This window comes from Catharus ustulatus, chromosome 1 (assembly GCF_009819885.2).
Source record: "Catharus ustulatus isolate bCatUst1 chromosome 1, bCatUst1.pri.v2, whole genome shotgun sequence".
Taxonomy (NCBI): domain Eukaryota; kingdom Metazoa; phylum Chordata; class Aves; order Passeriformes; family Turdidae; genus Catharus; species Catharus ustulatus.
Window position 1 is genome coordinate 71,819,817 of NC_046221.1, and position 139,205 is coordinate 71,959,021.

A 139,205-nucleotide genomic window follows, 5' to 3' on the forward strand; every position below is an offset into this window, starting at 1 on the left:
TCCCCTGCCTATCAATCACCTACACCAATGTGCCCCGAGTGACAATGTCAGCGCTGGCACTTTGGTCCTCTGTCACCACACCCCAATTCTGCCACCTTTTCCTCATCACTTTAATTCCTGTGCAGAGATTCCTTAAAAACACAAAGGGAAGGAAGGGATGGAAATGGTTCTTTCTGCTCTGCTCTTGACTCTGTCTTGGTGAGGATGCTTCTAGCTTCAGTAAACCAGACGATCAAAGCCTTTGTGTAAATTCTGCCATCAGGAGAGCGCTTGTACTGCTGCACTGACAGCACAGCACAGTCCTGCACAGCTCCCCCAAATCCTGCTTTTCTCAGCTGCAAGCTCCTGACACTCGGATCATTTCCCTCCAGCCCAACATGGGACGGCAACTGGCGCAGGGAAGGGAGAAATCTCTCAGTCATTTGCCAATAAGACAGATATCTAATATATACATATGAGTGATCTGGGACTGGTTTTTTTCACCCCTCAAAATAACATTTATTTTCTTTCCACTCTTCTCAAAATGCGTATCAGAGGCACCTGAGCGGCCAACGCAGCTGCTTGATAAGGTCTTTACAATTAATTTGCACGATCATGCCTTTAGCAAAGGGAAAGTGTTAACGAGTTGACAAGCACACTCGTACAGTAAGCAGCGCTGCCAGCCGCAATGTAACTGCAGGGAGGAGAGAGCAGGGTGGTGGCAGAAGACCTTGAAAAAAAATTCTTTGTTCAAACCGGCTACAAAGGCTCCTGCTTCCCTAACATACCAAAACCGAGCTAGTCGAGGGAGGCAACGGATTCAGTAGAAATTAGACTTAGTACTGATGCAGGGCAGAGTGTTGCTATCGGGTTTTCAAGGATGAGTCGTTGGGGTGGAAAGAAAAAAAAAAATTTTTAACCAAGGAGAGTCGAAACAAAAAAGGAGTATTTGCTGGACATGTGGCTCCTGTAGCGCTGCGGCTCCAGATTCTGACCTGACGGCTGCAAATGAGGGTCTTGCCAGCATTTCTACCCTCTGACATTGACATTTGCAACAAGATCCTCAAACTGTGCAAATTTGTCCCATTTTACTTCAGCCCGAACGCATACACACACCCAAAAAATTCCTGCTTGTGAAAGAAAGGAGAAAGACCAGATTTCAAGAATAACTCAGACAAGCAAGTGAATATTTTCTTTCATGCCTTGTTCTTTTGCGTTTACTGAATTTGTTCCACATGAATGTAGAAACAGCTGCATCAGCAACAGTACCGAGGCTGGAACCTTATTAATATTTATGCCTGGCAAGCAGAGCACGCAGGAATCAAAATGCTTTCCCATCATTGGTTCAGAGACCCCAGCGTCCATTCAACATCTTGCCACGTTTGGTGGTCAGGCAAGCAGATTTGTTAGACAGCAGATCAATTTCTCATCAACACTCTCACTCGGTAGCAGGCAAAATGCCCTTTGCCTCTTCTTACCTGCTCTTTGCTTCTCTTCATTTAGTAACTTCCTAATTAGAGGAACCATTTCTCATCTCTCTTTTGCAGTTCTGTAGTTCATATTCCCATGTATTTTATATTCTTGAAGACTTTATAGATGCTTGAACTATTATTATTATTTATTTGCTTATGTGGGTACATACTCATCACCCTTAGTGTGAATGAGATGAACCAAGGAAGTAACACGGTCACAGGTCCATTATGTGCTATGGGAAACCAAGAGCACAATATGTGGCACTGTGCACATGAAAGGTGTCATGTGGTTTTGCGATGTCCTTTAGAGCCTCCTTTGGGGTTTCTTACTGCTGTAATTTTTGCTGACAACGTGCTGCAGTGAGAGTCCTTAAGCTGAGGCTGGGGGGGTGTTTCCTTTCTGAGAGTACTGAGTGGGGTTCTGACTTACAGCCTTGCTCCAGCTTTTGTTTTGTGAAAGCAATCCTTACACTGTCTAATAAAGAGGAACTCGTGGGCAGGCAGGTGCTCTCAGAAGACATTAAACAGTCACAGAGTTTTAACTATTCACTAGGAACAACGACTTGTAGCAGCAATAGAGAATAAATTATCTTGTGATCTGGCTAAAGCCCATTGTGGGGAAGGATGCACCAGAAGCTACCTGGCCTCAGCAGGGATGAGGTCAGGGATGTCCCAGGATGGACAACATTGGCAGGGGATACAGGGCAGCTGCCCTGGCCCTGGGCCCTGCTGGCAAGTGTGGCAGTGCTGTAGGTGTGACCCTGCTCCCCTGGGGTGCTGCCTAGGAGAACATGGGTGCTGTGAATACAGCAGGTCCATGGCCCAAACTTCATCCACTGAGGCTTGTTGGGTGACCAGAGCCCACCCAGCAGACACCATGGTGTGGGACCACTGCTGGCAGTGTAACCACCCCTCATTGTCAGGTCCTGGATCACCCTGCACATGTTCCATTTGGCATACATTGGCATTACCCTGGGTACTGCAACCTGAAGGTAGCTTGGCCTTGATCAGCTGTGGGGTTTAAGCACTGCACTGATGGGCAGAGACCGACTCTGGTGTGCTGGCCAGGCAGCTGCAGGCAGAGGGAGGAGGGCTGGACTTTACTGCTCCCATGAACGTACCCTCAGTGTTGATGCATTGCAGTTTTCTGCTGCCTCTGTTTTCTTCCTTTAGAACCTCACAGCTTTCTGCGCTGATGTTGATTCTACCCTCTCCTTCAGCTACTGATGATCATGGTTCTATAATCTCTGCCTGCATTTGTAGCTTTTCTTGTTAGGCAGGGGGCTGTGCTGTTGGCTTTCCCACAGCTTAGCAATCTTCTCAGGAGTCTGGGTCTGTGTGGTGCAGTTGGGCTGTGTTACAGCCAGAGGTTTTGTAGGGAGTAAGAGTGATGAGGGTCACAGCACACAGCTCTGGCTACTACCAGGCTTGTCCTTTCCCAGCAGCTGGCACAGATGGCTCCAGCCACTGACACAGACTGCAAGCAACCTGTACACAAAACCATGAAGACACATGGAAATAAAGATACTCAACAAAATTTTGTTTGCAAAATGTTCCATCTCCACCACACTGAGTTCCTCTCAAATGTACACAGAGTCCTCCCAGCCCACCCCTCATTGATACTCTGCTGAGTTACAATGGACCATGCTGAGGAGAAAAATATTGGTTTGACATAAATGACCTAATGAGCCACCCTAGATGTCCAGCTTTGTCTGTGGTCTAAGACCTCAACTTGTGAGGGCCCGAAGTTCTTTCTAAGTTTTGTGCAATACAGCATCTTTTCCACCAATATATAGAAGATCTAGGTGCCTCTCTTGGGGATTTGGGCATTACTTCAAGGTCAGTAAGGGATTTCCATCCTTCTGAGAGGAGTCACAGTCAAGGAGTGGGATGGATGTCCATGAAATGCTGCTGAGCCATGGTACAGTTGCAAGTTTCTTTTCAGAAAAAATGTTCTAATGACCTGCAAACTATGCTGCAGTACATCCCACAAAAGCACATATTTTCTGTTATAAATTAATATGACTAAGTCTTTCCCTCGGGCTTTTGTTAGCCGGGTTTTGCAATCTTCTGCATCGAGCAAGGAAACCAGGACCTTTTTTCACCAGTGCCCACTTCAATAGCGTAAGACAGAGGCTCTGATGGTGATTACACCCAACCTTGTAGTGGGAGGATGGGAACCACAAAAGGGACCGGGGAGAGGACACTTTAGATAAAACTGGGTTGACCCTCTGAGCTTCATTAAACAAACTCTTGACTATGATTGTGTTATTCCTCCTCTCTAATATCGAGAACGACTGTGAACAACCTTGCAAGCTGGCATTTCACCCTCCCTGCCGCCGTTTCCGTAGTCCCCTACCCACAGTGCTTTTACACCCTGGGAAATCAGCCTGGAGAGTGAAAATGGCTTTTTTTGTTCCTTTTTTTTTTTTTTTTTTTTGTGCAGCTCGTTTCTGCCGGGCGGGGGGGCGGTTGCCGGGGAGATGGGGATGGAGGAGCCCAGCCAGGGCCGGCCCCGGGGCTGGGGCAGGGGCTGCGCTGACAGACACAGCCGTGTGAGGCAGATCCAGAGAGGGGAGAGAGAGGCAAGGGCAGCCAAGAGCTGAACACTTAATTTCCTTGCAAGTAACTCACAACAAGCTGTGCCGAACCTTGGAGGAGCCCTCTGTCCCAAACACTCACCTTCGAATTGAAATGGACTTTGTCTGAAGTATCCTGAAGTGATTTGAATGGCTGCCATTCACCTCTAACAAGTCTGGTCTAGGGGCTGCAGAAAAACTAGACCTGGATTTCCTCTCTCATCTCTCTGAAAAGCAGCTGCTTATTTTAAAAATAAGCATTTCACCTATTTTATTTTTCTTACAGTCTCAGCAAGTTCTATACAGCAAATATAGTTGAACCCCCCTGCTTCGAAAATGTGTATAAGTTTATTTTAAGGCAAAGCAGTTGGGGTGGGTTTCTTTCCTCCACTGTTAATAATCTGTTTTCCTTGAATTGGATTTTAAAATGGCTTCCTTTGAAGCCTCAAGCTGTTAGGAATGAGCTTAGCGTAGGTATGGAGGATGTGTAAAATCAGCTACTCCCCTTCACACCGAAATGTCAGTTATCCTCCTCGTAAAAAAATAATATGTAGTGTATAACACGCAGGATACTTGGAAATAATAGAAGCAAATAGTCACAGTACCTGTATTTGCACCAGCTCTGCTGTCACCGAGTTTTGCTGTGACAGGGTTTTCAGGAACACACCCGCCGCAGCCATGGGAAAGACTGGCATTACTTTGAATCATTACCTGGAGCGGTCAGTGGTCCCCTGGAGCTGCTAATCTGCAAGCTATTCTTGAACAAATAATTATAGATGAGGATGTTGATTATGCAGTTAACATGCCACAAAAAAATGTTCGCTTGGAATTACAGCTACACGTTATTTGCGAAGCGTAGTCAACCAAATAATTAAATTGCTTCTGGCTTAGGCCAGTAAAAACAGATTTCACAGGGACTGCAAATGATCGGATTAATTTTTATCAAAATCCCTATCGCAGAGACAAACGTGAGGGTGTATTTTCTAGCATGCCTTTTGGAGATCGGATGCTTTCTCACCGTAAGACAAACAAAAGAAAGGTATGGATGCGTTGGCATATCAATCAGAGGAAACTGGGTTGTGCTGAAGATTGCCTTGGAAGAAGGTAAAATCAGATCTGGAGTAATCCAGAGGCAAGGTTATCGATCTGCATAAAACACGTTAGAGAGATTAGGGACATCGGCACGTGGATAGAACAAAGGAGGGAGAAAGAAGAAGAAATATATTGAAAAAATACGGGTTGAAAATGGTGATGTGCTTTAATCTGCACCCCTAGAGCAGCTGAATTGTAGAATAGATTAGGTAGTCTTCATCTAGTGGGTCACTAAAACGGGGTATAGTGGAGTCCCGCCGGCGCTGGCTCCGGGGTGCCTGCCTGTGCTATTCGGGGCTCGGAGCAGCCTCCCAAGGGAGCCGCACCCTCCCTGGGCTGCACACGCACACCGATGCGGAGGGGGAGCCGCCACACTCGGCTGACCGCCCCGAAGGGCACAGGGCACGGTGGGGACCGTGCCGCCCTGCCCGCGCTCTTCCTCCCCGCCACCTCCTTCTCCTCCGGCGGCGTGGGCAAGTGCCGTGCCCTCCTGCCACCGCGGTGGCATATGGGGCTGCTCGAAAATAAAGTGGGGGATCAGAAATCATCTCTGGGGACCACATGTGCAACTCTCTCCTGCTCCCCCGCCCTTTCCTTTCTTCATCCCTCAGCATCTGTAACGAAGCGACGAAGAGCAAGACCCGCTTGCTGCAGAGCTGAATCACCCCCCTCAAGCCCCCGGCCCCGAACAGCCGCACCCGCGCTATTGTCTACTCGCGGGTCGCTGGTGCAGCGGCCGGACGGGGAGCAGGGCGCTTGGCTGGAGAGCAGCTCCTGGCTCGGCTTCGGGGACCGAATCCGACCTTTTTAGGCATAGAAAGGGAAGCCGAGCTCGGCACCGAGGAGAGGCAGACGGAGACCGCTCGAGGGCAGGGCCGGCGGACAGGATCACCGCACAGCCCGTCCTGGGGGGAAGCCCACCCGCCTCGTGCCGAGGGTAGAATAAACCGGGTCAGGGCGTGGGCTCCTGACCGCCGGTGGGGGCTTGTGCGGGCAGACAGGCGCCAACCACGGGCGAAGCCGGTGGGTGCGCGGTGCCTCCACGGGGGAGGGAGTCTCCCGCCGGCATCGTGTGAACGCAGACACCGGCGGGGAGGCGGGGGCAGCCGTGGGGTTCCCTCTCCCACCCCCCGACGGCAACGCCCGCTGCTGCGGCAGGGAAGACTGCGCTTCACGGGGAACAAAAGGGCTGCGGCGGCGGCGGCCGCGGCGGCCGCGGGAGGGCGAAGGGTGGGAGGGCGGCCGCAGAAAGTTTCCGCGGTTCGCACGTGGGCGGCCCGGCCCGGCCCTGCTCGGCCGCCCCATCGCGGCGCTCGGCGCCTTTGTCCCCGCTGTCAGCGCCGAACAGGGACGGCGGCGCGCCCAGACCGCTCCCGCGGCCACACCCCCGCCAGACCACGCCCCTCACGGCACACAATGCCGCGGCTCTGCCCCGCCCCCGCACGCTCATTGGCTGTGCGCCGTCTCCCATGACGTCACCGACGGGGGCGGGGCGCGGCGCCCGATTTAAGGAGCGGCGAGGGGCGCGGCCGCCGCAGCGGCGAGTGCAGGAGCGGGCGGAGCAGGCGGTGAAGGCGGCAGGAGCAGCGGGGCGGCACCTTCGGACACCGGCACCATGCGTGAGATCGTGCACATCCAAGCCGGGCAGTGCGGCAACCAGATCGGCGCCAAGGTACGCACCGCTGCCCGGGACTCCGCGCGTAGGGCGGTGCCCGCTCAGCCAGGCTCCGCGTGTCCCGGGGAGAGCGCTGCCGGGAGGGAGTGACCCCGGCTTCCCGCTACGGAGCACCGTCGGGTTTGCCCATCCCTGGGAGGGTCCGCGCGGGACGGCTCCCGGCTGTTCCACCTTAGGGGGAAGCGCGGTGGGCTCCCGCGCCGTGGGCGCGGCACGCCTGGGGGAAGAAGGGTAGGGCGGGGGCATCAGCTCCTGTCCGTCAGCCCCTTGAGGGCTGCAGGGGTCCCAAGCGGGCGGGGAAAGGGGCTCCGAGGCGGTGCCACACCCCTCCCGTCGGTGGTGGGGGGGTGTGCAGGGCGCGGTACGGGGTCCGTCTGGCCGGGGGGCCGCACCCACGCGCGGCGAATCCCCGATCGCCACGTGGCGGGGATTTGGCTAAGGGGCGAGAGAGGGGCGTGGCGGCACTGACCATCCTTCGGTCCCCTCAGTTCTGGGAGGTCATCAGCGATGAGCACGGCATCGATCCCACGGGCAGCTACCACGGGGACAGCGACCTGCAGCTGGAGAGAATCAACGTCTACTACAATGAAGCCACCGGTAACGCCCCTCTGTAATGAGCTTCCCGGGGGAGGGGGCAGAGGATGTGCAGGCAGGGGTCCCCCAGCCCTCCCCGCAATGGGTGACGCCCCAGCACAGCTTAAATGGCTGCTTTGTTTTTCCATCCCTGGATCTTTTCAATTTCCCACACCCTCCATGCCCTCAGCAGCAAACGGTGGGGAAGCGGATGGGAGAACAGCAGGGCTCCTGTGACACTGCCTGCCGACTGCGAGGCTCTAACGCTGGTTCTGGTCCCTCCCACAGGTAACAAATATGTCCCCCGAGCCATCCTTGTGGACCTGGAACCCGGCACCATGGACTCCGTGCGCTCCGGCCCCTTTGGACAGATCTTCCGTCCTGACAACTTTGTCTTTGGTGAGTGACACTGGGATGTGGAGGAGTTCCCCGAGTAGGAACTCCACACACAAGAAAGACTGGGGTGAGCATGCACAGGGAACCTGAATCCCCATAGCAGAGTGGGGGTGGAAGAGAGGGGAGGAGCCCGTAGGGAAGGGGCAGTGGCATCACCTGTTTGTCCCTGGGGCACTAATGTGGCACCTGGCTTGCGGTCTGCCCTGTAGGTCAGAGCGGGGCTGGCAACAACTGGGCCAAGGGGCACTACACGGAAGGCGCTGAGCTGGTGGACTCTGTGCTGGACGTGGTGAGGAAGGAGTCAGAGAGCTGTGACTGCCTCCAGGGCTTCCAGCTGACCCACTCGCTGGGCGGAGGCACAGGCTCTGGCATGGGCACCCTCCTGATCAGCAAGATCCGTGAGGAGTACCCCGACCGCATCATGAACACCTTCAGCGTCATGCCCTCGCCCAAGGTGTCGGACACGGTGGTGGAGCCCTACAATGCCACCCTCTCTGTGCACCAGCTGGTGGAGAACACGGACGAGACCTACTGCATTGACAACGAGGCCCTGTATGACATTTGCTTCCGCACCCTGAAGCTGACCACTCCCACCTACGGGGACCTCAACCACCTGGTGTCGGCCACCATGAGCGGCGTGACCACCTGCCTTCGCTTCCCCGGCCAGCTGAACGCCGACCTGCGCAAGCTGGCGGTCAACATGGTGCCTTTCCCGCGGCTGCACTTCTTCATGCCGGGCTTTGCCCCGCTGACCAGCCGCGGCAGCCAGCAGTACCGCGCCCTGACGGTGCCCGAGCTGACGCAGCAGATGTTCGACTCCAAGAACATGATGGCCGCCTGCGACCCCCGCCACGGCCGCTACCTGACCGTGGCCGCCATCTTCCGGGGCCGCATGTCCATGAAGGAGGTGGACGAGCAGATGCTCAACGTGCAGAACAAGAACAGCAGCTACTTTGTGGAGTGGATCCCCAACAACGTCAAGACGGCCGTCTGCGACATCCCCCCACGCGGCCTCAAGATGTCTGCCACCTTCATCGGCAACAGCACGGCCATCCAGGAGCTCTTCAAGAGGATCTCGGAGCAGTTCACGGCCATGTTCCGGCGCAAGGCTTTCTTGCACTGGTACACCGGCGAGGGCATGGATGAAATGGAGTTCACCGAGGCCGAGAGCAACATGAACGACCTGGTCTCTGAATACCAGCAATACCAGGATGCCACTGCTGATGAGCAGGGCGAGTTTGAAGAGGAAGGAGAGGAAGATGAGGCATGAAGTTGAGATGGGTAGGAATTAAGTATAGTCTGAGCAGGCAAGTATTCATTGAGAGAAGGAATCTGTGCAGTTGTGCTGAAGCATGCATTTTTTAATTTGGTGCTCTCCACTGTTGCTTCTGTCAGCAGTTTTGTATCCTTGACTGTCCAATGTAACAGTAGTTGCAAAATACTTCAGAGTCTTCTGTTGAAATGGTTAACTTCTCAAACATAAAGGCTTTTTGTGTCCTAAACTGTCTCCTCTACTTTATTTCTCTCTAGATGAAGCAAGTAATTTTTGTGTAGTTTTCTGTAGCTTCACTTCTCAATTTATACCTGAACTTCAGTGAAAGGTTAAGTTCAATAAAACAAGAATTCTCAGGCTGTGAATTTAGCAGCATGTGGAAGCTCTAGTAGCTCAGCTGAAGATGCCAGTTAATTTATGGAAACTCTTGTGTTTTACAGCTTAACTACAGCTTAGTTAATTGTTGAGGCAAAAGCTGTTTTAGCTGATAAAAACAAGACACTGGACTTTAGTTGTGCTATTCCTCTTTATGGACATACATGGTAGAGAGGTCAGAGAGAAGGTATTGAATTCCACATTACAGGCTGATTTGACAGGATAGCTGAAGGCTTCCCTACTGCCTATTCAGCAGCTTATTTAACTTGTTCCAGGGACATAGTACAGGCATATGGGTGATTTGACTTGATGCTGAGCTCGCTTATCTTCCCTTCAACTCTCTTCTCTAAATACAAAAATTCCATGCAGAAGCATAGGTCTGTACTAGCAGGCAACTTCAGAGCTCAGGTGAAAACCCAAGCTTTTTTCTCTTAAAGAATACCATTTGTGTTTCCCAAAAGTAGCCAGCCCTTTACTGCCCTGATTCTACAGGGCAATTAATTTCCTTTAGGAGATATGAGGTGATGGGCAGACTTCTAAGCTCAAAAGGCTGTCCACAGAGTGTACCATACCATCTTAGTCACCTGTAGATACCCTGACTCCAAGTTACGTGTTTACAGGGCAATTGTTTGCTCCTGGTCCCTGCAGCAGGAGATGAACCTCTACCCAGGCAGGGGAGAGCAGTGCAGCTGCACCCTGCTGTGCATCTTTGCAAAGGTAAGTGTTGTTTATTTACAGTGAGGGAGGGGGGATTGGTGTTTCTATGTCCTTATAGGATGCGAGAAACCTGAATGAATCTACAACGTTCTTAACAGTAGTTAGCAAAGTTTCATAATCCTCCTGCAAAGCAAGAGTGAAATCCCTCGTGGAGTTTAGCAGTTACCCAATATGTAAGCTTAATCCTTAGTTCATCCCAACACCACTTAGGGGAGTGGTGCTGCACTAGAAAAAAGTGTCGCTAAGAGAAGTGCTACCAGTGCTACAGTTACTGCAGTCCTTACTGCTCTGAAAGAGCTGGTATTCACATGTGTGCAGCCTCTATTGTGATCCTTTACTGAAATGCTTACAAGGCATTACTGGAATAAAGAATTAAAAGGGAGCTGCTGTGCATAAATAATATCTTGCCTGTTTTGAGTCCTCTGCCTGTGGACACTGCTCTGAATGTATGCTGGTCTTTGCTGATGGGCCTGGCTACGCTGGTGTGTGCAGGAAAACAGGCACTTGCCAAAGCTTTTTTCTCATCTATAGGTTTGGTTCTGGTGTACAGAGGAGTGAGAAGCTCTTAAACTGCCTGGACTGTCAGTAAACAAATACAGCTGTGTATACCCACAACAGCACTTGTATTTCTTAGCACTTGAGCAGTTCTAGGATTAAACGTTAGACAAATTGAGGTTGTTTTAATAACTGAGTTAATACCTGCTGCCTCAGGCCCTTTGGGGAAATAACACTGTATCTGGTTGCCACAGTAACCTTGCCTTGAAATTACCTAGCTGGGTTGCTCTTGAAACTGTTTATCATATAGCTTTGAGTCAGCAAACAAACCTGAACAGTTTCACTACAAGAGGAGACCTTGGTCTTTGATAGTAAAGATCTTCCTTTCAGCTGTGACACTGTAGCAGGTTTCACTAGTATTCAACATGTCTAGCATCTAATTCTTAGTGTAATTACACTCTGTCTCTAGCTAATCCTTAAATATAGCTACCCAAGTGACACATTTCACTACAGCTCCCTTACTAGAAAGTAGGACACCATCCTACATGGCTTGCTGTTTGTAGTCTGGCTTTTTTTTTTTGTTCTAGGGGAAGAAAACCCAGAAATAGAAATACTCTAGAAAGAAAACATGTCCTTTCATAAATCCTACATGTCATATTTGTCAGTCATAATTATTTAAAAAATAAATTAAAAATCAAACCATCATTTCAGTAGAGTTGAGAAATATAGAAGAAGAGGATACTGAAAGATTTGAAGGGAAGGTTCAAAGCTTGGTAGAACAGTAAGTCAAATACAAGGGAAGTAGAATCTCATTCTGGGCCTGGGACTGCAGTACCTATTTTTGTCTGTCTTTGATCTTTAGCTGTATTTTTTGCCCAGGAGACCTTTCATTATAAAAACTGGAGCTGACTGCTACATGCCAAACAACAAAGAGGTGTCTTCACAAGTCTTTGAGGGTGCAATTTTTCTGTTTCACAAAGAAAGCAGAACCACTGGAAGGATTTCACATTAGGTTATCTGACTCCCTTATCCTCTCCTGGGTGTAGTTTTATATTTGTCCGGGTGATGAACAATACATTTAGGGCTAAAGGTCATGCATGAGGCATCCTGTTTGGAAGAAATTGGGATAGATAAGACAAATTTAGTGGTCTGCAGATTAAACCACTTACTGACTGATTTGTGTTGAGATATAAATTAATGATAAAAAGCAATCTAGTTTCACTTCGATAGATCAGTTGTGGCCTAAAGGGAAGTATTCTCCTCTCTTGACAATTAGAGCTGGTGGTGTTGGGGAAGGGAATAAACATTTTTTTTTAAATTCCTGTTGTTAAATGTGTGGAATTTTAAAGCATGTTAATAGAGTGTCTTGACCAAGGCAAACAATCAGTGCTTGACTGCTGTTAAGTGCAATAGAGTAAAGATATATAAGGTTGTAAGAACAATGAGGCAGCATGGCATGAGTTGTGGTAGCACTGGGATGCCCTCTCTCCTAATTTCTCTTCCCTATTTATTTCTCAAACCTCAGTTTAAACCACAGCAGCAATAGTGTTGTGGAAATATAATACAGTATGTAGTAAAATATTTCAAAACTCTTAATGGGATTGTAAGTTTACATCTGTTTTCCAACAGATGTTTTCCAGTCTTTCAAGCAGAAACAATAATGATTCTGCTCTTCCCAAGATACATGAAGTGCCTATATAAATCAAAAATTGGGTTGTATTGAGCATAAAATGGTCCTGGTGACATGACAGTCTAAGAATCTAACCAGAGGCCCATCCTGTTGACAGGTGTATCCTCCCAGAAGGTATGAGGTGAAGAACTCATATGTATATAAAATAAACCCAAGTAGCAATAGGATTTAAAACCTGAAGAAAGAAGAGAATCCAGATGTTTGGGTCCTCTCTCCAGTGAATTCCCTGCATAAACAGGACAAACTCCTAATCAGTGCAGGGAAATCTGCTCATGGATGGTATCACATGTTACAGAGTTCAAAAGTGTGTGATGCTAGTAGGTTTTTCTATATATGCAAATTCAATGTGTTTAAAGAAACCATGATGGACTGACAGAGTTTTTATGGGATGGTGCTGCAATGCACTACTGCAAAGCATGGCTCTGGTGCCTGGAGCGACTCTGGAAAAGCAGCGCAAGAGGGACAAGTTTTCTTGCATCACTTGAAAAAGTTGGGGCCTCTAACAGTACTCCCTGCACTATAAAGAGTTCTCCTCTTGTTTCCTTTGCCCTCCCTGTAATCCCCATAGCCAAGTTATGTGTAAGATCAGGATGAAACCCAGTAATGGCTTTCAGTAGCACAAGTTTCATGGTTGCTCCACTGAAATCCCAAACCTAGCTCACCCATCTTGTTTTATTACTACTTTTTTTTTTTTTTTTAAAGAAGGGCTGTTAATCTATATTAGATTCTACCTCACAGTGGGAGCTGCTTTAATTACTGCTTTCTGTTTAATGAAGCCTAATATTTTTGTTTGCTATAGCTATGAGGAGGTAAAAATCTTCTCTGGAGAAATCATGAGACTATCCCCTATTGTTTGATTCACAACTTTTCTCCCAAAGGATGTTATTCTACTTTTCTTCTCCATATTAAAACATAATGAACAAATACTTTACGGGACTATACAGAAATGGTAGCCTGCACATGAGTTATAGGTAACATTATTCCTCAAGCCTGTTCAGTGTAGGGAAGGCACTGTTTTTCATTTTCAAATAATCCCCTTCTCAATCTTCCCATGTGTTTTTTCAGCTGCTTCTACATTTCCACAGAACAAAACCTGTGATACTTTTGATGCTTTATATGTGCCTGGGGTAATCTGAGTAAGGTTATTTTTCCCTCTCTTTCTTCAGCTAAAAATAAACCTCTACAGAGAAGGAGCTGATTTTGTATGTGACTGGGGAAAAAAAATTGAGAACTTTTCATCTTCCAACCTAAAATCCATTCATACTAAGCACCTGCCTTTTGATACTCCAGCAATCATCTGTCCTGGTCTATTTGTTATTCATTAAAATGGGAAAGAGCAGACTATTTATTCTTGCATACTCCATTTAAATGGGTCTTATCTTTAGCTTGCCTACAAGAAAATTCAAAATTGAAGCATTTGGAAAGTGCCTCAGGACATGATGCATTTTGGAAAAAGACGTTTCTTGGCCCTGAATTTCCTGGATACTTGTCCAGCTGGAGCCCTCTGAGCGTTGGAAACCGAGGCAGAGGGAGGGTGTTGGGGAAACTGTGAAAAGCCTGCCCATCCCCAGACATTCTGCCAGCAAAGGACACAGTGCAGGACACTGTGCACAGGACACTCCTTGCCCTGAGAAGTTTAACAAGAAGTGAGCAGTTTCCCTGCTCCTAGCTTCACTCTTATTTTAAGTATTTTATTTGTGAATCTGCCAGAAAGAAAAATTGTGTCTCTTTGAAGTGTGTGTATAAGAAGGCTATCTATTTACAGTATCTAGGCAAAAAAAGAAATAATTTAGAGTAGGTCATTTCTTCCTCCCCACTCAAAGTCATTTTTCCCTTACGGGCAAAATTCCACTTGTAAAGGAGCAAATCAAGTTAGCTCTGTTAAATTCTTGTTTATTACTGTTTGATTCTTGTAGTGTAGCAGTTTTCCAACTGGTCTCAATTTATCCATATGTCATCCTTTATAATCAGGTTATTTTTCCCACTTGGCTTCCTTGGAAAGCTTAAGGCATAGTTTGTTTGTTTGATTTTTTTTTTTTTGGGGGGGGGGTGGTTTCTTTGTTTTGTTTTGTTTTTTCGCCTTTCTGGCAAGAATGCCTGTATAATTGTAATAATTAAAAAAAAAAAAAAATAGTAATAGTTCAGTTTAAGCAGAATGTGAGAAAACTATACTTGCTCCAGAGGATGAAGTGGCTATCCTGGCAGAGGTTGTGTAGCTTATTCAGTAAAAGGTTCTGTGTTGTTTTGCAGTGAAAATTGTTTCCACATTTTCCATGAATGTAATAGAAAGATACCGCCTGCCTCCATAGTGAATAATTAAACAGGGGTTTCAAGCAGAATTCAAATGGTCTCACAACCAGCTTTACAAACACTTAATGAAATTCAAGCACTGACTTCTTACAGCATGCTTCTCTGCATCCAGCATAATGCTGGTATTATAATTAATAAATTAATTGTGTAGCTGGTTGGTTTTTTTTTAATTTCAGCTAAGAAATTTCCAGCTCCACCCTAACAGGCAGGGATTAGAGATTTTTTTGGTATTGACAAAACTGCCACTTCCATAGGCAGGGCTGATTCAGTATCCTCTAGCTGCAAAAAAGGATGGTCCTATTTCCCTTGTCTCACTTCAGGTGTTACCTCTGTGTCATTTCCTCTACCAGCCCCAGGATGTCTGATCCTTTCACCACTCTTTTCCTTAATTCAACAGGTAAGGACAGAAAACTGGGGGGGGTGGGGGGGTGGAAGAAGGTCTTTCTGCAATTAGGTGGTGTGCCAGAGGGAGAATTTGTGCAAAGAAGGAGGAAAATATGGGCAGCTGGAAGCCGGAGAGAGGAAAACAAGGTATTTGGTTGATCCAGCCACCTAGTGCAACGTCACCCTGAACTCTCCTGCAGAGAGCCTGGACAATTTTAAACAATGTACCCTGAATCCCACCACAGACTACTGCATCTCTTATCAGACCTCATCAGATGTTGTTCAGAGTTTGCCCAGTGTCAGTTTGAGTTACAAGTAACTATCAGATTGCAAGAAAGGAAGGAGGCTAAGGAACAAAAGAAACAGTAACTAGTAGATCAGAGTCTTTATCTGTGCCTTGTTCTCGATGACATGCAGGAAATAAACTGCCCTAGAAAACATGATATCATCATTTCATTTATATTGATGCTGGAATGTGAGTCATCTTTTGACTGTAGAACCCAGTTTGTAGGGATATCAGATATATTTCATCTACTGAGCAATCTAAAAAGGTAGATGCAGCCTGGATGGGGGCAGTAGCCATCTGGCTGACACCCCAACACATCTGGTGTACCAAAAGGAAATAATGAGAGGCTGCATTGTTTTGCTTCTCAGTAAATCGCTGCCTGATGATGATCATCACATTTTCCTCTTTTTGGAATAATTTTGTGACATGTGATCGTGTTTATTATGGTAACTTTGGAAGCCAGAGAAGCGGGGTTCTGTTTACTGTGTCCTGTACAAGCACATTCACAGAAATGCCTGACTCTCTGAGGTTATAATCTAAATTCACAAGAGGAACCATATGGTGTGGAGGAAATATTAGATTCATGGAGAAGCAGTTCACCCCTCTAAAGGTGCATGGGTTATTTTAGAATTGACTGTGCTCCAAAATTGCTCTGTAATGTGATTTTCTCTCACACGCTTATCCTCTCTCTTCTTTTGTTCTTGGCCAAACCCTCAGGTATAATAAACACAAGTTCAGAGGGCTCTACAATGAAACTGCTTTTGCTCATTCATAAAAACAGGCTTGTTGTACTTAATAGCTTCTAATGTCTGCAGTGAGTTGTAATGTTGAAATAAAAATAGATTTCCCTTTTAGGTATTTTATTACTAGCATTAAAATAATTTTCACAATTATTCCATCCTCTTGCTGGCAGAATATTTTTCTATCTTAATGCATATTGCAAATGGTTAAGCATCCTGTTCCAAAGGTGACCTCGCATAGAGTTCATCAGGTAGGATCATCATAGTTACCAGGTAGAAGGCACAGAAAGGTAACAAACAGAGCCTGCTCATTTGAGTACCAACAAAAAGACTCAAAAAGCCATGTAGCCTCTGATATACATGCCTGAGCAACACGTGATATCATCCATCACAAATGACTGAGAATAAAGCCGTGGGCAGACATTTTGTGTACTTTAGAAGCTTTTCTATTTGTACACTTGTGATTCTTTCTCAAACAATGGGAAATCACAGACAGACATGAAAATGTTGTGAGATCCCTGTTGCCTTCCTTGTGCATCCATCACCAGGCTCCACTGTTGCCTTGGAAACTGGGTAGGCAGGGCTTTTGATGCAGACAGGGAGGAGGTCTGCCGAAGGGCCCATGGGTGTTCCTGGGCACATGCCCTGCCTTTGTATGAATGGGAGAATTTCGGCTTTCATTTGCAATTCTGACAACTTAGAATTTATAGAGCTAGTTTTAAAACCCCCAAAACAATAGGGAAATCCCATATCTGTTTAAATATCCTTGATGGCTAAGATTTGTTAAAGTGTTTGCCATAATGAAAGGTTCTGAATTGACATTCAAATAGTTAACACTTTGTGTGGTTCACTGTGTGTTCGTGGATGTTCAGCATTGCTGAAGATGAAGGAACTTGTACATGTAAACATGTACTTCCCTTTAGGTACTCAGAATAAAACCTGGAGCTACATTCCCACCCTGAAAAAAACAGTGGGAATCTACAAAGAGACCAGTACTACAATATCTAAGAATTAGTTTCCTAATAAAAGCTCAGAATTCTTAGTGGAATAGCTTTAAAGGAGGTCACTGTGTGCATGTGGGAAAACAACATCTCAGGGAGTGTCCAGGTATCTTTAAGAGAAGAATCATAATGCTTCAAGTCAGGCCTTTGTGGATTGCCAGGATTGCCACCCAAAAAGCTCTTCAGTGTCTGTGTGGATCCCTCAGAGAGGCCAGAGATGCAGTTGTGTTGCAGTTCCACCAGTAGTTAGATGTAACTGCCTGCTGCTGCCCAAAAAGGTGGGTTATGCCTAGAGCAAGTACAAATGTATGTGCATAAGTGGTGTAAACAATAACAAAGGCTGCCTGTGATTAAGTGTTGCTGAAATGTGTCAAAGGAAAATACTGACGACAGCTGGGATATAAAGTACACAAACTCCTAAAGAATTCTGTAAAAAGATCTCAGTGCCAGCACAGTCCTGAATATTTTGTGATTGCAAAAGCCACATGGAATAGCACCACACACAATTCCCTGTGTTGCAAAGCTTAAGCCAGTCTGTGCTCATGACATTTCACAGCAGCTGAGGTTTCTGCACCAGAGAAGAAAATGAGCTACAGTTGATAAGAAAGTCAATTCACTGGAGCAAACTGAGAGCCACTTTTAAAAATACAGCCAAAGCATTTTTTTCAAGGTTACAGCAACCAAATTCCAGGCAAAGATATGGTACTTCTCTAGCCACTAGTATTTCCTGCTGTTGATCAAAAAAAAAAAAAAAAAAAGAAACTGGTGACATTATGCATTGATTTATATTGTGTTAAGCATAGCTAACCTGAGTATTATGTAAACAATTCTGGCCATTCTGACTTCATTCTTGATAGTGGTAATGATTTCCCACATCAATTTTTACCTCACTTTTGCAAAGATCTTCTTGTTTTGAAGGTGTTATATTTGCAATATAATGTTGTAGTGTAGTGTGAAACTGAGATGAATTAACTGTCAGTCTGGTGTTGCTAATCACACACAGCCTCCCACTCCTTTCTTTCCCTTTCATACAACCACACAATTGTGGAGGCTGGACAGAACCTCTGGGATCATCTAGTCTAGTCCTTTACTTTGCCTGGCAAGGTCAGTTAGAACAGGTTAATCAGGGTTGTCCCCCCTAGGGTTTTGACTGTCTCTGAAACTGGACACACCACAATCTCTCTGGGCAGCCTGTACCAGAACAAACCTGGGGTTTTTTTGTTGTTTTTTTTTAATGTTCAGATTTCTGTATTTACACCTGTCATTGCCTCTCCTCCTGTCACTGCACACCTCTCAGAGGAGCCTGGCTCCATCTTTTTTACTGCTTCCCATCAAGTATTTATGCACACTGATAAGAACTCCCTGAGCCTTCTCCAGGAAAACTGGTCCTAGCTCTCAGCCACTCCTTGTATGCTCCACTTCCTTAACTGCCTTTATCTTTTCATTGGACTCACTCCAAAATGCCCATCTCTGTCTCATACAGGGGAGCCCAGAATTGGATGTAAAACCCCAGATGCATCTCACAACAGCTTATCCCCTTCCCTGACTGGCTGGTAATAATCTGCCTTAAACAAAGATGTTGCTGGACAGCCTTTGCTGTTAGGGCACACTGCTCACTCATGTTCAACTTGGGGTCCACCAGGATCTCCAGGTCTTTTTTGGCCAAGCTCCGCTCCATCGGGGTGGTCCCTGGCATATACTGGTTCCGTGGGTTGTTCCTTCCCAGCTACAGGACTTTCATTTCTCTTTGTTAAACTGCATGAAGTTCCTGTCAGCCTGTTTCTCCAGCCTACTGAGGTCACTCTGGATTGGCAGCACAACCCCCTGATGTACCAGCCCCTCCTCCCAGTTTTGTATCATCAGCAGACTTGCTGAGGGTGCACTCTCTTGCCATTTAACTCACGAACTAAGCAGTTAAATGGTGTTGGCCAAGGATCACTGCCACTGGACTACAGCACCAGCAGCAGGATTCTGAATTTCATATTGCTGATGTCAAGCCCTTCAGCTTGGCAGTTCAGCCAGTTTTCACTCCATCTCACTGTCCATTTATCTAGGCCATACCTCATCAATTACCCCACAGGGACGTTATGGGAGACAGTTCAAAAGCCTTCACAAAATAAGCAATGTTAACTACGCCCAGCCTGTTGATACTTGGCAAAGCTTTAGAGCCTGCATTACCATGCTGTCCCCTTGGGGCTTCAGTGTTGTGCTTAAGGTGAACTCTATCCAATTTCATTATACCTAACACAAGGTACATTGTTTTGCATCCTCTTTACCAGCCTATTCCTTGCTTCATTGTGGTCTGTCATCTCCCTTCCCTAATGCTAGTGTAAAGCTGTCCTCAGGGGTGGCTAGAAGCTACTTCCATTTCTGAAAAAAAAATCAGAACTGTGGATCAAGTACTGTTTTACAATCCAGTTCAATAGCTTCTGCACAATCCATTACAGACCCTGCTGAAATTTGTTTCAGATGTTCACCTAGGCAGCAATGCAGACACAAGTGTGCATCACAGTTGGTTCAATTATCTTCTCCTTGTTGTCCTTGAATTGTCCCTCCTCCCTTGGTCATCCACCATGTATTTATCTCAGTTTTTTTCTAGGAGAGATCAAGCAGAGATGCTACTAGCAGGATTCAAAGTGTTCCATAATGAGGTGTGTGGCACGTGACGGGTAACACAGAACATAACTTCACTTACAGAAAAAAAAAAAATAAATCTCATTCCTGTGTGTGTTAAGCTGCTATCGCTGCTAGATAACTCCCAGAAAAGATAATTCTTTAGCAGCAGCATAAAATCTCACACCAGCCCTCTGTGGTCCTGAAATTAGAGCTTCATGTACACATGTTCAGCAGCACTATCTAAAACAGAGTTTCGTGCTTGAAAGTGCCTGTGGGCTTTAACATCACCACCCAATCCTTGTTTCTTTCAAGTGCCCGAGCTATGGAAAAACCATGCTTGTGCTTCAAACATACGGAAACGTGATTAAGCAGGCCTGAGCTAGAAATACAGGCTTGAGGGTGCTATTAAAACATAGCAGCATGTGCTTTGCTGCTACGGCGTAGTAGAGGCGAATGAAGAAAGGAGATGAGTTCCAACAGGTGTGCAAAGACGAGTTAGGCGGTTTTGTTTTCTTTTTCACCCCAAGACAAGCCATGTCGCTTCGATTGCGGCCTTTTCCACGAAGGGTGGAGGCGAAGTTCCCCCGGCGCCCCAAGCCAGCGGCGTTCAGCATGCGGAGGGGCCGGCCCGCAGCCTGCCTCTCCCGGACCGGAGCCGGACGCGGAGCCCGAGCGGGCGCGGGAGACAATGCCGGGGCCGGGCCCGCCCCGCGCCATTCCCGCCGCGCGTCACCGGCGGGGCGGGGCGCGGCGCCCGATTTAAGGGGCAGCGAGGGGCGCGGCCGCCGCAGCTGCGAGTGCGGGAGGGAGCGGCGAATAAGGCAGCAACAGCAGCACCTTCGGAGAACGGCACCATGCGTGAGATCGTGCACATCCAGGCCGGGCAGTGCGGCAACCAGATCGGCGCCAAGGTATGGACGGTGCGGAAGCGGGGTCGCAGGTCGCGCCCCGCGAGGGGTGCGCAGCCCGTCCCGAAATGAAAAGCGACCCGGGGCTTGTTAAGGCGTCGTGGCTCCTGCCCCTGTGTCCCCTGTCCCTGCCGCTCTGAGCTGCCACGGGGCTGGGCGGGGCAGGGATATGCCCGCGCTCCCGTCTGGCGTGCCCGGCCTTTCGCAGGCAGCCGCGGCCATCCCGTGCTGCCTCGCCCCTCTGCGGCCACGGCGCCAGCTCCCGAGGGAGGGAATGGGAGGTGGTTCAGTGCCACACACTGAACGTGTGCAGGTGTTGCCATCTTGTAGTGGCTGCATGGTTTTAAGTCAATGCTAGACAATGGGAGGACAACAAATTGATGCAGACAGAGATGGTCACCCTTTGGATGCAAGCTACAAAGGAATTAATTTGCACTTCAGTGCTCTGGCTGCTTGTCAGCCTCCTGCTAGTTCAGCTGCTGCGGCCCTTGTGCACTGACTCACCTTCCCACCCGGCAGCTGCTCTGCCATGCAAGGGAGTGGTCAGGGCCGCCCGCGGAATGCATGGGCTGCACTGGGGGTGTGTGATTGGCACTGGCCAGCTGTTTCCACTGGCACTGGAAACGGCTAATGGCCATTTCTCAAAAATTTCCTCTAGTTCTGGGAGGTCATCAGCGATGAACATGGCATTGATCCCACGGGCAGCTACCATGGGGACAGTGAGCTGCAGCTGGAGAGGATCAACGTCTACTACAATGAAGCTGCTGGTAAGTGCCTGCTTCCTAGGATGTCCTCAAACAAATGGGGTGGACATGACAGCTCACTGAGGCTGGAAAAATCCCCGAACAAGAGCTATCATCTGCCACTGACTTCTCTAAGAGACCTTTGTTCTCAGAAAGGCTCTGATAACACGGTAGTCTTGATTGTGACAGTGCCTCTCTGGAGAAATGCAGGGAGGAGGATGGGAGAACAGCAGGGCTCCTGTGACACTGGCTGCCGACTGCGAGGCTCTAACGCTGGTTCTGGTCCCTCCCACAGGTAACAAATATGTCCCCCGTGCCATCCTTGTGGACCTGGAACCCGGCACCATGGACTCTGTGCGCTCCGGCCCCTTTGGACAGATCTTCCGTCCTGACAACTTTGTCTTTGGTGAGTGACACTGGGATGTGGAGGAGTTCCCCGAGTAGGAACTCCACGCACAAGAAAGACTGGGGTGAGCATGCACAGGGAACCTGAATCCCCATAGCAGAGTGGGGGTGGAAGAGAGGGGAGGAGCCCGTAGGGAAGGGGCAGTGGCATCACCTGTTTGTCCCTGGGGCACTAATGTGACACCTGGCTTGCGGTCTGCCCTGTAGGTCAGAGCGGGGCTGGCAACAACTGGGCCAAGGGGCACTACACGGAAGGCGCTGAGCTGGTGGACTCTGTGCTGGACGTGGTGAGGAAGGAGTCAGAGAGCTGTGACTGCCTCCAGGGCTTCCAGCTGACCCACTCGCTGGGCGGAGGCACGGGCTCTGGCATGGGCACCCTCCTGATCAGCAAGATCCGTGAGGAGTACCCCGACCGCATCATGAACACCTTCAGCGTCATGCCCTCGCCCAAGGTGTCGGACACGGTGGTGGAGCCCTACAATGCCACCCTCTCTGTGCACCAGCTGGTGGAGAACACGGACGAGACCTACTGCATTGACAACGAGGCCCTGTATGACATTTGCTTCCGCACCCTGAAGCTGACCACTCCCACCTACGGGGACCTCAACCACCTGGTGTCGGCCACCATGAGCGGCGTGACCACCTGCCTTCGCTTCCCCGGCCAGCTGAACGCCGACCTGCGCAAGCTGGCGGTCAACATGGTGCCTTTCCCGCGGCTGCACTTCTTCATGCCGGGCTTTGCCCCGCTGACCAGCCGCGGCAGCCAGCAGTACCGCGCCCTGACGGTGCCCGAGCTGACGCAGCAGATGTTCGACTCCAAGAACATGATGGCCGCCTGCGACCCCCGCCACGGCCGCTACCTGACCGTGGCCGCCATCTTCCGGGGCCGCATGTCCATGAAGGAGGTGGACGAGCAGATGCTCAACGTGCAGAACAAGAACAGCAGCTACTTTGTGGAGTGGATCCCCAACAACGTCAAGACGGCCGTCTGCGACATCCCCCCGCGCGGCCTCAAGATGTCGGCCACCTTCATCGGCAACAGCACGGCCATCCAGGAGCTCTTCAAGAGGATCTCGGAGCAGTTCACGGCCATGTTCCGGCGCAAGGCTTTCTTGCACTGGTACACCGGCGAGGGCATGGATGAAATGGAGTTCACCGAGGCCGAGAGCAACATGAACGACCTGGTCTCTGAATACCAGCAATACCAGGATGCCACTGCTGATGAGCAGGGCGAGTTTGAAGAGGAAGGAGAGGAGGATGAGGCTTAAGCCTCCTGGTATTAAAGGAACTTCTGTAAAGCAGGCATGCATCTGAATGACTTCTGGTAGTGGTGGTGAAGCATGTTTTCTAGAAACTATGTACCCAGTTATCCTCTCAGCATTTGTGACTTTGCCAGATTTCTCATTGTAACAGTTCTGAATCCTAATTCTTACAATGTTTTTTGTCCTTTAATATTAAGAGCACATAAAGGCATGTATTCAAGGTCATGGTTTCTGTCTTTCTTAACACCTCTTTTGGACAAAGAACAGCTGTTCAGCCTGGGTGGCAGCAAGTTAGTTTAAAGACATGTCAGAAATCTTGCACTAAAGTGATATGCTCTGATCACTGAGGCTTATGTATTTTTAAGACATATGCTTCTCATGCAGTTACATTTGATGTTTGTCTTACAGGACTCAAACCTACCTATAACTGCATTGAAAATGGAAAGCCAACCTAAATTCCTAAACAAGGCAAAGGCTAAGTACCTCTGACTTGTTTTACAGTCTGTGTTAGCGCAGGAAATTTTCTACTTCTCTGTTGAAGTCCTTTGCAAAACGCAGGTGTAAATTATGCTTCCCTTCTGGCATCAGAAGCAACCTTAAAAAGGGGGAAAAAAACCAAACACTTATTATACATTTTATTCTGTGAGTATAGGTAATTAAAATGCTTGTTGCATTTTCCTTGCTCTTGGTTACCCAGCAAGGAATTACAGTAACTCTTATTTTAACTACTGTCCCTATGTATGTGGTTGGAATGTGAACCACAGCAACAGCTGGAGTAATAAGCATACTACTTTTCCCACTTTGGAGAGGATAAAATAAGCCTAAACCAAAACTTTGTTTCCTAGACACAGTTTCTAGAAAACTTTCTGGTCATCTTCAGAGAAGGTAAGATTTCAAAACATATGTAAGATTCACCTTTGAAAGGTATGTAATGTACCTGAGAACTTTTGCCTCTTTCAGAGAACAGTAGTTGTGCTGGGCAGTGAAATGTAGAGTTCTTGTCATTACCCAAACTTGGTTAGTATTTGTACTTTGTCTAATCTTTCTGCAAAAAGACAATCTAAAACTAAAACTTTTCCCCCATTAAAATAAAAAGGGAAGTCAGAACTTCTCTGCCTATACCAAAAGCTTACAAGTAGTACTTGTGAATAAGGTTAAATCTTTATAACATGAATACGAATTTGGCATGCCCAAAATTCTACTTTTGTTTTTAATCTGAGACAAACTTTATACATCAGGGATGCGTGCTTCCTTGTATAGGGTGGGAAAGTCTTTAAATTGTTTTGTTTTACCATCTACTAAGCAGTTTCAACAGAGCTAAACAATTTTCACTGATACTTTTATGTTGCCTTCATGTCAGAGTCCCACTATAGCAAGAGGGATCAACCTCCTTTTGGTTTTGTTTTGGGAAAAGAGCAGAAGCATGTGAACATACCCAGCTTTTCCAGTGAATTCTGTCAGATTTTTTTAAAGTCTGTTTCTTCAAAGATAAGCAGCACACAAATGCACAAACTAAAGCACTGTGCACGCTTTTTCCTGCTGCTGTTCATGTTTCCTGCTACTGTCATGCTACCAAACTCCAGCCATACCATGCAAATGCAGAATGATGGCACACTCTTTCACCATAAGAGAAACCCGCAATGTATCTGGACTATAAGCAAAAGCTTTTTCTTTGCTACTAGATAAAAATCAAGGCAAGAAAAACTGATGGTAGAAGCATGTGTTACTGAAGATGTACTGAGATTAAGCTTTTCCTTCTGCTTCACAATGGAAAATGTCATTTCCAATGCAAACAGGGAAGAATAGGACCATGTACCCAATACACTAATAATACATTGCGTGAATTTATGAGAACACCATTAGTCTGATTTCTTTTCTCACAAATATGCATGCGGGGAGCACTTCAGCACAGATGTGCAAAGAATTACTGTTCTACCCTTTATTGGCAATTTCTAACAGTGTTTCCTCTTTGACTTGTCTTCCAAAGAGAAGCTATCGGCTTCTTGTCTAGTTTCTTGGGATAATTTGCCTTAGTCAGCATCTGGAGTATTTTGGAGCTCAGTGAAATCAAGCAGGATGATAGGTGTTCTGAACACAGGGCATGTTGGAGTGATGAACCAGCAGACATGAAATAAAACACCTGCATGTGATTGCTAGGAAGATCTCTTGTTCTCATCTTTCTTGTAGCAGAATGCATTACTATGATCAGCAGGGTTGATTTTGAGATATCATTCCTTTTTTCACTTAGATGACACCAGCAAAACAGTTCCCTACACTTTGCATTCAAAAAAATGCTTTCCTCCCCGCTCCCAATACTTCAGTTCTCCAGTACTAATCATCACAGTCTGTTATTAAGTAGTAATAGAATGCTTGCATTTGCATGCAAATTAATGAAGAAAATTCAACTGGTAAAAATCCCAGCTTTTTATAGGAAGTCTTTCTGGACTCTGCAAGCTGTGCTGGTTTTGCCTGGGGTAAATTTTCTTCATGGTAGCTGTTACTGGGCTGTGTTTTAGATTTGTGCTGAAAACAGTGTCGATAATACAGAGATGTTTCTGTTATTGCTGAGCAGGGCTTGCACTGCCTCAAGGCTTTCTCTGCCTCTCGTCCTGCCTCACTAGGGAGGAGGGTGGGGGTGCACAAGGAGTTGGGAGGGGACACAGCTGGGACAGCTGATCCCAACTTACCAAAAGAATATCCAATACCATATGGCATCATGCTGAGTGCACAGAGCTGGGGAAAGAAGGAGGGGGTGTGTTGGAGGGATGACATTTGTCTTCCCAAGTAACTGGTATGTGTGATGGAGCCTGGCTTTCCTAGAGATGGCTGAACACCAGCCTGCCTGTGGGAGGAGTGGGTTAAGTCCTTGTTTTACTTTGCTTGCATGTGTGGCTTTTGCTTTAGCTATTAAACTGTCTTTATCTCAATGCATGAGGTTTTCTTTTCCCTATTTTTACTCATCTGATTCTGTCCCAGATCCTATGAGTGCTGACTGGGGTTAAACCACAACACACATGAAGCAGTTTTTTCTTGATATTTTTCTTGTTTATATAGTAATGTTTCTGAGCACACCTGTACGTTTATTTTCTCATTCTGCTTTTCTTAAAAACACTGAAAATTCATGGAACAGGTACAATCAGAATCTTTGAGGTTGTTCACACCAGTAGGGCAGAGCAAACAGAAGTAAACTGTGTTTCTCTCTCTAACTGGGAATCTCTTTCCATTCAGAGTATCTAAATTCCCTATTCTACTGAAAGAGACAGAAATTAAGTCCCTTACAGCAAAAGGAATGAAATTGTCATAACAAACAACTTTGCTTCCTTTGATAAAGCTTAGGGAGTAGTGGTTCTGTTTGTGTAGTGGAAAGAGGAAAAGGAACTTACTTACTTGGTTTTTCTCAGAGGGCTTTAGGAAGGAGCTTATTAAAATACTGTAATTTTTTTATACTGCACGAAAAGCCCAGCTACCCTATTTGCATTGTAATGTGGTAGGGAAGTTTAGAATAGCTCTCTGTGTGGCAGAGACAACTTGTCCAAATACTATTTTTTTTAACACTGGGTTTAAACTACTTCATTTTTCCAACAATGGTTTATAAAAATTCTGTAATTTAACTTACCGAGAGCCTTTGATGTGCTTATGAATATATTCTGCATGAGCTTGTGGGACCAAAGGGTCTTTCTGACCATGAATTATAAATGTGGGACATTTAATATCTGGCAGCAACTGTTGGCAGATATTACCTAGGGAGAAAACAAACGAAGGTCACGCTTTGGTTTAAAATTGTATGAAAGATGAAACTGCTTCCGCAAAGGACTCTGAACTCCATTGAGTTCTAGCTATTGCCTCTCCCTATGGATTGTGTGATCAATCTACAGAATTAGGTAAGCAGGACTATAATTAACATTTCTTTCTCCAAAATCTTACTTCACTGCTATTTGCTCCATTAATGGATACTAGCACAAAAGGATACAGAGAATGAAGTACTTCTAGGATACAGAGAATGAAGTACTTCTGTTCCACAATTCCCCTAGGCTCCTTTTGACTCTTCAAAGCTAACGCATGCATCTCATTCCCGGCTTTGTTCTTTTTAGCCTCAGAGTCTTATGGCCCTCACGTTTAACTGCATTTTGTTACAGCAGTTGTTGGGTTACAAGATGTGCTACTTTTTTGGGACAAATTAACTTAGGCTGTACTCATAGCTGTTGGACCTCCCAGGCCCTTTGCTGTCTGCAATGCTCTAACGGATTGAGCCTAGCTGGGGGCTAAGCATCTACCTAAGCCTCTCCATCACTCCCCTGCACAAGTGGACAGGGGACAGAAAACAGAATGAACGGTTCCCGAGTTAAGGACCAGGAGAGAGCGCTCATTGAATACCATCATGGGCAAAACAGACTCAACTTTGGGATATTAATTGAATTTATTACTAACAAAATTGGAGGAGGATAATGAGAAGTAAAATAAATCTTAGAAGCTTCTTCCTGGGTTCTACCTCCTGTTCTTCTGTGGTGCAGGGAAATGGGGAGTGGGGGTTGTGGTCAGTTCATCACAGGTTCTTTCTGCTGCTGCTCAGGGAGTCCTTCCAGTGCTTCAGTTTGGGGTCCCTCTCATAGGAAACCGTTCTCCATTAACTTCTCCAACATGAATCCATCCCACAAGCAATGGCTCCCCACAGACTGCTGCAAGGTGAGTCATCTTTCCACAGGATGCAGTCCTTCAGGCACAGCCTGTTCCAGCATGAATCCCCCACTGGGTCACAAGTCCTACCAGGAAACCTGCTCCAGTGTGGACTTTTCTTTCCATGGGTCTGCAGGACCCAGCAGGAGCCTGCTCCAGCATGGATTTCTGACAGGTATAGAGCTCTCTTGGGCATACATACACCTGCTCTGGCATGGGCTGCTCCAAGAGCTGCAGCTGGATCTCTGCATCCCTGTGGACCTCAATGGGCTGCAGGGGCACAGCTGCCTCACCAGAGACTGCACCATGGGTTGCAGGGAAATCTCAGCTCAAGCACCTGGAGCACCTCCTTCCCTTCCTTCTTCACTGATCTTGGTGGCTGCATAGTTATTCCTCTCACATATTCTCACTCTGCTCTTCTCTGGCTGCAGTAACATCTGTGCAGTAACTTTTTTTCCCCTTCTTAAATACAGTAGTTTCACGAATACAAGCCGCACGGATTATAAGCCGCACCCCCGGTGCCTCGACAATGTTGCTGTCTTTGTCAATAGATAAGCCGCACCCCGAATATTAGCCGCACTTTCGTTCGTCGCGAGAATCCGTGCGCAGCTTTCACAAATTGGCCAATTAGTAACAGGATCGCGGCATAGCGGGCTTTACTGGCTCGGGGCGGGGCCAGGAAGGCTCGGCCCGCTCATGGTTGCCGACGGGGCCGGGTGGCCCAGCTCAGCGCCACGGCTCGGCGGGGCTGGCCGGGTGGTGCTGCCGCCGCCGCCGGGCTCGCTGGCCCCCCTCTCCCGTCAGCACCGCCCCGCTGCCGCGTTCGCTCGCCCAGCTGGCAGGGCTGCCGCCGCCGGGCTCGCCGCCCGCCCCGCTGCCGCTTTCGCTCGCCCTGCGCCGCGCCTCGCGAGCGCCGCGCCTCGCGAGCGCCGCGCCCGCCCCGCGCCGCGCCCGCCCCGCCCCGCGGCGCTTTCGCGAGCGCGGCGCTTTCGCGAGCGCGGCGCTTTCGCTCGCCGAGCGGCGCTTTCGCGAGCGCGGTGCTTTCGCTCGCCGAGCGCCGCTTTCGCTCGCCGAGCGGCGCTTTCGCGAGCGCGGCGCTTTCGCGAGCGCGGCGCTTTCGCTCACCGAGCGCCGCTTTCGCGAGCGCCGCTTTCGCTCGCCCCGCCGGCAGGGCTGCCGCCGCCGCCACCAGGCTCGCCGGCCGCCCCCTCCCATCTGCACCGCCGCCGCGTTTCCTCGCCCTGGCCGGCACTGCAGGCCCCCGCACCGCCGGGCTCCCCCACGCTGCTGGCCCCGATTCTGCTGGGCTTCCCCCGCTGCCACGCAGCCCCACCCGCCGGCCTTCCTGCTTCTGCCATGCTGCCCTGCACTGCTAGCCCCAGTTCTCCCGGGCTCCCCCGCCATGCTGGCTCAGGCTCTGCCGCCCTCCCTGCCCCGCCCTGCTGGCTCAGGCTCTGCCGCCCGCCCCCCACACTGCTGGCCCCGCCTCTGCCAGGCTTTCCCACCTCTGCCGGGGCCGGCCGGGCTCCAGCTTGGCTTGGGGCTGCCGCGGGCTCTCACTTCCGTGTTGGCAGCTTTTAGAATTTTGTTAATAGTTTAGCCGCCCCGGAATATTAGCCGCACTTCCGGGTTTCCACCAAAATTTTGGTCAAATTGGTGCGGCTTGTATTCGTGAAATTACTGTATGTTTTCACAGAGGTGTTACTGTCATCACTCATTGCCTTGGCCAGTTGCACGTCTATCTTGGAGCAGGCTGGCATTGGCTCTGCCAGACATGGAGGAAGCTTCTAGGCACACTGCAACCTCTCTGGTACCAAAACCTGGCCATGCAAACCCAGTACAAATGCATAACCATTTGATATGAATTGTACTAAAGCTATTCAAAGGTTATTTTCCATGCCCATTCATAATTTTATGCTTACAAGTCATTAATCTCATTAGAAATAGTTTTAATGGTTTTGCTTAAAGACTTTTCTGAATTTTCTCCCCTTTTTAATTTCATTCCTTAGAAACCCAGTTTCCAAACTCATTGCCTAAATTCCCGCATTTTTGCAAGGGAATCTTTGGGCAGAATATCCTCCATGGGCTTTATGTTCCATTTTTCTTTTAGATAACTTTGTCTATTTGTAGTTGTCACCTTGCAGCTACCAACAGCTGTAAGATTAATGCTCATACATGCACACTTTCCTTAGCTCTACGGCCAGAGGCTGCTTCACAGTTTTTCCAATTGTTTTGGTTATTTATGCAGCCTTTGTTTGCAGTTCTACTGGTTTAAATATTTTCGTTTAGAAAATTTTACCCATAGTGCTCTAACACCTGCAGAAATGTTGACTGTTTTTCAGAACAGGCACCAAGCAAATTTAGGTTATTTATCTAGGAACATAGCTGGTAGCCAAACTATTATTTCCTAATTTTCAATCCTAAAACTGTTTTGTACTATAACCACTAAATTGTATTTTAAAAAGCATGGAACAGCAAGAAGAATCTTGGATGTTGCAACTTCATGCAACTTACTCAGTTCCATTAACTGTTGGCACCTTCTAAAGTTAATTTCTTACGGTATTTCACACTAAAAGCTGTCTCATTCAGGGAAAATACAGTAGTTTCACGAATACAAGCCGCACGGATTATAAGCCGCACCCCCGGTGCCTCGACAATGTTGCTGTCTTTGTCAATAGATAAGCCGCACCCCGAATATTAGCCGCACTTTCGTTCGTCGCGAGAATCCGTGCGCAGCTTTCACAAATTGGCCAATTAGTAACAGGATCGCGGCATAGCGGGCTTTACTGGCTCGGGGCGGGGCCAGGAAGGCTCGGCCCGCTCATGGTTGCCGACGGGGCCGGGTGGCCCAGCTCAGCGCCACGGCTCGGCGGGGCTGGCCGGGTGGTGCTGCCGCCGCCGCCGGGCTCGCTGGCCCCCCTCTCCCGTCAGCACCGCCCCGCTGCCGCGTTCGCTCGCCCGGCTGGCAGGGCTGCCGCCGCCGGGCTCGCCGCCCGCCCCGCTGCCGCTTTCGCTCGCCCTGCGCCGCGCCTCGCGAGCGCCGCGCCTCGCGAGCGCCGCGCCCGCCCCGCCCCGCGCCGCTTTAGCGAGCGCAGCGCTTTCGCTCGCCGAGCGGCGCTTTCGCGAGCGCGGCGCTTTCGCTCACCGAGCGGCGCTTTCGCGAGCACGGCGCTTTCGCGAGCGCGGCGCTTTCGCTCGCCGAGCGGCGCTTTCGCTCGCCGAGCGGCGCTTTCGCGAGCGCCGCTTTCGCGAGCCCCGCCGGCAGGGCTGCCGCCGCCGCCACCAGGCTCGCCAGCCGCCCCCTCCCGTCTGCACCGCCGCCGCGTTTCCTCGCCCTGGCCGGCACTGCAGGCCCCCGCACCGCCGGGCTCCCCCACGCTGCTGGCCCCGATTCTGCTGGGCTTCCCCCGCTGCCACGCAGCCCCACCCGCCGGCCTTCCTGCTTCTGCCATGCTCCCCTGCACTGCTAGCCCCAGTTCTCCCGGGCTCCCCCGCCATGCTGGCTCAGGCTCTGCCGCCCTCCCTGCCCCGCCCTGCTGGCTCAGGCTCTGCCGCCCGCCCCCCACACTGCTGGCCCTGCCTCTGCCAGGCTTTCCCACCTCTGCTGGGGCCGGCCGGGCTCCAGCTTGGCTTGGGGCTGCCGCGGGCTCTCACTTCCGTGTTGGCAGCTTTTAGAATTTTGTTAATAGATTAGCCGCCCCGGAATATTAGCCGCACTTCCAGGTTTCCACCAAAATTTTGGTCAAATTGGTGCGGCTTGTATTCGTGAAATTACTGTAGTCTAGTTTTAAAAACAACTTGAGTTTTTGACCAACGATGGCTTTGTTGTCCTCCTTTTATCTCTGATGGATTTTCTTAACACCTTTTCTTATATCTACTGTATCTGTGGCTTTGTTGCAGTGTCTTAGCTTTAATTGCAATCTAAGCTGTTTGTAATCTAAGTTGGAAAATTGATTTTCCCCTGGGAAAAACCCTGCAGTCTGTTAGGTGCTCATCTCTTGCAGCAAACATCAAGCTTCTCCCAGTATCTGACCCAGTTTCAGCATCTAGATAATTCAACTCCTTGTTATATGTTTCTTGGTGGCTTCTTTTTCACAGTCACTTTATCTCAGTGTCTGAGGCATGTGCAGGAAGTGAAGGGATGTCACAGCCACAGATTCACCAGCCTGGGCTTCATGCTTCAGAAAAATATAGTTTTAAGGAGATTCCAGAAAGGGTAAAATAAAATTGGAACCTAATTTGTTACATCACTTTACTGGGAGAAATTCTAGTCCTGTGTTGATGGTATTCAAAAATTTATGGAAAAAATATGACATGAAGCAACATTTTCCTTGTAGTACCTGCTGCCTATTAATGTACATCACCTTCTATCTTTCATTATGAGAACTACAGGAAAATGTGTATAAGAGTTACAAACTCCTTTTTTTAATATGTTATGCTTTAGGCAAATCAAAAGCAAATTCCCTCTGAATCAAAATAGCACCACAGATTATTATCCATAATATCCTTGGCTGAAAAGGTCTATGTAGAGTAATTGCAGAAATCATCAGGGATAAACAATTACATTGTCCAGTTCAACACTTTTTTGTTTTATTTTTTAACACCTGAGCTGCTTCAATAGTGTTTTTAAAATGTGTTTTCTTCAATACTGAGTTCTTAAAACCTGAAGTCCCTTCTTTTTTAACTCACATGCTACTAGGTTTGAAAGACTTCTTCAGCTCTGTTTTGCAAAAAGTGGAAAGATTATGCCTTACTTTTGGCACATCTTAACTGTGTCACCAAGAGATAAACCTTTGATACTGAGACAGAGGAGGAGAGAAAGGTTCTGCCTGAGCAGAACCCTTCCTGTTCAGTGTGCACAAAGGCAATGTCTTAATAATGCAGTTTTGTGTGGTGGAACAAGAGGAGAGCCTCATCAGCTAATGTTTTCCATAAATGTTTTCCTCCTGTACCTTTCTGGTTCTGTGAACCATCTACAGAGTAATTGTGTTATTCCTGAGTGTGAGTCAGACCCAGCTTTTAATGCCATATGCAGAGTCCTTCCTTTACTGGCTGCTAGAAGTACTGTTTAATTTTTTTTATTTTTTTTTTTTTAAATCCAGAACGGCCTGCTACTCTAATTGCCTCAGTTCAACATTGTGAAAGTCTTACCATCTGAATTTTCAGCAAAGTGCGATATTCCATCTACCCAAGCCTCACAGGTTTCTGCAAAGTACTTATGTCCATACAGCTCTTCCAGTGGTTTCCTGACCTTTTCACTCCATTTTGAAACATCTCGGATGCCTACATAAAATAACATTGAAATATGTTATGTTCTTTCCAGTAAAAGGTACAAGCCACACCCTGGTATGGGGAAGTTTCCAAACCAGACTGCAAATATGTATTTCAAACTTGAAACTGCAATTAATATTTTAAATAATTCATAGTATGGAAAGAGTGTAAAAAAGACAGTTGTGCAATCTTTGCTGTTGTCTTCTGAGTTGTAGGGGAACATCTTGTTATTATTGTCACAAGGAAAAACAGAAAAAACATAATATTCAAAGGACTCAGTCCTAAAACTTCTGATGGTTCTTTCTTGAAGGCTTTGACAAGAAAGTTCAAGGGCTATTTTGTGTATAAAGATGGGACTGTTTAAAAACAGTGTCCTAGACCTGGCAGTTCTTTTTTATTTTCTTTAGCCTTTTGCATCGACTCATGGATGGAAGTTCTTCCATGGCTCCTACCAGCTTTCAGAGGAAGGAAGCTCTTACTAAGACATTCCAGCAGACTGACATCATGGTACATTTGCCATAGTTTTACACAAAAACAAGTGACTCTACTTAGTAGAGATCTGTGACTCATGGCAGGCTGGCTAAAGCTGTACAAATAATCTGACATTTTAGTTATTTATATGTCAGATTTTTCTATTTTTTTCCCTCTAAAATTTTCAGTACTGCTCACAAACTAGGTATTCAGGGTTATTTTCACTAAACTATATTTCAGCTCTACAGCTTTGTACTGATAAAGTCTGAAACAAAGTTGGCACAGCAGAGAATCGTCAAACTCCAACATATGTGACTAGCAAAGGTTTTAATTGGTTTCAAAAAGGAATTAAAGGAAGAAAGGAGTGAGGTGTTAATTAACAAAGATAATTTGTCCAGAAAATTGACAAACGTAACAGTGACTGGAAGTATTTTATAACAGCATCTGATTGGAAATGAGTCTGCTCACCCCAGGCTAGGTGCTACTGAGCAACTGTTTCCCATATAGAATCTACTGTTCGATCCTTGTGGCTAGCATTAATTTAAAAAGAGAAGGGAGAGGCCAATGTTGATAGGACATAGATACCAGATCAACACTTTTCTCTCCTGCCAAACTCTCCAGTGCAGCTGAGATGCACTGATGAGCCAGTTGTAGAAGAGTTATGCTGATACTCTCTGAGCTCTCTCAGCCAGGAGAGATGTTGAAAGCAGCAACGCACGAAGGACAAAGGCCAATATTGCAGTGGGTGCTCTATGTAAATAGGACTTCTTTTTTGTTCTTGTTTTGTTTTCTTTTTAAATTTTACTTTCACACTTTAGTCTGTTGTGCAGGGAGATGTACATTTCATAGTTATACAACAAAAATTTCAAAGGTATAAAAACATGTAAAGAAATAAACCATTTTACAGAGCTAAAAAGCATTTTGCTTTCTAAACTAAAAAAAATACTACTACTACTGACACTTTTAGTTTTTATATAGGTAAGGTAAGTACAGATGTGCAATATATATACACTTGTAGTTTTGCTGAAGACAGAGATTTCACTGCTGCTATATATCAAACTCCAGTCACTAAAATGAAACTATGCCAGGTTACCTTTGTTGAGAGCTGACATGGTTAACTCATTTCATTTCTATGTTCAAAAGGAAATATGGCCCTTTTCTGAGCTCACCAGCCATTTCTTCCTATTTTTCTTCATAGTGAGAAGTGATGTCAGATTCTATTTCACATGAGTGGAATAAGGATCAGAAATCCCATGTTTCTTTACTTTGCAAGGTTTTCTAATGATAATAATTAACTCCAAAGGAATGCAAATGTTAAAGACACCTTGGGACATTTACTGGAATGATTCATTTGCTTCCTGAACTTAAAAGGTAAGTTATGAACTTGTTTTTTCACTGTCTGTATTATATAGGCCCTAGAGGAAAAAGCTGTAATGAGCTAGCCCAATGATTATCTGTGGACCTGGTTTTAAAAAGGTTTGGCCAACACTAAATCCACCACATTGTGCAAAATGTGAGATAAGAACTAAAACCTAGGGTTTGATAGTATTATTTGGAATTTATTTTTAGGAATTTGTTATAACAACAAAATTTCAACTTTCTGGAAACTACTGATAAGCTGTTATAACTTCTGTTTTTCATCAGGGTAAGCTGGTAAGGGCTTGTTAAAAAATCTATTATATTACCTCTAGAGTATTTGTTAGAGAGTTTCTCACTATAACTTTAATCTATCCCTACACCTAGAAATGTAGTGAATTTTGTGTCCTGTCTCTTTAGGTTTGTTGTGTTCTCAGCTCTGTTTCCACTTAGCTGTTACATGACCAAGATTCTTGGCTCAAGTAGAAATTAATTCATTTAGAATACGATATCAAGTTTGTACATACCATTGTAAATTCTCACATCCTCTTGAGTAACGCTGGCATTTGCTCCCCAGACAACCAACTTGTGGATAAGATTTGGGTACCTTGCAGCAGCAATGAGTGCTGTAATTCCACCATCACTCCACCCCAGCAAGGAGAACTTCTTAAACTTTAGTGCCTTGATTCATACAAAAAAGTTATATGCAAATCATCAGCTGGCTTTACAGCCAAATGTCAAATATTTCTTGGAAATTAACTGTTCAGTTTTAGGCACAACATTACATAGTTGAACTACAGTCAGCTTTTATAATTAGAAAATATAATTTTCTTGCTATACATAAAAAAGTTTTTCAAAAGTCAGATATTTGGAAAACAAGAAATTACACATGCCATTTCAATTTTCTGTAACTCTTTAATGAAATAGGCAGTAGTCTATTAGATTCTTGCTGTGTTTTAAAAAGCCCTCCTAAAAAAGAAAAGTTGATTTAAAATTGAGAGTAAAGACCTTTCAGAGAGCCTAATGATATGAACAATCTATGGGTTCTCTTGGTGTGAAATTGGTAAAGACTATCACAGTGTGAATGATAAGCAGCCCAAGATTAAGCTAAACTTAGGAAAAAGAAAAGTGTAAGACTTGAAAGATAGAAGCCAGTGATCTGGTTTACTGATGCTTGCTAAGCTAAAAAAAAATCTATTTTGTAACAACCAAAAAATGCTTAAAGTATTTTCTAAAGGATTGTATCAAATTTTAGTTGCTAATTCACATTTTCTGAAGCTTGTAAGTGTATATTTTAAATATTACTTCATGGTCAGTTGTGATTCAAAACATTAATAACTGAATTCCTCCTTCTTCAAAAGGAAAGCTTAGGGCAAAAAATATGACAACCAAGATCTTAATTCATTCTGACCAGTGACAGGACCCAAGGGAATGGCATGAAGCTGAGCTGGGGGAGGTTTAGGTTGGGTATCAGGAAAAGGTTTTTCACCCAGAGGGTGGTTGGGCACTGGAACAGGCTCCCCAGGGCAATGGTCACAGCACCAAGCCTGACAGAGTTCAAGAAGTGCTTGGATAATTTTCTCAGGCACATAGTGTGACTCTTGGGAATGGTCTTGCACGGGGCCGGGAGCTGGAGTCGATGATCCTGATGGGTCCCTTCCACTCAGCACGTTCTGTGATTCTATGATGCTTTCTACTGGAATTTGAAACCCTTGTTTTCCCATAAATGACTACATGTGATGGAGAGTACTGGCAATCACAAAAGAGGATTTTGTATGTATTATGTTCAGTGGGGAAGGTAAAGGCACTCATGAGAAAATACATCAGAAGGTTGTAGATGGATGATATTCAATGGTTAAGCAATACTCAGAGTTTTGTATATAGGAGCTGCAGTTTGTGAACTCATTCACAAGAAAATATATTTTAAAGTGTTTTTTGCTTTTGTTCTGCAGAAATGACAGCATTTTAGGTGTAATTAAGGAGGATTTTTTACTTTTGGAGTAAAAAAGAGTAAGTTAGTTAAATGAATTGCTTTGGTGCTTGGTGGTGTTGGAAGTCCAGGCCTGCTTTGTTGTGACAGAAGAAAGTAAAATGCAGGCAAAGAGAGAAACAACTACAGAGGAGGAAAAGAACTTTCTACTTTGCTTGTGAACTTGATGCTCAGGTGAGGCACAACTTTGCTAGTCAATTTTATATTTAGCAGACTTCTATCCCTATAAGGCTCTTCTGGTTTTGGCTTCACCTTCTGTATTCTGCTCACTATAGTTTTGACCAATTTTAGATTTCACTCTCCACAGCCATAATTACTAAACAGAAAAGAAATAAGGTAGGGGTAAGAGCTGATAGCAAGAAAAGAGAGCTTTGAATTTTTGCAGCTGATCAGAAGTTGGTGCTGGACTGATGAAGAGGTAGTTAATCTGTGTCCAACTTTGACTATTGTGCTGCTGAAGGGCTCCTGGTATCTTGGCAGATTTTGGAGGTTGGAAGCAGTGCTTGTAAAGGTTGAGTTTTTGATGTTGCTACTGTTCCCCTACTGCAAATGATGGAGCTCAAAGTTGACTGATAGATGGAATAGCTGATTAAATTTTTTGTTCTTCGTGCCAGGTTATTTGAGATCTGTTTGCCTCCAGTATTTCTCATGTTTACTAGCCTTCATCTTGATGCATTCTTTGGGATATCTCAGGATGCCTTTCCAGCAGGAGGAATTTAATTTATCCTTTGCAGCCTTCAGAAAAACAACATGATGCAACACATATGCTGGATAAGGTGTGCATCTTTTCTTGCTTTAATTTTCAACTACTTACAGTACAGGTCACTGACCTAACATGGGCAATAACCTGAAAGCAGGTTGCACAGCAGAGTTTTGTGGGTGATTGTGTGCTGCTCACATTTACTCTGTGAGTTAACAAAATTTCCTTTGAAGTCACCTCCTCCATCCAGGTCTAGGTGAAATGCAGTCCAATGACCACATACAAGAGTGAGCTGCAATACAACATTGCTCTGCACTGCATGTATGTTTTCACTGCATCACAGGGAGTGTAGCACAAGCAAAAGTTACAGTTGATCTACAAAAACATAGAGAAGCCCAGCCCACCCTTTTGCTAGGACAGTGGCTCTGAAGTGTAAGAACTTCTTAAATATCAACACTAATTATTTGCCTAATGATTGGTTTAATGCTATTGGCTTTGCTAGCATTAAACATGGGGGTGGAGGGCAGCAAAGTGGATTTAGGTGTATTATACTTTTATTTCAAGCAAACTCCTTCACAGAACACAAACGGAGACACTGAACAGTGTCTTCTGCATAAAAGTGCTAAATACTCTGCAGAATTTCAGCATTTGTTGTTTCACAGAAACCTTTCACCACTCACAGCTCCAGCAGGGATACCAGAATCTGAAGGAGACTAGAGCAAAGGTTCTGAAGGCTCACCCATACAGACGTTGTAGGCTGGATGATGTATATAAACCATTATACTCTGGAAATCATAGTTGGAATGATCCTTGGGATTTGTGCTATCCTTTATAATAGCCTAAAATAGAAGCAAGTCACCCATGCTTGGTAAGATTTTAGTAATTTGTTATTATATGCTTATATTGAGAAACATCTTCAAAAAAACAGGATGCTATGCCTCATTTGCTTTGGCAGCTCTAGAGATTGGCAGGCTGCTGTCCTGTTTGGCTGGAAGCTACACGGTTACATTCCCTTTAGGGAAAGCTCTGTTTAATATTTTGCATTTACTAGAGCTTGAACAGAGATGAGAAAGAGGGTTACAACCATTTAGACTACAAGTTTGTTACCTATTCATGGCAGCATCTTTAATTTCTTTGCTAGTGTAGCAGAAGAAATTGAAGGTTTATAGTACAGAGAGAGAGAGAGCTTTTACAACTAGAGGGCAAATCTGTGTCTTAATCCCGATTCTGCTGTCAGACTTACTTTGTTTCACTATGCAGAATCCACCTGGAAGACCACATTTCCAGTTTCAGATGGGCTTTCAGCAATGTTATTGTTTACTACAGAAACAGAGTAGGTGCAATTGTCTGAATCTTGCCATTTATTTTTGGAATGTTAATGCTCCGCCAACTTTCTTAATGTGACCAAAGAGACTGTATATCTTAATACAAAAAAGCCAGAATATTAGTTAAAGCTAAATCAGAAAATAGTGGCAGCAGTTTTAGAACACAATAAAAGAGAGACACAGAAACACAGATCTGAATAAAAAATTGTGCAAGAAGGAGAAATAATAACAGCTTTAGGCCATATTCTTTATAATCACAATAGCTGTATTAATTAGTAAGATTTGGCATGGTCACAGGAAGCCTTCGATTTCCCAAAAATATTACTTCAGTAATATGCTGTGAAATGCAAAGCATCAAGTTAATTTTTAGAATCAAATGTTTCTTAAAATGGGTTGCCCAAGGCAAAGTGCCAAGATTCTATTTGATAGAAAATTTTCTAAGAGCCCTTCAGTATGGTAATTCCTTCAATTAAATTACTTCGCATAGACTTTGTTTCTCATACACATATTTAACTAAACTCATGGGGTTCTTGGCTGCAACCCTCTTAGGGCAGGGTTATAGAATAAAAGCATATTGCTTCATATTAATTCCCACTGCTGAACCTCTGTGCATCTTGCAGAATAGGTGGGAGAAGAAAACATTTTCTGGAATAGTGTGCATATATTCACTTTTAAGCCTTCATTTGTATGGTCATTTCATAATCTGCCATCCGCTGGAAACAAACTTCCTCCTTCTCAAAATTTAAGGAAAACAGCTTTAAAAAAAAAAAAAAAAAAAATCTCATAATAGATTTACCTGCATAAGATCCACAGCATCTTTTGCATCCCTCTCAAAGAAATCTGGAGGAAAGTCTCGAGATGGAGGAATGGATTTTCCATATCCCCGAGGGTCCCAAGCAACAACTGTGAAAAGTTGCTTATTCATAGACTGAAGCTGTGGTCCAAAATCAGTTTGACCACTCCCTGAAACATTATAATTTTTCAATTTTATTAACCACCATACTGCATACATAGTATACATACTCTAAAGGGAAAGCGGGGATATACAGGTGAAACTGAGAATATTTTCAGAAATATTTTGCTCCAAATTTGTAAATTATGAAAGAGGCTTTATACAGCCTGCTATGATGATAGCAATGTATGCATAATAATAATAATAATATTGTTCACAACTGAAAAAATACATTATTTCTGTTTAAAGAGTTTGCATTGGCAACAGGATTGCTAGTTTAAAAAGCTGCTTAAAATCAATAGGTTCAAACATATGACTACTTGAAGGTTGACTAGCATTAATTTTTTTCTACCCTCCCCTTGAGAATTCTTTGAAAGAAAGAACCACTTCATGAAGACTTGAAAACATTACTGCCAAGAAGAACAAATGTTTCCTGCTCTTCAGTTCTTGACATTTTATCATCTTATCCAGCTATTCAATTAAGCATTTGCCCAACTCTGAGCACAGTAATAGTCCTACTGACAGCCTGTCATGAACTGTTGGTAAGTCTGATGGATCCTTTAGAACTGCAAGAACCCAGAAAAAACAAGCTGTGTTAATTTTAAGTGGTTGTTATCAAAAACAGTGGTTTTGATGGACAGACATGACTTAGCTAGCAGAAGCTGTTGTCCATCTCAAAAAACGACTGAGAATCTTAATGATTTTGCTCTGAATAAGCAAAATGTGAAAATACATCTTTAAGCAAAAAATAAATTTTAAGTGACATTTTCACAATAAACTGTAAGGGTTACATTATGTCTATTAATTCAGTTGGAATCCATCCAGCTTCTAAAGGGGAGTGCATAACTCAGTCTGTGTAACAAATATAGCTGACCCGATTTTTTCTCCCTTCTGCTATTTTCCACCTTGTGTAGCTATTTGCCACCTGTCCTGGACACCGCCTTTGTATAGTTAAATCCAAAAGTGCACGTGACCACTAGATCAGTCAAGACCTTGTATGAAAGGTGCCTGGTAAGATAAATGAAATGTTCTTAAAACTGATGGCAACAACTCTCCATTTTCCCTTCAGTTGAAAGTGTAGCAATTATGTTTTTTAATGACAATGCTCCATATTCAGGTGTCGAATACATTACTAAATTGTTTTGTGCATTCTTGCTTGAGACCAGATTGATAAAAAGGTTGTTGCTCTAATCTCCATACCTAGCATTCCTGGAAGCAGAAGAACTCCATGGCTTCCTTCTCCTGTTTGCTGATAATGCAGGTGGACTCCATTCACTTGGATTTTGGCAGATGTTATTGAAGTACTAGGGATAGGGAAAGAGGAGAGAAATAGGAAAACATTCAGACAGTTAATTTTCATGACTACCTGGTCACTCCAGGAATACAGAATAATTACTTTTCCTAGATATTAATGACAGCACTGGGAGATTTTAATGGGTCACTTGCCTTTCACGGGTGCACAGAAGAAAGTTTCTCAGGAGCACAGAACTATTCAGTTGTGATCACTGTGTAGCATTCATAGCTAGGCCAAAGGATTGGGGGGGAAAAACAATCTTGACAGTGCAACCATGAAAGTGTAAAGGCAGTCTTACATGGCTATAGAAACATTGAAATAAATACATGAGAGAGGAGAAACCTCATTCTGTCACAGCATAACTTTCGAAATGGCTGATGTTCACCTTGCTTTTATTAAACTGAGGCTCTTCATCTGCCAGAGAAACCACAATCTATTGTTGCTGTTCCTCATGAACCACAGGGTCTGCAATGAAAACCACTTTGCTCTGAGATGAGAGCAGAGAAGAAGAATGTGATAATATTTCTGTCAGAGTAATCTCACCAGGAGATAAGGCTTAATTGGAAAATACCACATAAGCAATAAATTCACCCACTAAAAAATCCACAGAAACCAACTGCACAGGCCATCTCTCACTTCTCTCAACACTTAAACCCTTACACTAATCTCCAGTACAAAGCAAGGCATATGTGCAAATGCAAATAAGTGACCTGAAAAACCATATCCAAATACGAATGTCTAGTGAGAAAGCAGAAGTAGCACAGATTCAAAGTATCTTCTTAACAGTATAGACCATTACATCTGTTCTCCCAGGCAAATTTGTGACCTAATGTTTGGAAAACATTAAATAAAATGAGTTTCTTTAAAGCTAATATATAAAAATCTTGCCATTTGCTTACCTATTGATTAACCATAATTTTACCTAGATTAAATATTCATGCTCTGTGAATTCAATCACTGTGAATTTCAGGTGCATAGAAACATATTGTTTTCCAGTCTTCAATATAATAACAATTCCTATTCCATGGTATGCACTGGGCAATTCATTAACAATTTAATTTTAATATGTAAAGTCTGAACTATTTACAGTATGTATAGAGCTGAAAGTGGTGGATTACAGGTACAAAGTGAATCCCATTAATTTAAACCCTTCTCATAAGAAAAATGAATAATAGCTTGCAATATCAGGTTCCCAATACATAAGTGGCAGTTAAACCACAGAACCTCTTCAGCACAAAGACAATTTTGATTTCACATAAAATCTTGGGTCTATGTAACCCATCATGCCAAATGCCCGAATAAAAGTTGTGACTGTGCAGAATAGTATCAGGTCCTTATGTGCAGATCCAATTTGAGAACTGGACTACAAATGCAGATCTGTGGCAAGAGTACAGCTCAAATAAATTAATTGTGTAATTATAACTGCAGTGAGTTTAGCTGAATTGCTATGCTAATGTGATCCAAATTATGGTTTGCCTGTAATATTAAGCCTCCTTAAAGTCCGTGTATCACATTTATACACCTCACAATTCAAATTCTGCACGTAGCACTCATATGGCTGCCTTCTCTCCATTTCGAATACTGACTTCTACCTTTTTCTTTATAAGGGCTTTTTAAAAATTCTTCATATGCCATTTTCTGGTTTGTCATTAATATCAGCAGATATTTTATTATAATTCTCACCACAGTATATTAGCACATTAGTCCTATTAAATTTTAAGAATTATGTGATGGGATTTTTGCTTATGATTAATAATTGCCAAAACCACTTTCAGTTCCTAACAAAATAGAAATAATCAACGTCTTGCTTGCTACCTTTTAAAAAACAGGTTAGCAACATGCAGTTTAATATACAGAGTTGTATTTTCCTGTTTCCTGACTCAGATTTTTTTCACAATTTAGGATTAAATATTAACATCAGGGGCTTGAGAATTTTGCTGAGTCTGTAATGCTTTTCCATTCTTGGATTGTGCTTCAGAGTGAAGTCCACTGAAATCCAGGAGTTTCACGCAAAGGATATTTTCACTACTTTTTGGACTAACAACAAATGAGTTGGGTTTTTAGGCACTAAGAAGCTGTATTGGATTGGCAACACCTAAGGCATACTTGGTCCTCCCAATACCAAATTTCTGTGAGTCTGAAATCACTTAATCAGTGTGCTTGTCAGTAGGATGACTTCACTTCTGTTAAGTTTTCGTGAAGAATGTTTTTTCCATTAGTTGACAGAACTGGAAACTCTGGTAAAACAAAACAAAAACACCCCACCCTGATATTTTGAATTAGTAATGTTAAGGTGTGTAACTCTTTGAGAGGCATTGGATACATACTGCCTTATGTTTACCAAGGCAGCACAGATGCAGAGTGGGCAGATCTTGTCCTTCACCTCATATTCTGTAGGAGTGCAGCTTAATCTGGCAACTACCTCTGTTCCAGCTGTGCTACAATACGACCTACTCTTTATCTGGGCAGGGATAAAAATTACGGTAGTACGTCAGTTTTCCTCAATAGGATCTGCGGAATAAGCAGTATGCTATAGATTAGATGCATGTGTTCTCTTGACGACCTCGGCGACCTCCAGGGAGCCCCCCAGCAGCAGCAGCAGGTGGCCGAGGGGCAGGCGGTCAGCGAGCGGCACGTCCTGCCCGGGGGGACCGCCAGAGGGGAGGGTGACAGGCACTGACCGGGTGGCGCAGCAGAGCCTGCCCGCTACAGATCCTTGCAGAGCAGGGAAAGTAGGAGCAGCCTCCTCAGGACACTGCCCGAGTCCCCACTTTGTCACCTCCGCCCTCCCGATCCGATGCACGCTCCCTCTGCTAACACACTTTGTCCATCCCACCGCCTGTCTGACAAATATCCCGTGCCCCAAGCCGCGGGAAGGAGGAGGGAGCCGGGGAAAGGGAGAAGGAGGTGGCTGTGGATTTTACCCGTAGCAGGCGGCCGGTCCCGGGGGCGTGAGCGGCGCTGCCCGGGCGGGTGGCTGCAACTGCAGCAGCACCAGAGCTCGGAGGGCCCGGCCCGCGCTCCGGCAAAACATTGCACACAGCGAAGCCAGCCAGGCGGGGAAGGAAGGAGACGGGGGGACGGCCCTCCTCCTTCCCCGAGCCCTGCCCCTGAGGGGCCGGCACACCTCTCCCCCCGAGCCCTCCCCCTGAGGGGCCGGCACACCTCTCTTCCCGTGTCCTGGCCCCGCTGGGCCGGCCCGCCTCCCCTCCCGAGCCCTGCCCCTGAGAGGCCGGCTCGCCTCCCCTCCCGAGCCCGCCCCCGCCGGGCGGAATGAGGCACCACCTCCGGGGGGCGCCAGGGCGTGAAGGGAGAGGGGCCGTGGTCCTCACTCTGATTGGTGGCCGCCGCTGTCACTCAGGCCAACACGGGGAGGGTTTGGCTTGTTCTGTGGCCCCGCCCCCCTGCGGCGCTGATTGGTCACTCGGCGGGAGCTGAGGGGCCGCAGTGGGTCTGTTGGTCCCTCCGCCCGGGTGGTTTTCTCTGTTCCTGGTGCCCGGGAAGGGAAAGGGCTGTCCCCGCTTGAGAGTACGAGGGGAGGGTTGAGGCTTTGCCCTCCCCAGCCGCCTCCTAGAGTACAACACCGCCCAGGTGCTTGGCTGCACCGTCGGCCGTGGCGGGGAGAGGGGCACTGTGAGCGCCTCCCTCCTCTCCAAGGGGCGGAGACAAACTGTAACACGGCAGGGCCGGGGTGTCTGCAGGGAGCAAAGATCCCGGCCCTGGGAGATACATGGGAGCTGAAGCCATGAAGTGCCCCTCCAGCACTGCCCGTGAAGCTCCATGGACTGTGAGAACATAGAGGACATGGGGTTGTCTGTGGCTCCAGGTCTGCCTGGAGAGCGGTGCCCTGGGCAGCTCTGGATAGTGCAGCCTCTCCTATGGCGGTGCCTTCAGCGTCGCAGAGTCCCGGCATTCCCAGGCTGGAATCATGAACTCTGCCTCACCAATGTATTTGTAGGGCCTGCTTGTGGCCAAGGGCTTTGCCTGGCAAGTGCCCGTGCTGATCAGGGCCGGCCACCTCTGGAGCAGCCTGACTGCTTTTGTTTAACGCAGCACTTGGCCTGGCTTTCCTCTGCACTTGCTCACAATTTACACATAAAACACCAAGGAGAGCAACTGCTTTCCTTGGTGTCGAGCTGTGTTCCTTGGTGTCTGTTTTCCAAGCATGGAGGAGAATGGATGGGTGTGAGCCACAGCCAGCCAGGATGTTGCTGGAGAAGGTAACGAGGAGAACAGCAGAAAGCTGCAGAGCTGGTACAAAGCTTGAAACAGACCTAAAGGTCTCCTGCGTTATACCTGGGTGAGAGGAATTTCCTCAGAACAGGTCAGTGTTACATATTCCAGCCCAGCAGAAGCTCAGTGTCTGCCCTGAGAGTGAATAGTTGTCAGCCTTCCCACCCCCATTGCCATATGTGTGCATGGAACTAACAAGTCTTAAAGACAAATGACAGTCATAACAAATCCCAGTGCATAAAGAGATTAACTCAACTGTGTAAGCATACTGGTTCAGTTTATCCCCTGAGCAGATCAAACCATTTAAGATTAAGTTCTTTAGTATGGATAATTACAAGCAATCCTTCATCAGGACAAGCTGCCTTTGCTCTTGCCTGGAAGCTCCTGCAGTTTTCTTGGTTCTTAGGCTACTTTCAGAGGCTCATCTTGTGAGTCTCACTGTCTAAGTTTCTTTCTGGTGGAAAATGACTGGAGGAGATGGCTGACTATTCTGTGTTTAGGACAAAGAAGTAGCTTGGTCTACTGCTGTAAAAATATAATTTTTTTTTCTGAATTCTGCATTTTCTGTGCATCAAAAGCATCTCCTATCTCATGTTGTCACTATGAACTTTCAGAGGGAAAGGTCTCCAACTTGTATTCAGTTTCATGCTGGTTAAAATGCCTTTCAATATATTCTACCTCCATATCAACTACTTACTAAGACTGAAGGAAGCAACAAATTCTCAGAATGTGTGCTGAAGGATGAAGTAGAAAGGATTTGTCATACAGTGTAGGGGAAGAGGTAAGTAGAAAAGTGGATCCAAATGCCCTTCCTAGATGGGAGAAAAGGGAAATGGGGACATTTATGTACTACCTAGATCTGGAGAAGTTTCAGATGGGTTAACTCCATTGTCAGTGTAACAGAAACTGGGAGGTCCCTCTGTAGAAAAGGGTGTCACAGCAGTTGAGCTGTTGCACTGTGTGTCAACTCCAGCTGCAGTCACAGCTCTGGAGCATAAGAGGCCTGTAAAGTTCCTCTCCCAAGTGCCTGGACCATGCAACCCTTCCACAGTAAGTGTCCTGCCTTTGGCCTGAAGAGAGAAAAATAGCATGGCAGTTGGGCAGAAATGGCATTGGCAAAAGACCCTTTTCTGTGGGTGTGTTGAATGACTGTGAAGGAAGTAGCTCAAGAAGAGTTGCTGTCTGGGCCGGCAGGGAAATTGCCCCAGGTACAGCTATGAAAGCAGGACTCTGCCAAGGCTGAATGCAGGTGGTGGATGATCCGAGGACAAACAAAGCGTAGACTTGCAGATTCAAACTGTGTTCAACCTGCTCAGTTCACCAGAACATTCAGTCTTGTTAGTAAAGCAGATTTATACATAATGATGGGCACCTGGAAGAATACAGTATTTCAGTTCAACTATTTCCTCAAATATGTTTTCATAAATTACTGGCTGAAAGGAGAGAAAAAGCTTTGAGCAATCCAGACACAGGCAAAAAGCAGAAGCTTTTTGGCTTGCTTTTACACACATGAGAGAGTTGAGAATAACTGGAGCAGTTTTCCTGACCACTCCCATAAAATATTTTTATTTGTCTAATTACTTCTGATGGTTCAGGCTGGAAACTACCTGTTTCTGGCCATTGCACAGAGAAGAAAAGACAACAAAAAGAAAAAAAAAAGGAAGAGGTAGCTCTGCTGGTGATAAGTCCCTGAGGACAGATTTCCCTTTTAACTGCCCCTGTCAGTTTTTGGCTCCCTTGGTGTTGCACTGTCTCTTCCCTGTGGTCATTTACTACTGGCAGGGTTTCCCTCATATCCAGGTGATGCTCTGCAAGGCATCACTGCTGCACAGTGGGACTTTGTCACCTCTGACAAACCATCATAGTCCCTGCAGCCAGGCTGCACTGTTGGTGCTGCACGGATTTGTTCTGTGTAGAACTGAACACAAAGGGAAAAGTTTTCCAAAACTTCATGTAAGGGACAAAACTGCAAAACAGTGACATTTTCAATAGCCTATTAAATTTCAAGGAGGAGTCTTCTGACTCGTGGTTGGATAGAAAATGTGTATCTACTATTTTTGTACTTCTGCACGTTGTAGAAAATCTAGAAAAAACCTAGTCAGTTATTGACATAGTGGGTCCCTTGAGATCTGCTGGATCATCAGGCAGAAAGACTAATTCCAATTCTTAAGAGGCATTATTTTCACCCACACATGGGATTCTCCTATCAGGAGCTGCAATCCCATACAAGACACTGGAATCATCAGCATTAGCAGGGATTTAATTCTGGACTTTTCAAGAAGGAGCTCCTTTGTCAGGGCTATCGGGGCACTAATAGGCTTTAATGGTCACAATCAGCCTCAGCTGGGGTCTCTCCCGTACCCTGGCTCATGGGTCCTGGAGCCTAATTTCAGCTCAACAGTGCCATCAGTCCTTGTCCCTGCTCTAGCTGCATTACAGCCATCTCTGTGACTTGTTGGAGTCTCCAGTCACCAGGTACTGTTGTAGACATTGTTTCCTAAGTCTGTGAACATACTGGCTGATTATTTTTGCTTCATTTATTTTAGCTGCTTCTATTGAGGTGAAATATCCTGCATTTCAGGACTGTTTTTTTGCTTGGGCTCTTGTGCCTCTTGGATGTTGATTGTTATGTTTTCACCTTAGAACAAAAATCTTGTTGCTTCAGCTCTGCAAAGAGGTAATATTTGAGTAGTGTGGAATTGCCAAATTCAGAACAAAAATGTGAAAATATTGATATTCCTGTGACTTAGTATTGACCTTCCAAACCAGAAAGACTGAATATAGCATGACTTTTGAAGCTGTGAAGTGTGAGGAGTAGCAGTATGCAGTTTTGTAGCAGGAGGCCTATTAGTTAGAATATTAGTCAAGCTGAAAACAGTCAGACTTACAAAGGAAAGGATGCTTTGTGGTAAGCAGAACAGATCGTAGAAAATGATCCCAGGTACCTTGGCTCAAAGAACATTTCAGACTGATGAAGAAACTAAAACACAGACACATGGGTAATGATTTCCTTTTCTTACCTGCAGTTTTCTTATGCTAGCAAAGGATAGTGTCTGTCAACAAAAGCAGTGTCTGCGTGTTTTTTGTATGTTTTTTGTATTTAAATCTGATACACCTGCACTTGGGCACTTCAATGGGAGGTGGTCTCATAATTTCGAAGTTGAATGTAATCTCCATCTTGTAATTCCAAGCATAGTCTTGGTATAATTTCTGACCATATTTAGGACATTCTAGACACAGAGACTTGACATGACTCTAAACACTCTGGTATTAAGGAAGAAATAGCTTGTCCCTTGGAGAAGGCAAGAGTAATGTTTAGAAGATGGTTCTTGATTTGTTTATGGAAGGGGTTCATCTATTTTGATGAACTTAGTGACAAAGACATCCTTTCCAGTGCTGCGTTCAGGTCTCTCAGCTAATGAGAGAGGAGTGTGTGTGGGGTGCACAGGAGTTGCAACCCATCATTCAAAATCCAGCAATATTACTGGTTTATTAAGGAAATTGGCATGGGGTATTTTTTGGTGGTTTTTTTTTTTTTTTCCCAAGCAGCTCTTATCAAGCATCTCTCTGAGCTCTATATGCTACAATGCTTTTTATCAGATCACATCTTAGTTCTGGTAGAAATTAGTGTCTGTACTAAAGAGATGAGGAAACCATGCTAAAGAGAAAGGAAGTGACCTACTTAAGAGTTGTAGAGGAGGGGGAAACCCAGCTTAAGTCAGAACTCTGGTCTCCTTTGTTTCACTCATAGGCAATATTTCCTCTGGCACAAAGATAATTTCTAGTCTCTACAGCCTAGAGCCTGTTCTGATCCTACCTTCCCTTTTCCCAGGGGCTGTATTAACGAGATGCACTTTCACTAGCTGCTCTTGTGTGTTAAGGAACAAATGAGCATAGTCGGCTGACTCTTACTGCTAATTGGTATGCTAGAAGGGAAACCTAGCATGCTGCAAGGAGCACTTTCTGTGGCATGTAGAGACTTCGATGAGGAAGGAGTAGGAAACAATTCCTGGAGGGCACTAGGATCCCGTGAAGAAAGCTCTCCCAAGTGCTACTTAACTCTAATGTAACAAGCCCTACTTGTACTCGATGATCCTGCCTACTTTGTTTCCCTGTAGGTCCTTCTCACTGTGTACACGGCTTAGGGATTCTTACTCAATTTCCTATGTTCCTCCATACTGAGAAAAGGTCTTCGTTTGTTATCAAAAAGTGCTGAAAAATCTATCAGAGAAACGGACATGGTTGACTTAAAGCTGCTCGATCAGTCAGATGCCAAGCATTGAGTGTTGCCTGTTCTTGCAAACTGGCCTCTGAGGAAGAGGAGCTGTATGTTGCCAGCTCAGTTCAGAGGTCATGTATCAAACACTTGTAACGATGTCCTCTCTGAGTTTTTAATTCAGCATTATTAATTGGTATTATTTAGGAACTATTTTGGAAGGAGTAAAAATTCCTCACATTCCTTAGCTGCTTGTACATTGCTAGTGGGGGCATAGTAACAAAATTAAATAAATTAATTACTGTGAATTACATGGACTCAGTCCTCTCTGCATTTAAGAATTTCGGCACAGATTGGCTGCTGTGTGATGAGGATAGCTATTGGGCAGGGGTTGTAGTTGAGTTGCATTTGATCTGAAGTCTCCAAGCACTTTGTCTCTTAAAATGGGGAAGGAATGTCCTTGTGCATAACTGGATGAGTTGACCTCCTGCTCTTCAAGGAGAGACCACAAGGAGATCTGCTGCTGCAACCCTCAGCCTTCTCCCTGTCTTGCACCTCACCAATCTTACGAAAAATCTCTGTAAGGCTGCTGCATTACTGCTGCCTCTGCCCTTGAGGCTGATAGCTTGCCAGTTTGATGTGAAACTACTCTTCTGTCCTTTCTCTCCTTTGTTTTGCCATGAAAGGTATCAGATCTGTGCCATATTACATCACTCTTTCATCCTTGTCCCCATTGTTTTCCTGCATTTTTGATCTCTCATGAAAGGTTGCTTTTCAAAAATAGGCTTCATCCTAAAATGTTTTTTTTTTCCTGAGTGTGGGGAGAGGAGTAAAGGGTGGTAGATGAAATGAACAATCCAGTAAGTTAATATTAGCTTATCTCTCTCTTCCATATGTAATGTTTTGGTAAATTTTTAGGTCGGGGAGAGCACTAACTCCTTTCCTTGGACGTCTTGTACACCATTTGCTTTTACATTTCACCTACTTAGCCTTGTATTGAGACTTAGAGCTTTGATTTCAATTACAGCCATCTTAAGAAACAAGACCAGTTTTAATTAAGAGATAATAAGAAGATCCACAGACTCCCTAGGTAGTTTGTTCCAGTAGTTCATCATCCTTATTATTAAATATGTATTCTATTTTGGCATGCCTGGCTGCTGCTTCCAGGCATTGTGTCCTATTATGTGGTTTTCCACAATATGCTAAAGGACTTGTAGTACTTTAGTCCTTCTGCCCAGGAAGCTGAATCCTCTCTGTGATTTGAGTTTTACAAGGGCTGTAGTGAAGGAGTTTGTCTCTAGGTGAGTTCAGTTGTTTGTGTTCTATACCACCTACAATATCACATGAACTATGAGCACTAGTCTAGAATTGGACTTGACAAGCACCAAAACTAAAATGACTTTCATCTTCCATGTCCTGCATTAAAGATCTAGGACTGCCCAATGACTAAGTCTTGTTCTAGAATGCCTCATGTTCATGCTCTACATCTCTGTTTTTGTTGTTTCAGAAAGTAAGATCCAGACTTGCTTTAATAAGGAGCAAAGGAAACATTTAATGTATGCCCATGAAATGATCTTAATTCACTCTGCGTACCAAATAAGACAATGATCTTATGCTTGAAAATTTGCATATTGTTTAAATAAAGACTGCAGATACGGGATTCCCAGTGAGGGCTTGGGAATTGATGTAGTGATGTGGTGCAATCAGCATTAACAGAGAATAAATGGACTTTGCGATCTGTTGAGGGTCCTGTTTCATGAACTAATACAGTAGCTGCTGGCTGTAGCTCCGAGGACTGACACCCCCTACCCCATCTCTCATTCTGCTTACGGGTTAATTTTTCTTTTTCTGGGAAGTGTATGCTTATTATATGTCCTGGTTTAGGGCAAATTTGGGAGAAAACCTCTGAATGGGGTCCCCCTAGGAAACAGATTCAAGCAGTCCCTCCCCCAACTGGTTCGGGGAAATATTTCCTCGGAGAGAAGTGGAATAAAACCTGTTTATTTATCAGGCAAAGTACTTCCCAGCAAAAAAAAATGAACAATACTAAACAGCAAAACCTCTCTCCACTCTGAAGAGATGACAAACTCAGAAAAGTCTCCTCCGTGGGTTGCAGCCCAGCTCACTCAGGCTGTTCTCAGCCCTTCCGGCGCTGGGAAGTGGCACAGTCCAGCACCTCTTTTCTCCCCGCTTCACTCCTGGAAGCAGTCTTAGAGCTGCAGAACTCAATATTCAACACCAACAGAAGAGACGATTGGGGATACAAGCATCATAAAGTCACCCCAAGACATTATATTAGACAGATAAACCACATCATTCTGTTGTACTCAAGAGTTTATAGAAAATTTAGCATGTTGCTAAGTCAAAACTGTAAGGCAGTGCAATGAATTTTAAGTGGGTTTAAAGATTACAAATATGTTGATGCTTGCTTTGATTAGTTTAATTTTGCTTCCACTGAAATCAAGGAGCAGGAATCCGTTTTAACTGCACTCCATTCAGTTATTAGCTTTTTTTTTTTTTACAATTAAAATGAATAGTTAGGAATACTTATGAACATCTAGTGCTCTATGTACAGCTTAAAACCATTACCTGCTCCAAAACATCTGCTTGAAATATCTGCAAATCTGATGGAACAGGAGGTGTTGTCCCTCATAAGAAGAGTTTGGCATAATTCTTTGGTCAAAAAACTTCCAGTAATTCTTCTTTCATACATACTGCGCCCTGAGATTATGTCAAAGTCAGAGTGACAAGGAACATTTCCAGGCACTGGGATATTATCACCTACACTACGGGGCTGTTCCAGTGTTCCCCAGAAACAACCTGAATGCTGTGAAATAGTCTTTGTACACTTTGGAGCTTTAAAGAATTTGCTATTCTGGCAGCAGGCTGCAACATGCCAGTTTAACCTCAGCTTCCAGTAACATTTCCAGACACATTTAACCTACTAATATAAATGCAGCCTACAAGATTCAGAACATAGTGATATGGAGTCCCCAGAGCTAGTAGGAGAATGAGTCTTCAGTCAAGAGGTAATAAGGCACCTTTCCCTTCGCAAAACTCTTGTATTCTTGCATTTTAAATTTGGATTGCATACTGATTAAACTTATTTTTTCCTTATTTCATAAAGCAGATGAGACTCTTACCCTGTAAAACCTTTTCTACCAATGTAAAAAATCTAATGCAATATTATAAGTATCAATTGCAGACTTTTAAAGCCAAAAATAGATTTTGCTTTTATTTATGCTGCTGTTATGCATAATTATAGGCATCTATATTTAATAAAAATTATAAAAAGATTTGAAATATATTATTGACTTAGACCAGTCAAATACTGGCATGATAAGTATTGGCACTTCTGGAAAAATGTAAGGGTTGATTTTGGTTTCTATACAAGTTTTTCAAGCAGTAGGTCAATCTTCAGAACTGAACAAGACTACTAACATGTTTCAAGATTAGAATGTAGAAATTTTGTGCAACACATTCTCCTTGAATTGATATTTGTCTTGCATTTTGTTGTTATCTTTGGACAATTGTCTTAATGGAAGGAAGATGCTGGTTTTCTTTCATCCTTTGGAAGACCAAATATTGTGACATGAACTTTTTGAATTATTGGAAATAATCACTGAAAAGCAGTTGGTGGAAAAAAATGTTCCAAAAAGTCTGTGCAAAAAGGAGAGCTCTAGAAAGTCTGTTCTCAGTAAACTTATTCTTCTTGGATTTGCATCAAACTTTCAAGGAGATCCTGTCTTTGGCAGGCAAAGAGGGCCTTGGCAAGTTTTCCAACTGTAGCACCTTTGGAGCCTTCCCTCATTACCCACTTGTGCAGCATTTGGTAAACTTTTTCTTTTAGTCCATCTCGTTCATAGTCATGATCAATTTCATCAATATCAGGATTACTGAAGCCCAGTTTTCGAGCACAGTGCTTCCACTGCTTAGCCAGCTTTTCTCTCACTAGATTCAAATGCTTTTCTGTCAGGACAGTAGTATTGTCTGCAAAAAGAAGAAGAGTGTAAAAAAATTGTATAATTCAACAGTTCTTCTGCTCTTTTCACTCCCTCTCTCTTGTCCTCCCCTAACTATTTATTGGTAATATCTGGAGACAGAATCTTAGTGATGTAATCAGAAGTGCATTTCATGGAGGCAGCATAACCCAGTGATGTCAGGCAAGAAATGTCCAGGCAGAACACGTGTATTCGCAGGTCAGTTGCTGGACTTTGAAGCTCTTTGATCTGAAGCTATCGTAGGTTGTCACTTAAACCTGCAAGATTGAAAAAACCCTTTCTAGAATTCTTATGTTTTATATCCTGAGACACAAATGTTACTTAGGAATACACAGGGATAATTTAATTCAGTATTGACCAACAAAAATAAATTACATTTCAAAATTGTCCAACTTCTATCTGAATGAATGTGGCTCTTGAATATATGGTTTAACTTTTGGTTTTCCCTGTGTCGTGTTAGGTACTCGGCTCTATGATCTGCTTGGGTCCATTCCAACTCAGGATGTTCTATGATCTAAACTAGAAGTCAGGTGAGGCTCTCCAATCCTAGCCTTGCTTCTGCCAGTTTGAGTGTTTTATACATTCCAAACCAAATTATTCTCAGATAATTATATGGGGTGAACACATGAAAATTAGGGAAAAATTTCTCTTACCAAATACACCCCTTGCTTCATAATGTGCATACAGTGCTTCCATAGCAACAGGATTAGTGCTGACATATGGATTCTGCTCTTCAATCTTCATGTGATTGTAGGATCCAATTTGAATTCCAGAGCTGTTACTTATGTTGTACTTGACTGAATCATCTGTATAAGGAACTTTAACACAAATTTAAAAGCAACAGTATAAGGTTCAAATGTCAAGAAGTAACACAAGAAGGAAGAAGTTTCACTAATAAGGGGAGTTATATTTATTGCACTTGATGTAGAAATTGCCATTTACTGGTAACTGTGCTGTGAGTGTATTTTCACTGTGCACTGTGATGCAAATGTATTTTAGTGAAAGCCCAGTCTATTTTATGACAGAGTGCCACAACCAAACTGATAGTTACTAGACTGTAAATAATGTTCTCTGTGCCTTGGGAATGCATAGTAGCAGTCTTCCTTTCTGCTGCCTAACAGCTTCAGGAGGTCAGCCTTGACTTGAACGCTCTTTTTGTTTAAATCTTAAAGCCTCGCTTCTGCCTCTCAGCTTTACTTTTCACAGATCTAAGTTCAGGTTTACAGTTATGACTTCTGAGTTCTGTAAGACTACAGCAAATCGTTTCATGTTTCTCATAAGATATGATTAGTAAAACACATAACTGGATCTTTTGTTCACTGTTGTCTGATTTCCACAGGCAGCATGAAGCTAAGTCACTATTCATGTTAGGTGATACCAGTTTTCTGTTCTCTTGACAGTATTTTCTGAACTCTGCTTGGATAATCATCCACTAAACATTCTAACTCTGGCTAAAATGGTGGATCTCATAACCTGGGTCTACAAGTGAAGTACAGATACTTAAAATGATACACTAAGCTCTGTATTTAATCGTCTGAAATCATGGTTACATCTCTGTTTATACACTCAATTGCAATGTGAAGTGTGAAAATCTATAGTTATGTATAAACATCTAACTGCACTTAATATATGCTAACCTGAGACTGCAAGTCAGAAATATATGTATGCATGGTTAGACTGATGAAGTTGCAAAAAAGAAATGCATTTTATCATGTCTCATAACATTATTACTTTTACTCATAACATTATGATTCCTGTATCCTTTTTTTTAAGGGCCAGAAGACTCAGGAAACACATGATATTTGTAGTTAAAAATATAAATAAACCTCATGTTTGCTATGTTCTTATCTGGCAACAAAATTAATTTAGCATAAGATATGAAAAGGTATATAAATACTTTGTCAATATTACAGTATTAACAGTAAAACTTACTGTGCTTATAAATCTCCTTTCCCAAGCCTTTACACTTTGCAGCTTCTCAGGTTTGGGTCGTCATTTAAGGGGTACAGAGTCAAGAATACAGAAACCTGCCCTTTCAAGTTTTCTTTGTCGTGTAGACCACTTAGAAACTGGGCAAGCCTTTGGAAGGGTTTATTAAAGAATTCAGAGTGTCCCAGGCAACACAACTTGAAAGGACCATATATTAATAACTCCTGAAGAATATGACATGATTTTAGGGGTGCAAGCCAGTAGAATTGTAGAGACCTGTGCCCCAATGAAGACTGATCAGCATGAAGCCCATACCTAGAAATTTGTATTAAAATCCAGATCAAGATAGGACAAATTGTCCCAAGTGTGTGTGTGGTTCCAGAGCTGGGCAGAGTGACAGCAACTTGAAGTTTAATCTAAGGAAGTGATGAGATATACAGGAGATCTTGAAATGCTCTCATATTTTTTAGTTTTTTATGTTCCTACATAAAAGAATATGTTGTCCTTGATTTATCAAATAAGTAATTTCACAATTATAAGCCGCACTTCTGGGTGTCACCAACTTTCTGTTCTTTGTCCGTATGTAAGCCGCACCTGATTATAAGCCGCAGGTTACAATACAGGATGTGATAAAAGGTATCTATTCTATCACCATCTGTTGAGGGTGGGGGCAGTGATCCTTATCTCAACGGCTGATACTCTGCTAATGGGCCATCCAGTGAAACCAGGCAGGGCATTGTTCTTTATCTTTTCACAACCCCATCCTTCCTCCAGGGAGTCATTTTCTGCTAATGGCCCATTGAGTCCCACTGTGTGACTGATAAAATTACTTCATCCCATTGGAAGTTGTTCCAGCCAGGGGGAAGAGCCCAACATTTCTTACCAAGATAAAAACAGAGGTTTTGGGACACTAAGGGAGCCCCTTTCTCCACTGGACTCCAGAGGAAAACCGGATTTCTCCACATCACCACTGGACCTCTGGAGGGAAACTGCACCTTCTGCAGGAGCACTGCTCCAACTGAATCACATCTGTCACTGCAGGAGGATGCAGCCACCATGGAATGGGACTGCTACCAGCACCCTGCCTGACGGGGTGTCAGGTTGTACTCTGACTTTGTCAGGGTTTGGAGTTTGTTTCTTTGTAGTACTGTATTTCTATTTTAATTTCCCTAGTAAAGAACTGTTATTCCTAATTCCCATAATTTTGCCTGAAAGCACCTTGATTTCAAAATTATAATAATTTGGAGGGGTTTACATTCTCCATTTCAAAGAGAAGCTCCTGCCTTTCTCAGCAGATACCTGTCTTCCAAACTAAAACAGCAACTTTTTGTTCTTTGTCCATATATAAACCGCACCTGATTATAAGCCGCACTTTGGGTTCGGACCAAAATTTTAGTCAAAATGGTGCGGCTTATAATCGTGAAATTACTATACATGTTTAAGGGTATATTTAGGTCCTGCTAGAGATGGGAATTAGTTTTACCTGCTGATACTGAAAACTTCAGCTATGGTTAGAGGTAATTAAGCAATAACAGGGATTATTTCAAGTTCCTGAAGTTTTTTGCTTTACTGGTCAAGGTGCAATGCAGAGCGTGTTGGCTACCAGGGTAGATGAAGGCCACAGCACTTACCTGAGTTTACTCTGGATGTACTAGGATAGTATGCAAATGTTCCCCTTGAGAAAGAAGTGGAATCCCTGTAACCTGTAGAAAGAGAAAAAAACAAAGAAATGCCAAAAGCATTTTGTAAATAGAAAAGTAGATACACTTAACAATGACTGCCATATTTGTAACAATGTGAGTGTTCACAATGTGAGCTCTTAAATACAGAGATGAGATGCTTTTAATTAGCAGGATTGTGTCTCCTTGAATTACTAGTTTAAGCAATGATCTTATTGTGGTTTTGCTGAGTTACTAATAACCTTAACCATCCTTGGATCTCAGTGAAGACAATGGGCTTCCATGTGGATGTAGGAATATCTGGCAGTGTGGGATCACAGCGCACTGCAGTTACAGACTGAGCTACCTTGTATGAGGTATTCAAACTGGCAAATTCCAAACTCCTGAGTGTGAGTTCTTGATGAGCTTTGCAACCCATACCGGGGCAGCAAGAGCAGATGGGTTACAGCCACCCAACAAATCAGTGAAGAGCTGAAATGCAGATCTTGTGCACCTCAGTCTAGTATCTGCTACACTATTTTACACATCCTTCCTATAATAACTGTTTTCTTTTTCTTTCAAACAGAAAGTTTGGAAGTTTATTAGTGATGTTGAAAATTCTAATGCCTGCCTTCTGACATGACAGCCCTCAGATTCATTTCAGTAAATAAACTCACATAAACAACTACAGTAATTTCACGATTACAAGCCGCACCATTTTGACTAAAATTTTGCTCCCACACCAGAAATGTGACTTACACTGAGGAGCAGCTAATATGTGAATAATTTTTGGACATTTCCAACCCCGGAAATGCAAACTGAGGTGCTGAGTCGAGCACCTGCCAGTAAAACCTGGGACTGCGTGATTGTTACAAATTGATTACTCTGTTTCGCGGTGGGTGGAGCCAGGCTCCATGCCGGCAGCACAGGGTGGGGGAGGGCGGGGGAGCTCCCTCCTTCAGGCAGCGCAGCCCAGGGGAGGCGGGGGCTCCCTCCTGCTGGCCCCATGGCTCGGGGGGAGGCGACGGGCTCCTGTCCCCACCTGCCACCACCGTGGGAATGGGGGGGCTCCTTCCTCTCCTGCCGCCGCTGCCGTGGGTGCCAGCGAGCTCCATCCCCGCCTCCCACCACTGCCACCGGTGCCAGCGGGCTCCGTGCGCCCCTGCCACCGCAGCGCAGCGCCGGGCTGGGGCGAGCGAACCTGGCGGCAGTGGCAGCCGGCCCCGAGCAGCCCTGCCGAGCGGCAGTGCTGAGCTGGGCCACCTGGCCCCGTCGGCAGCTCCAAATCCTCATGGCCTGAGCCGAGCCAGTAAACCCCGCCATCCCGCGATTCTGTTACTATTTGGCAACTTTGTTGCATGCAGGTCCTCCCTGCAAACGACAGAGCAGCTTATAATTGGGTGCAGCTTGTGTATGGACAAAGAACGAAATGTTTGCCAACATCTGGAGATGCGGCTTAGAGTCAGTGTGGCTTGTAATCGTGAAATTATTGTAATCACAGCCTCTGCATAAATAATTTAATAGAATAACATCTTTGTGTCATTCTGCTTGTAAAAAGCTAAGCATCCTTCATTTTCTTGTGAGATGACCTGGAAAATAACATCATGCTAAAACTATCCAAGAGTAAGAGCAGGCATATCATGCTGTCTCTGGTTCCCCCAAGTTATATCTTGTAGGTCTCCAGTTACCACTTTTTTATATATTTTGTTAATGCCCAATATTCTCTTCCTTCTTTGTCTCCATACCTTTCTACTTCATTGTGTACCCACAAACACCAACAGAAGCTCTCCCCCAGCACCAGGCAGAGCTCTCTGGAGGAACCAGTTATAAGCCTCAGCTCCTTGCTGGATTCCTAGGTTCAGAAGTCTCTCAGCTTGCTGCAAGTCAAGCTAAAAAATACCCATCTATTTTTCTGAATTGCTACAAGTGTTGCTGTGTTTCTGCATGAGCAGAACCTATGGTATGAATGTTACTGTTTGACATTCAAAGTTCTCCTCAGCTTTGGCTTTAGCAGTACTTGCTGTCTGCTCTTCCTTGGCTGGTAGCTGAGAAGTCAGATGTTGGGTCTCATGCTCCTCTGTTACACTGACGCTTTAGAAATGGTTCATTTGAAATTGGCAGCCTGACATCAGTGAAAGCAGCATAATGAAGTCAAAGATAGAGTGTTTTAACTTTGAGTAAACCAAGACAACTTCATGCAATAAATTCACCCTTGCTATATTACAGATCAGCCTGCAAAAAGTAGCTTGTTCCATGAACTACAAAACTCTCCTGACCACTTCACTGAATAGAGGAAAAGTGTGTTTTCAGAAACGTAGGTGTTGGGGAAGGAGGAGTCTCACCTGTATCCGTGTCTGAATTCTGTGGCTGCGAGTTTTGTGCAGATTCTGGGACAGGAGGTTTACTTAGGCTAAAGTTACTGGCTGAAGACAATCCATAGGCATCCAGAGGGTTTGCTACTGGAAGATTGTTGAGATTGGGCCTGTAAAAAGCATCTGCATTTCCCCATTTTGGTGTTGTTGCAGCTGGCCAGAAATTTGGTTCAATATTTGCCTGGAAATATGGATTAGTGTTTAATCCTGCTTTTTCAGCTCTTGGATACAGTTCGCTCTGTTGAGAAGTAGAAGAAGGCTTTGCAAATGGATCGGAGAAAACTTTCAGTTTCCTTTCCTCTGTTATTCCAGGGCTTGACATTACTGAAAAGTATTCCGCTAAAGGTGGAGCTTCTTTATCCATCCGGCTCCCAAATGCATGGTAGTTGTATTCATGCTGAAGTTTTCTTTCCAGATTATCAGGAGGTGGAAATGAGGTCTCACAGCTCTCAACGGGCTGGTTCTCAGGGGAGGCAGCAAACAGGGCTTCATTAACCTCAGTGGTCATGGGACCTTGAGAGCTGTGTAGAGAATTAGGCTGATCTGAAAGGGAAGAAGATTAAATGTTTGAAAACATTCAAATGCAAATATTTAAATTGTTGCAATGATACTAAAACTAATTAACCTACTTAATTATTATTGTATTTCTAAAAGGTTTCAATAAGACATTACTTCCTGCACAAGACATTCTATAAAATAAAACAAAGTTTTACTGACCAGTAGAACAGATTTTTATCTAGGTAGCACAGGTTTACTTAGGCTATTAGTGTTAAAATCTCACTGTCCTGAGTAGTGTGAGAATTCACTGCGTAATCTGCTTATATTGATATCATGTTTTCAGCCACTGAAACAAACATGCCTGGAGGCATTTGTAGGGTCTGATTTACTGGTGTGTCTCCTCTGGCATTAAGTGGAGCTTGATCAGTACAAAACTGAAGTGTAACAGGATGGAATATAATGCCACTGTAATAAGAGGTAATTTGATACAGCACAAATAATTTGTCATTAAAATCTTATTTAAAAACTATTATGTAAAGTGTCCTGCCTGGGTATTTCATGATGAATATTCTGGTACCAAAGAATACATTTTTACAAGTACAGTAATTTCACGATTATAAGGCGCACTTCTGGGTGTCGGCAAATTTCCGAACTGTGTCCATATATAAGGCACACTGGACTATAAGGCGCACTGTCTTTTTTTTTTCCAGCAAGGAGCTGCTGCAACAAAGTAACGAATTAGTAACGGAATCGCACGATCGCAGAGTTTACTGGCGGGTGCTCAGTTTGCAAACATTTTTCAGATTGGTGTAGCCCTTAAACGCAGTCCCAAACGCCCTCCCTGCAGCATGGGGCCCGGCACTCCTGCCCGGTGCCGGCTGCCGCACCTTGGCTCCTGCGTCTGCCGCGTCTCGTGGCTTGCACTTCCGGGTTGGCAAATTTCCGAACTTTGTCCATATATAAGGCACACCAGATTACAAGGTGCACTTCCAGGTTTCAATCAAAATTTTAGTCAAAAGGGTGCGCCTTATAGTTGCAAAATTACTATAATATCTACCACATAAAATAGTTTGAAAGACAGGTATTTGCCAAGAAAGGCGGAAGCCCCTCCCTGAGATAGAGAGTGCAAACCCCCCTCCCTCCAAATTATTATAGTTTTGGAATTAGGGGTTCTCAGGCAAAGATATGGGTATAGGAATAACAGTTCTTTACTACTATATCTAACAAGATAAACAAAACCAACAAGAGTAGCAGCTACGAAGTGAACAAACAGAGCAGTAACTCAGTTCCAGTCCTTCTGGCCCAGACACCCTCTCTGTGCTGCCTGCAGTTACCGGTGCTGGGGGCAGAGCAGGTCCCGCGCAGCTGCTGAGGGCTGGGGGTTGATGGCGGCGTTGGGAGAGGGATGGAGGGGAAGAGACTCCCCTGCTCATGGTGTCGATCACGGTGCTCAGCAGCAAGCATGGAGGTGGCAGGCCGAAACGGGGAGGTGGCAGCATGGCTGGAGCTGGGCAAGGGCGGCTGTGCTGGTGCTGGGACAGCAGAGGTGCTGGGCAGCGGCGGTGATCCTCCTCCGACTCCATGGGCTAAACAGAGAGAGAGAGCAGCTGCCCCCACCTCTCCTTTCCTCCCCGTGCCACGGGCCCTGGCACTCCCGCCCGGTGCCGCCTCTCACGGGCTGCCGCAGGCTGCTGGCTCGCACTTCTGGGTTGGCAAATTTTCCAACTTTGTCCATATATAAGGCACTCTGGGGTATAAGGCACACTTCCGGGTTCAGACCAAAATTTTAGTCAAAAGGGTGTGCCTTATATGTGTGAAATTACTGTCATTCCTTTGGATGGCTGTATATTAGTGCACCTTCAGTTGGATTTTCTCTGCTTGCTTTGCTACTGCTAGAGAGGGATTGGGAGGAATGGCTAATACAGAAATAACCCCATCCAAAGTGACAGCTTGTAGAAATTCAGTATTAGGATAAACTATGTGGCATCTGTTCTCCAGGGCAAGCTTGAGATGTATGAACAGATCCTGTTTCACTACCACTGTCTGAGGGATGCCCACTGACTAGAGAAAAACTCTTCCTGCCTCTTACTGACAGGCTGGCAAGATGGCATCTTTCTGCAGTGGACATTCACAACAAAGTCTTCTGTACTTAGAACTTGAACGCATCTGCAATCTGCAGCAGTCATACATGATTTTATCTACTCAGGAAACGGAACTACACTCACTTAAAAATACAGCAGTGGGCTGCTCTAAGTACATCAATTCTAGTGAGGAACAGTTGTGGCAAACCTAGCTTTGGGGAAGATTTATTAGTTGCATGTTACAGTTTAACATTATTAATCTAAACATGTCTTAGATTACTCAGCAGAATTTTATTTTTCCTGAATTTTTAATTATTTCTTGTAAATCAGTGTTGCAAATAAGATCCTGTGTCCTTGACATTAAGCAACTTTGGTAAGAGAATTCCAAATACACTACTACAAAACTCTACCATATTAGATACATTATTAGAGAGCATGCAACTCATCCAAGATTTTATGAAAGTATGAGAGAAAAGAGATAAAAAACTATCTAGTAGTGCTCCTCAGATTCCTTAGAGAGCAAGGTCCTAAAGAAAGGAATACTTTACTATTATGTATCTTGATCATATTCAGAGCATTTATAAGAAAGGATGGAGGGAGAAAAAGAAGTCTTAATGAAATTAAAGCTTACAAACCAAGCAGTTGGCATGACTAAAAAGATGAGAAGAAAGATCAAGTATGAAAAGTAATTATCAAAGTGACCATTGTAAAGCTCAATGTTTAGAGAAAGTTTTGGCATGGAAGAGGAAAGCAGAAGAGTGTAAAAGGAGATGGGTTTGAACTGTAGATGATGGAAAATTTGAAATTGTAAGTGTGACCTCTGGGAGCAAAGAACATCATCTCAGTTATTAAAATTCTTTCTGAGGTGCTGAATAATTGAGTCTCTTAAAAACCCTTATTGCTGAGGTTACTTGCTTTGTACACAACTCCATCTTTGGCAAATACACAGAATAATTTTGTCCTAGTGACTTACCTACTTGACCATTGCTGGTATCTTGTGGCACAGCATCTATTTGAAGGGATTCCATCCTATGCAACAGTTCATTTGACTCGGGCCACATTTCCTGCATGTGAGAAAGAGCAAATGATCAAATTATAGGCAAAAGCTTAAACAAAGGGAGTACCTGTAGATTATGAAACAGCACAGCTTCACTGTGAAGTGACCTGGATGAACAGATTCTGTGAATCTCTGGGAGAAGATCCCTTACTCTTTCAGAGAGCACAGCCTGACAGGAAATACCTATTGCTTTGCTACAGGTGGGCAAAATCTTTTCTTCAATGGAGGGAGGGAGGACTGCAATGTAACTGCAGTACATAATACTCTGAGCTGGCCAAACAGTACCCTCGCCTATATGAATGTGAGCTTAATCCAGAGTGGCTCTGGGTTGTCTGACTTGTATTCAACAGCCAGACTTTTGGCAAGCAATCTTGGTGAGGGCATGATGGTGAGGTAAAGGTAGCAAACATGCATCCTTTTCTGTGGATCTGTAGTTAGTAAGTTCATTCATCAACAGGGAAGAAGAGGTGAGAAATACGTAACATTCAGGTATAGGCACACTGACTTTTATGAAGATGATTAGAAACGAGGAGTTTAGAGGAAATTATCAGAAAGAAGCAGTGCAATTTCCTTTCCATAACCCTCATCCTCACTTAACTAGAGTGAAGGCAAAATCTATTCCTGTTCCACTCCTTTGATATTCCCATTATTCAGGCTTTACTGGAAGTAATATTTTTTAACCTGGAAAAATTATATCTCAACTTCCCCAAGTGTTTCTTACTCATAAAATAATTTCCAAAAGTAGAATTTAGGTCAGTGGTTTTTTTTTTTTAATTAATTAAACCCAAGAAATATTTTTGCAGATTAAAAAGCAACAATTTCTACCCATCTCTTCCCAAAAAATCGACTTCAGAAACAGAAGGTGATGTTCTAATACACATTACAACCATAAGTCCTTAGATTTTACTTGACTAATGGAATTGTTTGAACTGGGGGGTTGAACCAAATGACTTCCAGTCCCTTTCAACCTTAACCATTCTGTGATCATTTTAGTTAGGAGGCTTGCTTGATTGCTGGGCAGGCAGCAGGGAGGTTATGCTCAAACCCTTTAAGTTATGTTGTTACTGAAGCTGTACTAGTAATTCACATAGTGACTTGCCTTGGATCTGCTCTTCACAATCTGTGCTCTGATTGTAATGGATGCTTTCCTTCCTGAGAAAGTAATAGATTCACAGCCCATTTCCTAAATAGTCATTTTGTCCCTATGATATGACAGGTGCAGCTGCAGAGAACTAATCTGTCTAGTAAAATTTGCCATGGTCCTGATTTGGGGCTGCTGTCATAAGTTAGACATATATACAGTTCACATTGGGAGTTTGATCAAATCAGTCCAAGAAATCTGTTTCATCAACTTCATTTTTCAAAAGTCTGGGGGTTTTTTTGATCAGTTACTGTATTTGTTTCTGTATTTGTATTTTTTACTCTAGTCCTCACATGATGTGCTGCTCTGAAGAGCTTGGCTCTATCTTCTCAAACTCCTCACACATAGGAGCAGGTTGTTATTTCTTTGTCCTCCAAAGCCATTGCATGTCTGCACTGAAGTAGCCACATCTTCTATCAGGACTAACAAGGTCTGACCAGATCTGCTGCCTGTGACACTGCTGGGTTCCAGGCAGGATGGTGCCCAGGTTGCTGTTCTCCACCACCCTGAGGTTCTTCTCAGCATTGCTGCTCCCTGGCTGGGCAGCCCCTGGTTGGCACTGAAGCCATGGGTTATTTAATCCCAGGTACAACATGTTCCACTTGTGCTTTCTGAATTTCACAAGGTTTCTGTCATCACACTCCTCCAGTCTACAGCTATCAGCCTTGTGACTGCATTGACTGGTCCTTCTAGTTTGGTCACCTGCACACCTTACATGTGCTCCATCACTTTTGTCAGATCACTGACAGAGGAGTAAACCGGGTCAGGTCCCAGCCCCCTGCACTCCTGCAGCTGCTTCTGGCCTGCAGGTGACTTAAGACCCATCAGCTGCTCTCCTCTGGGACTCACCATCTAACCTGTTTTCATCTGCTCATCCAGACAGCAACACCTGAACTTGGATACAAGAGTAGTTTGGGAGAGAGTGTTGAAAACTTTCTGAACGTTGAGATAAATGACATGCACTGCTCTGCCCTCATTCACAAACCCAGCCATTTTATCACAGAAGGAAATCACAGTAGTCAAGCATGATCAGTCTTGAGGTGGCAGACTCTGGCTATAATTGGAATTGGGAAGAAGGAATGTTGGGAGCCTTAAAATGCTTAGAAAGCTACTCACTTTTAAATTCCTCAGATCTTCTTCAATATTTTTTCCTAGATTTTGATAGTAAAATGGCTTGTATCTGTCACTGATTTCTGCAAAAATAAAAGAGCTAAGTGAAAGTGGTTTTCAATGGAAAGTAAAAGTGACTTGTACTGTTAACAATCTTGATGGAAAGGGAATGAAAAATGAAGACTTGTATGATGTCAAAAACAAGAAAGGTATACAAACATTTTTAATTTGTTCACATGATACATTTAGTCTTAAATAGTAACAAGAACAGGACGATTTCTAGGGATTTTTTGTTGTTGTATTGCTTTTTAGGATGAAATCTGTCTATGATGGGTAGTTGAGAGCATCTTTCCTTGACTTCCATGCGGAAAAATTAGAAGCTAAGACCCAATACAAGCATAAGATTAATCTATTAGCAGAAGATTGCATATGTTAAATATGGAGATAGTAGGTGGGTTCCTCATGTGATACAAATTTCCTCTGAGTATTTAAGTACCTGCCTGCTGTATATGAAGCTGTTGGTGCCCCTGTCTAAATACAAACCTCAGTTTCTTGTTATTTATTGGGTTGGTTTGTTTTTTTTTTTGTGGGTTGGGGTTTTTTCTTCCTCTTTGTTGTTTTGGGGAGTTCTGGGTTATTGGTTTTTGGTTTGGTTTTGTTTGGTTGGTTTTTTGTTTGGGTTTTTTTGGTTTTGTTTTTTTTTTGAGGGGCACTGTGTATTGAGGCAGAAAAAAAGAGACAATGAGATACAGAATTTTGACTTATTTGCTCTTAGTCTTCTTACCAGATCATTCAGCCAAGACCTCTACTAATTGGAAGTGTTTTGCCATCTGATGATATGAAAGAATGATTAGCTATCAAAGTCAGTCAGATTGCTTATGGAAGGATAATTAGGACAGCTTTTGAATTAAAAGTACTTTGAATAGGATATTTTCTCAGTCATGGTCAAGATATACTACATCCCTTGATGTTAGTTTTTATGTAAATTTCAGTAATAAGATTATACTGTGCTGAACAGAAATTATCAGGGATAAAGTGTCTTAATTAGCTCCATTCACTTACTAGGATTTCTCAAACCTGTAAATGCTGGATCAGATCCCATTTTTGGTCATGGTACAGAGAGCATGCTTTACAGAACATGTGCATTGCTATTTCAAGTTAAAAAAAAAACAAAAACAAAACCACCACCTTATTTCAAGAGGAAAATACCAAAGTTTGTTTTGCTGCATTATAAATTATCAATGGACTCAAACAAATATGAATCCTAAAGTAATGCCTTACCTGCAAAGGTTGGACGTTTCTCTGAATCTTCATCCCAGCATTGTTTCATTAAGTCAATAATTTCCACTGGACATTTATCAGTGATCTCCTTTATATCTGGTCTGTCTCCATTAACGATGCAAAGGCAAATCTGGTTTTCATTTATACCATCTGAAAAATAAAATTTTCTATCAGTTTCTGCTCATGGGTTTTGCTACCTCTCCATAGGTAAAAAACAATGAAGTGGCTCATTCTTTGTGGGTAAAATATGATTTCAAAGAGGTCCAAGTTATAGCTACCAGGTTTTCATATTAGTAAATTTGCATCCACTGCCCTGACTTACCTGGATTAGAGATTTATTTTAAGATTAATGGATTTACTTTTATATGTAAGACATTTGCAGCGTGAGTGTTAAAGATGTAGCTCTCTAGAACCTGCATCTCAGGTGCATCATCTCTGCACCAGATATGAACACAAAGATGGCCACACAGGGAACATTTAGCCATTGAAATGGCAAAAAAATCCATTAAAAATTATAAACATGTTACTCTGGAATTCCACACTTGGCTCCCGTTGTTCTACATAAGCCCAATGGTACATGTTGAGAAATCAGCACCACACAGCTGAGAATTGGTAACTGACTGTGAGATCATTCTCATTTCCATGTGTAACTAGTCCACCTCAGGAAATAGTGTCCATCAAAGTTTCCATCCTGGCCCACCTGAGCTTTGCCTGATTTCTGCCACCAAGTCTGGTTTGTGCCCACACCATATAGATTCAGTGAGGAGATTCAACTCATGGCTGCATTTCATTCAGATGTTCTTGTCCATGGTTAGAAGTCAGGAATGATGCAACTAATTCCTCTCACTGGCCATGAGGTGCCAAACTAGGCTATTCTAGGCCACGGGAGATGCAATCTACTAATCTCAATTTCATTATTTTAAATGCTAAATATTTGTAACTTTCTGATAGCATCCTTTGGGAAGTAACGTACTTTCATATGGCTCTTTGTTAGCAAAAATTGCCCAGATCACAATGCCAAAGCTGTAAACATCTGATTTCTCTACTGGTTTGGTATTAACACAGCGTAAATGCTCTGGGGCCATGTAGAAAAGAGTCCCAGCATTGTTCTGGTTAGTGCTCTTCATCTGCTTCTGTCGGACAGTTTCTTCTTGAGTCAGCCTACTCCAGCTCTTAAAGGAGGCAACACCGAGATCTGCAATCTGAAAAATGAGACACATCAGAGCTAGTGCTGTAATGAAGAAGAGATAAACAAGTATTGCATGCAGTGCTCAATTTTATCAAGTCTTAATACTAATCTAATAACTTATCTAAAAATTAAATAATTAAAAAATACAACTTAGGAAAACAATTTGATTTTTTTTCTTGTTTTTCTTTGTTTGTTTGGTTTGGTTTGGTTTTTGTCCTAAGTAAAGAATCACTGCCAATTGGGAACTATTAGGCTGAACTGTTATTATTGATTGTGGAACACTTGCACAATGTGAGACTAGAAGAAATTTGGTTTCACTCATATTGACAGTCATATTTGAGGTCTGCTTGCAGTGCTCGTGGGACAACAGAAGATTCGTAGGAGCAGAATCTAAGATTCAAACCTAGAATCAATCTATGAGATAGGCAGATATGCCTTCTCCCTCACTGTCCTTTCTACTCAGATTCCATTTACCTCAACCACCTTAGATCTTCCTTCAGAAAAGGAAAAGAAGAGGATCTAAAAAGATGTGATATGTATAACAAAGAGACATGGAAAAGAATAGCACAGAATAGGTTAAAGCAGAGATAGCTGGGTACTGTGTGCTTGACAGTGTGATATTATGGAAACTTTAGGGTGCAGATTTGCAACTAGACTAATGGCTGGTGGTGAAGAAAGTACAGTAATTTCGTAACTATAAGGCGCACCGGAATATAAGGTGCACTTCCAGGTGTCAGCAAATTGCCGAGCTTTTTCCGATATATAAGGCGCACCGGACTATAAGGCGCACTTTTTTTTTTGCAGCAAGGATCCGCCGCCAGCTTCCCCCGTGCAGTTGCTGGCTGAGGCTCTGCCTACACCTGGCAGCCGTGGTGCTGCGGGCCCCTGGGCTTGCCTGTACCCAGCAGCCACAGGTCCCTGGGCCTGCCTGTACCCAACAGGACCGGCTCCGTGGGCCCCCGGGCGTGCCTGTACCCGGCAGCTGCGGGTCCCCGGCCCCGCCTCCACCCGGCAGCCGCGGCCCTGCCGGCTTCCCCTGTGGCTCGTGGCTCACACTTCCGGGTTGGCAAATTTCCGAACTTTGTCCATATATAAGGCACGCCGGACTATAAGGTGCACTTCCAGGTTCGGGCCAAAATTTTAGTCAAAAGGGTGCGCCTTATAGTCGTGAAATTACTGTAATCCTTCTCTTCTTTTCTCCCATTCTCCTATTATGTGCTCCCTCTGCTCCTCTTGTTCTTCCAGCACTGGCACTTACCTGGGAAGACCTAGTGCAAGGCAGTCAAGCAGCTTGTTGAACCAAGTGCTCCCCAACAGGATAGCACTGCCAAAAAGGTAAATGTTAATCTGCTGGTTTGGCTTCCTAAATCAAGGCAGGGTGTTCAGATGAGCACCAGTGCTAACACAAGGGAACAGGAGATCAACAGGAGAGGAAAGCGGAAAGAAAATAAGCCTGTCTCTCTTGGCCATAGGCAGCTGTAAAACCAAGTTGTGCAACTCAATTACTTCAGATAAAAGTGAAGCAACACCTTGCCTCACTTCCAACTCACTTTTCTCTCTTATTGCCTCTAACTATTATTGTTCCTCTTGAATTTCTGAAGCCTTGGGCTATGTTTAGGTGTATTCAGACAAAAAATCTAGGTGACATTCTGATGAGGAAGAAGGAGTCCAGGTTCATGTCTACATGTGAAAGGAGGTCTAGTGATAGCGAAGGATATGACATAAAATTTTTACTACATTTACAGTTTCCTGGAACAACTATTTCCCTTTCCAATTATTGACAGTGTTAAACACACACAAGCAGATATATTTGTACAACAGTTGCCTTAAATTATACTTTTGATGAAGCTACTTAAGGAAGCCTTATCTGATTCTGAATTTGGTCCCATGTTCCAGATGAGTTTGTCATGAAATGTGATGATAGCCTAGTTTGGTCCTGTTCATATAAGTGAGCTGAAACCCAGTGCCCCACACAATTTACATTTAAAGCAGATCAAGATGGGGTTTTTAGTTTTGGAAAAGAAATAAATTTCTAATTCTTATCTGTTCATACTGCACTTGCTACTATATTAACCTTGTCAAAGAACTTCTCACTAATTTATGTGAGAGAAATGAGAAATATGACAGAGTTCTATGAGTTTTTATGAGAAATTGAAAATGGCAGAGTTCTCTTCACAGAAATGTATTCTATAGTTTCAAACTGTAATGGGGTGACTATTTCAACAACTCACCTTGACCAGAGACAGGATATTTGATGAGGACTGCTGCAAATTCCCCTCAGGTTTATTCCACAGTAGCCTCTATATTTATGTACCTTGATCCAAAACCCCACAAAAGTTAATAGAAGGGCTTTGGAATAGGCTTATAAACCATTCTTTGAAGTAATGTCCTGATGGGGTTTATCTGTAGCTCCTGGATGCCATTTTAAAATGATGACTAAGCGAAAAGAGGAATACAAAAGAGGAGAAGACAACAGGCAAAAGAAAGAAAGTAATAAAAAAAAGGAAGTGAAGGCAGGAGGAGAAATTACAGTAATAAAGGACAAAGACATTATCCATAGGACATTCTATTTTGTTGCAAATTCTGTATTAACACTTGTTTCATCTTTCTAATTGTTTTGTTATTTATAGCTTGTTAATTCTCAAAAATATTTGTAATGCCCTTAGTGATTCTTTTTTTCACATTTGGAGGAATACTGTGCGAATCTCAGACTCAGAGGTTGTATAGGCCACCATAATTCAGCACTCCAGGACTAACACTCTCCCAGTGATAGCTCACTAAATTACAAAAGCATTCATCTACCAATTCCACCAAGTTAGGAACTCTAACCAGCATTCTTGAAATGGGTTCTTCAACCCAAGTCACCCAGCCTTCTCTATTCGCATTCTAACAAGTACCTTAATGTGGAAGTCTCTGTCCACAAGGATGTTTTCTGGTTTTAGGTCTTTGTGTACAAAGCCTTGCTCATGCAGATAAAGCATTCCTTCTGTGATCTCCAGCACAAAACGCCCTCTCACTGATAAAGGTAGTGAGAGCTAAAAGAAAGAACAAGAAGTACCATCTATTAAAAATGCAATTACAACAATCAAATTAAAACTTAGTCTTTAAAAGAAGTTCCTCAGTCCCAAGAGCACCTCTGCTTAAGTTATGGTAAGAAAAACCTGCATCACCAGTGGGTTGAGGGAGGTGATTGTCACACTGTACTCCACACTGGTATGGCCTGACCTTGAATACTGTGTGCAGTTTTGGCCACTATTTAAGAAGGATGTAAAGCCATTAGAGAGTCTCCAGAGGAAGGCACAAATATGGTGAAAAATCTGGGAGGAATCCATATAAAGAAGGGCTGAGGTCACTTGGTCTGTTCAGCCTGGAGGAGACTGAGGGAATATCTCATCATGGTCTACAGCTTCCTCATGATGGGAAGCGGAGGGATTGGCACTGATCTCTTCTCTCTGGTGGTCAGTGATAGGGCCTGTCAGAATGCCATGAAGCTGGATTAGACAAGGTTACTTGGAATATTAGAAGAAGATTCTTCACCCAGAGGGTGGTTGTTGTGGATTTTTGAGGTTGTCCTGTGCAAGCTGGACTTGATCTTTCAAGGTCCCTTCCAACTAGGTATATTCTATGGTTGTAAGGTCCTTCTTGGATCAGAATTTTGGCCTTAAAATGACTCTAGAGTCACTCCATATTTACAAATATTTGCTACGTATTTAGCAAATTCTCCACATATCTCTACAGCCACTTCTAGAACTTTTTAATCTGTAATTGGTCTGCTTCTCTGTGATGCACAGGAAAGCCATTGTCATTGTCAGCTGTCTCTAGAAGACTCCATTCTCTAGATATGGCAGTAACATCCTGTCCCTTTCAAGCAGCTCACCAACCCTAAGGGACAAAGTAATGGCTCACATTCTGTAGCACTTTCATCATGTTCCCCCGGTCCACATACTCCATCACAAGTGAGTAGTTTCCATCTTCCAAAATGACACCGAGTAGCTTTACCACACGGTCATGCTGCAGTCTGCGCATAATCTTGCCTTCTTCAAGAAGGGAAACATTGTACCTGTAAAACAGAAATCACACTGGATTTAGGTGCCAGCCTAGAAAGAACAAAGGAATGAAAATTACGCTGATTCATAATGAAAACCATGACCAAAAATGTCAGTGCCCCTAGAACCCCTGCAAGATTAACCATACTTTCAGCTGATTTTGAATTTATACAAAATTGTTCATGCGAGGTTATATCCTCTAAGATTCTGCTCAAATGCCTTACACAGAGACTGTCTGCTCAGTCTAATTTAAAGGCCTCCTTTTCAGAAACTGCATAAGCATTCTTCTTGTAGGTAGCTGTGCATGTCCAAATCTTTAAACTGGGGTGAGATCTGGGCAGAGCTGAAAGAGCCTTGGAACAAGGAGGATCAAGATCCACACAAGTACAGTAAACTATTTATAGAGGTTTTGTTTCCAAAGGGCTTCATGTTCAAAATGGATTTCTTACAAGGGAAGCATACACGTACTAAATGATGATGGCATTTATTAACAATTACTGGTTTAGGATGAATTAAAAGCCTTGACTCTTACCTCAGCCTCAGTACAACCCATCAATAATCACAGTTACATAGCTGGGAGCTCAGTAAGGGACTTAAAAATAGACAATATCTATTACATAATGAATAGAAGGGGTGATATTTTTATTATTGTTCTAGTCATCAGACAAAAGGATGTAAGAAAAGCTTGAAACTATACAGCTTGCTAATGCTTTCCTACCCTCTGACTTAAAGGGAAATTGCTTTCTCCATCTGTGTTCCTCCATATTACTAGAGAAGAAACTGGTTGTTTTGTTTGCATTAGGATCAGTTAAAAATTTGCTAAAGACTTTTGGTTCACTATTTTAAGAAATAACAAAATGATGAGCCTGTGTAATGAAAAAATAAAAACACAAACCCAAAAATACACTTGGCAGGCTTGTCCATTTTAACTGTGGTCATCCCAAACTGTGGTCATTGCAGGCTACTAGAATCTCTTAATTTGCTTTCCACCAGCAAAGTAAAACCTCAGTTAATTTATTTATCATAACCCAAAGTAGAAAAAATATGGAATTTTATCTCTCTCTAGTAGATGACTCATGGGAGAGTTTTAGGATAGTTACAGCTGTGAGGTAGTAGAGCTGCAATGTAACTTGAATCCACTGAAATAATCAGCTAATTCAATCTTTGAATTAAATCAGTGGGCTTGGCTCACTTTGCACTATCTCAAGGGAGAGAGGGCTACATTCGTGGTAGTAACACACGAGGTTGTAGTCCTGCTAATAATTTATGTGTGTTTCGTTCCTAGTGGACATTTACAGTTGGATAATTTCATTGAAAACATATCTGCAAGTTTGAAAATATCATATGACCACTGAGTTCTTGCATTTCCTTAAGTGTACAAGAGTCCTCTTGATTCTTAACAATTCATGATAGTGCTCACCTGTTACCTGCTATTTGATTAGCAAAGTAACAAAAACCAGGAACTTCACTCAACTATGAGTTAAAACTAAAAAAGTTGCTTTAGAGGGGAAAGAAAGAAAATTTGCAGGACAGCTGTTAGCATTGTTTTCTTTTCTCCACATAGAGTATCTCCAGAATCCAAAGACCTGAAATTATTGCACTTCATTTAGGTTTATCTTAATTGATTTTAAAGGACTTACACTAACTGAAATGAAAATCAGAACTGAGATCAGTAACTTACTCAGTGCGCTGTGGTCCTGTATAAACTTTTTTTAAAACTACAAATCCATGTTTCTTGTGATAGCATAAAGAAATTGTTCCAAATCCTCCAGCATCTAATTGTTTTTCTTCACGCAAATCCTTGGTGTTCATGTGGATGTCTTCCAGAGACATGGCTGCAGTCTTTGTGGCTTAGCAATTAAAACAAAATCAAGCACCCTCGTGCTTCTGGACCTGTAGTATAAAGGAGGAAAAAGAAGTGTCATTGAAAGCATTTAGCTGTTCCACTAAATAAGTGTACATTTAAGTAGTGGGACAGAAACATAAACTCTCGTGACCCTTATGAATGTTCAGTTGGAAACCAAAAATGCTGTGGTTCTCACAGAATCAGACTTAAAGATCACAATGATTTATCCTGTCAACCCACTACAGTTATGTTCAGTTGATGTAAAACTGCTTCAGTTGATTTCTTCACCTGAGGATCTCAAAGTGCTGTTGATAAATAGTTTTTATCCATACAATATGCAGTGGATCGGTACTGTCCCTACACTTCCAATGTGCAAAATCCAAACCCCAGAAAAACCAAGAGCCATGGCTCTAAAGGCAGGTAGTGCCTAATTATTCTGATAGGTATCTTGTTTTCTGAATTGCATGAATGTGGGCCTGTCAGGTGCCCAGATTCTTATATAACTCTTAAGCTACCTTTTAGGCATCTTTGCAAACGTAACTCTGAAGGATTTGCTTAAAGCTTAAAGCAAACAACTAAATAAAAGATTCCTCTGGAGGGTGAAATGAAGGACTCAGCTTCTATGGGAAACTTACTTGCACATGAACTCAAGGAGACAAGCGCTAGGAAGGAATATGTACGGCAACTTCTCCTCTGCCCATTAAAAAGAAAAGGAACAAAGAAATTGTGAAAGCTTGTAGTAACTCTTAAGTGCATGGAGCCAAAAATAGTTTGGGGGATATTATGAAATGGGTAGGTAATAGATAAGTAAACAGATAAGTAAATGCCAGTGGATGCCAGAATAATTTTAATCCTTTAATAAAGTTGTGGTACTCCCTTGCCTAATATGTTTCCCAGGCTAGCCCCTGCCTTCAGTACATGCTAGCAAGCTGCTTTGCTAGCACTGGTGGAAGCCAACAAGTTCTGCTTTTTTCCCCCTCACTAAGTTTTTCACTTAACCATCTTACATCTGGTAAAGAAAGAGTTTGCTGAGAAAAAACAAAGTCCAAGAGACTGGCAGGGCTGTTCATTTTCCACTCATCTTGGGAAACTAGGACAGACAAGAGCTGGGAGAAAGGCACTACCTCTAAGTGTACTATCAGCAAAAGCTGATTGGCTTGTTTGGCTTACTAAGAGCTCTAAATTGTGTAGCAAAGGGACTCCCGAGTTTTTCCAGACCTACAAATGACTGCTAACTCCTGTAAACTACTCTGCACCTGTATCATCCAATCTCTAATTGAAAAGATCACTTAATGTTGTGAACATCAGCTGCAGCCTAATTTTGACTGCCTCATTACCACAGGCTCTTTGGGGAGCCTGAGAACTAAGGAGTTAGTGTGTATGGAAAGTAGGTACCTAAGGGAAGAGAAATGTTTCAGTGCAGAGTTGGAAGCAGTCTTATCAGTTCAATACTGACAAACCAAAACAGGAAGAATAAGTGAATGAAAAAAAAAAAAAAATTTGGCCTGTAGAACAGATAAAGCAACAGCTTTCTCTTCCAAGTACAGTAATTTCACGACTATAAGGCGCACCCTTTTGACTAAAATTTTCTCCTGAACCCGGAAGTGCGCCTTATAGTCCGGTGCGCCTTATCTGATGTGCAAAGTTCGGAAATTTGCAAACCCGGAAGTGAGAGCTGCGAGCCGCAGGGCGAGCCGGCAGGGCCGCGGCTGCTGGGTGGAGGCGGGGACACGGGGCTGCAGCTGCCGGGTGGAGGCGGGGCCGAAGGGCCGGGACTGCCGGGTGCCTGCGGGGCTGGGGCTGTTGACTGGAGGCGGGGCCGCGGGACCGGGGCCGCTGGGTGGAGGCGAGGCTGGGGCTGCTGGGTGCCTTCGGGACTGGGGCTTCCGGGTGCCTGCGGGGCCGCGGGACTGGGGCTGCTGGGTGTCCGTGGGAGCGGGGCTTCCGGGTGCCTGCAGGACTGAGGCTACTGGGTGCCTGCCTGACCGGGGCTGCTGGGTGCCCGCGGGGCCATGGGACCGGGGCTGCTGGGTGCCCGCGGGGCCGCACACCGGGGCTGCTGGGTGCCCGCGGGGCCATGGGACCGGGGCTGCTGGGTGCCCGCGGGGCCATGGGACCGGGGCTGCTGGGTGCCTGCCCGACTGGGGTTGCTGGGAGCCTGCGGGACCGGGGCTACTGGGTGCCCACGGGGCCCCGGCTTCCAGGTGCCTGGAGGACCGGGGCTGCTGGGTGCCCGCGGGGCCATGGGACCGGGGCTGCTGGCTGCCCGCGGGGCCGCACACCGGGGCTTCCAGGTGCCCGCGGGGCTGTAGGACAGGGGCTTCCAGGTGCCTGCGGGACCAGGGCTTCCAGGTGCCTGCGGGGCCATGGGACCGGGGCTGCTGGGTGCCCGCGGGGCTGCGAGGCCGGGGCTCCTGGCTGGAGGCGGGGTCGCGGCTGCTGGGTGCCCGCGGGGCCATGGGACCGGAGCTGCTGGGTGCCCGTGGGAGCGGGGCTTCCAGGTGCCTGCGGGGCCGCGGGACCGGGGCTGCTGGGTGCCCGTGGGAGCGGGGCTTCCAGGTTCCGGCAGCACCGGGGCTGCTGGGTGCCTGCCCGACTGGGGCTGCTGGGTGCCCGCGGGGCCGCGGCTTCCAGGTTCCGGCAGCACCGGGGCTGCTGGGTGCCTGCGGGGCTGCGAGGCCGGGGCTCCTGGCTGGAGGCGGGGTCGGGGCTGCTGGGTGCCCGCGGGGCTGCGAGGCTGGGGCTCCTGGCTGGAGGCGGGGTCGAGGCTGCTGGGTGCCCGTGGGAGCAGGGCTTCCAGGTGCCTGCGGGGCCGCGGGACCGGGGTTGCTGGGTGCCTGCCCGACTGGGGCTGCTGGGTGCCCGCGGGGCCGGGGCTTCCAGGTTCCGGCAGCACCGGGGCTGCTGGGTGCCTGCCCGACTGGGGCTGCTGGGTGCCCGCGGGGCCGCGGCTTCCAGGTTCCGGCAGCACCGGGGCTGCTGGCTGGAGGCGGGGTCGGGGCTGCTGGGTGCCTGCGGGGCTGCGAGGCCGGGGCTCCTGGCTGGAGGCGGGGTCGGGGCTGCTGGGTGCCCGCGGGGCCATGGGACCGGGGCTGCTGGGTGCCCGTGGGAGCGGGGCTTCCAGGTGCCTGTGGGGCCGCGGGAACGGAGCTGCTGGGTGCCCGTGGGAGCGGGGCTTCCAGGTGCCTGCGGGGCCGCGGGAACGGAGCTGCTGGGTGCCCGTGGGAGCGGGGCTTCCAGGTGCCTGCGGGGCCGCGGGAACGGAGCTGCTGGGTGCCCGTGGGAGCGGGGCTTCCAGGTGCCTGCGGGGCCGCGGGAACGGAGCTGCTGGGTGCCCGTGGGAGCGGGGCTTCCAGGTGCCTGCGGGGCCGCGGGAACGGAGCTGCTGGGTGCCCGCGGGGCTGCGGCCGCTGGTTGCCTGCAGGACCCGGGCTGCTGGGTGCCCGCGGGGCTGCGAGGCCGGGGCTCCTGGCTGGAGGCGGGGTCGGGGCTGCTGGGTGCCCGTGGGGCCATGGGACCGGGGCTGCTGGGTGCCTGCCCGACAGGGGCTGCTGGGTGCCCGCGGGGCCGCACACCAGGGCTGCTGGCTGCCCGCGCGGCTGCGGGACAGGGGCTTCCAGGTGCCTGTGGGACCAGGGCTGCTGGGTGCCCGCGGGGCTGCGGGACCAGGGCTTCCAGGTGCCTGCGGAGCCACGGGACCGGGGCTTCCGGGTGCCTGCGGGACCGGGACTGCTGGGTGCCCGCGGGGCCACGGGATCGGGGCTGCTGGGTGCCTGCGGGGCCGCGGGACAGGGGCTGCTGGGTGCCTGCAGAACCGGGGCTTCCAGATGCCTGCAGGGCCACGGGGCCGAGGCTGCTGGGTGCCCGTGGGAGCGGGGCTTCCAGGTGCCTGCGGGGCCGCGGGACAGGGGCTGCTGGGTGGAGGCAAGGCCGGGGCTTCCTGGTGCCCGCGCGACTGGGGCTGCTGGGGGCCTGCGGGGCTGCGAGGCCGGGGCTCTTGGCTGGAGGCGGGGTCGGGCTTGCCGGGTGGGGGCGGGGCCACGGTGCCGTGGCAGCCGGATGGAGGCGGGGCCTCGTCCAGCAAACACGCGGGGGGAGCTGGGGGCGGAGCCTCGCTGCAAAAAAAAAAAAGTGCGCCCTATAGTCCGGTGCGCCTTATCTGATCTACAAAGTTGCGAATTTTGCCGACTCCTGGGGGTGCGCCTTATAGTCCGGTGCGCCTTATGGTCGTGAAATTACTGTACATATAAAGACCCTATGGGCTGTTGTAGTACAGAGAGGGAACAACCTCCCTACATCCAGAGCAGTGTCCTCTCTTCTGAGTTTTCTGCTTTGGCTTTACAGACTTCAAAAAGATACAGATGTTGCTTTGCTACAGTGCTAGCCAGCATTATAAGTACAGGCCTGAGGATATGGCTGCACTCATTTAGTAAGAAGGTAAGTCCTGCTATGCCTAATAATGATTTGTTTGTTGTGGTAGTTTTTCTTTTTGGTGGTTGTTTGTTTTTGGGTTTTGTGTTGTTTTTGATTGTTTGTTCTGGGGTTGTTTTATTTTGGTTTTTTAATTCCTTTACAGCTAATCAAATAGCAGGTAACAAATTACTCATAGCAGTCCAAGAAGGACTCATAGTAGTGCCATTGCTGCTTTCGTAGCTGAGCTTTCATCTCCCTGGAAGTTTCTGGTGATGGTTCTCTGGATTTGCTTGCATGGTCATACTGACTTTTGTGCAGATGGGATGGATGTCACATGTACAAGGGCCTGTACAAGTCATGAGTGTCAAACATGGCATAAACTAACATCTTGTTTCTTTATCTTGGTCTCCCTTCCAAGAATTGGTTTAACGTCACTTATGTAAGTTAATTTTTCCATGCTAACGGCAATTATGCATCTAGGTAGTAACTACAAGACTTACATATGCTTTTCTTGTGTAAGCAAAGTAGATGTGTATTTTTGAATCTCAAAAGTAGCATTAATACCATTGATAGCTTGGGAGTGGCATTCAATACCATATAACCTGGCAAAAAAAATCTCTTCCCAAAACTGCAACAAATGCAGAACCTTGTTCCTATGTACAATGCTAATTACCTGTTCCTACCAAGCCACATGTAGTCACTATAAGCAGAAGTCCTGGAAACTCAAAAGAAGTAATAGCTTCTAAAATCATAATGTATCTGCTGAAGTGAGTTGGCTAACATTCAAGAAGAGGGAATTTTCTTATTAGATGGGAAGGACCCTTCCCCCTTAGGTGTGGTAAGATGCTACTGCTTTTTTGGCTGTTCTTATCAAGTAATGAGTAGAAGCTCTCTGATCTAATGACTTATTTCAAACCCAAAGTTTAGGGATTGTTTTTTTGTTTGTTTGTTTTTTTGGTGTAGAATGAATATCATAGGAAAATAATGCCTAGCCAGGCTTTAAAGCAAAGACTACTTATTCTGGTATACTATTTAACATGAGATATTGGCTTATGATACCTTGAAATGTCAGATAATAAAAAGCCAAGGACAGAAGCTCATAGACTCAGGTTCATTCCAACCTTACTGCTTCTTACTGAGATACAAGGTAATTTACATGTATCCTTAGTACAGTAATTTCACGACCATAAGGCGCACCGGACTATAAGGCGCACCCCTCGGGAGTTGGTAAATTTTGCAACTTTGCAGATCAGATAAGGTGCACCGGACTATAAGGCGCACTTTTTTTTTTTTTTTTTTTTTTTTTTTTTTAGCGAGGCTCCGCCCCCAGCTCCCCCTGCGCGGTTGCTGGCCAAGGCCCCGCCCCAACCCGGCAGCCATTGGCCCCCGGGCCTGCCTGTATCCGCCATTCCGTGCGGCATCCCCGGGGCCAGGGAACGCCTGCCGCCGCTCCGTGCGGCGTCCCCGGGGCCGGAAAATGCCCGCCGCCGCTCCATGAAGTGTCCCCAGGGCCGGAAAATGCCCGCCGCCGCTCCGTGCGGTGTCCCCAGGGCCGGAAAATGCCCACCGCCGCTCCGTGCGGCGTCCCCGGCGCCGGAAAACACCCGCCGCCGCTCCGTGTGGCGTCCCCAGGGCCAGAGAAAGCCATCCGCCGCTCCGTGCGGCGTCCCCAGGGCCCCGCTGCTCCGGAGTTCCCTGGTGCTCCGGGTGCCCCCATGTCGGCGGGCTTGCCCCGCGCCGCCACTGCCCTGCCGCCCATCCCTCGCTCGGCTCGCCGGCGCCAACTGCCCTGCCTCCCATCCCTCGCTCAGCTCGGCGCACTGCGGCCCCATCGGCCCCTATCGGCCTGTGGCCCCGCTGCCTCCAGCACCGCAGCCCCGCTGGCTGCGCCTGCCCCTATCAGCTGTGGTGCCGCTGCCCCCAGCACTGTGGTCCCGTCGGCCCCTATCGGGCTGTGGCCCCGCTGCCTCCAGCACCGCAGCCCCGCTGGCTGCGCCTGCCCCTATCAGCTGTGGCGCCGCTGCCCCCAGCACTGTGGTCCCGTTGGCCCCTATCGGCCTGTGGCCCCGCTGCCTCCAGCACCGCAGCCCCGCTGGCTGCGCCTGCCCCTATCAGCTGTGGCGCCGCTGCCCCCAGCACTGTGGCCCCGCTGCCGCCAGCACTGCAGCCCCGCTGGTTGCGCCTGCCCTTATCAGCTGTGGGGCCGCTGCCCCCAGCACTGCGGTCCCGTCGGCCCCTATTGTGCTGTGGCCCCTCGGCTCAGGCCACTGCGCACAACAAAGTTACAAAGTAGTAACACCTCCCTGCCCGCGCTGCTCCCGGTACCTGGGGCACCCAGAGCCGCCCCCTGCCTTCCTGCCCTTGCTGCTCCCCGTGCCTGGGGCTGCCCGGGGCCACGCCCCGCCTTCCAGTCCACGCTGCTCCCCGTGCCTGGGGCTGCCCGGGGCCACGCCCCGCCTTCCAGCCCGCGCTGCTCCCCGTGCCTGGGGCTGCCCGGGGCCACGCCCCGCCTTCCAGTCCACGCTGCTCCCCGTGCCTGGGGCTGCCCGGGGCCACGCCCCGCCTTCCAGCCCGCGCTGCTCCCCGTGCCTGGGGCTGCCCGGGGCCACGCCCCGCCTTCCAGTCCACGCTGCTCCCTGTGCCTGGGGCCGCCGGGGGCCGCCCCCCACCTTCCAGCCCGCGCTGCTCCCCATGCCTGGGGCTGCCCGGGGCCACGCCCCGCCTTCCAGCCTGCGCTGCTCCCTGTGCCTGGAGCCGCCGGGGGCCGCCCCCCGCCTTCCAGCCCGCACTGCTCCCCGTGCCCGGGGCTGCCCGGGGCCACGCCCCACCTTCCAGCCCGCGCTGCTCCCCATGCCTGGGGCTGCCCGGGGCGGCCCTCTGCCTTCCAGCCCGTGCTGCTCCCTGTGCCTGGGACTGCCCGCAGCTGCCCCACCATGGCTACTCGGCGCTCCCGCGGCGCCGCCCCCCCCCCTCGCGGCTCTCACTTCCGGGGTGGAAAATTTTGCAACTTTGTAGATCAGATAAGGCGCACCGGACTATAAGGCGCACTTCCGGGTTTAGGGAAAAATTTTAGTCATAAGGGTGCGCCTTATAGTCGTGAAATTACTGTACTTAGGATACACCAATTCATGCATTATGTATTTGTGGTTAAGAAAATAGAAATTGTGTAGCTTAATTTAGCCAACCTTTAGAGAATCTATGCATTCTTCTAGCGGTTAATTTATGTTTTGTGAAGTAGCCCTCATCAATATACTTGATTAATTATAAAGCAGTTCTTCAGTATTTGGTTGGGTTCATGTTTACCAAGCACCAACATCGATTATTTTAAATACCGGTTGCTAGAAGAGAGGAGTTTCTGTCCACCAGTATGACTGGTGTTCTTAAGAAAAGGATAGAAGTGTGCTAAGTGGGTTTGTGGCATTTTTCTTTTCAACACCATGGTTTGTCCTCTAACTCCTAAAGGACATGTAAATTCACAAGAATCATAACCTGAACATTAGGTCATCAGGTCATATTCCTAATCACTGTTCAAAAGCGCTTTGCTCAGTTTTAACGATTTGTAACTGATCTGATGCAGATCTGATGTGACCTGTGTGGTTAAGGAGGAGCACTGAGCACATTAGCACAGTAATATTAAAAAACATTGATTGCAGCCTTTTGTAGTCTAATGATGCTCCCAGCACCTTAGTTCATAAGAGGTGCTACAAACTTTAATTGGAAAAAATGAATATGTTTACGAGTAGCAAAACTCGTGGCCAATTCAACTGACTAAATTATCAGTCCTTAATGGAAAGGAATAAAGAACAGAAGCCAAAGCTGTTATTCCCAAATGAGTAACAGGAGACAAATAGAAGGCTTGCTACAGCTGATAACAAAAATACTGCCTGTGATAATGATGTTTCAAAAGCTGTCAGGGTATCTCAGATCCGTTGCTGTAAACGTCATAACCCATTCCATCTAAACTTTTCAGTTCGGCTCAGGTTTTTAAGCTGATGCATCTTTTCACTAAGGAATGATTTTTTTTTTTCCTTTTGGAAATAGCAAACAAAATACCTGTGTCAGATCGTCAGCAGGTTGCAGAAAGGATCCCGTGGGAAGGGGAGGTGAAGCCAGTGCAAAGGGAAACAAAGGTGTTTTGCAACACAAGTTTTCACAGGCGCAGAGGCAGCGTGGGAGGAGGAAAGGATGGGGTCTGTGTAGTGGCCTCTACCCGTGCAAAGGCGTTACAGTCGGCTCTGGTGACAAAACTGCATATTCCGTATGGGAATCGGGAAAGGCTGTCTCGGCCGGGGCGCCACGCCGGGCCCAGCTGCGGGACACGGGCGAGGCAGGGGCGCTGCCGGGCGCTCCCGCTCAGCGCCAGCGCAGCCGCGGTGCCCAGGGCGGGCAGCGCCAGAGGCGGCTCCTCGCCAAGGAGCCAGGAAGCCCTGGCTGCTGCTCTGGCCTAGTTCCTCGTTCGCCGACTTGCCATATAGCCCTTTTCCTTTCGGCTGCTTCCTGCCGCCGCCTCCTCCTCTCGTACGCACCGCTCCCCCACCCGCCGCTTCCCGTTCCCCGTGCCCAGGAGCCCCTCCTCGGTGGTGCGGCATGCGATGGGTGGGACGGAGCGCCGCACCGCTGCCGGGCCACCTCGCCTCGGGAGCCCGTCACTCTGGTAGCCCCCTGAATCAGGCAGCGGTGGCGATGCCTTCGCACAGCGGGGTCGCCACCCTGGTTTCGGTTTCGGTGCAGCAGCGCGGCCCCCCCGCCCCGCTCCTCTCGCTGCCCCCGCTGTCCCCGCTCCGGCGGGCCTGCCTTACCGCGCTCTGGCCGCCGAAGGTCCCGGTGCGTCCCCGGGCACTGGTGGCAGTGGGCCTTGTCCCCACCGCCAATTAAGGAACGCCTCGGGCCCGGGGCAGCGGGGAGGCGGAGCGAAGGCTCGCAGGGGCGCGGGTGCCGCCCAGGGATGCGTCACTGCCTCAGCACTCTGGATCGGTGCTACGCGGTACCTCTGCCACTGCCTCAACTTTCTGGGCGCGGAGATACCTGCTGCACGGTGGCTCTGTCTCCTGTCGAGCTCTCCGGGCACTGCGATCGGAGCTACACGGTGACTCTGTCACTGCCTGAGCTCTTTGGGCACTATGAATCTTGAAAACCTTTGGACTTTATCGTGACTGAGAGCAGGTTGGGAGCTCGACGAATGATGGAAATGCCTTTGTCTAGGGAAGATTTGGCGCTGGACATGCAGGGATTTTTTTGTTCAGGAAGGGCAGAGAAAGGATTTTCTGTTTGTCAGCAGAGTGTCTATTACAGGTAACAGTCCTGGGGACAATTGCAGGCATACATAACTAAAAGGATCTCTGTAAACCACGTAGATCAACCTCCTCCAAGTGTCAGGTGTGTAGCTAATACAGCTTCTTTACTCGAGGGCCATCCATTTGCTGTTCTGTGAAAAGGATGGCAAATATGAATGTCTGATGATCTTTCCCATTCTGGGGAACGGTTGCATTCCCTATGGTGCTTTCAAGTGGCAATAACAGAAGAGCAGCAGCAGATGAACGTGGTAGGGCAATAGCAGCCCACAAATTATGTTTTTCATTTCTCCCTTTGATGGTCAGCAATGCCATATGTGAGCTCCTAAGCCACCCATCTACCCTTACCTGCTCTCCCAGGGGTGGCACTGTCTGCTTTGTGCTGGCCCACACGTGCATCTGCCAGGAGCAGGGGCTCCTCCTTTCCAGCTTTATGAAAGGTGTTTCATGGGAAAGACAGGTGGGACACAGAAGGATGCAGGCGGCTGGGGGTTTGGAGAGATAGGACAGCCTTGGTGATCACTTTCAAAATGAAGTTTCCTCTCTGAGTATCAAAATTAACCCGTGTTGGACAAACTGAGTAAACAGATCCTTTCTAAGATTTTGCAAAAAAAAAAAAAAAGGAAAAGAAAAAAGTTGATAGTGGAACTAGTGGAACTGCTGCAGGACCAGCACCTTGCTGTTTTCCATCTCTTCTGGATCAGCTCATATTGAGACAGAACAGGAGTTTAATGCTCTGACAGCTCCTGATGCAAGGACTGGTCACACGTACTGTAAGGAGGAGACTCGGGACCAAATGCTGAATTGTCACACTGAGCTCACTGCAGTTTGAATGCAGCAATTTTGTGTCCATCCACACTGTGAGATATCTCAAGGAGAGCATTATTGGACCTGCCGTTTAGAGAGTCTGGGATATTTGTCAGCTAAATAAAGCAAATGCAAATATAGACATGGAACCTCTGGTGGGCCAATTGTGCAGTTTTGGTTTTCTCCTGCAATCCCAAATGTTACAGTAATCTTATGATAACATTTGACCTCTGAGGTTTTTTTTCCTTTCTCTGCTCTATTTGTTTGTCTGGTTTGGTTCTTCTGCTGTTTAGCTTTGCATTGTGCATGGGGCCAAAGTTATGGCCTGAAGGCAAAAAGAGAGGTGAATTTGTAAGAATTGCTTGGTTAAAAAGGTGTCAGTCTCATTCAGTGGTAATTTGCCAATAAGCACTAGGCAAAGAAAGAAATTGTCATTTATCTGTACATCCTTAGAGGTCGGTGTTGCCAGTTATGTCATTCTTTCATTAAATAAATAGGGAAAATAAACCAATCCAGAAATCTGGAATCTGAGTTTACAGAGAAATGTCTAAATTCTGATTGAGATGAAGGAAAGGTTATCTTGAAATGGACAAAAAGATTGGTACATTTTTAATGCTTTTCCCAATAATGAATTTATCTGAGCAGAAATCTTCGATTTTAGCATTAACGAGAATTTAATAAGACTACTAATTTTCTTTTAAATGAACTTGCATTAATCTCAACCATTCACATACTTTGTACTAAAAATCTCAGCCATCTTATTAAAAATTAGTGCTACCATATGTGTGGGAACTGGCATGTGTCTGGCAGATAGTGCACAGTATCCTCAACATACAAGTCAGTCTGGCATTCTTCATCTAATAGTTAACCCCACTAAACTCTGCAACTGATCCAAAGCAGTAATGTTGGTTTGACAGTTGCAACTTCTGCTTTCACCTCAATTTCCTTCTTTCATGAATAGTCTGCTAATTGAACACAAAGGTTAGAAGGATGATTTCTCTTTGCAATTTTAAAATCTGTCCTCGATTTCTCTTGGTAACTTGTTTTCCTAAAGTCTTCTAGGCATGAATCTGCTTTCCCCACAACTTAGATGTGTAACACTGATTTCCTTATTTCCTTTTACTTTCTTTTTCCTACAACAGAGCTGTAGAGCCAAAGCAAATTTCCTGCTTCTGCAACCTAAAGACTTTGGCTCACATGCCCCACAGCAGACATCTGTGACAGCTTGGGGCAGCTCTGCTTCCTGGGAAATGTCCCTGCTGGATGTGGTCTTTCACTTCATATGAGAGCAAACAGCAACACATGACCCTTTCTCTGTGATGGCATTTTCCAGTCTGGTGTATCAGCTTACAATGAGCCTCCAGAGTCTGGGCTCAGCATGCTTTTTATCCAATTAGTCCCTAAGGAACCGTAGGGCTGGGGTGTGACAAGACTGCCACAAGGTATGGCAGATGCACAGAGGCATAGGTGTTGTTTGACAGTGACTCAGGAGACAGGTTCTTATTGAGGCCACATTCTTTTAATATCAAGGTGCAAAGGCAGCAGTTAGGTGAGCTCGTCAAAGCAAGAAATTCAGTAGCTATGCAAGAAACCCACTCCTTGCCATATGCATAGAGTTAACAACTCTAAACCACAAAAACAATCCTGCTACAGTTCCAGGTAAAAATCCTGGCTATTAAGAGCCAGACAATTCTTTTGTCCCATAGATCCTAACCCATAGACTGACAGTGCACCTGCAGGTTTTTGGGTTAGTGCTCTGCCTAAATAACTGCTGGTGCTGGAGATCTCCAAGGAAGCCCATTGATGCTGATGCTGGCGAGGAAGCAAACACACTCCAGACACAAACACCAACACTAACTAAGGTGAGGGGGCAGGCAACAGACAGGATTCCTTTTTCTATCTACTTTGATTACAGGATGATGCATACTTTACAAATGGGAGCTGTAGTCTATAAAGGAAGGCAATTCATGCACATACCACTACATTTGTATCTATTTTTTCCCTTTTCTGGTATCTGACATAGCTTTAATATTGCTTTACAGATATCTGGAAAAGTCTAGGGCTGCCCACAAAGCTTTCCAGCTGTTTAAGACACTTTGCAACTGTACATCCTTTTTCAACACTACTCATGATCGGGGTTTGTTGCTTCAAGGCACAAGTCAGTTATGATTCTCACAATCAGTCTTGGGCTTTTAAAGGTTATGTATGGGCACTGTATTCCCTTGTAAAGGGAAAAAAGTGGCAAGTGGTACAGCAAGTGTTAAAATAAACTTGGCCATGTACTGTTTGACAAGCAGCAATGGTATAATCTGCCATGAATTATCACATGTGTTGTCAACCACAAGGAGGCAGGATGACACCGTTTATGTGAGCAAGGAGAACTTCACAAAGAGTTTTATACCCATCATTGAAGGGAATCCCTTGGGAATCAGTAAAGATAAATGCTATATTGTCAGTTAAACTGCTAGATGTAGCATTTACAATTCTTAAAATGCATTTGAATTAGGAGATTAGTGTTCAGGTATTTAGATAGAGCATCAAAAAGAATGGAGGAGGAAAATCTCCGTGTAGTCTTGCACCTGAACACTACTTGAAATACCACTCAGGAGAGCAGTCTATGGGCTCTTCCTTCCAAAGAGTCTTCAGACGCTGGGTCCAGGCAGTCAACATCTCCTTTCTCTTCTCCTCAGAGACACAAGCTGGAGCATAACAGATGTGAGGTTCGAGGACTTTGACACCGCAGAAGTGCATGATTCCATGCTGGATGCAAAAGAAAGAAAGAAGTAAATGCCTCAGGCAATATTTACTCTTTTATTTTCTTTTGAAGAACATGGAAGATTCAAATCTGTTCTGTTTCTTTGACCCAGTATCAGTCAGGTTCTCTAAATCTGTGCATTTATCAGGAGAAGGAAAATAAATTGCAGCAGTTCACTGCCTATCCAGGCAGTTACTATTGAAGGCATTCAGCAGAATGGCATACAAGCTACTGAAAGACAAAGGCAATTTCATTTATTCTGCTCTGTGGAATTTGTTTTTAACTGCTGTTAATCCCACAGAACTGTCCTCTTTGGCAGCTGTTCACTGTTCAGTTTGCAAGGATCGCAGGTGGCCAAAAGTTCGTTGTCCAGTTTGAAACTCCTTACATTGGTCTCTAACTGCAGTGTTCCACATCTATGTCTAAGATGATTTTTTTTCCCACCTTTTTCCCTCTGGCTTAGTCAAGTATTCCTGTAGGAAGGCTACTGCCTGTGGAATCAGCTCAACTTGCTATTTTCCCTCTGTGTGTTTCTGAATTTAGAATTGTGTTTCATGTTTTTGCCATGTTGACCTGTGGGCTCTATAGTTGGGACAGCAGGCAGCTGGTAATTGCATGGGGAGGAGACTATGGAATTTTAGCTCATCTGTTGTATTGTATCTGGAAGAAGTTGGCAAAACTTGCCTTACCACCTTGTATTTCCCAAACCATGCTGGGTACTTCTGATAAAAGAGCAGCAATTAGAAGAGGAATGCTAACTTTTGTGTGTTGATTGTTACTGCCAGGGTAATGTGTGGCTCCCCTTCTGGTCTGCATCCTACATGAATTGGGAAACCACAGGGAACAGAAATCCTGTATGGCTGAGCTAAACGAAATCCTGTAACAGCAGGGAAACTAAAAGGGGTGATAGTGTTATACTTTCTCTTCCAGTGTTAAGCTGATCTGCAGGAAGAGAGATAACTTTAAAAGTCAGTGGAATTTTAAAGAAGTCCCAGGATTTTAGGTAACAGTTAACAACCTGCAGATCCTTGGAACTGACAACTTGTTTATTAATTATTATATTTCATATAAAAAAAAATAAAACATTTGCTAAAAATAGCTGGAATAATAAAAAATTATGTAAACAACCAAATGTTCATATATTATACCTGCATGGGCCACAGAATATAGCGAATATCACCACTGATGGTCCCTTTTGAATACATCTCTTGGCTTCCTCCCGTGGTGAAAGAAAACAGGGATAGTTTGCCCTAGAATTAGGAAAGTTTGGGTTGATTAGGACATATTTAAAGAAGAGTGCCTTCGCAGTTCAAGAGATATTCAGGGAAACCTGGAAAGCATGGATTTCTACGGGAGAGGGTGACCTCTCTTTCCCAGATCTTACATGAAGTGGCAGCTCTGAGGCAAAGGTTGATTTCATACAATTAGACAGTGGACTGTGTATCTTTGGGAAGAGATAGGTTAAAGAAATGGAATTAGGTGTCTGAAACACTTGTGTGAAGAAGCAGGGCTAATACGCTACTTCAGCACAATATAAAGTGAAAGCTTTAAATAACTACAGAGGAAAATAAGGATCAAGGCCCCATAGAACATGGTGCAAGCCTTGACCTTAATAGCACAATTCCAAAAACATACCTGGAGCAAACCACCATCATAAGCCTTTGACAAATCGTAAGCAAAGCCTTGGACCAAGACTCTGTCCATCCAGCCCTTCAGGATCGCAGGCATGTTGAACCAAAACAAGGGAAACTGGGCAAAGAGAAAATTACCTGGTCAGCACAGAGACTCTAGGCCACGCTTAGGCCTGGTCTAAGAGACAGTCCTCTCCTCTGAACCTGCTCAGATCCTGTATGTGCCTTCTTCCAGCTCTCTGTCAGGACAGGCAGTACCTGTGCCTGGCAAAAGGAACTGAAGTGCTTTCTGTTTGTAGTTACCTCAGGGCCAGACCTGAGCATTTCCAGCACACCAACCCCGTGGTGCATGTCAGGGCTTCCATCCTGATTCAAGGTGGAATAGGATGCAGTAGGAGGGTGCCATGTGATTCAGATTTAAGACTGTACAGAATCAAGTCTCCCATGGCTGAAATGCAAAAGAATCTAATATCTTATTAGCAGCACTAGTGGTCAGTTCTGATCTTACAGTCTGCTGACAAATGCCAGGGGATCATAGGAAAGACTTCTTTGCAAAGCCTGCTACCATCCTGACCCCAAATCCTTTTACTGAAAAGAAAAAGACTTCTTTAACAGTTGGACCCTTGGTTTCTAGATCTCCCAGTTAGCCCACGGGACTGCATCCCAAAGCTCTCCTGTCTTCATGGCATTCTCTTGACTGCTTTATGGGCTCCTATACTAGGCTGCATCACTACCCCTAAACCTTTGTGCACACTGAACACAGAGGAAGAAATTCTATTAATGTGTAACCACGTGTGGCTTACTACAAGGTAAAACTAAAATAGAAACTGGGCAACCACCCCAGTCATTACAAGTGGTGAGTTCAGTCTGTAGCAAATTTTGAATTCCTTTGTGATGTCCTTTAGAAGCTTTTTAAATTTGTTTGGGTTTTTTTTGAACCAGAACACACTCAACTCTTCATGACATTCTACAGATGGAAAGTAGAAGGCAACTGTTTCCTTCAGGGCACGTTTTACTGTTCTTACCTGGGAAGTGATAGTGTGAAAAAGATGATGACTTACAGTGAAATGCTTAATTGAGATATGGCCCCATCCTAAACTTAATGTAACTTTGGACAGACAAATACATACAGAGATGTCTAAGGCCAACGGGGACATGTAAGGCTACTGCTTCTCTTCAAGTACTTTGGGATTTGTAAACACAGGGAACAGATCTGGCATAGTGGAGAATAGAGATGGGCTGTAAAAATCCATTAGCAATTCCCAGTAGTGCTTGTGCAACTCAGCAACAAATGAGAACAGTCTACTTGGGAAAGTCCAGTTCCCTGACTTCGCTGGCTCCTCGCCCAGAAAATAATCCTTGTTCTGCTTTCTACTGGCCTGCCTGACATCCGTACTCACACAAGTCTTTGTGCATCCAGACAGGAAGTTTGGCCCAGAGTTGGGGAGGTCCTGGGGTTGATGTTGTTTCAGCCTGCATCATTGTGCTACTCAACTACTGGATTTGCTGCAATAATGACAGAGGTAATTGTACTTCTGATCTGTAGTTCTAACTGTACCATTAGCTAGAGACAAAGTGAACATCACAACTGAATCCTGTATAAATAATGACCTGAAAAATCAGCAGGTCTGCTTCCTGCACCTTCTTCTGCTCTTCAACCACGTCTTTGGATAAACTTCCTCTCTTGTAAGCTTCCCAGGTTTCCACACCATAATTGAATGCTTCTGAGTTGTGCAGGGGACCTGTGGGTAGAAGTGAACAGAGATTCCTTGCCCCCTGCCCAGTATCAGCACCAGATAAGAGTGGAATGCAGGTTGGCATTCACAGTTCTAAACTGGGTTACTGCTTTCCATTGTTCCTACTTTCTTGTCTTTGTTGGATATTCAGCATCACCACAGCTGATGGTGACTTCATTTTGAAATGGAGAGGGATGTGGGATCTCAGGGCTTTAAAACTTCATTTTCCTGTAGCAACATGGGAAGTGCAGTATGGGTGCCTCAGCTTACCTGAGGACTCTGGGGATGCAGGTGGAAGATTTAAGGGAATGTTAATTGTTCTGCCTCTGCCTTAGGCTTTACTGAGGCCATCATGCATTTATTTGTAAGCCCTATGGAGCTGCTTTCCAGCCTCTGTAACTGGAAAATTCACCAAGGAATGGGGAACCGCTATGGTCCAGCTCTACTGATTCTACTAGACATCATCAGTGTCTAGCCAAAGACGGGCAGTTGTAGCCTCGTGAACTAAACTGCAGCAAGTCCCAGAAAGGTATCTGAAGGCATTTCCTCCCCATGAGAAATGAACTTTAGAGACTGATTATGGTCACGTGCTGATGTTTTTTCCTATCAGTAATCTCAATGTGATATGAAATTCATGTTCAGGAGTGGACTTTTAGAAATGCAGATGTCTGTTATTAATAAGTTTCTTATTAATGAAATAAGTTTCTTATTAATCTCTGGATGATCTGAGGGCTGGAGTCTCTCCTGTTAAGACAGACTGAGGGTTCTGCATGTTCAGCATGGGGAAGATTTCAGGGAGACTTTTTTCAGCCTTCTGATACCTGATGGGGAAGCGCATTACAAGTCACTGGTTTTTGAAGAAAGTTATATTTTGGCTGTCTCACCAACAATGTCATTTCTTGTTGCTCTGGGCTCAAACTGCATGGCGTATAAATCCGACACAGTGACACTGCAGCCCTGCTTGGTCAGTTCTTCCACAGTGATCTTCAACAAAGATCCATTGAAGGACTTGGGCTCTTGATGTGCATAGACTATCAGGACCTTTTTCCCTGGAGGCAGAAAGAAAACCAGGATACCATTTGGCATCTATTAGGCAGATGCAGAACAGTTTGTAGACTTGGCTCTTGTTCCTTGCTCTTTCTCTAGTGCCTTTTACCAAGGGCACAAAACCAGTGAAAGCAGAGTGACAGTGGCAGCATTTGACTGCTGCTCAGCAGCAGTGAGTGACTCCTGAGACCCTGATCGCTGCAGTGCCCTGCCCAGAAATTCTGTGCTCCACTGGGCTTTCTTTCCTAGGTGGAACTCAGTGGACAGAAGGGGTGTTGCATAGCAGATCACACTGCCGTGCATCAGCACAACCCAGTCCCTTTTCTTGAGACAACATTTCTATTGGTCTTATTCCACTACCATCCAAATAGCAGTGCCAGCTTAGATTGCCCCAAAGTGTCATGGAAACAACTTCTTACAGGTCAGAACACCTTCCTACTGGAGTGGAGGTCCCCTCCTAATCTTAATTTCAGTGCTGTGCAAGTTACAACACAACATTTAAGATTCTCCTGTACCACTTCAGCACCATCACAGTGACTTCTGTAAAGAGCATCATGATTTTTTCTTCAGAGATTAGATTCTCATATGTGTCTCAAAGTGCTGTCAAAGTGGATTCGAGGTAAGCTGAGTGGCCAGGCAGGTGTGTAGTGATGGAACTTCTTAGAGGTGTGTAACAAGGCTCTACTCAAAGAACTCCATGCTGTGCTCAAAGTTTTATTGAGCATAGGTGCTACAATTTTAATAATTCTATTAAAAACCACTTATCAGTGAAAACAATGGAAAGATTTTGCATGGGCTTGTAGTTGTTTACAGATAACCAGAGAGGGAAATTTACAGGGACTATTGAAAGTGACAGGGTCTGCAAAACATGCAGCTCTTGCTTTCTGACTGCCAACACAAAAACTCAGGCATCTCCTGAACTCACTTTCTCTGCAGCAGAGCTTCTGCATGTGGGTACATAGGGTCTATGAAACAAGAGCTATGCAAAAAAGACTATTAAAACTTGCAGGTCAAACGCTATCATAAATTCAATGTGTGTATAAACTCTTTAAATCCCTGCTCCATACCTTACTCTAGAATTTCAGGAGCAGTTACGACTTTGCTGTTCCTACCAGGTCTCAACAAATGGAGCTCAGTGACTGGACGTATCACACATTCCAAAAGGTGCTAAATTTGATTCTGCAAAATTGCTGATTTGTTTCCATTTCGGTGGAGCTGGGGGCACTTGGACAGAGTGCTTAGAGAGACTGGAGTTTTCCAAGGCATTACTTGCTGAGGTAAATTCAGTCGTTTGGAAAAGTAAGACCTCAGTGTCCCAACTAAACACAGCAGATGCCCCATCCCTGCGGTGCCCAGAGCCAGGCCTGGAGCGAGCAGCATTTTCACCCGCATTTGCTCTTACCTGCCATTGTAGGGGAGCGCTGGGGAGCTTCTCTGCTGATAATCTGGTACTGCCTGAGGACTCAAGGGAGAGATTTGCCGGTGAGAAACACCAGGAACAGATGCGAGGCGAATGGCTGTTTCGGTGGGCAATGTGCCCTAGTGTGAGAACGGGCACTCTCGCGCAGGCGGGCACGGGCCAAGCGCGACCCGCCGGAGCGGGAGGGAAACTCCCGGCTCTCGGCCCGGGCCCTGGAGCAGGAATTCCCCTCCGCCCGCCCGCCCGGCGCTTGGCGGCCTCGGCCCGGGCTGAACCGCCTGCATCGCGCCGCTCTCGGGTCGCCCTCTGGAAAGCGGCTTCGGAACAGCCCCCGGCGCCCCGGCCCCAGCACAAGCCAGGCCGTCCTTACCTGCTCCTCGGGGCCCCGGGCAAAGCTGAGATCCGAGAGTGGCCCTTCCCGGCGCTCCCGCTGCGGGGCGGGATCGGGATCGGCACCGCCCGCGGCTCCGGCTCCGCTCGAGGCCGCGCCCCCGCCGCTGTCACGGCATGGACCCCCAAAGCATCGCTGGCTGTGTTCTTTATGCTGCGTCTCTGCTCTTCTCCAAGGGCGCAGCTCGTCCTTCATGTATCCCAGCAGCGCAGTATGTGAGCTCCTAAGCCACCCATCTACCCTTACCTGCTCTCCCAGGGGTGGCACTGTCTGCTTTGTGCTGGCCCACACGTGCATCTGCCAGGAGCAGCGACTCCTCCTTTCCAGCTTTATGAAAGGTGTTTCATGGGAAAGACAGGTGGGACACGGAAGGATGCAGGCGACTGGGGGTTTGGAGAGATAGGACAGCCTTGGTGATAACTTTCAAAATGAAGTTTCCTCTCTGAGTATCAAAATTAACCTGTGTTGGACAAACTGAGCAAACTGAGTAAACAGATCCTTTCTAGGATTTTGGAAAAAAAAAAAAAAAAAAAAAGGGAAAAGAAAAAGAAAAAAAAGTTGATAGTGGAGCTAGCGGAATTGCTGCAGGACCAGCACCTTGCTGTTTTCCACCCATTCTGGATCAGCTCGTATTGAGACAGAACAGGAGTTTAATGCTCTGACAGCTCCTGATGCAAGGACTGGTCACACGTACTGTAAGGAGGAGACTCGGGATCAAATGCTGAATTGTCACACTGAGCTCACTGCAGTTTGAATGCAGCAGTTTTGTGTCCATCCACACTGTGAAGTCTCTCAAGGAGAGCATTATTGGACCTGCCGTTTAGAGAGTCTGGGATATTTGTCAGCTAAATAAAGCAAATGCAAATATAGACATGGAACCTCTGGTGGGCCAATTGTGCAGTTTTGATCCTCTAATGTAATCCCAAACTTTACAGGAAACTTTTGATAACATTTGACTTCTGAGCTTTCTTTTGGTTTGGTTTTTCTAATTTTGACCTTTGCATGATATATGGGGCTGAAGGCAGGAAGAGAGATACCTGAATTTATAGGAATTGCTTGGTTTAAAAAGTATAAGTCTTGTTCAGTTTCATTTTGCCAGCATGTGCTGGGCAAAGAAAGGTAGAGATACTGGCATCTATTTGCATGTGCTTAGAGGTCACACCTTTGACATGTAACTGGGTTTTTTTTGCCAGTAGGATGAAAATGACTGTGTGTGAAATTTGCAGGTTTCATTGCACCACTGGAAAAATTATAGAGGCTGATGAATAAAAAACCACAAATCTCCACAGTGCTAGACCAAGTTTACCTGGAAGGGTTACCTCATTTCTTAATCTTAACTAAAAATCCAATCACAATAAGCTTGTGCCCTAATGGGAAGGTGACATTGTATCTGTTTTCCTGGTGTTATCTTTAAGGGCTATATTTTAGTAGTAAGCTTTGCCAACAAGGGCTTAATTTTTAAGCTTCCTTCATTTCCTCATGTAGTTCTGTAGGGACCTGAGCATAATCATTCTCTGGCTGTCCCTTGTTTAACACTCTACCTGGCCTAGCAAGGATGAGTGTTCTCTTACAAAGGAGGTTTTACAGCTCTGGAGATGACTCAGTGCTGGAATGTTAATTCTTGGCTCTATACCCCGTCCAGAACTCTGGAGAGAGGGTTCATTAGTGGGCAAACTCTAAGGAAATGCTTATCTATATCTTTTCTGTATTCTACCTTTTAATCTAAAAGTAAAGCATTAATTGGTCTGATTGATCCCCCTGCTGTCCAACAGCCATGGAAATACTATGCTGTAGAGCTGATTTTAGAGAAACAAGCTGTGATCTTAGCTAGTTTTGCATCATCTGTGCACTAAAACTCATATTGTATTTCTCTGAGACCTCAGAACGCTGAGGTGGGAGAAACTGCAGCAACCAACAGAGCTGATGCTTGTGGAGAAGGGCTACATCCCCTTGGGGAGTGAGAATGCAGAATGGGAGGCTCCAAGGGCCTTGGGAACCATTGTGGTTGGTGACTCACTGCAGCCACAAATTTTCACTGCAGTTAAGTTCAGAAGACCACTACCTGACATTTCCCATAGATACTGAGCTGTGGCCTAGCGACAGATGGCAGAAATACAAGAGTGTATGAGTAGAGTACATTGAGAGGATTTAATTTTCTCTTGGATTCTTACTGAATTCCAGTGAAGAACCACCTTTGCTCTCTGTGTCTCACTGGGGTACAACCGTATTTGGAGTTTTAACAATCTGTTATGTGGACAAGTTGTTTAGGTCTTGTTTTTTTCTCTGTTTTGGATGTCAACAAATGCTTCCTCATTTCATCAAGGGCCATTCAGAAACAGCTATGGGGTATTTTAGTTCCACAGTCCTAGGGAAGAAGCTGGTCTTTTGTCTCCTTCCTGAGTTTTTCAAACATATCAGAATTCCTGTGTATTCAAGCTGCATGAAACTGAGCATTTTAATACTCGTAGAATAATGAGACAATTATCCAGCACTGACTTGAGCGTAGCATCAGCTTAAATTCTTTGCATCTCTTCTGTGGAATATAGCCTCTTTAGGCTTTAAGGTATCTAGTAACACAGTAGGATTTTTCCTTTAAAAAAAGGGAAAGAAAAGAAGTAGTACTTGCATTGTGCATGGTATTAGTTATTGTCTGCTTCTCTCTTCAGCACAAACTTGTGATAGTCTATTACAAAGTATATTCCTCTGCAAGCAGGCAGCTCACCTCAGCGATGTTGCTTCAGGAATCCAATATTAAACCACAGAATGAACTACACCTGACTTTAAATATCAGGTTTTTTAAAACCTGAGTTAAAGGCACCTTACTGCAAGACATCAGTCTTGGTTTTTCTAGGCTATGAGGCTTCTTGGAAACATATCTCAGATGGGTATCTGTTTGTTTTCCTCTGTTGTTCTGTAGTTGCAAGCATGTTTGGTGTGCCATTTCAGAACACCAAATAAAAACAATACAGTCATGATTTCTGGAAAAAGATCAGAGCATTGCCTAGACATCTATGGCAGAGCAGGACCACCAGTAAAAAAAGCAAACCCCCAGAGTAGATGGAAGTGGAAAACATGTTCCTTTATACCCTTCTCTCCAACCTGAAGGGCAGCTACAAGTTACTCACCTAATTCTAGTTTCATTCTCATGAAATCAATGCTGGTTTGACCGGGCGACAGTTGACATTTAGCATAATGTGATTTAGAAAGACAATTATTCTTTAGTGCAAAATGGCTGTAACATTTCCAGTGCTGCTAAGAAAGCAATACTGCCACTTCTTTTCTCTCTCCTAACTAACCACAGACCAGTCTCTGTTGGTTTTCTATATGGTAAAATTCTCCCGAGTTTTGGAAAGGCGTGTGTTAGAATACATGTGCAGCCCAGCACAGTGCCCTGCATATCACACACTGAAAGCACATCAGGACAAGGACAATAACTCATGGCTCAGCACCCACTGACACTGCACGGTTGACAAAGCATTGCAACAGCAGCACCCACGTGGAACCTGATAACTTTGGCTCATGTGCCCCACAGCAGACACCAGCAACAGCTTGGGACAGCTCTGCTTCCTGGGAAATGTTTCTGATAGATATGGCCCTTCACTTCATACAGGAGCAAACTGGAACATTGACTAGTGTGAGAGAGCAGGAAAATCCCAGGATTTTTGTCTCTACAAAGGGTAATCAAAATGGAGAAATCCCTTTGAGTTTAGGAAGCTGCATACTTTACCAATGGAAGTTGTAGTCTACAAAGGAAGGCAATTCACTCACATACTTATGTACAAAATTTGCATTTATTTTTTCCCTTTTCTGGTATCTGTTACGGTCTTAACATTGCTTTGTCAATGTGTCTAAAAGTCTGAGGCTGCCCACAAGGCTTTCCAGCTGTTTAAGACACTTTGCAACTTTACATCCTTTTTCAACACTACTCCTGATCTGGGTTTGTTGCTTCAAGGCACGAGTCAATTGTGATTCTCACAATCAGTCTTGGGCTTTTAAAGGTTATGTATGGGCACTGTATTCCCTCGTAAGGGGAAAAAAGTGGCAAGTGGTACAAGTGTTAAAATAAACTTGGCCATGTACTGTTTGACAAGCAGCAATGGTATAATCTGCCATGAATTATCACATGTGTTGTCAACCACAAGGAGGCAGGATGACACCGTTTATGTGAGCAAGGAGAACTTCACAAAGAGTTTTGTACCCATCATTGAAGGGAATCCCTTGGGAATCAGTAAAGATAAATGCTATGTTGTCAGTTAAACTGCTAGATGTAGCATTTACAATTCTTAAAATGCATTTGAATTAGGAGATTAGTGTTCAGGTATTTAGATAGAGCATCAAAAAGAATGGAGGAAAAAAATCCTGTCTGTGTAATCTTGCACCTGAACACTACTTGAAATACCACTCAGGAGAGCAGTCTATGGGCTCTTCCTTCCAAAGAGTCTTCAGACGCTGGGTCCAGGCAGTCAACATCTCCTTTCTCTTCTCCTCAGAGACACAAGCTGGAGCATAACAGATGTGAGGTTCGAGGACTTTGACACCACAGAAGTGCATGATTCCATGCTGGATGCAAAAGAAAGAAAGAAGTAAATGCCTCAGGCAATATTTACTCTTTTACTTTCATTTGAAGAACATGGACGATTCAAATCTCTTCTGTTTCTTTGACCCAGTATCAGTCAGGTTCTCTAAATCTGTGCATTTATCAGGAGAAGGGAAGAAAACTGCTGTTAAACATACATAACTGTCCTCTTTGGATGCTGTATGTTGCTCAATTTGCAAGGATAATTGACAGTCTAAAGTTCATCGTGTGCTTTGAACCTTCTCAGATTGTTCCTGAGCTGCAGTGTATTTCACATCTGCTTCCATGTTGGTTTCCTTGATTTTTTTTGTTTTGGTTTGGTTTTTAAACTTGTGCCTCTGGCTTAGCTATATGATCCTGCATGAAGACTAGTGCCTGTGGAAGTTTGGCTTGCCATTTTCCCTCTGTATGTCTAGATCTGTGTTTCATCTTTTTGTCGCATTTACTTGTGAGCTGTGCAGCTGGACAGCTCCTCAGGGGTAAGGAGTTGGTAACTGCAGTGGGGAGGAGACCATGAATCCTACACAAATTGGGTAACCACAGGGAGCAGAAATCCTGCATTCTAGAGCTAAAAGAAATCCTGTAACACTAGAGAAACTGGAAAAGCTGACGGCAGAAGCTTTCCCCAGATTGCAAACTGGAGGAAGGGGGACAATACAACTTTAAAACTCTATGGACTTTTGAAGTAATCTCAGGATTTTAGAGCCCAGTTTATAACTTGCAGATGCTAGGAGCAGAAAACTTAATTATTTCTCATTATGTTTTGCATAAAAGAATCGATTAAAAACTGTTTATAAATAGATGGACTACTAAAAATTAAAGCAAACAGTAACCAAATATTAATATATTTTACCTGCATGGGCCATAGGAGATAGCGAATATCACCTCTGGTTGCATATTTCTCTTTGGTTCCTCCCGTGGTGAAAGAAAATAAGGATAGTTTGCCCTAGAATTAGGAAAGTGATGTTTGATTTAGACATGTTTAAAGAAGAGTGGCTGAATAGTTCAAAAGATATTTGTGGGAACCTGGAAGCATGAGTTTCTAGAGGAGGAGGTGTTCTCTTCCTTCCCACAGGTTCCAAGGATTGGCAGTTCTGAGGTAAAGATTGATGTCATACAATTACATCAGTGGACTGAGTGTCTGGGCTTTGGGTAGAGATGGGTTAAAAAGAAAACAAATTATGTGTCTGACACCCTTATATGAAGAAGGGCTGATCCTTGTTCTTCCTTATGTAACATTTGGAAACTGTGGCTGGAAAACCCTCTGTTACTGTGAAAATCTTTATTCTTGTCCTCTCTGACTGCAGAAATTTTTTACTTAAGTTCCCCTTCAAACTTGGGCTTGCTTAGCCACCATGTTTCTTCTGCTTCTGTGGCTATGGTATTAGCCAAGTGCTCAGCTTCTCTCATCTCAGTTTTAGCTTCTGTAATCAAACTAACATCTCAAATGTCTTGAGCCTGTTTGTATGCAGCTGTGATCATTGGTGATTACGCCTATTTACGACAGTGAGGCCGCCATTTCTGATATCTAAAGAAACTGAAATGTTTGAAATTGTTAAGAACATCAAAACTAACAGAAATTAACACGCAGTGAAAGGAATGTGAAACTAATATTGTTTGTTTTTTAATGCTGCATTTGTTATCAAATAAGATCTGAGATAGTGGGCCAGAATTTTCCAGGGATATTCCCAATGCTGTGGGGAATTAAAAATGTATGAATTGACACAGAGAGATACCGCTCTTGCCAAATTAAAGCTACAAAGAGAAAAAGGTTCAAAGTAAATAGTTGTGACAGAGGCTCATACTTGGAGTATTTCAGATTTCTGTTAAAGTTTTATAGTTTAACTCCAACCTTTGACATATAATCCCAGAACAGGACTTTGACTGGCACTAGTGTGCAGATCATTACAGATAAGAGCAGTCCTATAGTGGTGGGAAGACAGTAGTTATAGGAAATGGATTGATTTAAACTGTTTGCAAGCTGTATGCTACCACAGTGAAGTCTGATACTCCCAATAAATGATAAAGCCCACATAGTAGGCCAATAAAGATTTCTAGGTGATCAAATAAATCTTCAGGAAATGCTGCAGTCTCTTTATTTTCTTGCCTACAGACAATGTGAACAACAAAGAAAATCAATCAACATGTCACCAAAGCAATATTTCAGAGCAGTGTAAAGTGAGAGCTTTAAAATACTACAATGAAAAAGGATCAAGGCCCCATAGAACATGCTGCAAGCCTTGACCTTAATAGAACAATTCCAAAAACATACCTGGAGCAAACCACTATCATAAGTCTTTGGCAAATTGTAAGCAAAGCCTTGGACCAAGACTCTGTCCATCCAGCCCTTCAGGATCGCAGGCATGTTGAACCAAAACAAGGGAAACTGGGCAAAGAGAAAATTACCTGGTCAGCACAGAGACTCTAGGCCACGCTTAGGCCTGGTCTAAGAGACAGTCCTCTCCTCTGAACCTGCTCAGATCCTGTATGTGCCTTCTTCCAGCTCTCTGTCAGGACAGGCAGTACCTGTGCCTGGCAAAAGGAACTGAAGTGCTTTCTGTTTGTAATTACCTCAGGGCCAGACCTGAGCATCTCCAGCACACCAACCCCGTGGTGCATGTCAGGGCTTCCATCCTGATTCAAGGTGGAATAGGATGCAGTAGGAGGGTGCCATGTGATTCAGATTTAAGACTGTACAGAATCAAGTCTCCCATGGCTGAAATGCAAAAGAATCTAATATCTTATTAGCAGCACTAGTGGTCAGTTCTGATCTTACAGTCTGCTGACAAATGCCAGGGGATCATAGGAAAGACTTCTTTGCAAAGCCTGCTGCCATCCTGACCCCAAATCCTTTTACTGAAAAGAAAAAGACTTCTTTAACAGCTGGACCCTTGGTTTCTAGATCTCCCAGTTAGCCCACGGGACTGCATCCCAAAGCTCTCCTGTCTTCATGGCATTCTCTTGACTGCTTTATGGGCTCCTATACTAGGCTGCATCACTACCCCTAAACCTTTGTGCACACTGAACACAGAGGAAGAAATTCTATTAATGTGTAACCACGTGTGGCTTACTACAAGGTAAAACTAAAATAGAAACTGGGCAACCACCCCAGTCATTACAAGTGGTGAGTTCAGTCTGTAGCAAATTTTGAATTCCTTTATGATGTCCTTTAGAGGCTTTTAAAATTTGTTTGTTTTTTTTTTTCTGCACCAGAACACACTCAACTCTTCATGACATTCTACAGATGGAAAGTAGAAGGCAACTGTTTCCTTCAGGGCAGGTCTTGCTGTTCTTACCTGGGAAGTGATAGTGTGAAAAAGATGATGACTTACAGTGAAATGCTTAATTGAGATATGGCCCCATCCTAAACTTAATCTACCTTGGGACAGATGAATACATACAGAGATGTCTAAGGCCAATGGGGACACAAAGAAATGTAAGGCTACTGCTTCTCTTCAAGTACTTTGGGATTTGTAAACACAGGGAACAGATCTGGCATAGTGGAGAATAGAGATGGGCTGTAAAAATCCATTAGCAATTCCCGGTAGTGCTTGTGCAACTCAGCAACAAATGAGAACAGTCTACTTGGGAAAGTCCAGTTCCCTGACTTCGCTGGCTGCCCTCAGCTCCTCGCCCAGAAAATAATCCTTGTTCTGCTTTCTGCTGGCCTGCCTGACATCCGTACTCACACAAGTCTTTGTGCATCCAGACAGGAAGTTTGGCCCAGAGTTGGGGAGGTCCCGGGATTGCTGTTGTTTCAGCCTGCATCATTGTGCTACTCAACTACTGGATTTGCTGCAATAATGACAGAGGTAATTGTACTTCTGATCTGTAGTTCTAACTGTACCATTAGCTAGAGACAAAGTGAACATCACAACTGAATCCTGTATAAATAATGACCTGAAAAATCAGCAGGTCTGCTTCCTGCACCTTCTTCTGCTCTTCAACCACGTCTTTGGATAAACTTCCTCTCTTGTAAGCTTCCCAGGTTTCCACACCGTATTTGAATGCTTCTGAGTTGTGCAGGGGACCTGTGGGTAGAAGTGAACAGAGATTCCTTGCCCCCTGCCCAGTATCAGCACCAGATAAGAGTGGAATGCAGGTTGGCATTCACAGTTCTAAACTGGGTTACTGCTTTCCATTGTTCCTACTTCCTTGTCCTTGTTGGATATTCAGCATCACCACAGGTGATGGTGACTTCATTTTGAAATGGAGAGGGATGTGGGATCTCAGGGCTTTAAAACTTCATTTTCCTGTAGCAACATGGGAAGTGCAGTATGGGTGCCTCAGCTTGCCTGAGGACTCTGGGGATGCAGGTGGAAGATTTAAGGGAATGTTGTTAATTGTTCTGCCTCTGCCTTAGGCTTTACTGAGGCCATCATGCATTTACTTGTAAGCCCTATGGAGCTGCTTTCCAGCCTCTGTAACTGGAAAATTCACCAAGGAATGGGGAACCGCTATGGTCCAGCTCTACTGATTCTACTAGACATCATCAATGTCTAGCCAAAGACAGGGGCAGTTGTAGCCTCGTGAACTAAACTGCAGCAAGTCCCAGAAAGGTATCTGAAGGCATTTCCTCCCCATGAGAAATGAACTTTAGAGACTGATTATGGTCACGTGCTGATGTTTTTTCCTGTCAGTAATCTCAATGTGATATGAAATTCATGTTCAGGAGTGGACTTTTAGAAATGCAGATGTCTGTTATTAATAAGTTTCTTATTAATGAAATAAGTTTCTTATTAATCTCTGGATGATCTGAGGGCTGGAGTCTCTCCTGTTAAGACAGACTGAGGGTTCTGCATGTTCAGCATGGGGAAGATTTCAGGGAGACTTTTTTCAGCCTTCTGATACCTGATGGGGAAGCGCATTACAAGCCACTGGTTTTTGAAGAAAGTTATATTTTGGCTGTCTCACCAACAATGTCATTTCTTGTTGCTCTGGGCTCAAACTGCATGGCATATAAATCCGACACAGTGACACTGCAGCCCTGCTTGGTCAGTTCTTCCACAGTGATCTTCAACAAAGATCCATTGAAGGACTTGGGCTCTTGATGTGCATAGACTATCAGGACCTTTTTCCCTGGAGGCAGAAAGAAAACCAGGATACCATTTGGCATCTATTAGGCAGATGCAGAACAGTTTGTAGACTTGGCTCTTGTTCCTTGCTCTTTCTCTAGTGCCTTTTACCAAGGGCGCAAAACCAGTGAAAGCAGAGTGACAGTGGCAGCATTTGACTGCTGCTCAGCAGCAGTGAGTGACTCCTGAGACCCTGATCGCTGCAGTGCCCTGCCCAGAAATTCTGTGCTACACTGGGCTTTCTTTCCTAGGTGGAACTCAGTGGACAGAAGGGGTTTTGCATAGCAGGTCACACTACCCTACATCAGTAAAACACTGCCCCACCTATTGAGTCAACAAGGAAAGAGGAAATATCTTGTATGTCGTAGCAGTTGTTTACAGATAACCAGAGAGCAAAATTTATAGGGATTATTGAAAATGGCAGGGTCTGCAAAACATGCAGCTCCTGGTTTCTGACTGCCAAGACAAAAATTCAGGCATCACGTGAGGTCAGTTGCTCTGGGACACAGCTTCAGCCCAGAGCAATACCTGCTGATTGACAGGCAAGTTTACGGTGTCAGGGATAACTAGTAGAAGCCAATATGAATATGTGATGAAACAACAGCTCATTTTTAACCTAAATGATGAGGGCAAATAATTTCACCAGAGTGCACAGTGTCCATGAAACAAGAGCTATGCTAAAAAAGACGATTAAAACTTGTGGGTCAAATGCTATCAAAAATTCAACATGTGTAGTAACTTTTTAAACTTCTGTGTATATGTTATTCTGGAATATAAACAGCAGTTGTCTCTGCTATTTCTGTCAGCTCCCAGCAAAGAGGGAGCTCTAGGGAGTGCCTGGAGATGGACAAGCTCCCCATGGTGCTTAATTTGATTCTGCAAAGCTGCTGGACAGTTTGCCTTTAGATAGAGCTGGGGGCACTTGGACAGAGTGCTTAGAGAGACTGGAGTTTTCCAAGGCATTACTTGCTGAGGTAAATTCAGTCGTTTGGAAAAGTAAGACCTCAGTGTCCCAACTAAACACAGCAGATGCCCCATCCCTGCGGTGCCCAGAGCCAGGCCTGGAGCGAGCAGCATTTTCACCCGCATTTGCTCTTACCTGCCATTGTAGGGGAGCGCTGGGGAGCTTCTCTGCTGATAATCTGGTACTTCCTGAGGACTCAAGGGAGAGATTTGCCGGTGAGAAACACCAGGAACAGGTGCGAGGCGAATCTCCGGCTGCCGCTTCCGGTCCGTGCCGCCCTCTGGAAAGTGGCTCCAGAGCGGCTCCGGCCCCAGCCCGGCTGCGCTTACCTGCTCCTCGGGGCTCGGCGCACACCTGCGGCGGGGCTGGGAGCGGCCCTTCACTGAGAGTCACTGAATATCCTGGGCTGGATCGGACCCTTAGGGATCACCCAGTCCCAACTCTTGCCGGCGGCCCGCCCACCCGGGGCGGGATCGGGATCGGGATCGGCACTGCCCGCAGCCGCGGCTCCCGCTTTTTCCCTCTGCATCTGCTTTCATTTGATACTGCCCTGCTGTGGTTCTTGTACCGCGAGCGGCAGTGAAGGGTCAGTCCATGCTGTTGCCCCGTGTCCACTGGGGATTTTGTGGACTTACAGCGTGTGCCGGCTGAATCACCTCTTTCCCGGACTGTTCTTTGGGGGGGTCTGTGTTCAGAAATTGCTCTGTGCTTTCCATCCTTCCTAGTGCTCTTCTCTGCCCCTTACCAGTTTTTTTGCATCATTTCGTGAAGAGAGGGAACCAACTCTGCACATGGTTTTCACACTGTGGGCATGCCTTGAATATACCCAGTACTCTGATGATTTTCTGCCCTGTGGTCCCTATAATTGATCACATAAAATTTGTGCTTTTTTGACTGCTCTGGAATGTTGAGCTGATGATTGTGTGGAATTATCTGTCAGAATTAGAAGATTTTACTCCTGTGTGGTGGTTTTCAAAGTGAGGCCAATCTGGTTGGTTTGTCTCCCATACGCATCTCTTAAGGTTCACAGAGACTAAAAATAACTTTCACTTGTCTAACCTCCTGAGGAGCATTCAGAACACTGTGCTGGTCTTGGTTCTCACAGAGCTTAGAAACAACCCTTCTGCTCTATGAATGACTTACCTATTGGAGAAATTTGGCACAAGTTTGTAGCTTAAATACTATTTTTCAGATATAATATAGGTACACTTCCCTCCTGGTATCTAAAATACTTTCACTCTTGATTTGTAGCCTCAAAGATTTGTAGCCTCAAATCCTCTAAAGTAGATTAATGACTTCTATTCTCTAAAAATCTAATCAATAACTTAAAGAAACTTGATTTTTTTCTATTGATTTTCTTGCTGGGCAGGCATTGGACACATAGCAGAGGAGGCTAGAAATACAATTTTTTTTTTTTTTTCTTATTAGTCCACTTATTTAGAAACATCATGAGTTGGATTTAATTCTGTCTTCAGCTTGAAGGAAACCAAACACACATTCTCAAAGAATGACCCCCACATTGAACTGCAAGTTGTTTATTTTGGAGTGGATACATCATCAGTTCTTGTTGAAGCTGTTTCACCGCAGAAAAATATTTCATATTTTGGTGAAGGAAAAGAGAAAGCTTTATTACTTAGGCAGTGGGGTGACCTTGGAACAGGAAAGCTCCAGTCTTTATGTCAAGAATTGCTGTAACTTTTAACATGCAACAGCAGTTGGGTGCTGTAGTGACCCACTGCAGAAGGTGAGGGTAACATTATTAACAGGTTCTTGTTAATAAGTCCCTTGGGGAGCATTAGAGGGAAACAGCACTGAATAATTGATAAAGAAATGCTTCCCTAATGTCCAGTCTCAACCTGCCCCTGGCAGCTTTGAACTATTACCACTGTGATTGGATCCAGGAGAGGAGAATTCAGCACTTCCCTCTAAACCACTCTTCAAACCAACAATGGGTTGAGTCATAAACACAATCAAAGCCATTACAGATGCCACTGTAGAGTACAAACACGTGCAGCACTTAGCTTATTGATTTCTTCAGCAATTGAACTAGGTGAAAGTTTCTGCCTCCCGCTTTATCAGATGACACAGAACACAATGTTGTGATGCCCAATAGCTGTTGTATAAATTGGTGTGGAAATGCTAATATCACATTTGTGTGTGTATGTGTACATTTTCCTCGTATAAATTGCATACTGTGCATTAGAGTGCAAGGGAGGGTCATCTATCTTAGAAAAGGAATTAATTTGAATAAATGAAATGTATTAAAATGTAATCGCGCGGAAACTACTTTAACTAGTCTTACGCCTTTTCCCAAGTTTGTTGTACACATTGTTCCCTCTCGAGAGTAGTATATCAAGATTTTAAGATACTGTGTATCTAAAGGATATTTATTGTGCCCTCTAGCGCCAAGTGCGAGGGCTTACCTTTACAGCAGAAGTGAAGCCTCCACTAAGGACGAGCATTTAATCCCTAATGCAAATTCTGTCCCAGACAAAACGTTTTAAGAACATTTATTGCCAGTGATACTAAACAGCAAGGAAAAACGATGCTAACAAGCCGTTAGTGTGAGAAAAATCGTGTTTAAGATTAGTTTTCTATGACTTTCGCAGCGAACACAGCCACTGGAGGAACACTTCTAAGCAGTAAGTTGCTTCCTGAAAAGGAGGAAAAAAGGAGAAAGTGAGAAATAATATCCAACAGAAAATAGTTCTTTACCCCCATACGTGTCACAATAACACCGTAGCTATTCATTAGGTTTATTTTGTTGTGGAATAGAGATGACAGTCACTCTTGTATTGATCTTTCTCCTTAGAGCAGAAAAGTTGATGGGCTTGTGAAACAGAAAGGAAGGAAGGAAGCAGGAGAACTGTGTGACTAACAGCCTCTCACTGTGACCTGTTTTCTTCTCAGCCTGTCTGTATGGTAATGAGTAAGAGAAATTGAAAATGGTAACCTCTGGGGTTAACAAGTCTGTAATACAGTTTCTAAATCAAAAGCAAACCAGGAACAGGGATAGTGTCCCAGAAAACATGGCTTATCAGTTGTTTAGCTTCTTTTTAAACTTTGTGATGTTACATATATACATATATACACACTAGGAAAGTATATAAATGAAATATATATTTAAGGCTTTTATCTGTTTGAAACTGAATTGCAGCTTCTGTTAGCAGATTTTTGCCAGGATGTAAGAGGACTAGTTCAGTCAAAAACAAAAACAAATCCAGCTACTTAGCCAGAATAAAAAAAATAATGTTATGCAGAGAACATAATTCGGGGGGGGGGGGGGGGGCGAGAATCCCTCGGAATTTCCGCCGAAACCAGACTCTCTAAGGCTTCAATAGGAGCAGAACAACGTTTCATTGTCTTTGGTGCCCTGCCACCAACTAGTTCTAGTTGAGCCTTTCGTGAGCGACAGAGCAGCCAGGACGGCGCTTGCCCTGCCGAAGCCCACCTGGGGGTGCTGGAGCGCTGAGAATGGCCCCGCGAAATGCTTTAAAGCCTTTGAGCCGCGCGGAGCAGCAGATCCACCCCCATACCAATGTGTTTTCTCCCTTGGGCGGGTAGTTGCAAAGCAAATAGGGAATTAATCAAAATCTGTTTTGTATTTGCCAGGTGTGGCTCTGCTGAGCAGCTATTTTGATACTCCCACCATCCTTTCTTGGTCTATTTTATAAGTCAGATAAAGGATCTAGATATCTTGGGTTTCCCCTGTACATTTTACAGTTTACTCATAGAATATAAATTGTCATCATAGTACTTGATACAAACGGAGAGTAATGATTTATGTTTGATGGATAGACGAACTGATGCTTAGAGACTAAGGGAGACTCGACAAAAATACACAACCAACCTCCAATCTGCCTATGGACAAACTTCAGCCATTTAAACTGTGTGTTGTCTAATCTGTTGTGCTCAAAATCCACTTGGAGAAAACTTTCTGACTTAGGATTTGACCTGGAATTTGATAGGTAATGATTGTGTAGCGTAGAAACACAGGGAAAATCCCTGGAGCCAGAGCTGGGATCCAAACTCCTCTCTGCACTACCAGGGCCAGCCGGCAGGCCACAGCCGTGCTGTGCAAGAGCTGCTGCTGCTGCCTCTTCTCTTCTGTGGCTGGGAGCCTCTCCAGCACGGAGGTGCCCTAACTTCCCCCTGCCCTCACCTCCTGCTCTTCTACAGTTTCGTGGGCCTTGGTGGCTGAGGTGCCCTGACGTGTGAAATCTGTGGTAAAATTATCTCCAGGGAGACAGGGTTTCAATTCCAGTCTTAATCATTGGGCTATAGCATAGAAGGGGAAAAATAAAATAATCAGCACGTGCACACTTGGGAAAAGATATGTGCCAAATTCTGTGTATGGGAGTGGAGGCCTGTTGGTAGTTGTCCCCTTGGGATGTACCAGGTTGATTGGGGAAGCAGATGATTCAAGACATATTCCAGATATTACTTGCTTTTGCGTTACTGTTGGCTAGCTGCAGATAATATGTTTTTCTGTGGCCATGTTGAGGGCCTGAAGCCTCTTTGCTGGGATGTCCATGTTGGCTCTTCTCTCTCTGTCAACGGGGTTTGGTTGGTGGACCCCTGGAAAATGACTGCTTGCATCCCAACTTCACTACCATGTGCAACTCACAAGCTGTGATTCTCTTGGATAAATACTAGGTTTATAACATTGATATACAATGTAAGCCTTTCCATGGCAAGAGTGTTACTATATCTGACAGCTACTCCCTCCCTCTCAGGATCCCTGTCATCAGAGGTGTGAAAGGGTAATCTTCACAGAAATGTAACCAATACCCATATATGAGGAGGGCGTTCCCACATAAGGTGTTTTTCCAGTACGTGTGCAGAACCCAGCTTGGTAAACTGCCCTGAAGGGTAGAATGTTACAGATTTACAGAACGACCAATGCAAGGTTTTGGCAATCTACCCGAGAGGAGGTTAGAGCAATGAAAAATTACTTATTCATACAAGTTACTGTTAATTCAATGATTTGCTTGTGCTTAGTGTTTTGGGAGTTCTGGTTTGAGAAATATTAAGTTTGTTGCTATAATATGAACTAAAATTCATACAACTCAGTGTGCCCCATTACTTTAGATTGCTTCTAGCTTGTCTTCATGAAAGAATTGTCAAAGACTTGAATATGGCTCAGAAAGATCTGTCCCAGGCATTAGTCTAAGGGGCATTAGTCATACAGCTCTATGCATACTTCTTTTTTTTCATGTCACTGTGGGGTATCCCCATTTGCTCCCAGACCTCCTACACAAAATGCACAAGCACAAAGTTACTTCCCTGCAGCACCATAACTAATAGTGCAGATCCACCATTGCTATCACAGAGCCCTCACATTAGACAGTTACTTCCTTGCCATATGTTTGTGCTGCCAGCCTCTTCCCCTCCCCCTTTCTTTGCTACCTGCAGTCTTGCAAACCCCAAGAGCAATGAGCAGAGCTGAGAAATCCCCCAAACTCAGTTATCCGTGCAGCTACTCTGCATGACTCTCACAGCACTCGACATGTGCATTGCTTCCCTTGTTGGGTTTTTGACCTTTTCTGTGGCCTATTGTCATCTAGCATCCTGTGTTCACACCACCTCACAAGCCAAAATAGTTTGTTCTGGGATTAATTTCTGTGGTTCAGGGGCTCGACCTCACAAGTAATGTAGCAGCAGTCAAAGCTTACAGCAAAACCCCAAGTAGTAAATTGAAAGAGAGATAAGTTCCTTTCCCTCTCCTCTCTCTGCAAACTCAAATGCTCAACCTAAAGGATTCTCCATACTTTTTTGGATAAAGAGGCATCACAGCCTTTTTTTCTCCCTTTTAATTTCTCTGTCCCATAACAGAATCCCTCACTACTGCAGTTTTACCTTGTGGGAAGATAGCATAGCAAGGTATGTGTAATTTCTTCCTCCTCTCCAACTACTGTGATGATAGCACAATTGTTCCTGGAAAAGTGTACATTAGTGTTTGTGATAGTGAATGCACAAATATGAAAAATTATTGTGGTTTAGAGGTAGGACAATTGGGGAAATATGTGCAAATCTGGAAAGTAAGAGCAACTAATTTCTTCCACTGACAATCTCCTTGACCATGGGAAAGTTGCACAGACTCCTATTTTGAAGTCATTCACTCAGGTTCATTTATCTTGATTTTTGGATGCCTATCTTGAAACAGATGGGGTGGGAGCACCAAAGGGCCACTCAGCTCCTGTCTCAGGATATTCCTTAGAGAACCCTTAGCAAGGCACACTCATGAGAGCAAGCTCAGGTTGAGCACTCAGAAACAAAAGACTACTTTTGAAAGAAGGGCTTTAAGGCTAAGGTTATGAAAATTCTGGTTATCATGAATGCTTATTTCAAAAGGTCAGCTAGTGCCCAAGATGAGTGTTCCAGGAGAGTGAGGGGAGGAAGGGCGTCTTCCCTGCTGCTGCTGTCTCTGTGGGGAGTCGCAGTCCACAAGTGATATGAAAACTGACAGCATTCTGCCCCCCTGCTTGACGAGGGGCCAAGGGTGACAAAGTTTGGATGCACTCTGCTCAAGAATACCTTTGCTGTGACCGAATGTTGCTCCACAGCAGAGCTGTAAATTATGATGGTGGTTTAGAGCTGATCTTAGGAGGCCTTGCTGACACGTAATAGGGTTATCTCTTCAACCAAGGTTATTTTGACTGTAAGAAAGGATATGAAAAAATAGACAGAAATATGAGAGAAATGGGAACAAGAACATGCACTACACGTTTCTGGGCTGTGTAAATGTGTAATGGAATTGAGTTAAAAAAATATGAAAGTAACAGAAACTTCTGTGGATATCTAGTCATCTGCTTTATTAGTGATGACCAGGAACATTTAGTCTGGGACTAACAGAAACCAGTTTCTTCCCTAATTTTTTTTTTACCAAAATCTTTAACCAAGATGTGCATACACAGCTCTCCTTCAAACATCTCTGTTTCATGGCAGACTTCAAACTTTTTACTTCATCTGTTGCAGTACTGGCAGATTTGGACATAATTGAATACACCTGATGGTTTATGGATCACACTTGAATTTCTCTGAGCATTGCTCTAATAATATCATAGAACAAACAGAGAACTGCTTGCATAACCTTGTAGGTGTCAGTGGTTTTGCTGCAGGAGAATTTAGTCAAACCATTCTCCCCAACAATATGTTCTGAAGCACAGTGGTGTTCTCAGGCCTGCTGGAAACATGCCAGGCTTCTGCTGAGCCTTCCTTGTGCTGGGGCATGACTTGGAGTAAGGGTGTATGAATATATTGCCTGCAGTGTTCACTAATTGTAATGGTCTCATCCCTTATGATGTAGTGACTAATTTCTTTATTTGCATGGACATGGCAGATAATGCACCTAAAACTCTTCTTATGGTTTCTGATGAGGGCTGATACTTGACTTTCTAATGCCCATGTCCTCTCCTCATGACATTGCTTCTGGAAAGTCTTACTCTCAAAGACAAATTTCAATTTAATTTTGATTGCCACATCCAACCTCCTTGCTTGACTTTGCCACCCTGGAGCAGTATAGAACCTAAAATCATTGTTTCACTATGTTGAAAGGTCTCTAGAGAAGAATGACACCATGATAGCTCTTTATGTAGTATGTAGCATTTATTATTTGCTTTCTCCCTTCCACAACACAATTTTATTTTGGAAAACTGCCTACTTAAAATTACATGCCAGGATTCATACAAAAGATTATGAAAATACCATTTGTTTGAAACAGATGTGGGTTTGCCTGCATGTGTATATCTCCAAGATCTGTGTGTGTGAGCACCTTGCTGACAATTTTTTTAATCCATACCATCCTATTCAGCAGATGTACTTAACAGCTGTACTGTTCACCTTTCTCTAAACCCAGCTGTGATCTCTTCTTGGGGTGGGGAATCTGTATGATGGGAAGGAAACAGCAGTGGTCTAGTCAGATGTCTAGACTGTATCATTTTTTCCTGACCCCCTGCAGAATTTACAGGTGAGGGCTGTGTAGATGAATAGTTTTAGGCTGCACGTGTATTACACAACATACCAACCCCTCTGTACTGCAGGACATGTTGTGTAAAGGGTGAGATGGCTCAGAGCCAGCAGCATCTAAAAAATGCAGAAATCATGTTGTAGCAATGCTACCATGTGTTAGGGATGCTACTCAGGAAGGTTTCCTCTGGCTTCCCCGAGAGTTAGAAAGACATATGCAGCTGCAGCTTGTGCAAGTTTGGGCTTTGGGCTTTAAAGATTAACTCTGTTTTTCCTAGAGCTCAGGACTGTGCAGTATCATGTGCCAAATTGAAGTAATAATTTTGGTTCTTAAATGAAAAGTGTGGGTGTGTGGAGAGAAATAATTGTATGTGAGTGATGTCATGCAATGTGAAAGAAGAGAAAGTGAGCCTTTGTTTCCTTCTGTACGTGATTTTCCAAATACAGCAACCTTTGCTACATTCAGAGATAGTACAGGACTAACAGGAAAACAGCTGTCAGCATGAAAACCAAGAACAAGTCTTCTGTAAGATTCAGAATCAAAACTAAATAACTTGCATGAAAATAAGACTGTGAGTCTTGGATGAAATATTCACTACTGATAATAAATGAAATCATCGTTCTATCAACAGAAGGGCTCATCCTAAACTGGGTACAAATCTTTACTTAACATCTGTGGGGTACAAGTTTTAAGCACTCAGCTGAGTTACCTCAGTACCTAATGTCAGCTTTTACTGTCTGATAGCTGTGTTTATAAAGCCAACATATGCAGTCCAAGATGCCATTTCTGTTACCTGCATAAATATCTTAAATTTTGCTGGCAGTTTTTAATGTCAGAAGTGCTTATGCAGTTTAAGAGGACCTGGATTAGCATTAATTAGAATAGGTAACAGGTACTGCAGACTAAGTACAGTCTAAGTACAGCTGCAATTATAGACACCTCCTCTATAAGAGTGAAACCAAAAGATTTTAACCCAGTTTTTAATGAAGTTGTATCTCTATGTCTGTGTTCCAAAACTCTACCTTGGAAATGAAACCATGTTCAGAAAAAGTCTCACATTTTTATCTCATATTTGTAATCTGAAAGATAGAGGGATGGTCTGAATTTCTTGGTATTTGAACTGCTACTTGCTAAATCTGAGAGGAGCCTAGTGACAGAACTTCAGTGGATGTACCTCCCCAGTAGGTGCATCTGTAGGATTTGACCTATGGAACACTATAGTTTAATATGCCTAATAAATAATATTAGACTCTTGGCAGTTGTCTCTATTAAAAAACAAAGACACATCTCACAATCTATCTCAGTCAACACTTTTATGAAGAAGCTGTTATAGAGGAATTGAGATCAGGTCTGTTCCATAATGTCTTTTCTATGTAACTACTGGGGGGGATGGGGAAAAAGGCACTCGGAAAAAAACTTTTCAAGTACACTGAACCCCATGAATGAAAATCCTGTGTAGTGATTACATCGAACAGCAGCCTGACTCTGCAGCTTCTCACTTACACTGCTGGCTTGCAAGAGCTCTTGCAGGAAGAGCTTGTGAAAAAGAAGTCCCCTCCCTCCCTCCCTCCCTCCCTCCCTCCCTCCCTTCCTCCCTTCCTCCCTTCCTTCCTTCCTTCCTTCCTTCCTTCCTTCCTTCCTTCCTTCCTTCCTTCCTTCCTTCCTTCCTTCCTTCCTTCCTTCCTTCCTTCCTTCCTTCCTTCCTTCCTTCCTTCCTTCCTTCCTTCCTTCCTTCCTTCCTTCCTTCCTTCCTTCCTTCCTTCCTTCCTTCCTTCCTTCCTTCCCTCCTTCCCTCCTTCCCTCCTTCCCTCCTTCCCTCCTTCCCTCCTTCCCTCCTTCCTTCCTTCCTTCCTTCCTTCCTTCCTTCCTTCCTTCCTTCCTTCCTTCCTTCCTTCCTTCCTTCCTTCCTTCCTTCCTTCCTTCCTTCCTTCCTTCCTTCCTTCCTTCCTTCCTTCCTTCCTTCCTCCCTTCCTCCCTTCCTCCCTTCCTCCCTTCCTCCCTTCCTCCCTTCCTCCCTTCCTCCCTTCCTCCCTTCCTCCCTTCCTTCCTTCCTTCCTTCCTCCCTCCCTCCCTCCCTCCCTCCCTCCCTTCCTCCCTCCCTTCCTCCCTCCCTTCCTTTCTTCCCTCTGTTTGGCTGCTGTGGAGGTATCTAAGTCCTGCTGAATATTTTGGGATTTATTTGCCTTTGTATTTGCTCTGCTGAGGGTTATGCTGAAGGACTCTGAAGAGAGTAGACTTTGAGCTCACTTAAAAAATGCAACAAAAATGGTGGAGGCTGCATAAAGGGATTAAAAAGGGGCAGATCCTGAGCAGTCTGGCAGCCGTGTAGAAGCTGGTCCCAGTTTAACAGCAGTGTGGTATCTTAGCACATGTATTGTACAAGCTTGTGAAAAGGAAGTTGTGAGAGAAAGCAAAGGGACCACATACATAATGAAATTACATTATGAGTAACAAAAGTACCACCAAGCCTGTGGGCCTCCCTTTCTCCAGGATCTGTTTGAACCTCCATTTCCTTGTATCTGTATTCTGTGACTGGGCATCGTTTCATTTCCATGCCTGTTTAGAAAACCTTCTCTTTTTGGTGGCCCAGATTGTCTCACACATGGATAGTGCCAGAATGTTCCCTGTGGTGACTTAACAACACGTTGGCCAGGAACAGCCCAGTGCCATACTAGCCCAAGGATGTCAAAGCTGGACAGAAGTAGATAAAAATGGAAGAACTGGGAGATGAAATATGATGGACCCTAGGAAAGCCTTCAGATGCACCTGAGGCAACAGAAAAATGGTGGAAGCAATTGCTGCTGTTTCCTTGATGGTTGCTGCCTCTCTGAGTATACCCATCCCTTCATCAGTTTCCTGATTTGCTTTCCAGGGCTTAGAACAAGACAAAATTGGCCACTTTTATATCCTTTCTAAACCTTATGCATAACATCTTTTCCTTTAATTCTTCAGAAATTGAGTGAAGCTGTACAGTTATCATTTTACTATTCTTGTATTCCTTACAAGTGCTCTCTGGGCCCAGCATGGTCCCAGCAATGGGATTCTGTGTTGGGTTTTCCAACAGGCAGTGAATTGATCACACTTGTATTGTGATTTTAATCTAAATTTCTAAGAAAATGCCAAGATCCATAATTTGACCTCAAAAATCTGAACAGGTACATCGTGCTTTCTTGTATCATTATTGCCTTTAGAAGAGCTTTGCTGGAATACAGAGGTATTTGCTGGTAAGTGAGTTTAAGTTTACTGATGAGTATAAAGTCTTGCTGCCTTGAAACATGAGCTCTCTGGGTTTGAATGGCTGAATTCTGAGAAGAGATGGGAAAAGCTAAAAAGCCCATCTCTTAAGAAATTGATTTGTGGTTTCAAGGAATTCTAGAATTCTAGGAGATAAACATGACATGAAGCCTAAATGAAAACTCAAGTAGTTTATTTTGAAATCAAAATAAAAACAAAACAAAAAAAATCCTAAAATCTCATTATGTCCCTTTATTAAAGGATAACACTATCTTCTTAGTGAATTCTTTAAGTGTTCTTTTTAAAAAATTAAACCAGTATGATTTCCTCTTGATCTTTCTTGAGATCAACCTGTGACTGTTACTAGGAGGAAGTCTGCTGCTGATGTTTTGCATGAAGTTATACTGTATTGCTGATATGTTACAATTTATACAAATTGAACTTCTGCCAATTGCTTCTATGCTCCCCATAAGAAGCTGAATGTTGACGTCAAAGACAGATCAGAAATAGGACAGTGGTGTACTAATGGGCTGCCTTTGGTGGATACTTGTTTTGTTTTTTGTTCTATGTTTTTTTTAAACATAAATACAGTGTGCTAAGAAATTTTTAATTTTACTTTCTGTAATTAATTCAATTTAATGTCAAGGTTTGGATTTGTAGATGCTACTCTAGTCCCTTCAGACCTGGCTGGAAAATCACTATCATAGAGAAACTAGGCATTTCCCCATCAAGGGATGTTGATGGTAAAGCAAATCTAGACCCACCTCTTGTTTAGAGACATGTGAAAAAATTTGCCTTCTGGTGTATTGGCTCCAGGAAAATCATTATCCCTCCCAGTCCTCCTGTGCAGTTGGGGGGCTGGGTATGCTACAGATGCTAGAGAAGGCACCTCTTCTTGCATTGTTGCTTCAGGTGCGTGCCTGGCATAGTTTATTGGTACCCAACTCTCCGCTGAGATAGTATGTAAGATTGAAACCAGCATATCTCTCCAGCAACATAAATTTAGCCTAATTTTTGTGAACTTATTTTCCTTTTAGTCTCTACATATATGTGCATATGCCTGTACTTAGATGAAAAGCATGTACTCTCATATGTAATAAAAGTAAAGGACAGAGTATAAGGCCTGCATGAGAGCACAGAATTATCTTTTTCCCCAAAGCAGAATTTTTTGCTAAATATTTACTATTAGCAAATGCAGCAAAGATGAGGTAGCCATTTCCCCTAAATTTATATAATGTACGTTTCCAAAAGGTCAAAAAGCTTGATGCGTTGACTGCATATAAAATTTTTAAAACTTGAACTGAAATCAATGCCTTTCTACTCATTCTGTGACCTTGGACCTTTCATGGCTGCTTGGTGGACTCGCAGATGCTTTTTTGTAGAGAGGATTTTTCCTCCATCTAGAACGGTAGTTCTTCAGTTTTTTATTTGTAGGGTTTACATGGTTTCCTTTCTAAACAATTCCTTTTTTCCCCTTGCATTATTAGAAAATTTAATTTCATGGTGATCACTTGGAAGACTGAATAAGTACTGCTTTTTGAAATATTCCAAATATACAGTAAGGTCAATTAGTTATGTAAACTTAGGCGAAGTTGAAAGTAATCATCTCACATTTATAAAGTTCCATTCTTTACCAGGGATCTAATGGTTTGCCAAATATACAGGAAGATGATAAATAGTATTTAATGTGCTGAATGATGGTATCCAGTTGGCTAGAGAAGAAAGTTCTGAATGCAATTGCACTTCAATTTTATTTCAAGTTTAATTCAATGGGAATCCATAACTGATGGTTTGAATTGACCACCACTTTGACTTTTACAGCCAGCATTTGCCAAAACTGATAGAAGGTCTCTGATGTGTTTTCACTCCTTCACAGGGCGGTAGAAAAATGTTTTTAGCTCATTGTTCCTGAAGGGAGGTTGCCTCCTGTGCAGGTCCCGACCCTGTGTTTGATAACTCCCATGCAGATATGAATGAGATCCAAGGCTGTGGTATGGAATTGTTCATGAACAGTTGGTTTCACTGTGAACTCAGCTCTCAAGCAAGAGGAAAATTCTACCGACATTTTCTGGTAACCCACAGCACCCACATCCTCTGCAAGTGAGAGGCAATAGGTAACAAGGATGATAAAGGCGCTGTGTATGCTCCCTGAAACTCACAGATCATTATGAGGTTATTAATGATAGAAAACTCCTAAATGTTACCACTTGACCCAGTGCACAGCAACCCCTCTTCCCCTCACCTGGACTTGAAGAGCACATTAAATGTTGTAAAGAAAATTTTATGCTTATTTTATGATATCTGAATTACTCCATTGGCACAGTATTTGATATGTACTCTGATGAAAAATAAATTGTTCTTGCATTAGGCATGACACAATAATGAAAAAAAGTTGCCAACTCTCTTCAGAGGAAGTCTATGGCAAACAGCAGTGCCACAAATTTGAAATCATCTTTAATTATGTTGTGCTTTCCTCCAAGCTTTGAGTGAGCCATAATAGAATGACAGCAAAATGCAATGTTGTAAAGAGAAATTTATCAGGGACCAGTCAATAAACTGATGACAGCAAAGAGAATAGAAGAGGCCCTGCTGTGGAAGGTTTTGTTTTCATTCTGTGTGCTAGGAGGAATCTGCTTCCTGGTTAGTGTGTAGAAGCTGTGTGGCGTTTCTTTAAATAGCTGTCATTGTCTGGTGCATTTCCCAATCTGAATTGATCTGTGGCCCTGCTACAGCAAGCAGATGAAATGATGTTTGTATCAATAGAGAACAGTTTGTATAAACCCAGAGTGCTAATGGAATTTCTTTAGAAGATGTTTGGCTTGGGCATGAAGGAAAGGCATTTAGATTATCTCAAAGGTTTTGGAAAATGTAAGCTGCTTGGTTGCCCCCACCTGTATCTGGTAGTTGTAATTCTCTTCAGTATTTCAGGACAACAAGAGACTGAATGTTCAATGATACCTAAAGCGAAGCTAATTTTGGTTTGGAAAAGACTGTGACTTGCTTTTCCCACAGGCTTGTTTTCCTGATGGTAGTTTGGGACTTTCCTGGAAAGTTGTTTTCTGTGGCTTGCATCTCATCACAAGCTTTCTCTCCCATCTGGCACTCTCAGGAGCTAAGCCAGCTTTCTGCCTTGTCTCACTACTCCCAATCAAGAGTTTTCAGAGCAAGGTAGAGCTGCACATACAATTGCAAGGGGTTCCTTTTTCTTAACCTAGGACAGCACTGTAGAGGTTTTCCACTCTTTTTGTGTGGCTACAAATGCTTTGCACAGTCTGGTTGACAGGTCCAGTGTGGCTACTTAGGGAAGTGGAGAAGGTGGCTGTTTCACCTGGTTTTGCATTTGAGTTCAAGTGGCAAAAAAATGGATAGACCCTTCATTTGCCATACAGCTACTGGTTTCCAGGAGTAAGAAACACATCATGGCTGGTGAAAGAAAGGTTCACCTGTCTGAAGTCTCAACATAAATCCTTATTTGTTGGTGACAACTGGCAAACTGTCTTCTGAAGGACATCATGAATGGGGAAGCAGAGGTCTCTGGGAATTTGCCCTTAGAACAGGGTGACTTATAGAGGGGGGAACAGACCAATAGATGGTGGAGAAGAGTCAAATCTTTTGCGAGGTTTTGGTATAGGGGCATTAGACTAGAGGCAGCTGCTGGTTTCACCCATAACTCTGCTACACATGGCATGAAGATATAATGTAAGCATATTTGAGTAAAACCACACAGCATTTACTCTATCCTTGGCATTTAGTACTCAAACTTGCTGAGTAGCAGTTTGAAATAAGTTATGTACGAAAGACTGCTATGGCGACAGTAGGCTCAGGGTGCATGTGAAGCTAACAAAAAGGTGCATTCTGATGGCTCTTGCAGAGCTTGACTTGGGTCTTTCACTGAGGTAAACCAAGGCATGATCATTTGGCATGATCACCACCTGGATCTGGCGTGTTTTTTCACTGAGATTTTTTGGTGTGCTCAAATCCACAATGGAGCAAGACTCCGAGAGAAGGACTACAAACAGATTATAGTTGAAAAGGTTTGACATGAGCACCTGCACTTTGATCTTGCTTCACTACTTAGTAGAAGAGTCATATTTCTTTGCCATGGGTCCAAATATTCCATTATATGATTTACCCACTGCTTATTTCATCAGTCTGAAGAGAAGGAGAATATAATATGGACCCAAATTTCTCCAGGCAAGACTGGTGTGGGTAATGTTCAGTCTCTAACTGATATTCACTTTACCGCTTTATTGTCTTTTATAAAAATAAAAATGTTCCTTAGTGCAAAATAGCAAAATAACTGTTTTACTCTGACCAGCATTTTTACCTTCTAGGATTTTTGGTTTCATGACTGATTAAAGTTCATTTTTTTCTTTGGTAATGAAGTTACTGTTAAAATATCTGTACATGCAAAAGAAGAGAATATTTAAATGGAGTTATTGAGATTGATGTTCTTAATTTTTAATTTCTTTAGTTTTTGTATTCTTCACATAAAAGTCAGTCCCTGATTTAGACTGTGACAGGATATATTGACAGACACCCACAGGAAACTATTAATACAGATTTTTTTTTCCCCCTATGGCTCTTTCTCAGTCATGCCTTCTTAAAATAGGGGGAGAAAGTAATTACATGGATTAGTATCTGTGGCATAAGGACCTAGTGGAAATTTTTCTTCTCAATATGCAGTGTAGAGACAAGAAAGGAAGTGGGATGTCAAGTTGGAAGCTTCAGAATCTGATTCAGATACAGAATATGTAAGTTATTAATTTCAGTATTTTTCTGAATCTTTATTTCATCACTGACACAAGAGAAAAGGCAAAATTGGAATGATGGGTGAAAGAATTCATACTATGTAATGTACATCCACTGATTTGCAGCTATGAAGTTTACTCTTCAAAGCAATAATCCAAAGTAGAGAATATTGGTTGCACTACTCCAGTATAAACAAAAGATGTCACTATCAGACACAAAAAGCACTGTGGTAATTAAAGCTTGTTCTGAAACTATTCAGATCTTACCATTAAGCTTTAATAATGATTATTTTTAGTTTCTTTCTTCCTACGATGGGAAACCACTGAAGACACTCTGTGAAACTACTTAATCTGAAAAAATCCCAAAACCCCTACCCCAAATTCTGGTTTAAAATGTTCCTTTTTTGATAGGAATGTTTATAGAAATGCTTCCAAATTCCTGTAAATGCCCCCACATTTCACACTTCACACCATGTGAAGCTGTTCTTGACCCCAAAGAAGACACGGCTGAATCATTAAACCAAAATGAAAGAATATGGAGAATAGAAAGTATGTGAATTGTGAGGACAGAACATAAGTATAAAGTAGAACAAAAGGGGAAGTTTCAAAGCAGTAGATACTTGATAAAAAGTTGCACCAAATGAAGAGATTTTCTTCTGCCCTCATCCATATTTCAGTGAGCATGGATCTCAATTTTCATGATCCCACTGATGCCAAACTCCTATTGACTCTTCAGAAGTAGGGCTGGATTCAAGTGTTGTAATCAGGCTAAGCAACAAGGCAGCATTTGTACAAAAGGAGCATCATTAATAACAAAAATGCGTCTGCAGACACAGCCCTTCCAAGGTCAGTTGGACTGACCGATCCTGCTCTCTTGTTCTGAGTTACTTCCTCCAGAAATACCTTGGGCTGGATATGAAAGTTTTTACGTGGGGCCACTGTCCCTGTTCCAGCTTTCCTGAGAGTTTCATCTCTCCTTTCTGCTTCTCAAGTGTGATAGAGCAGAACGTGGTCCTCAGGTTTTCCTCAGCCTTTATTGAGGTCGAGTTCCCAGAAGTGCAGGATATTTTCTCAAAAACAGTATTAGGTAGAATGCCACATCTGCATGCATGATCCTCTTTATCCTCGCTTCCATTTCTGACTAGACATTCTCTACTGGACTATTGAGATTCTTATACTTATTCTTCAGTCTTTGCTTTTTGTATTGTTTTTTTTCCCCTTCTTTCTGAGGGGTGAGCACAAGATTCAGGGAGGAGGTAGTTCATGGGAAAAAAATAATTGTCCCTCTGTTAGTCCCTAGGGGAATCTTTTCAATGCTCTGTACAACCGGAGACTTACATTTATTTCTCTGTGAGCCCTGTCTCTTCTGGGGAACTTCCCCATTTAGGGGGAAACCCACATTCAGCCACAGCTGGGGGAGTCCCAGGCAGCTGGACAAGAGGTGAGAGGCGTGTAAAGGATCTAGAAATTCCTTCAGAGAAACTAAGGCATCTCTGTAGGCAGTCTTCAGTGCACACCAGTAGATGTAACTGAACTTGGAAGGCTTGTAGACTTGAGTCCTCAGCCTACTGGGTGTCCCATGGTGAAACAAGGTGGCCATCTTGGTCCCACTCCCTGGAAATAATGAGTTTGGAAAGTTGGTGAAAGCAAATTGTGGAAAGTGATGGGAATTTTTGCCTCATAAAGCAGTGGGGAAAAGCTGTGAACATGTTGAGGTTTCATCAGATGAAAGAAGAGGAGAGGAGGTCTCTGATATTTGCAGAATTGAAAAATAAAGCTTAGGTTAACTAGTTGGGATGTAGGAATTTCATGTACCAGATTGGGTCACAGACTGGTGAGACATTATGCAGGGAAGATATCTGTGTCTGTATATGTGTCAATACATGGGCAGGTACAGTGCGACAGGAACCAGACTCTGTAGCTCAGCTGCTCATGAATATATCTAGAAATCAAACCCATTCTTGCCATTTATTTCCAGGTCCAATTATGACTACAGATCACTGGGTCAAGCTACCTGTGAATATTATCCCATGCCGTGTTTAGGGTGAAAATTTATATATGTTTGCCTTTATTTAAGCAGTTTGTTCTGTGAGAACAACTCAGAAAAAGAAGTAAATTTCAACCTATCCAAACCAAAGGAAGTTTTTCTATTTCTTTCACAGGATCTTTAGACCAAAATATAATTTTCTAGTTGAATGATAATGGAAATGTTGGTGGTTTGAACTTACTATAGATGAAGGACTGGAAAAAGCACAGTGCTGTTTTTTTTCCATCTTGCAAAAACTATGAGATAGATGGCAGCAGAAGATGTACCAAGAAATAATTAAAAGTTCATTAAAATGTTGATTGATTTTGGATCCTGTAAAAACTTCCCTGAAAGGTGAAGAGCACAGACTTCTTTTATTTTCCTTACCTTGGCATTTCCTTAAATTAGGTATGTCACTCGGCAGAGTGTAATGTTACATTAAATATATCATGCCATACAGCATTTAATGAAAGCAGACTCATTAAATTCAGAAAAAAAAATCTAAAAGTCAAATTATTTCTGCTTCTTAAGGAGTTTGCATAATATGCAGAATTTCTATTTCCTTAAGCTATTGCTCTCATTGCTACCTTTTCCTAAATTTTTTACATATATTTCTGTATAGTGAAGTAGTTACATGGTATATTTATACATGTTCTTTAGTTACCAATTCACATTTTTATTTTCTGGCAATTTTAGGATATTCCTCTGTAGAAGTTCTTTCCAATTACATTGTTATAAAATTTCATATATAGATCAAGAATCTTCACTGTTTAAATAAATCTCTACATGCAAAAAGCTTTTCTTTTTCTGCTCATGCAACAGCATGGTCACTTCACTTGGCACTCATAATTTTCCAGTAGTGGCATATGGTGACATTATCCTGCAATGCACTGGATATTATGCTGAGTTATTAAAAAAAAAAAAAGGTATTCTAAAATAAATCCGCTCAGGTATAAATGTTAGGGAGCTCATCAGAGCTCTTAATTTGGGCTATATTTATTAACTGCTTGTTGATTCCCAGGGTTTCCAGACTGAGCATACATGTTCTATGTAGTCATTTTACTTGACTGTGGTGAAATATGGAATGCATCTGCTCTAGTAAGTAAATAAGATGAAACTAAATAACTTGATACATAATTATTTGCAATGTGCAAGCATTTATATGTCTTGCCCAGAGTACTTTAAAAGAAAATTTTATTTTGAAAATGTATAATTTACAGAAGGATTATAGTATTTAGGAACTCTGTACAGAACCATACAATAATACAAGGACAAGATATCATTAATTTTCATATATTTCTATTAAAATTAGAATTTTTACTCAGGTATACCAAAAACCCCTTTGCTGTCAAGGTGGTTCTCTCCTCTTGGACTTTATAATCTAAGAGTAACCCAAAAATATAATAGTGGAACACAGTCTGATAAGGAAGATGGAACTTCAATTATCTCACTGCTAGCATAATTAGGACTCACATTTGTTATAATGGAGCATTTAACAGGGAAACATGAAGGCACACATCAGAAGGATAAAAGTAAAAAACAAAGGTGGAGATCTCAAAATGTGACAGGTGGCTGAATATTTGAAAGGACCTTTCATTCTCAGCATTTCAATAGGAAACACACAGTCAGTAGATAAGGGTCTAGACTATGATGGGTCCTACAAACAGAAAACTGGTTGGGCTGAATTTCACATGATTTTAAAAAGCAAGGATAAGAGGTGTCTCAAAAATGAGATGAAATAAAAAATCTTGTTGTAGAAAGTTTGTGTTCACTGAAACATGGTGCGAGACTGTGTTGCCAAAGCTAGCAGAAGCAATTACTGGGGGAGAACAATTAATCATATTAAGCTTCCACTGATGATTACACATCCAGAGTGAGCTGTCGGAAAGATAGGTTGAGTTGTTAGCTTGGCTAAAATGATTCATGCCTAGAGTGGAAATGTGGATCTGTAAGTGATGATTATAAAGTTGTTACATGAACTAGGGGAGTGATTATTCAGAGGTAAGGGGCAGAAGAAGAAAAGGGAACCAGACCCAGGATTTGATGGAACACCACATCTTCCTTGCAGTGCTGGGGTGCAATGAAGATGCCTCCAAAGAGCTTTGTGAGGCGTTATAGAGGGTAGAGGACAATCAGGGGAGAATGGAGACCCTGAAGCCAGTGAGTGTGAAATTATGTAGTTGTGCCAAGAACAGCAAGCAGACCAAGAACAGGAAGCCTTCAGTGCTAGAACTGTAAACTGCAGTTAAGAAGTTACTAGAGACTATGATGAAAACAGTTTAGTTGAACTCAATTGCCAGGAGCTGAACTGGTGGAGGCCTCAGATGTAATTAGAAAAGCCAGCTCTAGACAGTGTGCTGACAGGTGCCATGTGCAACATGCCTGGAGTATCCAAAATCATCAGTTAGGTGCATTTGCTAAGTAGAGACCATGTTACAAAATAATTCTAACAGAGAGAGCTCTTCATGTTTCAAGCATCAAGCCTGCAAGAAATTGCTGTAGTTAGTTAAGGGAGAACACTGGTAGTGTAGGATGAATTAGTTGAAAGAAATGAAAATGCAGTAAGGAATAAAAACTGAGTAGACGGTTTGGGAAAAAAAAGCGCCACTCAGCAAGAAAACCTCACTGGCACAATGTAAACTAATCAAAACAAGCCAAAAATAATAATGGTACATAGTGAAATCCAAGAAAAATAACACAGGTATTGGAAAGTAACAACTAGAAATAATTGGTAGAGTTCAGAAAAAATACACCTTTAAAATTAACAGGAAAAGCTTTGTTTACATTGCACTGATTTTGAAGAGAAAAACAATCTGCTCACATTTCTGTCAATGTCCTGTATGTGAATATTTGCCATAATGTTAGACATTCTGCCTTATTGATAAAAAGTTGTATTTATCTGCTTCCTAACGAGTCTTATTCCAATAGAGATGAGAGACAAAAATCTGTAGAAGTAGCAGAATTGAGAATAGAATATAATCAAGGTTATTTTTGCTGGGAGGAGAAAGAGGCAGACAAGAAAAGCTTAGAGTAAGAGAGGGGGAGAGATGCAAGGAAGTGCAAAGGAGACCAGGAGCTGGAATAGGAAAGGATCATGATGGCAAGACAAGGTGTTACATGAGGAAAGCAGATAAAAATTTATACTTGTGAGATGAGAAGAAAGAGAAAACCAAAGAAAAGGCATGAGCAATTGAAGGCAAGCTAAAGCGAGGAGGAAAATCACAGTGTATTTAATCAGTTATCACTGGAAAGAAATTGATGGCTTCTGGTATGATTTAGTACAAATTCTATGTCATCCTGGAAGTTCTCAACCAGAAAAGAAACCCATTATATTACACACTAAATAGCTGTAAGGACTCATTTTAACAGTTCTTCCTGCTGGGCCTTTTTTGTGTGAAATAAATTTATTTTCCCAAGCATCTTCTTTCTGATCACAAATTCCAGCTCTAACTTTACATTTGGTGTTTTTTATTTTATTAATATTTTTTCATGTGAGAAAAATGTGAGTCCTAATTATGTTTTTTCTTTTATTAATATATTTTAATAAGAAAGTAAGAAAGACTTTGTTCTGGATTATTTGTGCATTCTCCAGCTCTCACTTTATGAACCTACTGTCTTATATTAGAAGGTTTTTCTGCTAACCACTACTGAATGAGTGATATTTCTAGACAGAAACATAGGGAAGCTACCTTTCATCTTTTCTTTCTAAAATGGTACCAAGAAGCTGCTTTCATTATAGGTTCAGTTTTTTTCAGTCCTGTTAATTCTGTCTTCATTGCCTGTGGTGGAAGATCAATCTTTTCTTCCTCATTCAGACTAAAAACCTTCTGGAAATCACCAGATTTGTTTGAATGTGGTCTGTATCTTAGATACAGAGATAACCTTTTAGAGCTAGATTCACAATAGAAGGCTAAAGGGATAGATCTGAATGGTGAAATGAAACTTGGGAGTACTTGGAACATTGCAAGACAATGAACCAAAATCAAACATTTTAAGTTCTAATTGGAATGCACCCAAAACTAGCAAAATGTTTCGGTCAGGAGCAAAGGGTGAGAAAGGCTTTGGGAAGTTCCAGCAAAAGCTGAGATTTGATTAAAACTAATCTTGAAGTTCCCCCACCCACATATGTCACCTGATATTCAAAAATACTCTCAGAAAACAGAAACTATATGGAAGATTTTAGTTTCAGCAGCATTTCCTAGCCTAACTTACAGGATCAAGTTGAAATGATAGATGCTACTCTCATTGATTTTCTTAGAAAGTAGAATCTCTTCTGAAAGACTGCAGCATTAGAAAAGATGCATTTCTTAAAAAGCTGCTCTTTTAAAGCTGAAGCAGTACAACCTGTTGGTAGTGGTTTGTTGTTTGGTTTGGTTGTGGTTTTTTTGGGGTTTTTTTGGTTCTTTTTTAATGCTTTTTTAAAAAAAATCTGTTTAAATCTCTCCACTCTTTCAAAAGAGTGGATATCCAGTGACATATTGTATGGAAATATACAATAAAATATATTCCTTGCTAGAAAGATGTTAAGATTGTCATACCCAGAACAAGGTTAAGAGGGTGGAAAGAGTGTTATGCCTATTTTTCTGAAGAGCAGTTTTTAGCTTTTGGTTATGTTTAGCCTTTAGACCTCAATAGGTAAATAGATACCAAACGCAGGTTTACATGAAGAACTCCACTTTAAAAATGTAAATTAGATGTCTCAAAGTCTTCAGATATTCCAGTTGAAGCACTGCTAATTAATATAAAGCTCTGCACTGTGGACCTACTGAAATGCAGGAAACAACACCAAATGTTACGAATCTTAAATCCACTATCTTTGCAACCACTCTTCCTGTCATCCAATAGTAAAGATGTGACATAAGAACTAGAAGGAGAGCTAAGATCATGATATTAATCTTAAATTTAGATTATAGAAATTACCTCTTTTTAAAATTGTCTGAGAAGAAGTCTTTTTAAAAAAGAAAAAAAAAGAAAAACAAAAAAAAAATCTGTGAAACTGTAGAATCTCTCAAGTGAGTCACCAAAAAGTGCAGAAAAAACCCAACCAATAACCCCCATAAAGTGATGTACAGAAGTAGTTGTAAGACTAATATAAAGTTCACATCTTCAGAACCTTATCTTAGGTCCCTGATTACTGGAAGGGAGGGATGAGTGTAAGAGATTTGATGTACAAAGAAACGGCAATGTTCAGATACAGCTTGAATGTGTAGTCTTAAAAAGCTGGATAAGAAAAAGGTGGTACCTAACAGTGAGACTGAATTTGAGGATTTTGGAAGAAAGGCTGGAAGTTCTGCTTGCGTTGTCTTTAAGATGATGGCTAAGACACCATGAGAAAATACTGAAACAGGGTATTTATTAGGAAGGCAGAGGGAAGGTCCAGGAAAAAAAAACCAATTGTCAAAGGCCAAGGCTAGCAGGGGAGAGCTACAATAGCTGCATTTTTATGTAAGATCTCCCATAGCAGTGGATGGTACATGGGAGAAAGAAGCAGAATTGTTGAGTCCAAGACTTAATTGGAGTTGGAAGGGATCTCTGGAGGTCACATGTCCAAGCTCCTGCTCAAAACAGGGAGCATGTCACAGACAGATCAGGTTGCTCAGGCCTTGCCGAGCTGGGTTTTGGTTGCACACACACAGTCTCTCTGAGCATCTGTTTGAGTGCTTAACCACCCTCCCTATGACCAGTATGAAACTCTAGAAGACTGTGTAGGATGTTGGAGAATGGTACAATCATTAATTTTAAAAGGATGATTTCAGCATTAGGACAAAGCGCCCGATGTCAGTGAATGAGGTTTCAGGTCAAAAGCAGTTTTGTATAAGCCCTTTAAGTATGGCACAGGAAGAGTTGAGACTTTTCTAAAATGCTCCTATGAGCACTAGGGATAAGAAAACTTAAAATTTATTTTCATTGGTAGACAGACAGTTAATTCTTATATGATTTCACAGGTGTTATCCCTTTCAGTGGTTGACCTGTGCACATTTCTAAACCAGGTTTTTGTCCCCATTTGTCTGATAGGCTCATGGTCAGCTACCTTTCCCAATGTTTAAGATATTCTGGGGAAGCAGAGACAGAACTAAAAAGAAAGATTAAATTAGCCAAATGCTTTCAGGAGCAGGTCTTCTTTTGGAGGTTCTTTTTGGCCCAATACAAGATGAAATGCTTTATAGTGCACAACTATCACCAAACTCAAGGTCTATAAAAATACTGCTAATTTTGTTGAAAGCAGAATTAGGCTGACACTTTGCGGTTTTGAAAATTCTACCCATAGATGACAACTGAAACTACTCAGAATATTAACTGTGATGGAAAAAATGCATAAGTAATAGTATTTGAGACTGAGAGTTACACAGCAAAGCTAATAACGCTGTGTACTTGTATAGGTGCTAGATCAGCTTGGTTTCCTCACCCCCATGCCACAGGCAGTGTGACATCCAAGGCAAGGCAGAACTACTTTATTATCAAAAGAGTTTCTCAGGGGCCCACAAGAAAATGAAACAAGAGCTTGAACATCACATTGACACAACAAGCATGCAAAGTATGTATCAGGCCTACAGCTAAACAGCATCCTGGATGTTTGTTCAACTGCTGAGTAAAATTTCAGGTCCTAGGGAGAGACATGTACCTTGTCTAAGTTTCGATTACCTGCTGGTGTACTACAGTTCCTCACAAGTTGTGCATCTAGGCTTCACTGCCAAAGTGCCAGTGAGTGTAGTTGTGAGGTGAGACTCCAGTCAAGCTGATCTTTGGATGCAGCTAAGGCTGGTACCTGGGCTCAGGAACTGGATAGTTTTCTTCTGTTTCTTAATCTTGAAGTAGCTTCAAAGCCTGTCTTTCATTTCCAAGAAGTGTAGTGCTTCTAACTTTGCTGCTGCCCATGCAACTGTCACCATTTCTCCTGCATTTTTGCTTAAATAGCAACCTTCCCACTGGTCACCCCCCAAACTAACATTATGAGAGTCTCACTGAAGGCTCACTAAAAAGAGATCTGTGTCTAAAGCCAAGAAGAACCAAAGGCCAGTTTAAATGTGACACTGTTCTGAAGTCACCATGGAAGAATTCCACCTTCTGTAGGAACAGCTGACATCATCATTTGTGCTGAAGAAGGGTTTTCCCCTGATTTTACCTCTGTGTAGCTAGGTGATCTACTAAAGGAGGTGATATTTGATTGAGTTCTGCATGAAAAGGTTCAGGCTTTTGGAGCAAGGACCTTCATACCTTGATTCAACACATACAGGAGCAGTCTGTGTCACATTGTATTTCAGTCACTCTCAAAGTAGTGAGTTTGCATAGAAAATAATAAGGGACATAATATGATATTTTGGAGAACAGTTTCAAGAAGGAAAGAAGCCATCACAAACTTTAGAGATCTGACTGGATTTATGCTCTCAGACTGCAGAAACAGGGCAATTTTTCTTCCACATAGGCAGAAAACCTGTGTACAAAATACCAAAGCTGTTGTATTGAGTGATGATTCATCATCACAACAGAAATTGACATGCAAACAAATTTACACTTTCTTTCTCATTTCACATGGGCAGAGGAAAACAGCTTCTTAATTTTAAGAATTAGCATCAAGACTTTCAGTAGAGAATCAAGTATGCATTGAAGGTGCCAGACTGCCAAGTGCACCAGAAGGTGCACAGAGACTGAAATCCTCCCCGTAACCACAGAAACGCTCGCAGAGGCAGCAGCAGTGTAGAGTTCCCAAACACAGACATACAGCAATCTTGTTCTAAGGGTACAATTCCTTCCCTCTCTCCCTCTCCTTCCCTAGTACTAGAAATAGTTGAGTGACCTGTTCTACATCAGCCATTTGTTGGAAACCTTTCAGATTTAGGGGCAAGTGATACCGTTCTGCTGATTTCAGTCAGTGTTGCACTTGATGGACTAGAACTGGCTGATTGTCACCTTTTGGTTTCCAATAGGACATAAACTACACTACAAGGTTATACAGTAGTTTGAATTGACTCAGCAAAATCAATCCTATTTATGAATGTTCTATTTTGAATTCCTTTTACAGGCAGAGAAGCACTGAATATGTAGCATGGGCAGCATGTCATAGCTTCTGTTTCTCAATAGTTGGTGCTCTGCCCTGTTCTGTTTCCTGATGAACCGCACACAAAATTATTTCCTGTCATTTGTGCTGTAAAATTATCCCCACTGTTGGAGTGCATAAATCAAAAGAGGTCTGCTTGCTTCAGAGAGCATCCTGCTGCTCCATAGACTGTCCACCAAAATGTCAAATGGAAACACTTCAGTTGGATCACTCCCATGGGTGTCAGGTGTGTAAGCGGAGGAGAGTAAGGAGAGGACAGAACAGCCAGGGAGTGGAACAGCTGCTTTCTTTTGTTTTTCCCTTGAGCTTCTTGGGATTGGGGTTTCAACCAGTATAAGATATTGCCACCCAGACTTGCACCAGCTCTGCTGCTCAGCTGTGAACTGTATCACATGTAACAGAGATAGTCTTGGGAAAGTCAGACCAGCAACTACCTGCCCCAAGGAACATGTAGTTTTTGTTACATCTTCTAGCAGCCCTCCTCCTTCCTACATCCTTTCTCCTGGATACAATGACACACAAAGAGACATGGAGAAAAGTTAACCTTGCTCATCTTTTTATGTTGTTTCTCTCTGCTTCTCTATGTTGAAGGATGCAATGTATTTGATTAATATAGATGAAAATGCATCTATCATAATCTTGCTGACCCCAAGGGTGGAATGAAGGTGAATCTGGTAAAGGTGTTTACATTTATGCATTGTATTTGTAAACTTCTTCAGGTTTGGAAAACCTGTGGTTTTTCTTTATTTCATGCCTTTCCAGGCATGAATCTCTGGAAACACTTCCAGGAAAAGGGATCTTGTGGTCCACCTGCCTGAGCTAATTTTTCAAAGCAGGTTTGTTCTAACAGCTTTTGACTCCATTATTTCTTTCCTACTGTGATATTTTATACTCAACTCTGCAGAAAACCTCATTCCATTAAGCCAGAGCCATCCTATTGTTCTGCAGTGCTTCCAATTTGCATTGAAAATTATTCATGTTAATAACCCCCCATTGTTCATGTCTTATCTTCGTAAGTAATGTCAGGGAGCTACACAATGCAAGCCCTGCTGTCATGAGGTTTCTGTACACTTAAAGGCATGAAGCGATTTGCCTCCAGTGAAGTCAAATGAATTAAAGGTTTAAGGGACTTATGTAAAATCAGACAGAATTCTTAAGATTTTCTTAATTTCTCCTCAGGTCATGTTATCCACCTCTGCCTCTGCTAGCAGTCTTTGACCCAAATACTCCTGCCTGTGCTACTGCTGAGCCTTGTGTTTCAGAGGGAGGCCACCTGTCGTTCTGCGGCAATGGGAGGTGTTCAGCTCCCAGTGCAAGGGAAAGGTACCTTCTCAGCTGTCATCAAGTTAAGGTATTGATTACAGATGTCACTTGAATTCAGCAAACAATATTTGGCCTACCCTTGCATTCACTGCAAAGAGGTTTGCCTGTTTCTGCAAACCATAAGTATAATTGCTGGTCAAGTGAAGTTAACAGTTTTATTGCTCATTTTCCACATTTGTACACATAAGGTAATGCTCTAGATTAAAAAAAAAAAAAGTGTTTTAGTAATTAGGTTCATAAGCATGTTTTCTTAATCTTCAATAACTGCTGACATGCTCATATTACAATAAATAAAGTAAATGTTTGATGGGCATAATCCAAACTACAGAACTACCGCAATAAAAGATGCAGTGTCTTGTACATAAGAAAATTCTAACATGTTTTTAGACTCTAGGAGAGTGCTTTAAAAAACATCAAAGCATCTTTTCAGTTGCTGTTTAAAACCACTCTTGTTTCTCAGTTTTTAAGCACTATCACTCAGCACTAGTTTTGCTTCCTAATGTTGATTTACTTTGAGGTGAGCTTTTGTTTCACAAACTTTGTGAAACACACCTGTTTAAACACTTTGGCAATATGGAGCAAACCTGAAAATGGGTCAGTATCTATTATTTCATAACTGAAACCCAGTCAGGTTTCTTTTGTATTTTAGTATAATATTGTAAGCCACACAGGAAACCTACCTTCATTTCTATAGTGACTTATTGTAGAATATTTGTTCAGATATTATCAACCATATAATATATTAAAATTACTCAGTGTTGGCACCACTCCTAAACACAAGCCCATGTACATGCATTATAGCTCTATTCAAGTATTAGAAGTATAAATTGAGTTTCATTTTCTGACAGATGACAAATAAAGTAACCATCAAAGCAGGTGGAATAATAATCAAAGAAAATAGACACTGTGAAATTTCCTGAAATGTCTTCTTTCATTATTTACAAAAATATAGGTCAAGTGAATCTTGTATGACAAATGGTGTTCCTTTTCCTACTGAAATCAGTGACTAAGCTACTCTGACTTCACTGGCAGCATAAGCTGCTGCTATTAGGCAGTGAAAATGCAAACCCTGACTGTGCCTTTATGGACTGCAAGTATAAACTTGCATTAACCCTACCCAAATCTAACTGGAGTTTGAGTATTGCATTTCCTCCCAGGGGGTTTGACTCTTTTTGAACAGAGTACAATTGTTCACTATGAAGAGACAAAAGTATTCTTGCTTACAAAACTGGGTTCAAAGAAATGACTAAATGAAAAGAAAAACTTAGTAATTCTACTAATAAGCTGAACATTCAGCCCATGTTATCAGCATTGCCATATGGATTTCAGTGGAAATATGCTGCCTTTTCACAAGTAGTGCTCTGGAAGACTACACCATTTTCTCAAGTTCAGGGGAAATTTAAACATAAGGAGACTAAAACCTTTCTGGTCTCAAAGACAAATACATCTCCTTGCTCTCCACCATTCTCCCTATTCCAATTTCCTGCAGTGTTTGTATAATGGAATTTTTTTGGAAATTTTTTCACAGGATTCCTCAAACCTCAAAAGGCTCATTAAAAAGCCTTAGTTTGAAGGAAGATCCTTTTGTGAATTAGTAATGATTAGATGATGAAAAACAGAGGTGGGAACTACTGATCATTTTTCACAGTTAAAGGAATTTCAAAAAGGCAAGCACAGGAGATCAGGACAGGTTCTGCATTGTCCAAGACATCTGCAAATGGGCTGGAAAAAGATGGTAGATAGCCAAAGTGGCTAATGATACAAAGCTGTTTCCAGTAGTCAAAGCCAGAATCTGCCTGAGAAAGTAACATAGGGATCTCACATTGTCAACTGACTGGGTAGTAAAATGGCAGAAAAATACAATGCTGATAAATACAAAAGAGTGCATATGCAAAAAATACAGCCCTAATAAATGCAGCCCTAATAACTGCTTCTGAATGAAGAGTTGTCACCTAAGAGCTCTTGAAGTCACTCTAAGTGTTACCACAAAAACACCAGCTTAACACTCAGCCCAGGGACTGGGTGTGCCCTTGGCTCACAAACTTGACCTGCTGGTTGCCAGAAACTGGAAGATATAAAAGAGGAAGGAACCTTCTGTACTCACCCTGTTTCTCATAGGTATCCACTACTTGCCACTGCTGAGAGAAGATGGAGCTATATGGATCTTTGCTATGGCCTAGAACAGTTGCTCTTATATCCTTACGTCAAATGAACAGTTTGAGAGAGTAGATCTAATCTGGAGTCACAAAGGAAAGTGAAACCATAGAGGTACAAAACGTGAGAACCAATGTCTCCAGTTCTAGACAAAGGACAAAAGCACCAGAACAAACAAAAAAGCCTCAGAAGAGACCACAAGGAGACCCTGGATTAACCCTTGCCAGCTTAGAAGATCACTGGGTGTTCTGGTGCTTTAGCACAGGGGTTGACTGACAGTCCAAAATACCACAATAAAACATCACAGTAACACCTGAAGAGTTCAGAAACAGATGTAGCAGTATCTCCTGCAACTGCAAGGTGTCCTTTAGATGCAAAAAGAGACAGACATCAGCTTAGCAGAGTGTAAGCAGAGAAGGGAATATCAGCAGAGTATCAGTAGTTTTTTGCTTGGAAGGAGGCACTGGTTAAAAAGAAGACCAATAAAATGCCAACCTGAAAGCAAACAGTAGTCATCCCACACTAGCAATGCCTCTGTGATACAGCTTTACCGATGACTGTACCTGTAATGCCAGACAAGATATTATATCTGAAAATATCTTTGGTTTAATGACCCTGAATTTACACCATGTGCAGTGGAGCACATGTTTACAAATCAGCATCAGGTGTCCATCTGTACTTAACTGCATAACATCAGTGGGATGGTTTGTCAGCAGTGGAAACTTTCCTCAGGAGACACAGTGCTCAGCAACAGATGATGTTAGAAGAACAGGGATTTTCGAACAGCAGAATTTGAAGTCCTGGCATTGTTACTGCTTCCTCAGTTTGACATGATTCACATCCACAAAGGTATGTAACCATTGCTGAGAGTAGTTGCAATCATTCTGATCCAGGGTGTCTCAGGTGGCCATATACTTAGAAAGAAAACACATTTTTAACTATAATTTGCACAAGGCAGGAAGGCAAGGGGCACTGAGTTTGCTGCTTAACCTGAGAACATCTTACACACTCCAAGAGGCAGGTTTCTCAGCTGCAAGAATGCTCTGTGCTCTGCTTCCCACTCATCTCTTGTTCCCAGCTATGCTACAGACCACTCCCAGAGAGCACAAAGAAATGTCCTGGACATGCTGAATCACAGATGCATTGGAGCCAGATTTTTTAGGTAACTATGTAGCTTGGAAGCAACTTCGGAGCAAGTCTGCTGACACAGAAAACTACAACAGGCTAAAATAATGAGACCAAGTGAAAACTCTGCAAGAAAAATAAAATACTTAATGCTGCATGATATCACTCTTGTATCAAGAGTAAGCCACAAAAGCAACAGTGCAACGGTCTCGCAGGGTAATTGAATGTTCTTGCAGAATGTGGTCATGTAACTATTTATATCAGTTTTTCACGTGTGGTATTATCTTAAATTTTGGCCAAGAAAACATAATATAGGATTGAGAACTGTTTTTAATTTTTCAAACACAGGAGATCTTAAGACAAATCCAATTAAGGAGAGCTATTGGGAAAATGCCATCAAAATAAAGATCTCTGTCCAGCATCTTCCCTGGAGACAGGCCCTGATTACCAAATACCACACTCTACAGTGAGTATCATGTGACGATCAAGGGATGGGGAATTATGTCCTATCATTTTGTGCACTTGATTCAAAGATTCCTGCTGATTTTGGGGGGACAAGCCCTAATGCTTCTCAACTAGTGACTGAACATCTCAATGATGTTCACCAAGTTTCAGCAGGAAGATCAAAAACTGATGTCTTTCTACTCTGAAGAGTTTTCATGGACCTTACAAGAGCAGTCCAATGGCTGTAATGGTCTGTGGGGCTCCTCCACAGAGGTGCTGTGAAGGCTTTGTTGTGTTTCTATAGGATTACAGTTTCATGGTCTGGAAGTAGAGGTTAGGCTATTATAACATTGTTTTTCCATTTGAGGACACTTTGACGTGTGCACAGCGAGAGGAATACATGCTTAACTTATCAAGGGAATGCATTTGGATATTTTCACTCACACTCAGCAATGGACTATTCTTAGTAACTAATAATATGCATGTGCTTGCAGCATGCTCTTTGATAGCCTTGTTTCTATTCCTTAGGGATCTAAGATTTTACCATATTTCCAAAGAATCCTGGAGTAAAAGAAAATGTCTTTTTCTTTTTATAAGAAAACTGGCAGTTTCCTGCAGTGAAAAATAAGCAGAGCTGCTGCTAAGACCACTTTCTTTCTTAAAAACACATTTTTAAAAACAAGTGTCAGGTTGACCTGATAAATATGTGCAAGGCAAAGCAGAACAAATGCAGGGTTAAAAGTGCCTGCTATTAATGTTAAAGAAATTATGTATTTTATTAGCCACTCACTGAACTCAGAATTTTCAAGGGCTATTATTTTTTCTATCTCTATTATCTAAACATTTAAACCAAGCATCCCACAGCAGTCCCAGTATCTGCACATCATTTGCAATCCCTTGTGAGTTTTAAGGTGGCTTAATTTATTTTAAAGCCTGAAGTACGTAGAAACAAAATTAGCTGCTGGCAGGTTTAGAGACACAGAAGTGGAGTAATTTGGTACATGGTTGCCATGGCAGCTAACCTACATCTAAATTATCCTACATGCTTTTCTCAGCCATCCTCTGGCATTGTTCCTTCTGTCAGAATTGTTGGTTCCTTTTTTAAAAATTTTTTTAAAGCCCTGCCTTCTGCAAAGCCCTTCTTTGTGCCGCTTTGGTCTCAACTGCTGGCTCAACCCTCACATCCTGGCACACTCCATAAGCTGCTGATATTATCCATTAATGGAAAGGGGAAGCAAGAGGAGTACAAGGCAGAATTACAGTCTTCCAGCTACTCTGCCTGTTGAGAACAGCTTCCTGAAAGCTGATTTTCGCTGATGTAAACCACAGTGGTAATTCCCCTCATTTTCAGGACTTAAAGCTGAAATCACTGATTTTGATGAAGCTATTGCAGATTCACAGAGATATAGTAAAAGGCAAATTTGGCCTTAAGACAGTGAATTTATCAAACGATTAATGAACTTTGGTCTGAGGCTACATGGCAGTAAATCAAGGTGTTATCTCTTCTATCCAGAGAAAACAGGTTTTGAAACGCTTTGGCAATGTTTATTACCAGTAGAAATATTAAAAGAAAGGGCAAGAGTCCTCCAAGGCCTTTCCCTACCATCAGTCTCCCTCTCAGCATAGTTAGAAAACAAACCCAGTGTGAATGCTAAAGTTTTGTTATTTATTTCTGATAAAACAGTTCCTTTCTGTCAAATTGCTCTGTTTCAAAGGAAAACCATCCCACTGGCTATTTCTGACCAACCATCCTTTTTATCTCCCTTCTCTCCACCTCTGAGAACTAAGTTGTGATGCTGCTTCCCAGGAACCCAGCCCAGGTCTTATCAGTTCCTGACAGATCACAGATAGCTGACATGCCTTCTGCCTATGGCTGCATGTGACTTCAGGGTTTAGAGAAAGTGAGATCAGAAGATAAGAAGTAGAGAGTATTTACTTACTTATTTTTAACATAGTAAGCTCAACGTACTGTCAAAACAGAAGCTTTGTCGAATTTTTAAGAAGGTTCAGTTTCGTTATCAGTTTGGTTGGTTGTTAGTTTTCAGGCAATTGCCTAGAAGACCGTCACTGCTGTTGAAGACTCGACATTGCCAGATACATTTGTGTGTGAAGTCAAGAAGTAGGGATTACTCAATTTATGATCCTCATATCAAAAGAAGTAGGAAAATCCCTGGATTTGTGGGATTACAGGCAATGCCAAAGCATTTTCTTTTCGGGATACTGACTGAAGACTATAAGATTCAGCAAGAGCTTTTTTCTGAGTTCATTTATTCAGTCCAGTCATCTCAGGATAGTTTGCTTTTTAAAATGAACTTTCAAAATATTAAAAAACCATGCAGATACTAGGTACATGAAATAAGAGAAGTAACAATGAATCTTGAGAAGTGACAAAGAATAATAAACACTCTATGAGGATTTAGGCTTACTGAAGATCTGCCCTCATAAATGCATTCTGCGGTATTTTATTAAACAATTGGCTGAAGAACTAAAACAATCACTTTTTGGAATAACTGGGTAAGAGAGGCAGGTCTGGCAACAGTATCAGGATTCCCCCTGTAGATCTGTGGATATGTTATACAAAAGGGTAAATGTTTAAGAGAGAAGTGGATTTTCTCTCGCTACTTCTTAATTTTGGTACGTTATATTCTTCTATTCTAATTTTCGCTCTTTCACTGTAAAACTTTGCATGCATGCAAAAAAAGTTTAATATGGGAAAAAACTGCAGACTGAAGTAGGCATCCTGAAGAGTCACAAAACTTGATATTAAAACAGAGGATCACCTTTCCCATTCACATGAATGGGGATGTTTAACACCTCCAATTCAGAAAAATCTTGGATACTAAGTTAGATATACTTGTATTACATCTGTATTGCCTAATATAATAATTTCAAATGAATTTCCCATGCACAGTACTTTTCCAGGGCTCATTGAAAAAAGGCCAGAAATATTGTTATGCTTTTCATATAAAGGAACTGAGTTATGGGGAAGTAAACTGACGAACCCAGGCTTCCAGCAAACTGACCACAAGGCCTTCCAGTTATCCCAGACCTCCTAGCACAACACAGATCCCTGCAGTTATTATGGATATTATTTACCTTTTATCCTTCTTGCCAGAGTTTCCGCAACTCTCAGTTTGGGGATACAATGTGTTTAGCAGTTATTATGGCAAGCTGTGATTCATACTGTTTGGACCTCATTCATATTTTGCGTGGCATGAGAATAAAGTAAATTACATTCTGGAGAGCTTTGCCAATGAAATATTAAAGCAAATCTCTTAGATAAAGCTCACTGCTGTGCTTTTCAGCAGTAGGGAGGGAGAAGGGCAGCACATTAAATCTGATGGCTATTCTTGGCCTTACAGAAAAACTGCTCTGATGTTTTTGAGACTGATGATGACACGATACAGCCCCCAAACTCTGTTGAGCCTCAGGGACAGAGGGTCAGGAATGGTTTTTCATCTTTGTATGTACCTAAACTTAACTTCTCTTGGCTTTCAGGTGTGCCATTGGCTTCTGTGGGAACAGCATCAGCTCTTGATCAGGCTGGTCCCAATCCCCGTCTCTGTGTGCACTGGTCTGACCCCATGGGTTTGTGACTCTTCACCTTTTCACAGGGTTCATTCTCTGAATTACTAGTTCAGTCTTGGATGAGCAGGTGTTAAGGGTTGCCTAAGAAAAGGGGAACAGAGGTGCTGTCAAGGGTAGTGTGAGGACACCGATGTTTGATTGCAACTGAAGATTGTGAAATTGTTCCCTCGGAGTTTGCTTGTACTGGCAACCACTGACAGTAGGTAAGACTCCCCTGCCACTAATCTATCTTTTACAGAGATCATCAATCCATTATTTCATACCTGGCCTTGCTGCCCATTGGCTTTGCTATGTTCTCCATCTTTCATCCTTCCACTTGACTGTGTTGGACTGCAGACAGCCCTGACCTGCCTAGTCCTACCAAGGTGCACCCAAAAAATAACATCTTCACTTTTTGCACACATCTATCACTAACACAAGTATAAATGCACAGGGACTATGATTGTGGTCACACAGCAGCATCCTCCTTTGTCTTACATTTGAGCCACTAATGATTTCAGGTTTTTTAGGCAGTGTTACTGCACTGGTTATTGGGAGAGACCTTATGCAGTAATATCCCGTCCCTGCATATTTGAACCGTGTGTACCTCCTATCAAATTAACTCTTGGAAGAAGATTTCCCTCACTAACCACCAAATCCTCATCACCACACCTGGAAAAAACACATCCCAACGGGCAGAGGGATGCAGCTCTATCACGGTCACGCTTAACTGTGCATTCGGGAGCAAAGCATGAGGGTGGAAGTAGTGAGCACGGCTTTGAAGCCAC

At 43.9% G+C, this 139,205-nt stretch overlaps 6 protein-coding genes across 7 annotated transcripts; 2 read left to right on the forward strand and 4 right to left on the reverse strand.

The window, feature by feature from the left end:
* The first annotated feature begins 6,635 nt into the window (after positions 1-6,635).
* On the forward strand, positions 6,636-9,268 carry LOC116997981 (tubulin beta-2 chain). Its single transcript, XM_033063260.1, has 4 exons — positions 6,636-6,794; positions 7,286-7,394; positions 7,659-7,769; positions 7,976-9,268. The coding sequence occupies exons 1-4, from the start codon at positions 6,738-6,740 to the stop codon at positions 9,034-9,036; spliced, it is 1,338 nt and encodes a 445-aa protein (XP_032919151.1). The 5' UTR covers positions 6,636-6,737; the 3' UTR covers positions 9,037-9,268.
* Positions 9,269-20,432: 11,164 nt separating this feature from the next.
* On the forward strand, positions 20,433-23,191 carry LOC116997990 (tubulin beta-1 chain). The gene is made up of 4 exons (XM_033063271.2): positions 20,433-20,564; positions 21,220-21,328; positions 21,600-21,710; positions 21,917-23,191. Exons 1-4 carry the CDS (start codon positions 20,508-20,510, stop codon positions 22,975-22,977), a joined length of 1,338 nt encoding a protein of 445 aa, XP_032919162.1. The 5' UTR covers positions 20,433-20,507; the 3' UTR covers positions 22,978-23,191.
* On the reverse strand, positions 23,136-44,118 carry BPHL (biphenyl hydrolase like). Its single transcript, XM_033063283.1, has 7 exons — positions 43,929-44,118; positions 40,911-41,014; positions 39,555-39,721; positions 35,271-35,424; positions 32,797-32,928; positions 26,588-26,711; positions 23,136-23,566 (listed from the first exon to the last, which is right to left on the reverse strand). Exons 1-7 carry the CDS (start codon positions 44,036-44,038, stop codon positions 23,479-23,481), a joined length of 879 nt encoding a protein of 292 aa, XP_032919174.1. The 5' UTR covers positions 44,039-44,118; the 3' UTR covers positions 23,136-23,478.
* An 8,412-nt stretch (positions 44,119-52,530) lies between these two features.
* Positions 52,531-84,285, reverse strand: RIPK1 (receptor interacting serine/threonine kinase 1). 2 transcript variants are annotated; one of them, XM_033054964.2, is made up of 12 exons: positions 82,875-84,282; positions 73,498-73,709; positions 71,677-71,830; positions 70,668-70,805; positions 67,555-67,783; positions 66,582-66,731; positions 65,307-65,383; positions 62,966-63,056; positions 59,384-59,956; positions 57,015-57,086; positions 54,108-54,272; positions 52,531-53,443 (listed from the first exon to the last, which is right to left on the reverse strand). In XM_033054964.2, the coding sequence occupies exons 2-12, from the start codon at positions 73,647-73,649 to the stop codon at positions 53,157-53,159; spliced, it is 2,088 nt and encodes a 695-aa protein (XP_032910855.1). In that variant the 5' UTR covers positions 73,650-73,709; positions 82,875-84,282; the 3' UTR covers positions 52,531-53,156. The 2 variants fall into 2 exon arrangements, with proteins under 2 accessions (XP_032910855.1, XP_032910864.1); XM_033054973.2 differs by lacking the exon at positions 52,531-53,443 and adding an exon at positions 53,452-53,711 and having other exon boundaries at positions 82,875-84,285.
* A 1,385-nt stretch (positions 84,286-85,670) lies between these two features.
* Positions 85,671-94,477, reverse strand: LOC116994826 (ribosyldihydronicotinamide dehydrogenase [quinone]-like). The gene is made up of 8 exons (XM_033056812.1): positions 94,473-94,477; positions 93,133-93,342; positions 92,745-92,797; positions 91,180-91,344; positions 90,171-90,301; positions 88,564-88,677; positions 88,077-88,178; positions 85,671-86,933 (listed from the first exon to the last, which is right to left on the reverse strand). The coding sequence occupies exons 1-8, from the start codon at positions 94,475-94,477 to the stop codon at positions 86,760-86,762; spliced, it is 954 nt and encodes a 317-aa protein (XP_032912703.1). The 3' UTR covers positions 85,671-86,759.
* A 2,756-nt stretch (positions 94,478-97,233) lies between these two features.
* On the reverse strand, positions 97,234-104,147 carry NQO2 (N-ribosyldihydronicotinamide:quinone reductase 2). The gene is made up of 7 exons (XM_033054987.1): positions 104,098-104,147; positions 103,904-103,956; positions 102,644-102,808; positions 101,630-101,760; positions 100,002-100,115; positions 98,583-98,675; positions 97,234-97,713 (listed from the first exon to the last, which is right to left on the reverse strand). Exons 2-7 carry the CDS (start codon positions 103,908-103,910, stop codon positions 97,540-97,542), a joined length of 684 nt encoding a protein of 227 aa, XP_032910878.1. The 5' UTR covers positions 103,911-103,956; positions 104,098-104,147; the 3' UTR covers positions 97,234-97,539.
* Between the last annotated feature and the right edge of the window lie 35,058 nt (positions 104,148-139,205).

Coding starts and splice junctions, on each gene's coding strand:
- LOC116997981 (XM_033063260.1), top strand. CDS start 6,738: ATGCGTGAGATCGTGCACATCCAAGCCGGGCAGTGCGGCAACCAGATC. Junction 6,795..7,285: donor GCAACCAGATCGGCGCCAAG/GTACGCACCGCT, acceptor CGGTCCCCTCAG/TTCTGGGAGGTCATCAGCGA. Junction 7,770..7,975: donor TCCTGACAACTTTGTCTTTG/GTGAGTGACACT, acceptor TCTGCCCTGTAG/GTCAGAGCGGGGCTGGCAAC.
- LOC116997990 (XM_033063271.2), top strand. CDS start 20,508: ATGCGTGAGATCGTGCACATCCAGGCCGGGCAGTGCGGCAACCAGATC. Junction 20,565..21,219: donor GCAACCAGATCGGCGCCAAG/GTATGGACGGTG, acceptor AATTTCCTCTAG/TTCTGGGAGGTCATCAGCGA. Junction 21,711..21,916: donor TCCTGACAACTTTGTCTTTG/GTGAGTGACACT, acceptor TCTGCCCTGTAG/GTCAGAGCGGGGCTGGCAAC.
- BPHL (XM_033063283.1), bottom strand. CDS start 44,038: ATGTTTTGCCGGAGCGCGGGCCGGGCCCTCCGAGCTCTGGTGCTGCTG. Junction 41,015..43,928: donor GGACCGGCCGCCTGCTACGG/GTAAAATCCACA, acceptor CCCTATCCCTAG/TACTTCAATAACATCTGCCA. Junction 39,722..40,910: donor TCTGCTTCCAGGAATGCTAG/GTATGGAGATTA, acceptor ATAATGTTTCAG/GGAGTGGTCAAACTGATTTT.
- RIPK1 (XM_033054964.2), bottom strand. CDS start 73,649: ATGTCTCTGGAAGACATCCACATGAACACCAAGGATTTGCGTGAAGAA. Junction 70,806..71,676: donor TGATGAAAGTGCTACAGAAT/GTGAGCCATTAC, acceptor TCTTTCTTTTAG/CTCTCACTACCTTTATCAGT. Junction 53,444..54,107: donor TGAAGCAAGGGGTGTATTTG/GTAAGAGAAATT, acceptor TTCTTTTTGCAG/ACAATACTACTGTCCTGACA.
- LOC116994826 (XM_033056812.1), bottom strand. Junction 92,798..93,132: donor CCCGGGGCCCCGAGGAGCAG/GTAAGGACGGCC, acceptor TTGAGTCCTCAG/GCAGTACCAGATTATCAGCA. Junction 90,302..91,179: donor AACAAGAAATGACATTGTTG/GTGAGACAGCCA, acceptor TTCTACCCACAG/GTCCCCTGCACAACTCAGAA.
- NQO2 (XM_033054987.1), bottom strand. Junction 101,761..102,643: donor AACAAGAAATGACATTGTTG/GTGAGACAGCCA, acceptor TTCTACCCACAG/GTCCCCTGCACAACTCAGAA. Junction 97,714..98,582: donor ATCTCCTATGGCCCATGCAG/GTAAAATATATT, acceptor TTTTGCATCCAG/CATGGAATCATGCACTTCTG.